This window comes from Martes martes, assembly GCF_963455335.1.
Source record: "Martes martes genome assembly, chromosome: 1".
Lineage (NCBI taxonomy): Eukaryota > Metazoa > Chordata > Mammalia > Carnivora > Mustelidae > Martes > Martes martes.
In genome coordinates, this window is record NC_137888.1 from 126,562,779 (window position 1) to 126,706,957 (window position 144,179).

Genomic DNA, 144,179 nt, shown 5'->3' on the forward strand with positions numbered 1-144,179 from the left:
TCGGCTCAGGTCATGATCCCGGAGTCCTGGGATCAAGCCCCGCACTGAGGTCCTTGCTCAGTGGGGCGCCCGCTTCTCCCTCTCCCTGTGCCAGCCCCAACTCGTGCTCGCTCTCAAAATCTTAAACAGTGTATTTCTTTGTCTATTCAACAAAATATTTTCATAGTGCTTACTGGGCCAAATACTGTTCTATGTACTTTACAAATACACATCTTCACGAAAACCCTGACAGGGAGGTATGATTTTCATTTCCCCTGTTTTACAGGTGAGAAATTTGAGGTATGGGGAGGTTAATTAACTTGCCCACGGTCACACAACCAGTAAACGGTAGAGCTAGGATTAGGAATGGGGTCGCCTGCCTGCAGAGTCCACACTCTCTACTTCTACCTAGGCTCAGCCAAAGAGAGCCGGGGCTCTCGGGTCCTGGACAAGCCACTTAACTCCTCACCATTGTTTTGGAACAGTGACACCCACTGCTTCCTAGGCTTACTGGGATCAAAGGAGGCTCCATGGAAAGGCAGCATCCCATTCACAGTAAGAACTCAACTTTGTCCTCTTCAGCTAAAATCTGCATAGAAATCCAGACCAAACTTCACAGAGAATGCTGACCAAGAGGAACAAGGCAACTGACCCAACACAACATCATCTGTAAACACCAAAAGTAGATGAAAGCCCCCTTACCGTTCCATCTCATGGGAGTATCCTGATTACAGAGATTCTGTAAAACGTATATTAAGAAACTAGCTCAAATTTAGTCTGATGCATTTTAGTATTTGGCATATCTTTTTGAAAAACGAAGTTGGGAGATTAAATTACAATCCAACATTCTGACAAATCTAGATTGTTTCCCTCAACTTTAACAACGTGGTGGAAGTTTAAGAAGTACATAGTACCTCAGGATTCCTTAAGTATCTCCAGCGACTCGAGTCTGTCCTTGTTCTTCCTAGTCAGCATGAGCCATGGAAATTTGGGGCTGTACCCTACCCTGTACCCTTGGGACAGTCTGAAACTCAGAAATCCCTGCATGCTGATCCAGATGGATACTTTTAGAGTCTGCAAAGCCCTTTCAGAAATGCATTTTCAATAAATCCTCTCCACCCTGTGAAGTATCATCCCCATTTTGCAGGTAAGTGCAATGAAGCCAAGAATGGTAGCGATTGTTGTCTACTGAGAAGTCACTCAGTATCTACTATGTGTGAGGCAGCACCCTGGATGTAGGCTTTTTTTTTTTTTTTTAAAGATTTATTTATTTATTTATTTGTCAGAGAGAGAGAGAGAGAGAAAGAAGCAAGAGTGAGCACAAGCAGACAGAGTGGCAGGCAGAGGGAGAAGCAGGCTCCCTGCCGAGCAAGGAGCCCGATGTGGGACTCGATCCCAGGACGCTGGGATCATGACCTGAGCCAAAGGCAGCTGCTTAACCAACTGAGCCACCCAGGCGTCCCTGGATGTAGGCTTTTAAGGAGTCTTAGGGAGAGACAGAAATTAGCATGGTGTGGTCAGTGCTTTGAGAGGGGCACACACAGGGCATGCCAAGAAATGAGAAGCTCTCTTAATGGTCAGGGGCTGTCTCTGGTCAGGGGCTGGGGGAAGGCTTTGCCGACAAGACAGCAGGGCCATGTGAAAGTGTGGGAAGAGGAAGCTGACCCCGGGGGCAGCACATACGTAGGTGCAAAGGGACAGCGTGGTGCATCTGGGGAAGGACATTTATCCATCAGAGCATTTCCACAGGGCCAGGTTTGTGCTGGGTCATGAGGTCCCCACCACAAACCAGACAGGCAACGTCCTTGCCCTCAAGGAGCTTATGGGTAAAAACAGATGATAAAAACATAGATCAAAGGGCCCCTGTATGCTCAGTGAAGCATCTAACTCTTGATCTCAGTTTAGGTCTCAATCTCAGGGCTGTGAGTTCAAGGTGCGTGCTGGGTTCCACGGTGGTCATGGAGCCTACTTAAAACAAAACAAAACAAAACGAACAGAAAACCTAAATCAAGTAACAGAATGATTTCAGAGTGGGGAGTACCATAGAGGGAATAACTCAAGGCAGCGAGATAGAAAAACTGGGAGAAGCTGGTCAGAGTTCTCCTCAAAGTGAGACCTTAGAGTGCACACCTGATGGCAAGAAACCCCAACCGTGGGTGAGGTCAGAGAGGGATTTCAGGCACACGGCAAGGACAAGGACCCTAACAGGCTTAAGCTGGCTGCACTGGAAACATAAAGGAGGGCAGCATGACTGGAGCACTGTGGACGAAAGACGATGCACTGCATGAGGCAGGCAGGCCCCATAACCGAAGGCTCTGTAGGCTCTGGGAAGTAATTCAGAGTCCTTCTGAGTGCAGCAAGAAGCCTCTGAAGAGTTTCAAGGGAGGCAGCGGTGACACCGTTCCACTTACTGGGATCAGGAGAGGAAGGGATGCCAGGTAGGAGGCTCCTGCCAGCATCTAAGTGAGAGACTGGGTTAGTCTGGACAGGGTGGAGGCACTGGAGGGGAGAAACGGCTGCATCTGAGAGAGGTTCTGGAAGCAGAACTGACAGGACCTCCTGATGGCTTGCACACTGATGCATTGCCTGTGCCCCTCAGATGCTGGTGTCCTTCAGCACCCCCGGCCCTGCCTTCTGCTCTTCTCTCCCTACACACTCTCCCTGGGGACCTCATCAGGCGGACCTCATCAGCTCTCCCTGGTTTTGAACACCTTCTGCACAATGAGATCTTCGTCTCCCCTTTAAAGATCTCAGAAAGGCAGAGGCCGAGCATTTCCATCTGACCTTCCAAAGGCACCCCACACCTAAAACCAGCCCGTCCCCTCCTCCCGCCTCTCTCTTATACTTATGTTCGGAGCAAGAGGGGACTTCCTGGCAAAATTCTTTCGCCCCTGTACATGCCAGCAGCCCAGCTGGCTAGTAAGTGGCAAAGCCAGGCCATTGCCCTGGATTTGGATCAGTCTGCCTCTGAAATCCAGGCTTCTACTACATACTTCTTACTTTATCTTCAACTTGTATCATAAAATCTTTATTTTAATTAGTCTATAGCTAGTCACATTTAAGTCATCAAGAGAAAATATCACTTTATAAGAAATATTAATGTGAGGGGAAAAAAAGGCTAGCAAAGTGGTTTATTCTTACAAGTTATTGCTAGAAAAAGTTCTTCCGACAAACCAGTGCAGTAAAAATGCCTCAGAGAAGTGTCGGTTTTTCAGGTTTCTTCACAACAGTGTTAGGATGTCTCGTCTTCAGATTTTTTGTACGTTCATGCTGTGAAGAGCTGCTACTTCCGGGTGACAGTAACTCTTCAGGGTCTATTTTTATTTCCAAGTTTGTGATTTTTTTTAGAGGCTACTTTAGGGTCGTGAATTGTTTCACTGTCTTTTCACTCTCTCTTTTAAGTTCTTCAATATGGGCATCTAGGCGCTCTAGAATATGATGTGACCTCAGCTCTTCCTCTTCCAAAAATCTGGTAGCTATTGAACCAAGAGGCGATACAGGCAAGGGACACTGCAGAAGAAACCAATTTTGACATACATAAGTTGAACAGTATGCTTCTCACATATATTTTCATGCTATTTTCTAACCAGAAATGTTAAGAGGTGACTTTTAGAAAACTACTTTTTCTTCTGAAGAGATATTTGTTTTTATCCTAATGATGAAACTAGTAAAGAGGAAGGAAGGGAGAGAGGGAGGGAGGGAGGGAGGGAAAGAGGGAGGGAGGGAGACGTCCTAGAAAAATTAATACAGACCTCTTCCTTTCTGACCCAAATTGTATAAATGTAAAGTGTTAAATAAATAAATTAGTTATGGATCTGAAGAATATCTGCTTAGACTTTGTAAAAAGTACACATATAGCCTTTAATAGCCTTTAATACCCCAGAAGAGAGTATACTTACTATCTGTTACTGCAAATTCACTTTTAAAATCTGAATATGTTACTTCAATTTTAAAGTACAACAAACTACTGATAACATATTAGATACCAAGTGAAATCAGTACTTTCCCGCCTCCAAAACCTCAGTTCATAATTCCTCATCTGAAACTCCTGGGCCATGGTGTTTCAGAATCCAGAGCTCAGAAAGGGAATATAGGACATGTACCGCACACAGTCCTTCATCACACACAGTCATTATTTCTAGAGTCACCTCAAACAATGAGTTACTGAATAAAGCATCACTGCTCCTTGGGGAAACACACACACACACACACACACACACACACACACACACTCATCCTAAAACAATTCATCCAGGTAGAGTCAATTTTCTTTATTTTACAAAAGAGAAAACGAGGTTCAGAAGTGTGAAGTGACTTGCCTGAGGCCATTCCACTAGTGGGTGCCAGAGCTGGGATTCCAACCCTGTTCACCAGGCCCCAGAGCCCACACTCCTGATGCTACACTGTGCTGTCCCCACTTCCTCCCCACTCTGGTCACCTCTGTGTGACAGCTGGACAGAAGGACAGAGTGCCACCTCGGCCAATCTCAGCTGGGAATGCACAGGTCTGGGGATTCAGATTTCTCACAGCTCTGCGCACAACCACAAATGACCGTAGGAGTCCCTCAAGTATTGACGGAGGGTTACAAAGAGTTTAGTAAGTAGGCAATTCACAAATACAGAATCCATGATTAACAAGGATCTACTGTATTACCTTATCAGAGTCTGAGGTAACGTCCCATAATCAAACATATTGATATTTCTGAAGTAGAAATGCTAAGTAGAAAAATGCTAAGTAGAAATGCTAGTAGAAATGCTAAGTAGAAAAATAAAGTCTACACATATTACCACATCTGTTCAGGTCGGGTCAGGTTTTAGTGCCAACTAAGTTTTGTGCCAAATGTAGGACGTTTTTGGATTTCAGAATTACATGTAAGTGAAGTGGAGACTTATTTTAAAAAGGAAAAGAGAACCTCTCCATGGACTTGTTAGTACATTGAAAAGTCACAAATACTGAACCTCCACAGGTGTGGGACCACTCACTGGGGAAGGCAATGACTGGCTGGAGGCGAGAGTTCCCAGTCTGCACGGCAGCTGCAAGAACATGAGGTCAGCGCAGCGTCGCCTTACGTGGTACTGAATCCGTGCTCTGGACGCGTCAGACCACTTCCTTCCTCTGCCTCCACCCACCCTTCTCCCTTTCCCACAGTTCCTCCCTTCCTTCTTCACTGTCCAGACCTCACGACTATCCTGGCATCCAGAGACACTCCTTGAACCAACCACTCCAATTACAAAATTGATCTTCTCTTTTTGAAACAGGCAGGAAAAGAATTTCCAATTAGGGTTACAAACAAAGGCATGGCTATTAACTTTCAGAACTAAGATGTACTTCGAAAAGTAATCACGGCTGAATGTATCTTCACAAGCAGAATCCTAAGACAGAAATACATGAGAAAAATACAGAGTACTTGAGATAGAGAACTAGTAAGAAACGAACCAACACACCCCCTTACCCTCCTTTATCCTTCAAATAAAAAACTAAAAACAAACTAAACAGACTTAATAAATAATAAGATGAGAAAGTTTCCATACCGAAGACATAAACTCCTCTTGGTCATTTATACTCTCAGAGACAGTGTCAGAATAATTGGCTTCGTTTGTATCTAGCACTGAAGGCAGAGAGTTAGTTTTGTACAGAAAGTGAGAAGGCAGAGAGACGGAACTGCACGGGGTGATCTGAGAACTCAGGGGGCTGAGGACCCCGGACATGGGCTCTATACTATCCAACGCTTGTCGTCTCGGAGAATGAAGACCTGTTTTGTAGTGCTCAGTCTTCATTCCATCATGTCTGTACGGGCCATGGGTTGGCCTGGATAGCAGATTAGAAAACAGAACAAATATAAATTGTAGTGACTTTTCCCTTCTAACACAGAACTGTTATAGGAAGTTAAAATAAAGGAACTTAAAAATAAAGGAACAAGCTAACCAGTTTAAGGCTGTAATTTATAAAATGAGCAGCCCACTCAGACCCCCTGTTCTTCCCATCCATTCAGGCCCCATATCCAATCCCCGCTGCCAGGCCCCAGCCCTCACACATGGACAATACAGTGAGGAAGACAAGCTGCCGGAGTCATCTAGTGTGTTTGGTGCTAGGGCCGAGGGAAGTACTGTGCACAGGGGACCTGGTGTCAAGGTGGCAGTGGAGGTGAGGCGTCAGCACAGGCTTTGGTAGGTCATTAGGAAAACACTTGAGCCATATAGTAAGAGCTGAAGCCAGGTGGGTTTTCCTGGAATGCTGACTTCTTATGGTAACAGCTTATAATTAATTGACCAAAAATACAAAGGAAGCTTTCTTAATATAAAAAAGCCAATTTTGACTTCTTATGGTACCAGTGGGGGTTCGAGTGGTGGGAGGCAGCATGGAAAGGCTTGGGGGAGGGAGGACACTGTTTATACATACGTCCAGAGTGTGTGAGACTCAAATCTGAATAAAAGTGCTTTATAACCCCCTCCACCACTTTGTGACCTCATAGTAGGTCACAAAGGTTACTTGTATACACTGTACTTAAGAGTCAAACATAGAGCTGTTTGAGGAAGATTTAATTTCTGTGAGTCTAAAATTATTCTCAAAGAAATGAGAATTATAATGGCACACATCTTAAGTAAACTGCGAAGAAATTTTACTTGAACTCTGTGTTCTTGAACTCAGGTGCTCTGCCTTGTATCGGTTTAAAGATCCTGTCATGGTTTTTTTTGCACATCTGAGTAGAAATTTCCAGCTTAGACTTAGTATCCATCAAATCTTTCTGTAGTTGTTGATTTTCAGACACTAATTTATTTAATGCCTCAATATAATTCTCCTGGAGGTCTGCTAGTGAAATCTCTTTTGCCTAATAAAAAAGAATACTAGAGTTACTTAATTTGTATATGAATACTTGTGATACCGCTGGTGGGAAATTATTATTATTATTTTTTTAGTTGTAACTAGTTCATCTATGGCTTTACTTTGGTAAACGTGACTATTTGTGGTTGGCCCCCTCCCTTATGAGAAAACAAGCGTTGTTTCTTACAGTGAGTGGGGGTGGAAAATGAGGAGCACGATGGGCTTCCCTGATGTGCCAAGGAAGATCTAAGGAGCTAGAAGAAGGCTGGAACTCAGAGGGCAGAGAGAATCAGAAACAGAAAAAAGAAAGAAAATAGCAGCATGGGTTCTTCCAGAGCATCTATGGAAGAAAACTGAGAGACCTAGTTCAAAGAAAGACATTTGAACAGAAGGTTCAGAAAAGGAATTCCAGCTGGCAGGGACAACTTTTAAATAAGTACTCTCTGGTCTTAAGGACTTTTACTTAACATCAGCACCTGTTGTGGTACGAAAAATCAATTTGAAGTACACAGTGAGACAGCGTTCAGGTGTAAGGTAGGTGATCCTATTCTGATCTGGTCTGGGTTCTGTGATCCTGAATTTTACTTTTCTAGGTGTTTCCTGGTAATACTACCTGAAAACACAGTAGTCTGGACCATTTGTTTTTTCTCTAATGACAAAATATTTTGATAGCATTCTGAAAAATTATGGTAATTTTCTTTGGAATTTAATATGATGTTTAGCTTGATCTTTTCTATAAAGAATTTTCTGATAGTAAGTTGGTCGAAGTAGTTTAACAGAATTAAAACAGAAACTTTAAAATGTAGCCTTCAACTATCTGTGTACCAGTAGTGAGAATAAGTCACAAAATTTTTTAGTAAGTTGTCAATGCCAGTTAAAATCTCCAAAAAAAAAAAAAAAAGGCAGGACATAGGAGTAAAGGATAAACTACTGTCAATTTTTTAAAGGTGGCAAATAATTTTATCAGAACTACTGTTTTCATTATTAAAATAATTAGATTATTTCATTAAAATAGTTATTTAATCCAAACATCCATTTGTAAAAGTAATTCCACCTTCCTAGGTGGTAAAATGCAAAAAGGAACTTTCTAAAAATTATTCTTCAGATATACAACATGTTCACACTGTGTGTAATTTCAAAACCAGAGGAAGTTTAAACTGCTTGATGGGATTTTGACCAGTTAGAGTCTGATGTTTGATGTCACTGAATATACATTTTTTATTAAAAAAAAAACAGTGCTTTGCTTTTGGCAGGTATCTTTTAAAGTTTTCTCAATTATTTTATTAACAATTTAAAAAAATTAATGTGAGAGGTAATATAAAAATTGTGTGCCAAGCACATGCTGGGCTGTGTGAAGAAAGGACAGGACTATCACTGTTAGATGGGGATTTCAGGAGAAATTAAGCTCAACAGAATCTCTGGTCATAGTCTGGTTTAAGCACCCCTGAGGGTTCCCAACTCTTAAATATGAACAGGTAATCAATGCATAAGATAAGATTCTCTCAATCAGTTATTGCCAGCCAAATCCTGAGCCTTTTGAAGTTTCTGTGGTATAAATCAGGTTGGTCCTTGGCTTTCTCCATACTAGCTTCATATAGGCTTTACAGGGGCAAATAAAATCTCCTTCCTTCCTTCCTCTCTCCCTCCAACTTCCCCCTTACAAAGGGTTTAGCTGCTCTCTCCTCTCCTCTTTTTCCCATCCCTTGTGGGTTTGCACTTAAAAAAAAATCCTTTCATTACAGTGTTAGAGGGATTTGGGAAGGAGCAAGATTAGATGCGTATTTTCATCTGCCACCTTAAATGACATAATATTTCATAGTATAGACAGCCACAGATCAATCATCCCTCTACAGGTTAACATTCAGTTTACTTCAAAATTTTGTACATTGCAAATAACACCAAAATGGCCATTTCAGCACATTTGCTCCTGTAGGATGGATTCTTTGGGAATGCAAACTGATATGATCTTTCTGGAAAACTACTCTGCAATAATTATCAAAATCAGAAACGCACATGACCCAGAAGTTTATAGGCTATATATATTTACAAGTTTAGTGGATATTGCTAAATTGTCCCCTAGAAAGGCTATACCAATTCACTTTCCCATTTACAGCGCACAAGGGCCTGTTGCCCTATATCCTCGTCAATACTGGCTATATTCATTTTTAAAAATCATTGTCAAGCCAGTTAGCAAAAAAGTATTTACCTATTTAGTTTAGATTATTAGGGAAGCTGAAGAGCTTTTCTTGTTTATTGGATTTTTGCATTACTTCTATGAATTATCCCTGTTCTTTGTCCATTTTTCTACTGGATTCTAATCTTTTTATTATCTTTCCAGGAAATCCTTATATTAATATATTAACTTTTGTCTATTTATAGATTGTTTCCCCCAGTCTATTAGCCTTTTTTTATGGGGTATTTTGCCATCCACAAATTTTACATTTTAATGTTACAAAATTGTTTATGTTGTAAAATTCTTTATGGTTTTATGATGCTAAGAGAATCTTATTGTCCCAAAAGATTATAAAAACGGTCCCCGATATTTTCTTTTACTTAAAACAAAGTGTTCATTTAATGTTTTGCACTTTCTTCCACTGCAGCCTCCATAATCCATGATTGTGAAATTAAAACTACTTAGTAGTGAATAGGGGTGTTGTGTAGCCATACGTCTCTGGGGCACAGAGTCTCTGGAAATGCAGAGAGAGAGCATTTCTACAATCTCTGAGCATTTGAGACCTACATCAAGAAGAAATGGGTCAGAATAAATGGGTCATTTTGCAAATTATAAGGATTTTATAACAAAATAGCTAAAAGGACATCCATACCATTTATGAACTCACTGTTAACTAAGCACAGTCTCCCCGTTTCACAGGAGCTGGTACACACTACTCACGCTCCCCTACTAGTTCACTCTCAATCTCTTATAGCCAAGAATTTTATCTAACTCATCACTGCGTCCGTCTCATTGCCTATGAAAATACTTTGAACACAAAAGATTTCAGAATATTTGACTAAATGAATTATATCTTATAGAAATATAATTAAAGGCAAATTATGTAAAAGATGATATACTTAATAAGAAAAAGATATTATGAACATAATCATTGTAACAATAATAATAATAGCACCTAACATTTATTGTGCACTTACTAAATGCCAGGCACAATGCTAAGCACTTTATGTACATGCTCCCTACTAAGAACACAAACCGTATTTTGTCGTATATATAATATATAAAGATCTGCCAGTTGCTGAAGTGGGGAGTGGTATTTTGCTCATTGCCATCACTGTCTTGACTTCTTTTTATTTGAGCAAGTTTCTGCAGAAGGATCATTCCACAGTTTGATCTTCACTCTCTCTTTAAAATGTCAGTATTTACAAAGTGATTTTTTTTTAAAGGCTTGGATAACAGATAAACTTAAGTTTCTATTATGTACCTCGTGTAAACCCAATTCCAATTTCATCACCATTTCAGAGAGATGACGATTTTCTAACTTGAGTGACTCCATCTGTCCTAAAATCTCCTGAGAAGGGAAAAGCAGAAAAACAAACAAATATATCAAATGCATCTACAAAATGTTTCCACATATAATTTTCCTGAGGCAAAGGTGCATTATTCATTCATAGAAATATATTAATATATTAATAAACATATAACATATTTATATATACAAATATCTTTCTAAAAAGATTTTTTAAGGGCACCTGAGTGGCTCAGTCAGTTAAGGTCCTGGGATAGAGCCCTGAATCAAACTCCCTGCCCAGCAGGGAGTCTGCTTCTCCCTCTGTCCCTCCCTGCCACTCATGCATGCATGGTCTCTCTCTCAAAGAAATAAAATCATCAAAGAAATTAAAAAATAAAAAGATTTTTTAAAAAGATGTGTCAAGATGTATTAACACACATGTATTTAAAATATTCTAGGAAGATGAATGAGTTCGGGGCACTCAGGTGGCTCAGCCAGTTAAGCAGCTGACTCTTGATTTGGCTAAGGTCACAAACTCAGGGTCCTGAGATCGAGCCCCACATCGGGGCTCTGTGTTCAGTGGGCTGTCTGCTTGAGATTATCTTCCTCTCCCTCTCCTTTGCCCCTCTCCCTGCTCGTGCTCACTCTTTCAAACCAACCAATCAACCAATCAATCTTTAAGAAAAAAAAAAGATGGCCATGTTCCCTGGTCAATCCCTCCCACTCTCCAGTGTTAGCCTCCTCTTATGCAGCTTCCACCTCCGACATCATAGGGACTGCACTCCTTTCACAAGAGACTACAGACATACCTTGGAGATGTTACAGGTTCAATCCCAGAGTGCCGCAATATAGCAAGTATCACAATAAAATGAGTCAAATGAATATTTTGGTTTCCCCGTGCATATAAAAGTTATGTTTACACTATACTGTAGCCTATTAAGTGTCCAATAGCATTATGTCTAAAAAAAAATGTATGCACTTTAATTTTAAAATACTTTTTGGCTAAAAAATGCTAACCCCCACCTGAGCTTTCAGCAGGTTGTAATTACTGATCGCAGACTACCATACAAATATAGTAATAATGAAAATGTTTGAAATCTGTGAGAATTACCAAAATGTGATACAGAGACATGAAGTGAGCAAATGCTGTTGGAAAAATGGTGCTGACTGACTTGCTCATCACAGGGTTGCCACAAACCTTCAGTCTGTGAAAAATGTAACATCTGCAATGCGTAATAAAGCAAAGTGCAGTAAGAGCAGGTGTGCCTGTGACTTACTCTCCCTCCTCACTCTCCCTAGCTGGTCTGCTCCACCATTCCCACTTGAAACAGACTCCGGCCTTCTTTGGTTTCCTGCTTCCTTTGTGAAAACTATCTAGTTTTCTTCCCATTGATACTTTTTTTTTTTTTAAGCTCTATTCTAATGCCTTTTTACCCTAAATGAGTAGTTCCCCAAGTGTGGTTCAATCTCTGTCTTCATCTCCATGCTTTCTCACCACATTTCCTAAGTCTCTCAGGGAGTTTCAAATGCCCACAGCCAAATGCCTCACCCTGATTCTAACCTTGAACTCCAGGTCTTCTGTGGAATTGAATATTAGATATTTCCTACAAACATCCAGCCTTAATCTCAAAACACTGTCCATTCCACTAGCTTCCATATTTTCTGTTACTTTCAAACAAACTCAGTATCTTCCCTAACCTGCTCCCTATCTTTTCTCTCCTGCACTAAAAGGCATCATTTTCTACTCAGTTGCCCACATTGCAATCCTGAGTGACATCTTCCCCTAATTCTGTCTAACTCGCCCTCCCGGTCCAAACAAATGCAAAGCCCAGTCAATTTTACCAGCCACATATCTCAGAATTCCTGCATTCCGCTCGACTTCCCCTGCCGACTGCTCGTGCCACCACCTTACTGCTGTAAGAGTATCTGAGTGGTCTCTCTGCCTCCTTGCTCACTCTCCATATCACAACCAAGAGAACCTTGATGCCTCCTTACAGCCTTTCCCTACTGGCTTCAAGAGAACACTAAGCCCTTCCCATGCCAGCAGGGCCCGTCGGAAGCCAGTCCCTGCTTCTCAGTTTCCTTCCTTGGGGCACTCACCCATGTGTATTCCAGTCTGTTCCAGTGAACACATCACACTCTTGCCATGCGCGACAGACACAGCCTCTTACTCTGTACCCACTCTCCCCTCCCCACCAATCCTCACAGAATGCTTGTGAACCAGCACACCTCAGCCCACTGCAGGAGTCTAATAAAAATTTGCTGAATGAAATACTATGGAAATTATATTTATACTGAATTCAATCTTCAAAAATACTTGAAATGAAGAGTTTTTATTCAAGCTTCACCTTGTGTTCTACAGCTTTTGCTTCTGCCTTTTGTATCTCTGCTTTGAGTCGCTTTTCCATGTCAGAGGACGAGCTTTTGGTGGAAGCAATAGTGATGTCTCGCTGGTGTAACTCTCGAGTTAGCTGTGAGATTTCCATCTTCATTCCTTCTAATGCCGAACTGTAACTTTGTTCAGCCTGTAAAATCTGTTCTTTCAACTACAAAGAAACAGAAAGGAAAGCATAAAGAATAAAAGGAAAGCACACAGACAAATATGTCAATAGTTAAAATAATAGGGCAATTTTTACCTTACCCCAAGACATGAATTTTTTCCTTAATTCAGTCTGCAGAAAATTAGCAATTTACCAAGCTCTATGTCTACACTGAAGGTCAAATGGCTACACCCACAATAACTTATTAATCTCAAAACAGGGAAAGATGGTTTATTCGAACGCTGAGAACCTGTGTCTAAGTCCATGCGCACATTATTCAGAGGACAGCACCTGTGCCCTTCATTGTTTTTTTTTTTCAGCAGCAAAGCTAAAAATTTTGTTTATACAGCTTCCTTGTCCACAAAAGACAACAGAAAGGCAAAAGGAAGAAGGAAGCTAGAAGTAATCTCAAATAAGTGATAAAAATTACGAGTCAACAAACACACCAGCCGGGGCCCATGAATGCAGACAGCTCTGCACACCTCAGCAGCCAACAAGGAGACTGAGTACACCGAGGCACAGAATACATACCCACAACCACCTTCGGTCTATGAAAATATTAAGTGCTCGTTCATATGAAACCTTTTTGAAAGCAAAAGAGTGTAAATCTTTTAGAAAGTTTTTCATCAAAACATGTTTAAAATAAAGCTTAGAGTTCAGAGAGGAGAGGCTTCAACTACCTCGAAAATGCTTCTATGGCATCCTTGAGGATGACAAAGACTTTCCCTAAGCACGCTGCGGGTGCATGTCTACTCCTGAATATCCAGTGGCTTCTTGGACCATATTTTTCTCTCACTAAATATAACTCCTGTGACCTCCCAACCCACAGCTCAGTCCACTAATATATATAACTTGGCGACTGCAGGCAGGCAGATTTTTACCTTCTTAATCTCTGCCCTGTACTCATTGTTATGTACTTCCATCTTCTTCAATTCTTCATATTTTTCCATCAGTTCTTGGCTCAGTTGTTTACATGTTGCACTCACAGACTCCAAGCTGTGTATGAGACAAAAATATGATCACATACTTCAAAAACCCTGAAGCCCACAGATTCAATTATCTAACTTACCTTTTGGTGTCCAAGAATTATCTTAAACAGCACCTCCCACCCCGATTTAAAACTCATTTCCAATTTCCTCATCACCAGAGGCAACTAAATCCAATTCACACTTTTGGGGATATTTCTGATTTCTCTGTTTATCTACACCCTGCTTAAAATTTAACTGGTTATAAAATTCTGAAGATTAGAGCAACTTTACCACTTTTCTCTCTTAAACTAGACAGGAGTTACCATCCTAATTCTAATCTCTACCATTCTTAATTACAACTCCAGCCTACACATAGCTTCCAACTTGTCACCCTTACTTAGGAATCAATCCCTCACCAGATATGATATATATATATATATGATATATAACCCTCAGGGGCACCATAACTCTCAGATCTCACCACTCATTTCTGCTAATAAAATCCTTTTGCTCCTTTCTCAGGGAATATTTTGTTTAAACTAAACAATACAAATAAACTATGTAATATGGGTTCCTTTTTCTTTTGATAAAAAAAATTTTTAAAGACAGTTTTTATTACTGAACACTGGTTATTACCAAACACTGGTGTTTATTTCCATTTATCTCAATTTTACCTATTTCTAAATATCCTAGAATGCTCGCTTATTTGGTACTAAGTACATTAGTACAGTGTGTCAAACACTGAGGTAGAGAGAGAAAAAAATCACAGATACTCTTGTCCTAGCTACTGATGGGAAAACTGGGGCTTAAAGAGGCTAAGGGTGTAAGGTCACACTGCAAGTCAGAAATAAGAAGTAGGTCCTTAGAGTCTGATGGGAGCACAGTAAAACATACCTGCATGTAAGATACTAAAAAGTCAATCAATGGACAATCTATGCTAGAAAATGTACATTTCAGTTCCAATGTCAAAAAGAATAATAAAGTTTGGGGCAGTTAGGTGGCTCCGTCAGTTAATCAAGACTCTTGATTTCAGCTCCGGTCATGATCTCAGGGTTGTGAGATCAAGCCCCGTGTCAGGCTCTGCAGTGAGCATGCACCCTGCTTAAGATTCTCTCTCTCCCTCTCCCTCTGCTCCTCCTGCCAGCCACTCACAGACTCTTGCTCTCAATGGCAAAATAAAGATAAAGAAAATAAATTTTAAAAATAAACAAAATAAAGAAAGGGCTTTATTTTATTTAATCTAAAGTGTACACACCTGGGGCGCCTGGGTGGTTCTGTTGGTTAAGCATCTACCTTGGCTCAGGTCACGATTTCAGGGTCCTGAGAATGAGCCTGGCATCACTTGCATGCTCAGTGGGGAATCTGCTTCTCCCTCTCCCTCTGTCTCTCTCCCCTGCTGGTGCTATCTCTAACTCACTCTTTCTCTCTCAAATAAATAAATAAACTCTTTTTAAAAAAAATAAAGCATACACATCCACCTCAATAATGACAACCAAGAATATCTTAAGTATTTCAAGGTGCAAAACAAATAAAGCAAAAAACCGTGTCTGCATGGTATTTAATATGTAAAGAAAATACCTGGTGGTTTCCAAAAACAGAAATAATAAGTAAAAAATGTAAAACTTAAAGATAAACTTGAAAGGGTAAAAGAGCAAAATGTTTGTTGTTTGTTTGCCTAAAGGCTAACAGTTCATATATTTTTAAATCTTTTATATACAGAAAACATTAGTTTACAAACAATGACATTTCATGTTTAAAACAAATTATCAAACTCTTCTCAGTCACAGAGTTTAGAGGTATGACAAACAGAAGTTCACAAGTACGATGATGGAACAGGTGAGCTGGGTATGCTCTAGCATAGCTCGGGATTCAACCAGCACCAAGGAAATGATCAGCAGCACTTCAGGACATTAGGAAGAAGCACTACATGTCTAGTGTGCCCTCGCTGAAAGCGGCTCCAGTGAGATGGCTGGTACAGGGCAGAGCCTAACTGGAAATGTTCTACACAGGCAAAATGCAAAATTAAAATTGGTATAGTCAGTATAGAAAGCTCTTTTGAAGAATCTGATTTTGAAGGAGAGCAGAGAAATGTGGGAAGAACTTGCCAGGGATATAGGACTCAAGGAGGGTTTTAATCTTTTCCCAATATGGGAAATATTAAAGCCTACTTTATACCAGTGAGAATGATTCAGCAGAAAGGAAGAACTTGATGATGTAAAAAGAAAACTGTGCAAACAGAAAAGAACAGAAAAGAAAATTGTGTCCTGTGCAAACAGGATAATAGTGAAATCTTAGGGGAACAGACATGTCATCTATCAGCTCGTGTGTTCTAATAGACTATAGGCACAGATGCAGGCAGACCGATAGATTTGGTGGTAGAAAAATTAGGAAACTCTCCTTTCACTGCTTCTGTTTTTGCAATGAAATAAAAAGTTTGGCTATCTGTGGATGCTAGAGAAAAAAACACTTATTTTTTCACTAAGACTGTTTATTTAAAGATTTTATTTATTTCTTTGAGACAGAGAGAGTGAGCACAAGCAGGGAGAGGAGCAGAGGGACAAAAAACTGCCACCTAGCATAGAGCCTGGCATGGGACTCCATCTCACAACCCTGCTATCGTGACCTGAGCCAAAATCAGGAGTCGGTTGCTTAAGCAACTGAACCATGCAGGTGCCCCTTCACTAAGACTCTTACACTAGTTTACTTTATCAATATGATGATCAAGAATCATTTTCAGCTACTTGAACATTCTTGAAATGTGTATGTAATTATCTACCTGCCTTCCAAACGAGTCACCTCTGCCTGCAGAAGTTCTTCACTACTGTGGGTGAAATCCAGATGGGAAAGCATGTTGCCTAAGTCCCCCTGCTCTTGCAAGGTATACCTCCTTTCGGCCTGTGACTCCTCCAGTGACCTAAAGACAGAGGAGGGCTGTTAAAGACCTCTGATCTTCGCAAATAAAACAATGCACAATCAGTTCGTGTTTCCCACTTGTTTTTGGTAATGAAACTCTTTGGAACTCTTCAGCTTGTCTCCTGCTTCAGGAAAAGAACACTTGGGAGAACAAAGAGGCGTCAGATGATGCTTCCCAAAAAAGTCAGCAGCAGTTAACTCCTTTTTCAACTGAGATTTGCCCTGTTTTTCAAGGAAAAAGGCAAAATGACAAAACTTTTTGTTTCCACTTGATACCTTGAGCCAAAAAAGCTGAAAAAGTTACAGGAAAGTTCTGGTAAGGACAGAAATGTGTACCAGACTTAAATCAAGTGAAAGGAGCATAGTTCCATTACTCTCCACGACAAGCCTCACGGAAATAATTCCTATATAGAAATACAATGAGGTGAAGGATTTTTTTCAAATGAGCTATCTCAATAGTTGCCTTATTGATGATGTTGATGACAAGCAGCCACTTGTCATGACCTAGTCCACCAAGAAAGGGAGGCATTCCAGGAGATATGGACTACAATTCCTTCCACATTTGGAGTTTTACCAAGAGTACAGATTGACCAAGTGGTTTTTACTTTCTAACATTACAGTCTTTTCATTAGGGACCCAAACTGGAGGCAGAAAAAAACTAACCACACAAAAGTGTATAACGCTATAAAAATCTAACTCAGAAATTAAAGGTGAATAAGAGAACCCATAATGTGATCAAACACGAAATTATGAATATATAATAATATTAAAACTGGTGCTCAATGCCAAAACTCCAAGTGGATGTAATTAATACTGAAGATTAATTATACCTTACAGCCTCTATTGTGTGTTGAGTGTCAGTTGGCTTTAACTTTGCCTGTAGCTTCTCCTTTAGCATTCTTTCCTCATGCATGCAATTTTCTTGAGACTGAAGTGTTGCTTTCAATTCTCTCTTTTCTTCCTGGAGAATCTGAAAAATAGAAAAAAGTCAGATGTTATTACAATTTTTCTATTTCATGAGAAAAGAAAGCCAGGGAGTCAGACTATAACAGGTACAATATTAATAAGGCTATCAATGTCTGATCCATTAGCTAGGGAATATGGAAGAAACCACAGATTCTCGAACCTAGTTCGAGGTTAATTTTCTTTAAGTTCTTATTTAAATTCTAATTAGTCAACAAATGGTGTTGGGAAAATTGGACAGCCACATGCAGAAGCATGAACTGGACTACTTTCTTACACCATATACAAAAATAAATAAGAAATGTATGAAAGCCCTAAATGTGAGACAGGAATCCACCAAAATCCTAGAGAACACAGGCAGCAACCTTTTTGACCTTGGCTGCAGCAACTTCTCACTAGACACATTGCCAAAAGCAAGGGGAAAGAGGGCAAAAATGAACTACTGAGACTTCATCAAGATAAAAAGCTCTTGCCCAGCAAAGGAAACAGTCAGCAAAACTAAAAGGCAACCCACAGAATGGGAGAAGATATTTGCAAATGCCTTACCAAATAAGGGATTACTAACCCAAATCCATAAAGAACTCATCAAACTTAACACCCAAAAAACAAAAAATCCAGCCAAGAAAGGGGCAGAAGACATGAAGAGACATTTTCTCCAAAGAAGACATACAACAGACATATGAAAAAATGTTCAACATCACTCAGCATCAGAGAAATACAAATCAAAACCACAACAAGATACTACCGCACACTGGTAAGAATAACTAAAATTAACAACTCAGGAAAGAACAGATGTTGGTGAGGATGCAGAGAAAGGGGAACCCTCCTACACAGCTGGTGGGAATGCAAGCTGGTGCAGCCACTCTGGAAAACAGTATGGAGGTTCCTCAAAAAGTTAAAAAATAGAGCTATCCTAAGACCCAGTAATTGGAGTACTAGGTATTTATCCAAAGGATACAAACATAGTGATTGTTTGTATCAAGGGGCACATGAACCCCAATGTTTATAGCAGCAATGTCCACAATAGCCAAAATATGAAAGCCCAGATGTCCATCAACAGATGAATAAAGAAGATGTGGCGCACGCGCGCACGCATGCACGCACGCACACACACACACACACACACACACACACACACACCCACCCCAGAATATTACTCAGCCATCAAAAAGAATGAAATCTTGCCATTTGCAACAATGTGGATGGAGCTAGAGGGTATTATGCTAAGCAAAATAAATGAGTCAGAGAAAGACAAATACCATATGATTTCAGCGATATATGCAATTTAAGAAACAAAACAGATGAACATAGGGAAAAGGAAGGAAAAATAAATAAGATGAAAACTGAGAGGGAGGCAAACCATAAGAGACTAAGAACTCTAGGAAGCAAACTCAGGGTTAGCTGAAGGGGAGAAGGGTTGGTGGTTAGGGATAGTTGGGTGATGGGCATTAAGAAAAGCACATGATGTAATGAGCACTGGGCATTATATGCAACTGATGAATCACTAAATTCTACCTCTGAAACTAATAAAAAGATAAATTAAAAAATTCTAGTTAGTTAACATATAATGTAATATTGGTTTCAGGAGGAGAATTCAGTGATTCATCACTTACATATAACACCCAGGGCTCATCACAAGTGTCCTCCTTAATACCCATCACCCAATTATCCCCTCCCCCCAACCCACCTCCACTCCAGCAACCCTTAGTTGTTCTCTATCTTTAAGAGTTTCTTATGGTTTGCCTCCCTTTCTTTTTTTTCCCCTTCGCCTATGCTCATCTGTTTTGTTTCTTAAATTCCACATATGAGTGAAATCATGGTATTTGTCTTTCTCGGACTTATTTCACTTAGCATAATACACTCTAGTTCCATCTGTGTCATTGCAAATGGCAAGATCTCATTCTTTTTGATGGCTGAGTAATATTCCTGTGTGTGTGTGTGTGTGTGTGTGTGTGTGTGTGTGTGTGTACACACGCCACATCTTCTTTATCCATTCAGTTAAAGGACTTTTGGGTTATTTTCTCTTAAAAACATGCATACACATATTTCACTAACTATAGTAATTTTAAAACAAACCTCTAATAGTTTTTCAGATTCCCTCAATTTTTCTTCTTTTTGCCGCTGCTCTTGCATAACAGTCATATTGGTTCCCACCAAGTCATTGACCCTCATGGTGAGGCGCTCTATTTCCAACTCATTGGCACAGATAGTGTCATTGGCCCGCTCCAGCTTACTGCTCAGGTGTTGAATTTCCGACTGGCTGGACAGCTCCACAGATTCTAATTTCTGTTTCCGATTGACAAGCTGAGCCTAGAAACACAGATTACCAATAGACAGAAGTGAAATAATAAAAGAAGAATTGATGAATAAGGAAGACTAAAATAAAGTGAGTTTTACTGCCAAAAAATGTAAAGCATTAGCTTATTTATAATACCCTACTCATGACCCAAAAACTCATTCCTGATAAAAACTGGGACTAGAAGGGAACTCTCTCAACTTGCTAAAGATGATCAAAAAAAAAAAAATAACTGTACAGCTAACATCATACTTAATAATGAGAAACTCAAAGCTTTCCCACTAAGATCAGGTACAAGTCAAGTCAGGTACACTTCTCACTACTCCTTCTTAATATCAACTGGATGACCTTGCTAATGCAATAAGGCAAGAAAAGGAAATAAAGGAAGTATACAGATTGGAAAGGAAGACACAAAGCTGCCTTTGCTCAAGGATAACATGATAGTCCATGCAGAAAATCTGAAAGAATCAACAACAACAAATAACTCTCCTGGAAGAATCCTCAAAAATTAAAAATAGAACCCTACCATCTAGCAATCCCACTATTGGGTATTTACCCAACAAATAAGAAACACTAATTCAAAGAGATACATGCACCCCTATGTTTATAGCAGCATTATTTACAATAGCCATGCTATGGAAGCAGTCCAAGTGTCCATCAACTGATGAATGGATAAAGAAGAGGTAGTATATATACACAATGGAATATTACCTATGAAAAGGAATGAAATCAGGTCATTTACAAGGACATGGATGGAGCTAGAGAGTGTAATGCTAAAAGAAGTAAGTCAGAGAAAGATTAATACCATATGATTTCACTCATGAGTAGAATTTAAGAAACACAATAAAGAAGCAAAGGGAAAAAGAGAGAGAAAGAAACAGACTCTTAATGACAGAGAACAAACTGATAGTTACCAGAGGAGAGGTGGGTAGGGAGATGGGTTAAATAGGTGATGGGGATTAAGGAGTACACTTACTGTGATGAGCACTGGCTGATATATGGAATTGCTGAATCACTATGTTGTACACCTGAAACTAATATTACACTGTATGTTAACTAACTGGAATTAAAATAAAAACTTAAAAAGAAAAAAACCCTCCTGGAGTTAATAAGCAATTATAGCAAAGTTGCAGGATATAAGGTTAATATATAAAACTCAATCACTTTTCTATATACCAATAACAAACATGTGGAATTTAAATTAAAAACATGGTATCATCTATATTAACATCTAAGTATGAATATAACTAAATAAGTATAAGATCTATTTAAAGGAAACTATAAAACTCTGATGAATTAAATCAAAGAACTATGAAAATGAGGAGAAATTCCATGTTCATGGATAGGAGAACTCAATACTGTAAAAATCTCAGTTCCTCCCACTGTGATCTATGGGTTCAACACAATCCCCATCAAAATCCCAGCAAATTATTTTATGGATATTGGCCAACTGATTCTAAAGTTTACATGGAAAGGCAAAAGACTCAGATTAGCCAACACAATATTGAAGAAGAAGAAAAAAGTTGGAGGAGGGGTGCCTGGGTGGCTCAGTGGGTTAAGCTTCTGCCTTTGGTCATGATCCCAGAGTCCTGGGATCGAGCCCAACATTGGGCTCTCTGTTCAGCAGGGAGCCTGCTTCCCCCACCCCCCTCTGCCTGCCTCTCTGCCTACTTGGGATCTCTCTCTCTCTGTCAAATAAATAAATAAAATGTTAAAAAAAAAAAAAAGAAGTTGGAGGACTGATGCTACCTAACTTCATGATTTACTATAAAGCAATGATTATTAAGACATCAAAATACCAGTGAAAGAAAAGAGAAACGTTTAATAGAACAGAATAGAGAGCCCAGGAATGGACCCCTATAAACAGAGTCAATTGATCTTTGACAAAGGAGCAAAGGCAATACAATGGAACAAAGACAGTCTCTTCAACAAATGGTCCTGGAACAACTGGACATTCATAAGCAAAAAAAATAAATCTAGACAAAGACCTTCTATACTTCATAAAAATTAACTCAAAATGGATCATAGACCTAAATGTAAAATGCAAAACTATAAACTCCTAGGAGATAACATAGAAGAAAACCTAGATAACTTTGGGTATAGGAATGCTTTTTTAGATACAACACCAAAGACATGAGCCCTGAAAGAAATAACTGATAAGCTGAACTTAATTAAAATTTAAAACTTCCACTCCCTGCAAGACAGTATCAAGAGAACAACAAGACAAGCCAGGGGCTGGGAGAAAATATTTGCAAAAGACATACCTGATAAAGGAGCATTATACAAAATATAACAAGATTAAAACCCAAGAATAAGGAAACAAACAACCTCATTAAACAATGGGCCAAAGACCTGAAAAGACATCTCACCAAAAAAGATATACAGATGGCAAATAGACATATGAAAAGATGATCTACATCATATGTCACCAGGGAAATGCAAATTAATACAATAATTACACATCTATTGGAATGACCAAAATCTGGAACAATGATGATACCAAATGCTGATGAGGATGTGGAGCAGCAAGAACTCTCACGGTATGAATGGCTGATATGAATACAAAATGTTATAGACATTTTGGAAGACAATGTGGTGTTCTCTTACGAAATTTAATATATTCTTACCATATGATCCAGCAATTGTGTTCCTTGCCATTTACCCAAAGGAGCTGAAAATATTATGTTCTCACAAAAACCTGCACATGTATGTTCACAGCAGTTTTATTCATAATTGCCAAAACTTGGAAGCAACCAAGATGTCCTTTGGTAAGTGAGTGGATAAATAAATTGTGGTACATCCAAACAATGGAATATCATTCAGTGCTAAAAACATGAGCTATCAAGACATGAAAAGACATGGAGGAACTTTAAATGCACATTAATAAGGGAAAGAAGCCCGTCTGTAAAGACTATATAGTGTATGATTCCAACTATATGACATTCTGGAAGAGGCAAAACTAGAGAGACAATAAAAATATCAGTGATTATGGGGATGCAGAGCAGGAGAAAGATGAACAGGGAAAGCACAGAGGAACTTTATGGCCGTGAAAATATTCGGTATGCTATTACAATGATAGGTATTGTCATTACACATTTGTACAAACTCATGCAGAGCAAACAATACCAAGAGGAAGCCCTAAAGTAAACTATCATGTGTCAGTGTAGGGTCATCCCTAGTAACAAAGGTAGCATTCTGGTGAGTAATGTTGAGAATGGAGGAGGCCATGCATGTATAGGAGCACACAGGAAATCTCTGCACCTCCCTCTCGATGTTGTTGCAAACAGAAAACTGCTCTCAAATAATGAAATCTTAAGAAATCATATAATAACTACCTTGGGAAGTGGTAAGAAAGAACTGAGAAAGTAAAGGGATTCCTCAGGAGAAGAGATGCTGCCCACCTACTACAAGAACAGCTGCATTATTCTCCCGCTAGTGCAGAAGTCTAACTGCATCTGAGTCATCACACAGGAAAACTGGATTCCTCTCCTCTTTATATCACAGGAAATATAGGAACTATAATGTATTATTTTATTTCTTACGGAAGCTCATAAATTGGGTTTTTTTTCTTAAACACTAAACTTCTTAACTTTCCAGGTCAAATTTCCCTTTCCCAGAACATGTTACATGTAGTTAATTATTCTGTATTTTCAGATACATTACAAACATGCATATTCAGACGATTCAAAATGACCACAAGATGTTTAAATTTGGGGTGGAGGGAACTGAGGAATTTTGCTCCTTGAGAAAAAAGGTGCATAGAGGAGAGGAAAGATTGGTTCTATCATCAATATTTAGACAATCCCTGAGCTAAAAGACTTAACCAAATACAGTGTATCTCAAATTAGTTTCTTTACAAAAAAATTAGTTTCTTTCAATGATTTATCTACAGAGGTACATTGATTAAAACTGGTTAGTGACTATCTCACAGACCTATAGTATTAAGTTCCAGCAGACTTCGATAATTCCTAAGCTGTGTATCCCAGCTATCCTAGTTTTTAGTTTCCAACTTTCTAGCGTTCATAAGTTTTAATCCTGCATCCACATAGGTACTTCATCGAAATACTGAAGACAGACATGAACTGTCTGTGTAAGTAAAACTGTCTTATTGTAAATATTTTTAAAAGGTAAATTTTATTTTTAGCAATTTTATTTTTAGCGATTTAAATGGAAATGTCTCTAGGAAATCAATCTGCCATGGATTAAAGATTTTACTGTATACTGTATAGGACCCAAATCTTATATTATGATCACATAACGTAGATGCTCAATAGTGCCCATAAGGCAGAGGAATGCTAGAAGGAGAAATGTGAAGAAACAGACAAATAGTGTTTGTAGAAATTACAGATCAAGATTCTGGTGTAAAGAACCAAAAACTTCTTACCAGATTCCTATAACAGTCTGAAAAAAAGAAATCAAATAGGTTTAGGTCCACAAGAATAACTGCCAAGCATGCAACTGTGTCCAAACTTTTAAAATGCAATATATACATTTTCTGCCGCAAGGGAAACTCTTATAAAGAACCTTGTACAGAAAAAATAACTGAAGAGATTGGGTGAGGGTGCGGAGGAGAGGCTGGAGTCCAACTTGCTAAACCTTCCCAATCCCACCTTAAACTGCACAGCCGCCCTGGGCCTTGGCAGAACAGAGCTAGAAAGCCTCTGCCCAAATGGACACTCGAGATGAAAGACAACACGTAATTACAAAACACTAGCATTATGTGTTTAACACTGCAGTAGCAGGCGCCTGGGTGGCTCAGTCGGTTAGGCATCTGCCTTCAGCTCAAGTCATGGTCCCAGGATTCTGGGTTTGAGCCCCACTGGGGAATCTGCTTTTCTCTCTTCCTCTGCACCTAACTCTGCTCTTGCTATCTCTCTCTCTCTCAAATAAACAAAATCTTTACCTCTTTCTTTTTTACTTTTTAAATGTGACTTCTAGAAAATTTTAAGGTACATATAATTCTCATTTTATTTCTATTGAACAGAACTACACTAGAATATCTCCAAAATACCTCTTCTGAGACTAACAGAAACAACCATATAAACTACTTATAAAGTAACAATTATTTCTCTTAAATATCTGGCATTAGAAGAATCTTAAGGCTAATATATTTTTGAGCTTTTTTGGCAATAACCACTGCCAATAATTTTTTGAACTCAAAACCAGAACCACTTCTTATTTTTTCTTAGGTTTTAAAAAATTTATTTTTTAAAAGTTAACACATGCGTAAGAGGAACCTGAAAAACACAAGAAGCAAAGAACAAAGTCATCCATAATCACAAGCAGTTTACAGTTTGACTTCTGGGTCCCATGTGTGTATCTACACAAGTAAGCATTTTGATGTAATTAAGATCATACAGTTATGTATCATGCTTTTTTACACACTGCAAATATTTATCATTTAAAAATCCTCAAACTATGAGTATTTGGACAACCAAGAATATACTACACTAACTCCATCTGAAAGAAAAAAAATGTAATCCTGCCTTTCTTGGAGACAAAAATTTCATAAAAGACAAAAATGGCAACAGGCCTCTAGATAAAGATATTGCCAAAGTTACAATTATAATACTGCATTCCTTTAATGTTCAATTAAAACTGAGACATAAAGTAACAGAGTACACACATATAACGCTTCTAAAAGAATTCATTATACAATTTATACTATTCAAATATTAGCAGGGAGGTATGTTTCCATTGAAACGCTTAAAGTATTCCTATAGTACAGCCAAAGAGAAGCACACACAATAACAGTTATCATTAAAATGTAAATATGAACCCATCCCCATACATCTCTCCCTCTCTACTTCTTTCTGCCCCTCTGCAGAACTTCCTCTTATTAATCTAACATGTGGCATTCTAACTACTCTGTTGGAATGGGTGGAATTATCTCAACAATACAACTCACAGAAGAGGTATTAAAAGTAAAGAAATAATTAAAGAGGCAATTTATGTCAAAGAGATGGGAATAAAATCCGAGGTGGGCAATGGAAGTGTGAGAGTAGAGAAAGGGCTGGGGGCTGGGACTGCAGTCAAATCCTTCTCTGGCTTTACTGTAATCCTGGTGCTTCAATGGAATGGCTTTCCCAGATAGCGAGATTCCTGAGAACAATGTGATATGAAAAAACAAAGGATCCCAGAATGAAGCTATGACCGTGGCAGGATCCATCTTTATCAACCTCCGCATCAGTGTCCACTCCAAACATGTTAGTGCAGGCTACAGCCTTGCAGCATTTCCAACAGGTAGCAGCTTGAAGAGCCCATTAAGAGACTGGCTCCCAGTAACACCCTCTTATCACTGTTGTGTCTATGTCACCATAAACTTTCAACAGTAGGTCTGACCCAATTCAATTAACTCTGATATTTCTACCAAGACAACAGATTAACATTTAAGTTAGGATCATCTTTTCTTCATAGGCTGTAACATGAAAAGGATTTTTATATTTAAAAATAATATATATATATATTATATATATACATACATATGTATATATATACATATAAAATTGAGAAGTGGATTTAAAACTAACTTGAATGATATAGAGCTCATCTAAATATTTCAAAAGGAAAACATGTATATTTAATGCAACCTCTATTTTTCTCACAAAACATTTATCAGCTAAATATTTTATACTCTCTGCTGGCATAATACTTCAATTTTTTAAATGTTTTAATATTCTCAAAGATTTCCCTTAATATCTCCTTTCAACACTTCTATATGGACAAGAGGGAAAGTAGCACGTGATTTCTTGCCTTCTAAACAGAAATAACCTTATGTTTTAGTGACTAAATGGATCCTTTTCTATGCATATATAACCATCATTCTATCATTGCATCTAATAATGTCACGTTGTTTAAGAACTGTTCTTTTTAATATAATACATTTTAATATTTGATAGAACATCACCCTCGCTCTTTTAGAAAATGCTTAGTACCATTCATGTATTCTTCCATAAAAATTTTAGAATCACTGTCAAGTTCTCAAAATCTAACAGTCAATAAATTATGTGGCTAACCATTTAGAAAAAAAACAAACTTAGTTTATCAAATACCATATAATAATAATGATCTGATCAAATATATAAAAAAGAAATTATAAACCAGAAGAAATCTTGGCTTAGATAAAGCTTTACACTATGACATCAAAGATAGAAACCCTACAGAAAAAATTAGAAGAAAATTAAGCAATTCTAAATAATTGTTTATAAAACAACCGTATTTCCATTGAAACTATTAGGCAAAAATTAAGGTAAACTAGGAAATACCCAGAACTGAAACAAAACAACAAAGCATTAATAATATAGTTAATGTAGGAAGAGCTATTTCAAAACAATAAAATATAAATCTCCTAAAACAAAAATGAGCAAAGGACACAAACAATTCACAAAAAATGGAAATGTCTGCAAGTAGATGAAAAAATGCACAACCTTATTCATAATTAAAGAAATGCACATTAAAAGAAATAATCATGTATCATATTCTTCACCTATCAGACTGGCAAAGACAAGCTTAAAAGAAGGGGAAATTTAAAATAATAATAGTGCCCAATATTGGGAAAGTGTGAGAAAATGGACAATCCCAAATACTGCTGGTGAAAGTCTGGATTAATGTAATTTTGGAGAGTACTTTGCCAATATATATTAAAATCTTTAAGAATGTACAAGTACACTGGTATAGCAATTTTACTTCTAGGGCATGTCCTAAGAATATAAATGGACATATACTCCCAGATGTTTAGACAAAGACATTCACCTAAGCACTATTTACAAGAGTAAAAAAGTAAAAAACTAAATGTTCTACCCCAATAAGGGATTCAATATGTTAATTATGGTATATTTAATGGTAGACTGGACTTCTATGCAATCATTATGACTACACATTTGTTGATCTGTCATATTTAAAAAGGAAAAATTTAAGCATGATAATCAAATAAAATACTGTATTATAAAGTGTTTAGTGTACCTAAATAATAATAAAAAAAAATACTAAGTGCGATAAAATGAGAAATTGACAGTAATATGTTAAAGAGTAGGGGACTTTAACACATTATTTACATCAATGATAGATCATCCAGACAGAAAATCAATAAGGAAACACTGGCCTTAAATGACACATTAGACCAGATGGATTTAACAGATAGAAACAAAACATGTCATTCAAAAACTGCAAAACACACACTCTTCTCAAGTGTAAATGGAATTCTCCGGGACAGATCACATGTTAGGCCACAAAACCAACCACAATAAATTCAGTAAGACTGAAATCATATCAAGCATCTTTTCTGACCACAACAATATGAAAAGAGAAATTGATTATAAGTAGAAAACTGGAAAAAACACAAACATAAGGAGACTACACAACATACTATCAACAACTAAGTGGTCAACAAAAAAATCAAAAAGAAAAAATATCTTTAGATAAATGGAAATGGAAACACTATGCAGCAAAAGTAGTTCTAAGAGGGAAGTTCATAAAGATAGAGGCCTACATCAAGAAATAAGAAAAATCTCAAATGAACAGTCTAACTTTACACATAAAGGAAACAGGAAAAGAAGAACAAAGCCTAAATTTAGTAGAAGGAAGAAATAATAAAGGTTGGAGGAAATAAATGAAATAGAGGCTTAAAAAATAAAAAAGATCAATGAAACTAAAAACTGGTCCTTGGAAAAGATAAACAAAACTGATAAATCTCTAGCCAGATAGATAAGAACAAAAGAGAGAAGAAACAAATAAATAAAGAAAGAGAAGTTACAACTGACACCACAGAAATACAAAGGACCATAAAAGGCTACCACAAAAAATTACATGCCAACAAACTGGAAAACCTTCAGAATGGATAAATTCCTAGAAACACACAACCTTCCAAGATTAAATCACACAGAAATAGAAAATCTGAATCAACCAATCACAAGTAATGAACTGAATCAGTAATTTTCAAACTCCCAAAATACAAAAGTCCAGAACCAGACAGCTTTACAGGTGAATTCTACAAAACATTTAAAGAAAAGTTAGTACCAGAGCACCTGGGTAACTGTCAGTTAAGCTTCTGCCTTCAGCTCAGGTCATAATCCCAGGGTCCTGGGATCAAGCCCCACGTCAGGCTCCCTGTTCAGCAGAGAGCCTGCTTCTCCCTCTCCCTCTGCCTGCTGCTCTGCCTACCCGTGCTCTCCATCTTTCTGTCAAATAAATAAATAAAATCTTTTTTAAAAAAAGTTAGTACCTATCCTTCTCAAATTATTCTAAAATACTGAAGAGTAAGGAAAGCTTCCAAACTTATGAAGCCAGCATTATCCAAGTATCAAAACCAAAGACACCACAAAAAAAGAAAATTATAAGCTAATATCCCTGAACACAGGTGTAAAAAATCCTCAACAGAATATGAGCAAACTGAATTCAACAATACATTAAAAGGGTCATTATCAAGTAGGATTTATTCCAGTGGTATAAGGATGGTTCAACATCTGCAAATCAATGTGATACACCACAAAATGGAAGATAAAAATCATATGATCACCTCCACACTAGCAGAAAAAGCATCTGACAATTCATCATCCATTATGATTAAAAACTCTTAACAAAATGGATATAGAGGGAACATAACTCAACACAATAGAGGCCATAAATGACAAATCCACAGCTAACTTCATACTCAACAAGCTGAAAGCTTTTCCTCAAGATCAGAAATAAGACAAGAATGCCCACGCTCACCACTTTTATTCAACATAGTATTGGAAGTCCTGGCCACAGCAATTAGGCTAGGAAAAGAAATAAAAGGGCATCAATATTGGCAAAGAAAAAATAAAACTATCAAAATTTGCAGATGGCATAACATCATATATAGAAAGCCTTAAGGACTACAGAAAAAGCTGTTAGAATAAATGAATTCTGTAAAGCTGTACAATACAAAATTAACATACTAACATATTAGTGTATTTCTGTACCCTAATAATGAGCTATCAGAAAATTGCAATTACAAAATAACTGCCATTACATTTGAATCAAAAAGAATAAAACACCTAGGAATAAATTTAACCAAGGAGGTGAAATAAATGTCCACTGAAAACCGTAAGACACTGACGAAAGAAACTGAAGACAACACAAATAAATAGAAAGATATTCCATGCTCATGAACTGGAATAGTTAAAATGCCTATACTACCCAAAGCAATCTACAAATTTAGTGCAATCCCCATCAAAATATCAATGGCATTTTCCATATAACTGTAACAAAGAATCCTAATGTTTGTGCGGAACTACAAAAGATCCTAAGTAGCCAAAGCAATACTGAGAAAAAACAAAGCTGGAGGTATCATGCCCCCTAATTTCAAACTATCCCACAAAGCTATAGTAATTAACACAGTATGGTACTGGTATGAAAACAGACACATATATTAACGGACTAGAATAGAGACCAGAAATAAGCCCACACTTACATCATCAATTAGCCCATAACAAAGGAGGAAAGAACAAACAACTGGGGAGAGTCTCTTCAATAAATGATGGCAAAACTAGACAGCTACATGCAAAAGCATGATATCAGGTCACTATCTTACACTACATACAAAATTCAAAATGGATTAAAGACTTGAACATAAGAACTGAAACCCTGGGGTGCCTGGGTGGCTCAGTGGGTGGGGCCTCTGCCTTCAGGTTCTGGTTGTGATCCTGGGGTCCTGGGATTGAGCCCCCCGTTTGGGCTCTCTGCTCGGTGGGGAGCCTGCTTGCTTCCCCCTGCCTCTCTGCCTGCTTGTGATCTTTCTCTCTGTGTCAAATAAATTTAAAAAAAAAAAAAGAACTGAAACCCTAAGACTCCTAGAAGAAAACACAGACAGTAAGCTCTCTGACAACAGTCATAGCAATATTTTTTTGGACCAGTATCCTGTGGCAAGGGCAACAAAAGCTAAAATAAACAAACGGAATTACATCAAACTAAAAAGGTTTTGCATGATAAAAGACACTGTAAACAAAATGAAAAGGCAATCTACTGAATGGGAAAAGATACTTTCAAGTCATACATCTGAGACGGGGTTAAAATCCAAGACATATAAAAAACTTACACAAACTGATTTAAAATTGGGCAGAAGACATAAACAGACACTTTTCCAGAGACATCCAGATGACCAACAGACACATGAAAAGATGCTCAGCATCACTCATAGTCAGGGAAATGCAAATCAGAACCACAATGACATATCACCTCACACCTGTCAAAATGGCCAGTATCAAAAAGACAAAATAGTGAGTATTGGTGAGGATGTGGAGAAAAGGGAGATCTTATACAGTGTTGGTGGGATTGCAAATTGGTACAGCCACTATAGAAAACAGTCTGGCACCTCCTCAAAAAAATTAAAATTAGAAATACCATATGATGCAGTAACCCCACTTCTGGGTATTTATCTGAAGAACACAAAAATACCAACTCAAAGAGATAACCACATCGCTATGTTCACTACCTCACTTGCTTAAACTAGCCAAGATATGGAAACGACCCAAGTGTCCATTAATAGACAAATGGCTAAAGAAGATGTGGGGAACGGGTGTTGGTGTGTATTCGTATTCTATTAGAATGGAATATTACTGGCATTAAAAAAGAATGAAATCTTGCCACTTGTGACAACACCAATGGACCTAGAAGGCATTATACTCAGTAAAACAGGTCAGACAGAGAAAGACAAAGACTGTATGATTTCATCTATCATGGAATCCAAAAACCGAACATACATATTACCCCCCTAACACACAACTGTGTTTTTCTAGTAAACGTACATGACTGCAATGTGCACTGCATAGAAACATAAAAAAAGTTGGACAAAATTTACACCAAAATGTTAATCATGAGAGATCTCTAAATTATGGAATTATGGGTGATTTTATTTAATTCTTGTCTCACTGTCATTTTCTCATTTTTTCCAAAATGAACATGTATTCAATAACTTTAATAGCTGATGAAAAGAACTTGAGCAAACATAGGACTCAAAGATTGAGAAGTTATTGGGAACTCCACTTCCAGATGTTAAAAAATATGTAAGAAGAAAGTTTATATCAAATTTTTAAAAACTGGGGTAAGTGTAGATGCTGATCTCCACTTATCCATCCTCCCAGATTTTCTCGCTTGACTATTCAACGGTGACTCACATATCACTAAAATGTAACATGTCAACCTTGACTGGATTCCAATTTGAATATCCAACTGTACAAAGATATAATTTCAGATAACTGGGGAAGTCTGAACAGACTGAATATTAAATTATGTTAATAAATTATTCTGTTAATGTAATACAGGTATATTATAATTTTGAAGGTCCTTATCTGTTGGGAAACATGACAATTTCTGTGATTTGCTTTGTAGTATTCCATTCAAAGGTAAAAAGTGGGGAAGGATGAAACAAGACTGGCAAAATGAGCTATTGTCAATCAGTACAGTCTTAGTTTTACAAGTAAAACAAGTCCTGGAGCTCTGTTACATAACAACATGCATGGAGTTAACATTACTATACTAAATGGTTAAGATAGGGGTGCCTGGGTGGCTCAGTGGGTTAAGCCTCTGCCTTCAGCTCAGGTCATGATCTCAGGGTCCCGGGATCGAGCCCCACATAAGGCTCTCTGCTCAGCAGAGAATCTGTGTGCCCCTCTCTCTCTGACTGCCTCTCTGCCTACTTGTGATCTCTGTCAAATAAATAAATAAAATCATAAAAAAAATTTTTTTAAAGATTTTATTTATTTATTTGACAGACAGAGATCACAAGTAGGCAGAGAAGCAGGCAGAGAGAGGAGGAAGCAGGCTCCCTGCTGAGCAGAGAGCCCAAAGCAGGGCTCGATCCCAAGACCCTGGGATCATGACCCGAGCTGAAGGCGGAGGCTTCAACCCACTGAGCCACCCAGGCACCCCAAGACTGCAAATTTTAATGTTTTCTACCACAATTAAAAAAAAAAAAAAAAAAAGACTAGCAAAATGATAGTAACTATTAATGCTGGGTAACAACTATCCAGAAATTTAAAAGTTCTGTTTTTGTTTTTTTTTTTTAAATGATGGTCATACAGCATTGCCACATACTGAATCACAGAAAGATTTAATTTTGTTTAGTTTGCTAAGGGGGGAAGAGAAATATATTATAGTAATATTTTTCAGTTAAGCAGGGAAAGTAGTTTTAAACAAACTACCAGGAGAATGATTCAAATACCCTTAGCAGGGAAAACAAATGTTGGCTTTTTAAAGGCTTCTTATTCTGGCCTCCCTAAATTATGGTAAATAAAAATCTCACTTTTACTAACAATGAAGTTAATTATGCAGAGTAATCACAATAGTAATTTGAAAAAAGAATTTGCAATCAATAATAAGCATACTCCACAGATGAGTAATTGAGAACTAAAAAGCAGGACTTGATTTTCTTTTTTTTCCAAACTGAAAGCTACAATTAGAATATAACAGTGCCTTATAGCTATTTATGTTTGCACAGTGCTTTAGCATTCAGGTCAAAAAAAACTGTGGTCTAGACAGCCAGGATTTTATTGGCCCACTCTGACTGCTTAGCTTGCGGCAGCCTAGTAAATAATTTTCTTCCTTGAGGTTGCTGTGGGCCCCTCCTCCCATCCTGAGTGGAGTCACAGAGCCATTCACGGGAATTAATTGGCCAGCTGATATTTCAGGGGAATGATTACAAGCCAAAACATTACTGAGAGTTAAAGCAGCAAACAATGCAGATTGTTTAAAAAAAATTTTTTTAAGCTTCTCTTCAGTTCTTTTAACTTATCCAGTAATTCCCTCATTCTATAAAACTGAGATAATCTTAACAGATTATCATGATATTAAACAGACAACACAGAACCACATATTCTAGAAAACTGCATCTAAAAGAGGCATTAAGACTGTGTCTAGCACACAACAGATGGTCACAAATATTTATTCCCCTCTATATTCATTTCCTTTTGTGTTCTTGGTTTTTAATTGAAAAAACAGAATATGTTCTAAGAAGAAATATCCCTAAATTAGATAGCTATTCTTTGGTTCTGCTTAAGTCACTAGTTCTTTATTTAAAAAAAGATTTTTACTAGAGTTCTAGAACATGTTTCTGTTGTCACAAAGATATTGCTTTTAGTTAGTACGCAGATCAATGCGGTGTCAGTCTCTTGGTACCTGTAGGCCCAAGCAGCCGGGCTGAAGCTCCCCAACTGAGGCATCTCGGCCAAGGTCCCCCAGTTAGCAGAGATGGAGCACGACGCGGAAATGGAGCCAAGCCAAAAGCCAGAAACACCCAGACTAGTAAGCCAGAGACCGAAAGAAGTAGAAAGAGAGACAGAGAAAGAACCGAGGTAGAAAGAGAGAGATGGGGAGGGACACAAAGGGAGAAAAAGGGAAGACCAAGATCAGGAGAAAATGACATGAGTGTGAGCGTGGAGTGAGCAGGAGAACGCAAGACAGAGAGGGCAAGAGGGAGCACGAGGGAGGAGCGAGAAAGCAAAAGAGTGTGTGGCATGAAGACATGCGTGGACACGAGTGTGGACATGAGTGAGGAAACACGGACCACATGAAGCTAGTGTCAATGCCATCAAGACTTCTCGGCCTCTCATTATTTTAAAATGGCTTAAACCTACCTGAATTATCTCTGATTGTTCAGCCAAAGCCTTCCTCTGTGCCTCCAGAGAAGACACCTGTTGCTGATAAATTAAGCGTTGCTTCTCCCAGTCCAGTGATTTCTGACGAAATTCCTGAAGAGGCAATTAAGGTACTTAACTTGTAAGTGCTTCCCCTTGCTGTCCCGGCTTTCCTGATTCACTTTTACTTTAATTTTCCCCTTCCTCCCTAGGCACACATGCACCTTTCTCCCCAGCAGGAGCCCCATTACTCACTTAACTGATAGAACTGTGGAGCAATACTGAATTCCTGACATTCTGTGCCTCTAGATTATCTGTCTTTCTAAATTTAACACCCTAATGGTGAAGAGTATGAAACACAGATGCTAAATCCTAGGTTAGTGATGATTTTCATAGATTTGCTGCCACCTAAAGGTTGTTATCATTTTTAGTGATTTTACAGAAAACTGATCTTGAGAACAAAAATCTCAAAATATGATTATGGGGAGATCCCACTACCCAAATTCTTGATATCCAAACCCAGAAACTGAACAGATCAAATAAATTTTCGCATGGGTAGCCCAATTCTTACTTCTAGTATCTGAAATTCAGGAACAAAATAGACTCAGATAATGTAATACCCTTTGATATCCAAATTTTTACTATCTCAACAGAAGAACTGCAAAAACCTCAACAACAAGGGGATATCTGTACTGAATTCTAAGAGATATACAGATATTTGTAACCCAAAGCCAAACAGTCAAAATTAATCACGGATCACTTTCTGTTGATAAGAAAATGAGCCCAATATTTATGAAAATGGGACAAATCAAAGGGATTTCTATATCACTGTCCTCCAGGATTCTTAACTCCAGCAGTCAGAAGTGAGTTTGGGATAATCACTGTTAACCAGCTTTCTGAGAGTCACTCACTCATCCATTCTCCTATATATGTCAGGAACTGTTCTAAGTGGTAGGGCTACAATAGTTAACAAAATACACAAAAAGTCAAGCCCAACTCAACTGACAAAAGGCAACACATTCAGTGCATAAGACATTAGATGATCATACCTGTTTTGCAGAAAATGGAGCACAGAGTGCTCAAAGTTGGAGGTTGCAATTTTAAAAAGGGATGGCATTTAAGTAAACTTCCAGGGAGATGGGGATGAGATTACACTATTCTGGGAAGGGAAAGGCAAGTACAAAGGCTTGAAGTGGAAGCATCGTGGTATGTTTAAGGGTAAGCAAGGAGGCTGGTGTGGATCAAATGGAATAAGGGAAAAGCAGGTAAAGAAAGGTCAGTTAACAAGGAGCGAGACTATATAGGTCATCAGGATAAATTTGGCTTTTAAGAGCTAGTACTGGAAGGTTTTTGTAAAGGAGAGGGCATGCTTTGACTTACAACAGAATCATGGTGGCTGCTGTGTGGAGAAAAGAGAAGTCAAGGGTCACTCTAAGGCTTTCGGCTTAAGAAGTTGAGGAATGGAGTTGCCATTAAACAGGAATGGTGTTGGGGGATGGGGAAGAGGAAACCAGGAAGTTTATTTTGGATGTGTCAAGTCTGACACAGCTTTAGACATCAAGGTGGAGCTGTGGAACAGCTGAACCAGGTAGCTGGAAATTACTCTGTAGCAAAAAGGACAAGTCAAGACTGGATACATAAATGTGGGGATTATCAACATACATACATTGCTAAAAATAGGAGAGTGAATGATATCACTAAGGGAGTAAGCACAGATACAAAAAAGAAAGGGTCCAATGATATAACCCCTAGGGTATTCCAATGTTAAAAGGGTGGGTAGCAAAAGAGATTGAGAAGAAGTAGCTAACAAGGTAGGAGAAAGTCCAGGAAAGCGTGGTCATTCTCTAAGTCAAATCAAGAAAGTGTTTTAAGGTGGAACTCATTGGTGACCTCCACATAAATAGCTTCCAGAGAGTGACAGGGCAAAACCCTTACTGAGTGGATGCAAAAAATGGGCAAAAACGAACTGGAGACACATATACGTGCCTAAAGTAGTTTAGTTATAAAATGAAAGGGAAAAATGGGGCAGCATCCAGAGGAAGAGAGAGGTGAAGAGAGGATATTTAAGAGGGGAGATATCTAGATGGTGGCAGAAAACATCCAGTAGAAAGGAAGGGAGGAAGCATAAAAGAAAAGAATGGCTGGAGCCATGTCTCGGGTAAGGGCCGAGGAGAGTATGGACAGTTCCACCAGCAGGAAGGCAGAGCATATGGACACAGATGTGAACAGGGGGGCAGACAGTGTTGGAAGTTTGTGAAAATTCTCTTCTTATTGCTTCCATTTTTTCAAGTAAATGGAAAGCAAGATCATCACCCAATGGTGAGAATGTGGGAACAAGTACTGAAAGTTTGAGAAAAGAGAAAGTATAAAATAGCCATCATGGAAAGTAGCAGAGTGAGGGGAAATGTAGTATGATTCTGGGAGCATTAGGAACTCTCTGAGGTAGATGAACATGAATTTAAAATGAGGCCAGTCAGCATGATTATGTTTTTCTCCAGCCATGTTCTGCCAAACATGGCAAGTAGAGAGCAGGCACAAAGCTGGACTTAACTAGAGTAATGATTTTGCCAAGCAAATATCATGAGGGAAGAAAGGAACGCAAGAGCTGAAGGGGAATGTAAGGAATGTAACCACGGAATTTAAGTTGTGAAAGGACTGACACGTGAGGACATGGGGTAGCTATCGAGCAGTGAAAAGGTAGCAGAATTCAATCACTTGGGGATGGGGTCAAGTGATTATTGACAGCCAAGAGATTATTGAGAATAGAGGGCATGAACTGAAAAGAGAAGGATGGCATTTAAAGAATGAGATGATTAAAAATGTGATTCCAGGAAGTTTGTAAGTTTGGTAATGACTGACACCCATGGAATGGCAGTGCGAATGGATGGATGAGACAAGAAGGAGATCAAGATGTGGATGGAGGAAAGAACACCAAGAAATTCAAAGAGCCAAGTATTCTAAGCATCATCCCTATAGATACTGAAATCCTCAAGAATCATGACAAGTGTAACACTGAAGAGAGTGACAATGCCCTGGGCACTGAAACCTCTGGGCCAGGAAGTAACTCAGGGATCAGAAGATGGCTACTTTGGTTGTATGTATACTGGTTGAGGGTACCGGCCTGTGACATGAAAATCAAAGATGCGGTTTTGAGGTAGAAATAAAGGAGAATGGTAATGAGCGGCAAGAGGAAGATAAGGCGTTTGGGAGAAAACAAACCCAGGTGTCACTAAAGGTGGCTGGAGAGAAAGCAGTATCTGCACAGCCCTCTGAGTCTAAGCTCTTCAAATGTATAAAAACGTTAAGATGTAGGGGCACCTGGGTGGCTCAGTGGGTTAAAGCCTCTGCCTTCAGCTCAGGTCATGATCCCAGGGTCCTGGGATCAAGCCCCGCATCGGGCTCTCTGCTCAGCAGGGAGCCTGCTTCCCCCTCTCTCTCTGCCTGCCTCTCTGTCTACTCATGATCTCTGTCTGTCAAATAAATAAATAAAATATTTAAAAAAAAAAACCATTAAGATGTAAAAGAATATTAAACAAAGAAATTAAGATTCTAAGTAGTGATAACTGCATTTTTGCGGGTGAAAGGTCACTCTGACAAATTGTAAGCAATCACAGAGAGATGCTGAGCAATGTTTCTCAAATTACAATCAGCCAGGGGAGGTGGATAAAATGCAGATTCCTAGGTCTCATGTAGTAACACTGGAGCAGAATCTCTGACAGCCTAAAGAGGACCTCGGGGATTCTTAGGGACACTGGAGAACCAATGGCACAGATAGAGGAGGGGAGTGGCAGATGAAAGGGAAAAGTGTGACAGCCCTGAGCTGTTGCTTCATCTACCTATGGCAGTGTTAACTCGCCACCTCCCTTAACATTGTTTGGGAATCGACATACACAACAACCACAGAGTTACTTAGTCTTAATAAAAACAAAGTCAGCAAAGAGGGGGTAAAGGGCGTACTACATCTAAATGGGAACTGAGGATAAACAATCTGATATGCACAGTACTCTGTACGAAAAGCCATGTACTTTCAACATTTACTAAGCCCCAACTCTGTTGGGCATTAAATAGGACAAGGACACTGCCCACAGAAGACTGCTAGGAAATGGTGGTCAATACTTCTCAATATTGGTATTCTGGGTATGATAACTCTTCCTGTATGGAATGGTCCTGGGCATTCCCTGGTTTAGTGCTCCTAGTTCCTGTCCCCTCAACACCAGTTTCACTCCCAGTCATTTGAACAACCAAAGCAATGTCTCCATACATTTCCAAATGCTCTCAAAGGGTGGTACTGCCCTAGTGAGAACTACTGATAGCTAGTAAGCCCATCAGCCCCTGGGGACCAGATGATGACAGGATGTACCTCTGAAATAGCTCCACGGCAGTCCTGGAAGATGGTAGAAAATCGGTTTCAGAACTAGGACTATTAGAAACAGCACCTTCCTACAGGAAGGCTGACAACCACTACAAAGAAATTATTACTATGAACATACCTCTATTTTTCCAGTTAACCTCTCAATTTCAGAACGATCTTCCCTGTGATTTTTGGCATTTCCTCTGAAGTCCCTTATATGCTTTTTCTGTAGTTTTTCATAGCTTCTCTTCAGTCTGCCTAACTGTAGACACAGTTATTTCTAGACTTAAAATTTAAGAATTTGTAAACAGTGGTGGTGGAACAAATTGGTATCATGAAAGCAAGAGCAGTGCTAAACAGTACTATTTAAAATAGACTGAGTGTGTTAGATTTGCAAATTAAATACAAAACACTACAAACCTGCATATAAAAAATAAACACTAGAAGAGAAAGATATTGCATCGAAGAAAAAAACTGAAAGAAAAATACTCTTTAAACAAAACTTTAGCTTTTATTACAATAGCCTTGCACTTAAGGACCCCATAAACCATACCCATGATAAAAGCAGCAAATAAAAATTCCTCCCCTGTGGTTCTTAAGCCATTCTCCTGTGGAACCCTGATATTCAATAAGCAGGACAAGAGTATTTTGGAATTAAATAAAAATAAAAGCAGTGTTTTTTCCCAATCTGAGGAATAATATTAAATTGCTAGAATTTTCTTACTTTCCTTATTTATCCCAAAATGCTTCTGAATATATTGGATTCTCCATCACTTAAAATCTAGTAACTGATTTAACTCAAAGATTAAAATATCGGGGCACCTGGGTGGCTCAGTGGGTTAAAGCCTCTGCCTCCGGCTCAGGTCATGGTCCCAGGGTCCTGGGATCGAGCCCTGCATCGGGCTCTCTACTCAGGAGGGAGCCTGCTTCCCCCTCTCTCTCTGCCTGCATCTCTGCCTACTTGTGATCTCTGTCAAGTAAATAAATAAAATCTTAAAAAAACCTAAAATATCATTATTTCAATATTGATATCAATATTGGTATCAGTATTTCACAGTATTATATAAAAACAGCTTTATTTCTTTCAGGTACTCAACTGAGAAACACATTTTAGAATCCCTGTTTAGATAGTACCAAACATATAATTTGACAAGATTCTCTTGCCTGGATTCACAGAACAGAGAAATAGATTTCTACCCCCGTGTCTCCCATGGATTATATACTTCCTACTTTATCAAGTAGAAATGGGCACATTGACAAAATTCTAGTGGTTAAAGAGAAAGAATTATACAACACATAATAGAATTAAAATCTCACTTCTTCATGTAGTTTCTTTAACTCCTGCTTATAGTCCATGGCCATCTCCTGTTTGACTTTTTCATGTTCTTCTAACTGTTGACGCAACATTCCAACCTAGAAGCAAAAAGGTAGTAGTATTTTTCATTACTGGCATTGAAACAACACCCCTGAAACATAAAAAATGGAAATAACCTTTGTACCTATCCATAAAAACAAGTTCTCAATGGTATATGGTAATACCCTACTCCTTAGGAAATCAAACATCTAATTATTTAATAACCTTTCTAAAATCTCTAGGTTTAAATGAAAACTTGCTCTTTTATTTATTCTAACAATTTTTATTAAAAAAAAAAAACCTCATAAAAAATTAGATATACGAAGTTATAACAACATTGGAAACTAAGAATACTGAACAAAAAACAGTGAGGCTTCAAGCAAAAAATATATAAATGAAAGAACAGAATAGTAATGTCAGGTGGAAAGATACCAGGAGCCTAGAAACTTTATCATTTACCTCACTTCAGAGAAATCAGTTCCACCAACCAGGGTAAGGACGCTATCCTAACCCATTCTTCAATGGTTTAATACCAGCCACAGCTGGTTTATGACCAACCCTCACCTCCATCAATACCCATCAGTCTCTCTCTACATCTCTCCATAACTGGGTAGAATTTCATCTATTAATAAGTGAGGAGGGAGAGGGAAAATGGGGAATACTAGGTAAAAATCACAATATAGAATGGCAATTTCAAAAACAAAACAAACAAGAAACAGATCTTAAAACTTCTTATCATTCACCTATACGTGGAATCTAAAAAACAAAACAAGCGAACAAAACAAAACAGAAACAGATTCATAAACACAGAGAACTGGTAGTTGCCAGAAGTGAGGAAGACAGGGGGATGGGCAAAACAGATGAAGGGAATTAAGAGCTACAAACTTTCAATTATAAAATAAATAACTCTCAAGGATAAAAAGTACAACATAGAGAATATAGTCAATAATACTATAATAACTTTAGTTAATATTATATATTATATATAATATTATAAAATTATATAATACTATAATAACTTTGTATGGTGACAGATGGTAACTACAGTTTTGGTGAGCATTTCTTTTTTTTTTTTTTGGCGAGCATTTCGTAAAGTATATAAATATCAAATCACTATGTTGTATACCTGAAACTAATATAATATTATATGTATTAATTTAAAATAAAATGAAATAAAAATATCAATCACCAAATGCCTTAGCACTCATATTCTTATAAGCAATATCAATAAAGGAGAAAATAGAGGCAACTAAATCTTTGGAGCAATAAAAGTTCTCACCACACCCACAAAAATTTTGTAAGTACATAGGGTGACAGAGGGCAACTAGACTTACTGTGGTGATCACTTCACAATATATACAAATGCTGAATCATTACATTGTACACCTGAAACTAATATGTTTTATCTCAGTTTAAAAAACCAGAAACAAAATTCTTACAAGAACAATTCAATTTTGCTGTATCTTTATAAACACCAAATAGTTGGCTTTATTTTTACCCAGTTGGACAATTTTCATCTTTTAATTGGGCCATTGTATGCAATTACATTTAAAGGACCTACAAGGTTTCCCCCATTATCTGAAAGTAGAGTGTTCCTATGAAACCTTTTGCAAGTCAAAACAGCTACAGCAAAGAAGCAGTGATCATTTCATGAAAGTAGAAATCCGGGGCGCCTGGGTGGCTCAGTGGGTTAAGCCGCTGCCTTCGGCTCAGGTCATGATCTCAGGGTCCTGGGATCGAGTCCCGCATCGGGCTCTCTGCTCAGCAGGGAGCCTGCTTCCCTCTCTCTCTCTGCCTGCCTCTCTGCCTACTTGTGATCTCTGTCAAATAAATAAATAAAATCTTTAAAAAAAAAAAAAAAGAAAGTAGAAATCCTCTTCAGGTTTCTATCAGCTATCGAAAACAGGTACTGATATAAGTCTTTCCTAAGAGCAAAGTGGTATCAGGCGCACTTTCAGAGAGCAGGGAACCTCCCATCTGGATTTAAATCTCTCATCTTATTAAGTGCAATGTGTACCTACTGAGCTCTATGATCCAGTTTTCTCACCTTTCTGGCCTCTTTGGAAATGGTGACTTATCATTTCATTTTTCTCCCTTTATTAGATTATAAAATATGTACTCTACTAATGTATCAATATATACTTTAAACAGTTCTCTCAAGATTAAAACATGGGTTTGCAACTTAATAAATCTAACATTAATTAGTCGTTTTTACCAATTCCCAAGCAACCCAAGGACTAAAGAAATACTCCTATTCCATTTATCCCCCAACCAGACTTAAATGCCATTATAATTCTACATATACGTTAAACTGAAAATGCTACTGTTGTTATAGCCAGTCAATATTCACTCAGATTTACCCAATATTTACTGTTGCCTTTCATTTCTTCCTTTATCTCTTGAGCATTGATCTGAGATCACTTTCCTTCTGCCTGAAGAATATTTAGTATCTCCTTGGTGTGGGTCTGTCAATGACAGATTCTCAATTTTTATTAATCTGAAAATGTCATTGTTTTATCTTTACTCTGGGTATAGATTTTTGGTTTGGCAGGGGGAAAAAGTCATTTCTTCGTAAGGATCATTCTATTGTCTTCTGGTTTTCACTGTTTTAGCAGACAAGTCAGCTGTTTGGAGCTGTTTGTAGATAATCTTTTTTTCTTCTTAAATAATGTTTTTTTTTTCCTTGATTGTTTTTCAGATTTCCTCTTTATTTTTTAGTTTTCAACCTAGGTAAATACTTCTTTTTATTTATCTTGCTTGGGATTTTCAGACTTCTTAAATACATGGCCTTCTTCACTTTTGGCAAAATCTTAGTTAATTTATCTTCAAATATTGCTTCTGTCCAGTTGCATTTTTTTTCTCCTTCAGGGATTCCAAAAACACTCATATTATACCCTCTCACTGAATTTTCTTTCTCTTATCTTTCCTCTATATTTTCCATCATTTGTCCATGCTTTATACTAAACATTTTCTTCTGACCTATCTTCAAGTTCACTAGTTATCTTTTAATCTTTAAGGCCTTAATTTCAGTTACTTTATTTTTCAATATTATAATTTCCATTTATTTCACCTTTTTTTGATTTTCCACTCTTTCTTTAAGTGCTCAATCTTAACTTTTATCTCCTAGACCACAGTGAACACAGCTATTGCAAAATCGGAGCATGGTAATGCCAGTATCTAGATTTGCCATGGGCCTGTTTCTATCTTCTGTTGCTTCTGCCTTTTTGCATTTTTTTGCTTGTCTTTCTGTGTCAGGGGTTACTTTCCGAGTGGGTACCAAGTGTTGTATTTGCAAAATTATTTGAGGAAACAATTTAAGCCCCAGAATGGTGTTTTCCCCACTTTGGAAAAAATTTAAGCTTGCTTTTTCCAGGTTCCCGGAAGCCTTAGCACTTAGGAGATGCTTAGGGACAGTGGCACTCTAAGATCACCTTAAACTAATTTCAGAAATTTAAATGCCTGTGGCTGAGTGGTGATTTCAAGAGGGCTTGTTCTATATCCAGCCCATCCTCCCTCCTAGGGTGCTGCCTTTTGGGGTCCCAATCCAAAGTGAGGAGGGGTCAGAGCTGCCTTGGACACCAAATCATTTATTCTCTTAGCACCTTAAAGTTATCAAAAACCCCATTTAGTCTCTATCCTCTGAGCTACCTTCTCTAGCTTCAACTGTCCCAAGCCCTAGGCTCCTCCCTCAACCTCTAGCCAGCAGAGATCTTGGCCTGGTTCTTCACTAGCTTGTTTAGCACTCTACTTCAAGCAGACTTTTTTTTTTTTTAATTTAGTTTATGTAGTTGGCCTCAGAGGGTGGGTTGGCCCAAAATAACTAGCCTGTCCTTACCAGATGTTAAAGTCTGAAAGATTCATATTTAACTGAAAACATCCTGAATAAATTTACTTTGAAAGCAGAATTCTATATCCAATCAAACTTTCAATCAGATGTAAAAAGAGAATAATGATGTTTTATACATGTAAGGTCTCAAAAGTATGTCCTACCAAAAATGGAGAAATAAACAAAGATGACAGAATCCAAAGAGACAAAAAGGAGAAAAGCAGGAAAAACTTCAGAATAATGGTGAAGGGAGTTGCCAAAATGACAGCTATCCAGCTAACCTAGAGAATAGTTTATCCTTATTTGAGAATGGCAAGCTCCAAAAAAGAGAAAGAAGAAGAAGAAGAAGAAGAAGAAGAAGAAGAAGAAGAAGAAGAAGAAGAAGAAGAGGAGGAGGAGGAGGAGGAGGAGGAGGAGGAGGAGGAGGAGGAGGAGGAGGAGGAAATAATCATAGATAGGTTACCTGGTATATTTGAAGATACATACAAGACCTACACTTGTGTCAGAGAGTTTGGGAAGAATCAGTGGTAGGTACATTTTTAAAAAGCAAATGAAAATTCCCAGGAAGACAAAAAATTGTTTAAGAAATAAGTTTATCATTATACTCTCTGACTCAGATGTGAATAATATTTACCATCTTAATGATGTAAATACTAAATGCTAATCTAACCAAAAATTAAGATCTATAATCCTGGCAGGATAAGGGGATGGGAATTTTATATAAAAGAGTAAAACTTGGGGCGCCTGGGTGGCTCAGTGGGTTAAAGCCTCTGCCTTCGGCTCAGGTCATGATCCCAGAGTCCTGGGATCGAGCCCCACATCGGGTTCTCTGCTCAGCAGATAGCCTGCTTCCCTCTTTCTCTCCGCCTGCCTCTCTGCCTACTTGTGATCTCTGTCTGTCAAATAAATAAATAAAATCTTTAAAAAAAAATTTAAAAAAAGAGTAAAACTCATCTCTTATAGCAGCAAGTCATTAAATAAATAGCTAAAACTGAAAATTCAGAAAAATCAGTATTGAATGCCACTTAGAAACATGGGGAAAATACCAAAAGAAAGAATTAAAGGCGTTGAAATGACTGCTTCAGAGAAGCCAGAATCCCACTTTCTGAGGGGCAGGCAGGTGATTACTGGTTTTTCTTACCAGCCTTACAGAACCATTTTTCTTTTTATTTACTACAAGTGGCAAGCATAAATATTAAATGAGAAGATAAGATTGCTTAATTTTATTTCTGTACCAAGATCCAATTCATAATGGGCACTCACCAATACTGAAATTTCTTAAAGAAAAAAGGAGAAAAAGAGGTTGAATGCTGAGAGTGAGCAATGGCATTGGGCAGAGAAATAGGAGCTAAGGTTTGAAACTGCCAGTATGGATGACAGAAGAAAGAGCTGAAATAACAGATCATTTGAGATACAACTGAGTTTTCAGAGAGCTTTCTTAAATAGTAACTCACTCTTCACAACCACCCTGGGACATAAACATTATATCCCAATTTTACACATGATGAAACAGGCTCAGAGAGGTTAGACTATTTGTCCAAGGCCAATCAGCAGAAAAGAGACAGAGTTAGGACTCCAAGTTCCTCACTCATTTCATGAGGTCAGCCTGCTCTGCATGGCATTAGGAGTTATCACCAGCAGAAACGGCCAAGCCCAACAATGTAATCAGAAAACAGCTAAAGCATTCACTTACAAAATTAACTGTTTATGCTAGTGCTCCCGCAAGCATGATCTGCACATTGGCTGAAGCTGATCACTACAGCAATCCAGAGCAAGATAAGGAGCCTGAGGCAGAATGTGAAGCAATGACATCACCAAACACACTGTTGAGTACAGCTGGCATTTTTTTATGCAGCAAAACTTTCTATGAAATGGAGGATGCAATATACTGATTCACATTCTGGTGAAAGCTTTCCATCTCAGTGTCGTTTGAGTAGCACTGGTTCATACCACAGTGCGGCTTCTAGGCCTGGAACTTTCAAACAAATAAGAATGACAAAAACTTAAAGCTCTATTTTCTAACTCTTATATCAAAGTAGATTATGAACGTGTTAAAAACCAACACAATTTCACAGAAGAACTCTATGGGATAGAGCCCCATTACTAGCATTTGGTAAAAGCACTTTACTTCTAGAAACTTAATCAACTTTCAGCAATCCAATCAATGAAGCAGTAAATTGACCAGACAGCTACAATTCTAAATTTCTTTTATGTCCCCAGGCCAAAACTGTAATCTTCACATCCTTACCATGGAACCTATCCATCCAATCCCTTTAATTTCTTTTTAAGGTATTAAGTAATGGCAGTAATGCCCCTGAGATTAAAACTAAGCTACAGGAATAAGTTTAAACAGTCTCAGAGTGACTAAATATTCTCATAATCACACACGTGGGAATTTCTTTAATGAATTTCTAAGAAAATAAACAACTTAGATATCTATATATACAAACAGTGTTTTTCTTGGCTAGGAAACCAAACCACTTTAACTTACTTAACAAAACTACTTTTGTTTCGCCCCAGGAAAAATAAAGAAGTGGTAGCTAAAGTAGCTTACCAGACAAGGAGCATTGACCCTACCTAAATTACAATGTTTAAAAAATCAAGTATGATTATCATTCCATGTATTTTTTTGCCACCTTCTACATCTTCGCATGAGGTATAATTTTAAAATACATTCTTTAAGGTCTACTCAAATTTTAAAATAAATTCCAGTTTAGCAAATGGCATTCACAGAAATTTGATGTGAATTTGATGTGGCCAATTGTATTCTGTACTGCTTTGATCCAAAGTGCAAATGGCCAGCCACTGAGAGAGATTCCCCTGACAAGCATAAAATACTTTTTATGAAGACTAATCCTTTCCTTGATACATGAAACATTTTTAAAATGACACTCTTGCTATGTGTCATCAAAAGAATCATAATGCCAATGTGTAGACTCACAGAAGTGTCCCCGAGTAAGCTGAGTCAACAGTACTCAGGTGTGGTGATCCTACAGGTAGGAAAGTCCAGCAGAGTGGGTCTTGGGACCAGGGCCTCCCTACAACTTTTCCAACCCTCACATGGACATTGATGCCAGGCATTTAGAAGCAATTCTTGGGCTTAGAAGTGCTTTCTGCTTTCCTTCCAATATTCCATGTTTTTCTTTTTCTTTTTTTTTTAAGATTTTATTTATTTATTTGACAGACAGAGATCACAAGTAGGCAGAGAGGCAGGCAGAGAAAGAAGGAGAAGCAGGCTACCCGCTGAGCAGAGAGCCTGATGTGGGGCTCGATCCCAGGACCCTGGGATCATGACCTGAGCCGAAGGCAGAGGCTTTAACCCACTGAGCCACCCAGGTGCCCCTCCATGTTTTTCTTTTTACTGTACCAGCTAAACTGTGAGAAATCAGTCAGCATATTAGTAAATTTTTCCCCCAAATCACCAATAACTAGTGGTGGTGGGATTGCAAGTTAAGTTTTATTTTTCTCTTTTCTTTCTTTTCCCCCAATTTTCAACAAGGGCAAATAAAATATTTTTAAAGGGTTTTCTGAATTTCGTTTTAAATCGAACCCAAAGAAGGAAATTACTAAATTTTGGGCTTAACTTTTTTACCCTAGCCATAAAATGAAGCCAAAAGCAATGTTCACTAAACTCAAGTCAATGTTAATAAAGGCATGTAATAGGATAACGGCTATACACCCTCTACATTTTCTTAAAGAAGTTAGGTATTATATGTGAGCAAGGTAATGTGAAATAAATTTTGATATCTAAATATAACTTGAAATAAATATTAATATTCTTATGTGTTTTCACAACAAATTCTTCTCCTAAAAGAAACCATGAGAATTAAAATATAATACAGAAGCTAACTTGACATACAAATGCTTTTTTTAACAAATATTTAAGACACATACTTAGTAATGCAAACTGGTATAGCCACTCTGGAAAACAGTATGGAGGTTCCTCAAAAAGTTCAAAATGGGGCGCCTGGGTGGCTCAGTGGGTTAAAGCCTCTGCCTTCGGCTCAGGTCATGATCCCAGGGTCCTGGGATCGAGGCCCGTATCAGGTTCTCTGCTCAGCAGGGAGCCTGCTTCCCCCTCTCTCTCTGCCTGCCTCTCTGCCTACTTGTAATCTCTGTCAAATAAATAAATAAAGTATTTTTTTTAAAAAAGTTCAAAATAGAGCTACCCTATGACCCAGTAATTGCACTACTAGGTATTTATCCAAAGGATACAAAGATAGTGATTCAAAGGGGCACATGCACCCCATTTAGAGCAACAATGTCCACAATAGCCAAACTATGGAAAGAACCCAGATGTCCATTGACAGATGAATGGATAAAGAAGAGGCGGGGTGTGTGTGTGTGTGCGTGTGTGTGTGTGTGTGTGTGTGTAGACACACATATACAATGGAATATTATGCAGCCATCGAAAAGAACAAAATCCTGCCGTTTGCAACAATGTGGGTGGAGCTAGAGGGTATTATGCTGAGCAAAATAAGTCAGTCAGAGAAAGACAAATACCATATGATTTCACTCATATGTGGAATTTAAGAAACAAAACAGATAAACATAGGGGAAGGGAATGGAAAACAATAAGATGAAAATTGAGAGGGAGGCAAACCATAAGCAACTCTTAACTCTAGGAAACAAACTGAGGGCTGCTGGAGGGGAGGGGGTTGAGGGATAATATAACTGGGTGATGGGCTTGAAGGCAGGCATGTGATGTAATGAGCACTGGGTGTTACGTGCAACTGATGAATCACTCAATTCTATTCCTGAAACTAGTTATACAGTACATGTTAACTAAGTTGAACTTAAATAAAGAATTTCTTAAAAAAGAAACATATTTAATATAAAAGCCAAGGTCAAATATCAAAAAGAGGAGTGAATCAACAGCTTTACCTCTTTGTGTTTCATATCCAACTGACCCCTAAGGGCCTTAAGTTCTCGTTCACGGATGTCCAGACAAGTTTCAAGAGCGTGTGTCTGCCCTTCCCATTCAGATTTTTTATGAGCCACCATTATGTCAATCTGTTTCATGAGCTCTTGTAGTTCTGCTTCACAGGATGTCAAAAATCCCCTGTAAATAAGAACATATGCCCACGATTTTTTCTCTTTCCTGTGTAAAAATATAGCAGATGTAAACCCTGCTGAGGTAGAATGATGTCAATAAAGAACTTATTAGAGACAAAGAAAAGGATTTCTGAGCTTTTCCCTTCCATGTTCATATTAAGGTGATTACTTATTCCCCTACATACCTTGCCTTCTTCTAATACCCAACTCTGAAGCCTAAGTCATTCGGTCAAACACAGTCAGGCTTGTGAGCAATGCTTCCACAACCAACAACTAGCTCTTTTGTAATGTTTTAGAAACACTGTCAGGAAGAATCCAGGCAAGCTTGTCACATTTTTAGCTAACCAAAATAAAAAGCCTTTGAAGTGAGGAAGCTATTGGGAAAATGACAATACAATTTTAAGAGCTGTTTCAAGAAACGCATCCTTGAGCCAGATGTATTTCAAGTATTTCTTCCCACCTTATTACTAGAAACTTCCTGCAACCGACCTTACCGTAAACTGACCTTTGTCCTTCACAGTTACAGGAGATGCCAGATATCTCAGAGGCAGAAAAAGAAGTAAACAAAGAAGTAATGATTCAAACAGGTTTCCAGAAATAGCCACAGAAAGCTGTAGCTTGGAAGGCTTAAATAATTTTTTATAAAAGCATTTGTTCTTAGTGTACAAAACTTCTGAACTTCAACTTTTGCTTTTGAAGAGAAAATTGAGAGTGGGTTGAAAGCAAGCAGCTAGCTCCACATTGCTGAGATAAGGCAAACACCCCAGAGAGAGATGCTGTCCACAGACAGGACGTGGATCGGCTGAGCTTCCACTCAGCATTTTTGCTTCTATACCCAAAGCACAAAATGGTCAGAGGCATAACTTGGATATGCTTTTTAAACTTAACGAGAGGGGCGCCTGGGTGGCTCAGTTGCTTAAGTGACTGCCTTTGGCTCAGGTCATGATCCTGGAGTGCTGGGATCCAGTCCAGCATCGGGGCTCCCTGCTCAATGGGAAGTCTGCTTCTCCCTCTGACCCTCCCCTGTCTCATGCTGTCTCTCTCATTCTCTCTCTTTCAAATAAATAAATAAAATCTTTAATAAATAAATAAACTAACTAACTAACTTAGCGAGAAGCTTAAGGTCAATAACAAACTTACCCTTCATGTCCCCGATTCTGTATTCCTTCCAACAAAGCCTCCATCGCCAAATCCCCTTTGGTTTGGCAACTGGAAAAGCAAAAAAAAACAAAAAACAAAAAAAAACAGTCAGGAGAAAATACCTTTTTTAAGTTCTAACAGTCTGACTTAAAAACCTAAGAATGTGAAAGCACACAATAACAAAGAACATTGAGAAAATGCAGCACTTCTTAGGATGACTGTAGAAGCAGTCAAGGAACACCACTTCAAGAAATATTCAAACCAAATACACTTCAGGCTGAAAGAAAGTAACTTACAATGATCTGAATTGTGCTGATACTCTCCCCACATGATAGCAATCGTACCTCATTCTTGTACCCCTGTGAACCAGGGGGGGCTAGAAGCAGAGGGACAGTGATACAAAGCCTCTCACAAAATGAGTGGAATTAGGGGTCACACACGTCAGAGGAAAAGTAGATTTTTTTTTTAAGAGACATTATAAAAAGATTAAATGCCCTGAGCTTGAACTCCTTGGTCCATCATGGGAGATCTTAACCCACACCCTTCAGATGACAGGCCGGTGAAGCTTCCTAGAACACTCTCCCTCCCTTCAAAGGCAGCTCTATAGGCCATCTCTCTTCTCTACTTCCTCACTGCTAGTCCTTAACAGGTGCTTTCACAGGAGTTATACCAATTTGGGAATGAGTTTTTTGCACACATGTTTTCCTTACTATTCAGCCCTCAAGGGCAGAAATCTAATTATATTCCAGCTCGAGAGCCTAGTGTTTCAGTTTGGCACCTGTTCGATGTTTTTGGCTGAACTTACCACAATAACCCTCCCTCTTCCCAACCCCCTTGTACAAACTGGTCATAGAGAAGCGTACAGTAGAGAAAGAAAGGAAGGAGACAGAACAGGCTGCCATAGAAAGGGAAAGACACACCATGAAGAAAGGAAGGTGAGGAAGAGAGGTAAAAGATCACCCTTCAATTCGGAAATGACAATGAGAAGTACCCTTTGCTGGTTTCTCACTTCTACAAAACATCAACCAATGTCAAACTACTTTGCACTCCTGAGACACTGCTTTTTTCCTTAAGCCTTCAAAGGTTCAGCCCTGAATTAGTCTTTAGGTAATTCTCAAAAGCTGTGGTGGGAGGTTCTACCCCTTCGTCCTAATGCCTCGTCCAAAAATTACAATGCTCTGGAAGGGGATTTCTTCATTTAACAGAGAATTGAGTGTCATACTAATCACCAGATACACAAGGAAGAAAGACATGCTCCTTTTCAAGGAATTAATAGTCCAGGATGTGAAAGAAAAAATTAACCCAGAATGTTCCCTAAGTATGATAAATGTAGTGACAGAGGTGAGGACAGAGTGTCCTGGAGACAGAGAGGAGAATGGAAGATTGGAAAATACAACTACTGCATGCTATTTGCATCCATTTCTAAAGTTACTAACAGAAGTATTTAACTATTTGTGCACAAATATGGCAGAGAGGCTTTTTCTCCAGCTGGCTTATCCTTCACCTTACACCAATGTTAAATAAAATAAACACCTAAAGATAGAGGTTTTCATGTTCTAATCCACCTTCTTTCAAACCTTGATATGGTCAATTATAGCACAATCCCGATTCCATGTCTTATTCCACTCTGGGGAGCTGCGAGGCAGTGCCCAGTCTACACAGTACCATGTGGATAAAAAACCCAGGAGAGAGTCCTACTCTGCAACTAAGTAGCTTTGTGTCCTTGGACTGCAGTTTTTGCATCTGTAAAGTGAGCAATATGAACTATAGTTCCCAAAGTGTCATGGCATTCTAGTAGCCAATGTCCACTGTAAGTAGCATGCTCTTGCCTACTGTACACAGATATTTATTAAATCCGTAAGAAAGTACTATTCCTAAGGACAGCGCTACTACAGACATTAAAAACTATCATCAGTAAAATTATACTTCTTTAGGTCATTTCATTCTTTAATATATTTAGCAATATAAATTAGTAACACACACTTAGTAATATATAGTAATATATTTTCTAGATGATATTATTAATAATTAGCAATATTTATAACAAGGTAACAGCCACTGAGTACACAACTGTTCTGCCTCCTACACACTGTTTAATTCATTCTTCGCAACACTCATAAAAGACAGACACAATTACTTTGCGGAAACTGAGGCTTAGAGGGTTAAATAGGTTGACTACAGTAAACTACACATTAGAGTCATAGGATCAAACTTAAGCAGTAACTCCTAAGTCCCAACCAATGTGCAATCTTCATGAATTTTACAGGATTCCAGATCTTAAAATACCTTCATCTTTCCTTTCGGTTTAATAGTGTCTTCTTGGCAATAAATGAAACCAAACCAAAAAGTCTGGGTACAGGAAAAAAATGCAAACTCACCACCATGGACACCAGATGGCAGTAACACAATAGTGAAAATAACCCACACCTTGGGAAATTGCCATTTCAGAAGTAAAACTAATGGTCCAAGACTAAAACAAAGAGATCTCTGTTTTTAAAAATTGGGGGTGGAGGACCAGCAACATTCTTTCTAGAAAATGATCTAATGTGTAATGTGTTTCTTTACCAATACCTTCACCATCTACTTGAACAGCTGCCGAACACCATCAGTTCTCATTGTTTACGATCAGGTAAATAGCAAGGGCTCAGATTTTCTGTGGACTTTTCTCATTTGAGTTTCTCACAACTACATCACCGATTCCTTCCTAACCACACCGAGCCTCATTCACCTCTATATACTATGTCACTCTGCTTTCTTCTTTTGCCTGTGCCATGTAATAGCGATGTGAAATTAGATACTCTTTGTTCATAATAATAAACGCAAATTTACTCACTGTTTGATAATCTACTACTCCTTGCCACTAACGTAAAATGCTAACATGGTTACATAAAAACTGTGTAGGGGCGCCTGGGTGGCTCAGTGGGTTAAAGCCTCTGCCTTCAGCTCAGGTCATGATCCCAGGGTCCTGGGATCAAGCCCGCATCGGGCTCTCTGCTCAATGGGGAGCCTGCTTCCCTTCCTCTCTCTGCCTGCCTCTCTGCCTGCTTGTGATCTCTGTCAAATAAATTAAAAAAAAAAAAAAAAAAAAAAAAAAAAAACTGTGTAGCTCTACAACTGTCACTTCTGCAGTTAAACCAAGACATCAACAAATATAACTTATTATTATAACTCTTTTAAGTTATTTATTGTAACTCTCCTTTGGAATGAAGGCTATTTTAAATCAGTGAAATCTAGAATAGAAGAATTAAAGGGAACACAGGGTAGGAAGCAGGGAAAACACACTTTAAATCTTAGGGGAAAAAGAATCCAGATAGGATGTCTAATAAAAGGCAAAGCTTTGAAATTCATTAGCATACTGGAATTTAAGAGCTATAAAGGATCTGAAGGACTCCTCTTTAAACTCTTCATTTACAGATCAGGAAAAATATTCCAAGTATAAACCCATGATCAAATTACTCAAAAAATGGGACACAGGAAGAAAATAAAAACTCTGGATAGAATTATGAATTAATGTGTACTAATAGAAGGGATATGCCTACTCAACAAGTCTCATTTAAAGGAGGGTAACAATGCTCTATCCCTTACCTGTCTTGGCATTACCATGATTACAAAGATCTATGGCTCTGTCAGATTTACTATGGTTGATAAACTGGCTGCTCCAATAAATAATAATTTACCATTGCCCAGAAAGGTTCCTACTTAAACTTAAGATAGAAAAAAATCACAGTTACAGTAACAAAGAAATTTTCCAAAATAAAAGTGGAATTTTAAAACACTGATCAAACTATGACTCAAAATCCAGAAAGAATAAGGAGGAAGCTAAGAAATCAGAGTAGGTAAAAATACACTTTTACGTAGGAAAATTGCCATAAGCGAAGTCTAAAGACCACAGTATATGAAAGTTTTATCAGAGAGGATTATTTATCCAAATATATAAAAAGCTTCTAAAAAGTGAGGAGAAGGGATGCCTGGGTAGCACAGTCAGTTAAGCATCCAGCTCTGGTTTCGGCTCAAGTCATGATCTCATGGGTCTTGAGGTCAAGGCCCTGTCTGGCTCTGCGCTCCATGTGGAATATGCTTGAGTTTTTCTCTCCCTTTCCCTCTGCTCCTCCCCCAAGCTCACTCACTCTCTCTCTCTAAAATAAATAAATCTTTAAAAAATAATAATAAAATAAAAATAAACATTGAGGGGGGAGAAAAGGAATCTATAGAAAAATGCACACAAGTTATGAACAAGTAGTTCACAGAAAAAGAAATGCAAATGACCTTAAACATATAAGATCAGTATTACTTACAATAGCCAAGATATGGAAGCAGCCCAAGTGTCCAAAAATTGACGAATGGATAAAGAAGAGGTGAGACAGATATACAGATAAATATACATAGACCTAATGGATTGATATACATATCTCCATGCATATATACATATGACAGAATATAACTCAGCCATAAAAAATGAAATCTTTCTATTTGCAATGACATGGATGGAGTTAGAGAGTATAATGAGTATAATGCTAAGTAAAATAAGTCAGAAAAAGATAAATACCATATGATTTTACTCATATATTTAAGAAACAAAACAAATGAGCAAAGGGAAGAAAGAGACAGAGAGAGAGACACAAACCAAGAAACATACTCTTAACTGCAGAGAACAAACTGATGGTTACCAGAGGGGAGGTAGGTGGAGAGATGGGTGAAATAGGTGTTGGGGATTAGGGAGTGTACTTGTCCTGATGAGCATTGGGTGATGTATGGAATTGTTGAATCACTATTCTGTACACCTGAAATTAATAAAACACTGTATGTTAACTAACAGGAATTAAAATAAACACTTAAAATTAATTAACTAAAACACATGAAAAGATGCTCTATCTTGTTCACAAGAAGAGAAATACAAATTTAAAATACACAAAATTACCTTTTCTTCTGTATTTAGATTAACCAAAACTCAAAAGTTTGACAATATACTCTTATGACAAAATATATTTATGGGAAAAAGGGCCCTGACATACATTGTAGGCAGGAATGGAAAACGGTACCATTTCTATAGAGATTTTGGCAATACTTAGCACCTAAAAAATATGCCTTTACTCTTCGATCCAACAATGCCACTTCTAGGAAGCCTTCCCAAAGCCACAATGGCAAAAATACAAAATCACATATGTATAAGGACACACAGTGCAGCACTATATGCAGCAGTTGCACACAACACAAAAGCCTATCAACAGGGACTAACTGAATATTCATCTACCAGTGGAATATTATGAAGCTGTAAAAACAGATAACATACTTCTTAGGAGGATCTATAAGGCATATATTACTAGGGGGGAAAGGCAAGCAGATAATGCATTTGTTTTTATGGAGGGATAAATCCAAGCTAGTAAATATGATACCTATAAGAAAGGGAACTAGGGAGTGCCTAGGTGGCTCAGTCAGTTAAGCATCTGCCTTCTGCTCAGGTCATGATCCCAGGGTCCTGGGATCAAGTCCTACACTGGGCTCCTTGCTCAGTTGGGAGTCGGCTTCTCCCTCTGCCCCACCTCTCTGCTTGTCCTTTCTCATTCTCTCTCTCTCAAAATAAATATTTTCTTTAAAAAAGAAAAAGAAAGGAAGGAAGGAAGAAAAAGAGAACTAGGGTAGGGAAAAGAGGAATGAACACTAAACTTGTCTGGATATCTGTGTTTTATAGTACTAGTTTTATGTTAATGTTTTACATATAATAAATCAAATCCAAATGGGGGGGAAAAAAGCAGTATGAAACAAATCAACTATCAATTAGAAATCAAGGTGGAAAACTAACCATATAATAAAATGTTTCACATACCTTTAAAATGCAATAATTCTATTGTACTTGTAATCCCAAGTGGAATATAACTAAAGATAAAAAAGAACTGCAAAGAAATCCTAAACACTATTCAGGAATCATATTGTTAATAATAAAATTGGTATAATCTGAAATCAATATATGTAATACAGGATAGGAAAAAAACTAATTACATTAATGATATTAGGTTCCAAGATTTTCAGCAAGACAAAAAGACCCAAACATAAAAACAAATATAAAAAATTAAATTAAAATATAAGTATCAGTGTGAAATCTGTATATTTATTTAAAAATATATGTATTTCCTAACTCTGGCCACTGTAAATCCTAGAACCATTGACCAACCTGGCACCTTGAGCACCTCTAGCACCCAGACTAGGGTCTCTAAATACCATCTCCCACCCAAAGGAACCAGGGCTTTTTGGTAGCCATTAATGTATAAATGATGAAAGAACATGTTTTACCAGAAAATAGGGAAATTAATTATCAAAGACTACTGATCATATGAAGATGGACAGGAGCCAACATAAAGGGGTGCCACCGAGCAAAGGCAGAGCAATTTAAGTATTTAAAAAAAAAAAAAAAAAAAAAAGACTGCAACAAATTGAAACAGTTTAAATATAGTCAAGTCCACGATGATTAAAAAAAAAAAAAAGGCAAAAACCCTCACGGTTACCTTTGGAGATTGGTAGGCCACCACCTCATTACTGTAGTCTGAAAACAGGGAAAGAATTAAGCATTCTTCTTGCCTTTCCTGTACAAGCTATATTTCATATAGCTGATGGCAGTCAAATAGCTGGTGGGGTAGAGTTCTTATTCATAAAAGATTTTTAGCTAGTAAATACTGAAGGAGTGATAGGATTAGAAAATCACCATTCTGCAATCCCTAATGCAATAATGGATATAGGCGATCTAAATCCATAAAAAGATTTCACCATTAAATGAAAAGCTCACGGGGAATTTCAGGATGGATGGATTGGGCTAACAATACCTGAACGCATTACACTCCTCAATCTTAACACAAGAGAGCTCAGACACTTCATGCCTCTCTGATAAATCATGCAATAGATTATCTACTGCATCACCTAGGAATCGTCTTCACCCCCACAAAAAAAATAAATAAATTTAAGGTTAAATCTGATCTTCCAGAGCAGAGCTATTCAATAGAACTTTCTGCAATTATTGGAATATTTTATGTCTGCACCATTTAGAGGGTAGCCACCAGGCAACTTTGACTATTGGGCACTTGAAATATGGCTAACGAAACTAGGAAAGTGAATTTTTAGTTTTTTTCATTTTAGTTAATTTAAATAACCAGAGCTGGCTGGTGATTACCATAATGGACAGTGCAATTCTAGATCTAACTACTGGTTTAAAGGGAAAGATGTACTTGTTGAAAGGATGTCATGCCGTCCTTTTAATCTAGATCTAGAATCTAGATTCTAAATCTAGAATACTGAGGGGGAAAAGGGACACAAGGGAACTGCCCTATTAAAAAAGATTTAAACAATGTATCAACCAAATACAACATGTGGACCTCTATGGGATTTTGATCTAAGGGAGCTAACTGTAAAAGGTCATTTAAAAGGGACAGATGGGGAAATCTGAACCCAGACTGAATACTGACATGGAATTCTTACAAATTTTCATAGGTGTGATGACAGTAATCCACTTTTATAAAATCAGAAAAGCAAATTTAGCTTTCAGAGGAAATAAAGAAACAACCTAAAAATAAATTCAATCCCTGCAACCTCTGTTCATGTTAGCTTCAGATGAATTTCAAATCAAGCTGACTTTTTTTTAAAGTAGGTAACTCTGGAGGCACCTGGGTGGCTCAAAAGGTTAAGTAGGCAACTCTGATATATCAGAGTGGATTACGGATGCTGTCCCAGCGAGCTACCACTACTACATAAATGAGAAAGGGAAGGACAAAGCAAAGGTCCTCTACCTTCTAATGGGAGGAAAATGGCACAGTACAACTAACATATGCAATTATTAGAAATAGTTTTTAAAAACCTGAATCTACATACATTTTTAAGGGCAGTGTGAATGTCTAATAAATGTTTACGAATCTCTAACCCATTTTAATTTCATTTTTACTATACTGATCACGGATAGTGACATAGTCAAAGGGCAAGAAGTTGCACAATCTAAAGGCGGCACTGCATTTCAAGTAAGAAAATACATGTATTTTGTTATACCATTAAGCTACAGCTATGATTAAGTATATGTAAATATTTGAAAGTAATATGTAGTTGATGATCCTTATTATGACTTCCTCTTCACATCTATAAAGTGGAACGCAAGTATGAGGGGAACTCTGTAACAGCAGTGTACCTACCCTACAATATTGTTTTAATAAAGGAATGAAATTGAAGAAATTGGATGTAAGGCTCAATGAAAACTATTTCATGCACATAAGGGTACCCTAAATGTTAATGAAGACCAGTCATTGACAGCAGACTCAATTTTACTCTGATGTTGTAAGGAATGTAAGAAAAACACTGAGCCTAGATTTACCGTCCTCAAACATCTTCACGGTTAAAGTGCCCCTAAGGAACTGTCCCTTTTAAGTCCTCAACCTATCATTTATCTCCCACCCCTGATTTGTATGGAGCAATCTGTAAACTCAGGGCTTCTCAACTTCTTCAGTCCTTCAAGACTTCTGCCACATTTCCGTACCTCCTGTACTAACATTAACTCACTTTTTAAGACTTGCTAAAATCCCCCCCATAAGTGAACCGGCATCACGTGCAGTCAATGGCCTAAGTCACAACAATGCTGGGAAGCTAACCAGATAAGGCAGCCTAGGCGGGAGGGCTGTGCCGGGGGTCCCTCCTCTGCAAAGGAAGAGCGGCCCGCAGCTGGCTCCGCCGCGGTAGACGTGGACTCGGCGGCAGCTGCTCGCACCCCCCGCCGCCCTCCCGCCGGCCCGGCCTCTGGGGAGGGGCTGACCACCTGGCTGGCCGGGACGGCGCGCCGGGCAAGGCCATATCCGCCTTCGCGGTTCCGCAGGGCGTACGCGGGGAGGCCGACGGGCCCGGCGCCGCAGCGTACCCGGGCCGGCGAGGGCGGGCCTGGTGGCCAGCGGGCTGCTGCGGAGGCCGGCCCCGGGCCATACGGCCGCGCAGCCCGCGGCGCCACCGCAGCCAGGGCTGCCTCCGAACCAGGACACGCCCGCCCCTCGCCTATCCACCGGGCGCCCATGCGGTTACTAGAACCGCGCGAGCGCGCCCCCGAGACTTCCCGCCGTTACCTCCGGCCGGGGGCGCGCACGCGCGTCACCGCCGACCCGACGTCCAGCCTTCGGCGTCGCCACGTTCGTTCCGCCCACCGCCCCCTCACTTCGAATTGAAGAAGCGTCCTCCCAGGCCTCCCCTCCGTACAAGCCTATGGGCTCACCCACATCCGGGGATCGGTGAGAAAGGCGCGCGGGTCACGTGAGGCAGAGGGGGAGGGGCTGTGTGGAAGCGGGTGCGGCGCTGGGTCCGGCGCGGGTAAGGTTTTCCCGTACCCCGAGTCTTGGTTTTGGAGGGACGGGGACGCGTGGGTTCCTTAGCGTCGCCCTTTCCAACCTTCCTTCAGTTGAGGCCGAAATCTCACTTCATCTTCACACTTTCCTTTCCGCACGCCATGGAGGGTGGAAGGGCACTGGCGGGGCAGTTCTGGACCTCCCCCGCTTCCACATTTGGTAGATCCAGCCGGAAGTCGGGATGGGGGCGGGCCCACGCCTGTCTACGGATGGTGGTGGCCTGCGAGGGTCAATTCTAGCTAGATAGAAGGTTGTCCCGTTTAATTCATGTGACTATACGTTTGTAGAACTGCAGAGCACAGGAGTGAGGTGACACGTGCCGCGGGTTTGGGAAAACCATGTAACGGACAGTTTGACAAGCTCCCAGTTGGGACCATTCGCTGCGCCCAGGGAGCTAAGGAACTCCAGGAAGGACGGGTACCGTACTCCCCCTGGGTCTAGGAGCAGACCTCCTGCAGGAGACGACCTGGGAGCCAAATTTTTTAGACTGGAGTTTAGCTGGAAACAAAGGAATTGTAACGAGCGTTCTAGGCATTGGAACTGTTACATGTGTTAAGAGAAGTTTGCTCAGGAAGGTAGTAGTGTTTCATTCTGTCGAGTGTGGCAGGTGTTTTGGACAGTGGCTGTGTCCTGGACATTGGCTGTCTTGATGCTTTCCACGCTGCCAGCCCCTGAAGAGTGAAGGCACCTTAGTGCCCGACTCTGGAAATGAGATGTTGACCAGATGAGCTGACACCAGTGTTGAGTTTGCAAGGAAAATAAGCGTTACTGAGGAGGAAAAAGGGTTTTAAGTGCAAAGGCTGGAAAGTATGGCAGGGTTAGTGGTGTTTGGAAGAGGGACGGTGAGAAAAGATTGAGGCCAAATTTGGGAAGGATGTGCTGCAAAAGCACATCTTTGGGAAAGAGTCTGCAATATTTACACATAATAATTGTAGGCACTGATACCTGAGAAATCTGTTACAAAGACTACCTGACTTGTTAGGTGGATCATAAAGACAAGAAGGAAACGTTTAAGGGCCAAATGCTCACTGAGGCTTGAAAAAACATGACAGAAAGGTGGAGTCTGTGTATGACTGGGAGAATTAGCTAGTTCTGATCAACTGGAAAAATGAGGAGGGTACCGCAGGGGACAGAGCAGCAGCACAGGACTGGCAGCAGGAAAAAGGGCTCTTGTGGGACAGGAATTCCAAAAATATAACTGGAACTGTGTGTACATTTCCTAAAGACAATATCCTTATACTTGTTTTGAGTTATCCATGGGGTAGTACTGGATTAATTCTTGAGTGAAACATCAAGACTTCAACTGTTTCACTGGTAGCCAAAATAGCTGGGCACCTTCTGCTTCAGTTTTGCCTGGCTCTTTACCGTGGGGTTAAAAACTCTTATCCATCCCCAACCTGTAATAATTATTACCCAGGCATTAGGGCTATTATGCAATCATACTACTGGAGCCAAGCATAGGCCTGTATGAAGGAGTTGGAGTCCACCCCTAAATATTGTTCCTTTTATGAATGTTCCTAGCCTCAGAAACTAGGAGTGACTGGGAGTGCCTTTGGTGCCACTGGCTTCCAGACCATCAGGATGACTGCTTTGTCGCAGGGAACACAGTAGAGTGAACCTATGATGGAGCAGCAGAGCCCACACTAGGAAACAGGGAATCCAGAGGTAGGCTGCAGATGTTTAGGAGAAAAAATAGTCAGTCATGGCCAAGGAGCTAAGTAACATCTTGACCACTTGGTCCAGACATTGAAGGGAGTACAGCATTAAAAGAGGAAAGAACCCCAAAGGGAAGCAAAAATGAGCAGCAGAGGGTCGTGCTGCTGCTGTTCAGGTGCTCCTTTCAGAACTTGGATTGGGCACTATTTTAAGAAAGACAGTTTCTTTTAAAAGTTCAGCTGAGGATTTCTGTCAGCTCTGTAGTTGGTCACTTCGCATAGCCCAGTTCAGTATCTTAATACGTTCATTTAGCTCCTGTGCCTAGGAATGCTAATATTAAAGCTGAGGCAGGTAGAGACTTTTTAGTAAAACATAGTGCAGGGAAAGGCTAACGGGGACAGAGAGGAGACTTGGTTATTAATTAGGGATTCATTGAAGGCATTCTGAACAGGGAAAGGTGAATATGCAAATTAGGAGAGAAAAACTATATTCTAGATACACTGTGGCCTTGTACACAAGGCTTCTGTCACACTGTGACACTGGTCTGTCAACTAGGCTATGTCTGCTGTCTGTCCTGTATGTGCTATAAAGCATCCATGGGTTGGGGGAAGGGAATGGGCAGTAGGGAGAGACTGGGATCTTAGAACTAGACTGTCACCTGACTCAGACGAGAAGATGAGTCTTTCCTGTTTCCCAGGGTGATGTTATACCAAAAGATACATGCAGGCTAAAAAGCCTGGGGAAGCTTGATGCTCGATTACATCACCTCCTCAGTCTTCATGCTTAAGAAATAATCTCTTTGACTTACAGATCTGACAAGATCAAAGCTGCGGAAGAATGGACAGTGAGGTACAGAGAGATGGAAGGATCTTGGATTTGATTGACGATGCTTGGCGAGAAGACAAGCTGCCATATGAGGATGTTGCAATACCACTGGTAGGCTATAGTTTGTGCCAAGGATGGTGGGTTAAAGATACGAACTGGTGAACCCTACTAGAAGTAGGATGTCAGTGGACAAACTAGTAGGGCAAAGAAATCCACAATGATGTGGATTCCTGTAACTCTAGAAGACACTGGATAGTTTGACTTTTTATTTGAAGAGAACTGTAGTTCAGAGAGTTGATATGAGGAGTTGATATGAGGAAGAGAAAAACAGGGGTCATGCCAGGACTGGACTCAAGAGTTCTGAGCCATGTTCTGTCTGCCACACCAAAGCTAGTAAACCAGACGATGAGAGTTCAGTGTACAAAAGATAGAGAGGAACAAGAAGCAATGGCATTTACACTATATTTCTTACTTGTCTACCTGTGATTGATCATTTGCTATTTTTAGAGACATATTCTCGAAACACACACCTATCCTAGTTTCCCTGGAAAACTAGTTTGGAAGACAGCTGGGTTTTCTCTTGGATTTAGACCAAACAGGTCTTGGGACACTCTCTTCTTTCCCGATCTCTAGAGAACACTCCTGCAGGGAATTTCTTGACCCTCCCATAATAAATCATCTAAAAGTTGTGCATTAATTCTTATTTTAAATCCTATTTATGTCATAGAGGCCTAACAAAAAACACAGAGAACAGACTCCAGGGATTGTTTATCTTCAGAGCATGCCAAGTGCCCTGAGAAGAGCTATTAATAAAATGCACCTTCCAAGTAGACTGCTGCTGCCTACGGAGAAATAAAATTCCGCTCACCCACATTTTCATTTAAGACTAAAAGATGATATTATGCTCAGTGAATAATACACATATCAGATAATAGGTCACAGCTTAGTTTAAGTTTAGAAAAATAGTGAAAAGGGAGTGCACAATGAGAATTCTAGCTGCCACTTACTCAATACCAGTTTTATGCCATGGACTGAGATTGAATTTTTTTTTTTTTTTTTTTTTTTGACAGACAGAGATCACAAGTAGGCAGAGAGGCAGGCAGAGAGAGAGGGAGAAGCAGGCTCCCCGCTGAGCAGAGAGCCTAATGTGGGGCTCGATCCCAGGACCCTGGGATCATGACCTGAGCCGAATAGAGGAATAGAATAGGGAATAGAATCAGAGAGGGAACTTGTGCAAAGCTGGATAGCTGATAAGTTGGACTTCACACTTAGGTCTGTGTGAAGGCTCCAGATCCTGTCTTGCAAACTTTCGTTTGTTTTTTCACTTGGCAGGCACAATTCCTGCCCTTGGGGATCTAGAGAGACAACACATAGGAATAAGTAATTATAGTAATAAATGTTATAAGCCAGGTTGTGCATAGCTACGTAGGATAGGAGGTGGCTGATGCCTGTTGAGCATCAGGAAAGGCTTCAGAGAGAATGTAATATTTAAGCCAGCCATAAGGGAGGGCCAGAAATGTAGTGGGGGTAGACAAGGGCACTCTCAACAGAGGGGACAGATGTGCACAGGCTCAGAGTTTTGAAAGGCTTTGGGAGATGGTGAGACATTCATTGTGGACAGAGACTATATTTATCATCTAAGGTAGGCAGAAAAGATGGGCTTGGACCAAATTTTGAGAGGAGTATATGACGCCATGCTTAGACTTCATTCTGAGGATAACCAGGAATGAGTGGTTTTCAAAATAGAAATCTGCCACACTCAAATTTGAGTTTTAGAATGTTAGTTCAGAAGGGAATTGTTAGGGAATGTGTGCCATGGAGAAAGGGGCAAGTGACAGGGCAGAGAGACCAGTGAGGAAGTGATCGCAGTAGTATGGGGAGGAGAACCTGAACAAAAGCACGTAGGTGGAGGGGAACTGCTGAATATTGCAGGCATGTGGCAGGATTTGGGGACCACTTCTGTGGAAGGGGTTGAGGGAGAAGGAAGTTTCCAGGGTGTAGCCTGGCCTTCTTGTTATTCTGTGTCTTTTCCTGTCTCATGACTCTCAGGGAATGTGCACTGGTTAGCTTTTGTTGCTGCCTAACAGATCTCCCCCAAACAGAGTGACTTCAAACAATAGCTGTTTATCTCATGATTTTGTGTCTCAGCTGAGAGGGTCTTCCAGTCTTTCCAGCTCAGCTGATCCCTGCTGGACTTGCTGGTGTTCTGCAGTCAGTCGGCAGGCCAGCTGGAGGCTGGGGGATGAGGAGACTTTTCACACATCTGGTAGGTAACAGGTCAGCTGGGATGATGAAGTCAAAGCCTCATTATCCAGCAGACTAGCCTAGACTGCACCTAGCCATCTCAGGGTTCCAAGAACAGCAAGAGGAGGACTATGAGGCTTCACAGAGCTTAGCCAAGAATGGGCCCAAGGACACTGTGGCTGCTCTCTGCTAGCCAAGGCAAGTCACTCAGTCCCAATCTGAAATTGGGGAAATAAGACTCTGCCTTTTCATGGGAGTAGCTGCCAGGAATTGAGGCCAATTTGCAATAAGCCATAATTGATAGTTGTGTTTATGATAGTTTTGATACTTTGTGTTGGTTTCAAAGCACGTACACATTTTTTCATCTTGGCATTCAGTGTAAGAGACAGTAGTGACCAAATGAAAGATACTGTTTTAGAAGTTATACTACAGGGGCGCCTGGGTGGCTCAGTGGGTTAAAGCCTCTGCCTTCGGCTCAGGTCATGATCTCAGGGTCCTGGGATCGAGCCCCGCATTAGGCTCTCTGCTCAGCGGGGAGCCTACTTCCCCCTCTCCCTCTGCCTGCCTCTCTGCCTACTTGTGATCTCTCACTCTGTCAAATAAATAAATAAATAAAAATCTTCAAAAAAAAAAAAAGTTATACCACAGAGGGGTGCCTGGGTGGCTCAGTTGGTTGAGTATCTAACCCTTGGTTTTAGCTTAGGTCATTATCTTTTGGTCCTGGGATCGATTCCAGCATTGGGCTCTGGGCTTAGTGCACTCAGAGTCTGCTTGGGTGCACACACACACACATGCGCTCTCTCTCTCTCTCTCTCTCTCTAACCTTAACCCTAGCCTTAACTCTCTCAAAATAAATAAAATCTTAAAAAAAAAAAAGAACCTATACCACAGATGAGATGTAATTAAGTTACTTGTCTGTCAATTAAATAATTCCCTAACCAAGGGCTTGTTTGTGCTTTGTGAGCTATAAATAATTATTGGAACCAAACTTACTCTTTAGGTTTGAATGTATGATTGCTCTACAGTAAATGATAGTTCTTTGTAATTCATACAAATATGTTTGAGTCTCAATATTATGTTTATAAAACAACATGTGTGCTCAGAACAACATGTGTTCAGATACATTCGTACATATTGTAAGTCACTTTATATATATTGAGCATATTTTTGAAAGAGAAAAACATTCATGTGCTGCGAATTGGAATCAGTGGGAAATTGAAAGTCTCAATATTGAATAACAGTTTGTTGCCCCCCAAAAAAGTATAAATTGAAATAATTGAAAAGAAATATATTGGTGTCAGTAAACTCCAGTACAAGCAGACTCCTGGTAATAAGAAATTTAAATTTAAAATATAAGGAAACTACCAAAAGTTCTTACCACACACATAAAAACATAGTTAACTATATGAGGTGACGGGTGTGTTAACTAGCCCTATCCTGATAATCACTTCATAGTATGTATGTCAGATCATCGTGTGGTACACCTTAAACTCACAGAATGTTCTATGTAAATTCAAGCTCAAGCTGAAAGAAACACTGTATGTCACATTCCCTAGTAAGTGTGGTCCATGGCTTACCATTCTAAGACAGATGCTAGCAGGGGAGGAACCGGTCATTTGCCAGGGTTTGTGTTGCTGTGCTCCATCACTAGGGTGACACCTTACCTAGTATGTTACATTTTCAGCCCTCACCACCCACCTCCGTAAGAACATAGGCCTGATGGGCACGGGATAGTTTGTTAAAATACATTTCTTATGCTTAAGAATAAGCATATTCTTATTCATATTATGCTTCTTAAGAGTAAGCATATATCTTGCTGGAATAAGAATATTCCAGCAAATGTGGTATTCAATGAAAGCAGCCTCCCAAAAAAGGACTTAGTATTGGGTCTTGTCGGTGAGCCCAGCCTCTAGTAGTAAGAGCAGCCGTTCCTTGAGCATCAGATGACTGCCCACAGGGGTGAGCACTCCATCTCAGTTACCCCATTTAGTTTCACAGCTGTCCTCTGAGGTGATGGCTGCTCTTTCCTCTGATTGCCCAAGAGGAGATAAAAGGTCCGTCTTCATCCTAGTTCTTTCTTTAGGATAGATTTCTGTCAGTTTTGCTGCCTGTTTCTAAGACTCAGAGGTTTGATTTCTAAGTGCTCTTGAGTTTGAAGGGGTTTCTTAATGCAGAGTGTACCAGCATTCTGAATGTCAGTTGTACCTTTGCAGAATGAGCTTCCTGAACCTGAACAGGACAACGGTGGCACCACAGAATCTGTTAAAGAACAAGAAATGAAGTGGACTGACTTGGCCTTACAGTATCTCCATGAGAATGTTCCCCCTGTAGGAAACTAACACCTGGCTCCTTTCTCATGGACAGATTTTTGAAAAATACATAGATACAAAATGTTTTCTTTCTGTCTCCTCATTCAGATCTTGACATGATAAATCTACACTAAAAAATATACACCCAACTAGTTTTTGTGACAACAAAATGCAGTGTGAAAACACCAGAATGAGAAACCGGTTAAGATTTCTCAGGAATGCAGAATATTTGGCCCTTTGAACCAAAAGTTCTTCATTCACTAGCTTGTGTTTGAACATGACTGGTTCAACATTTGCCTTTCACTCTGATTTTGTTTTACTGTCAGAGTTGTGTCCCATGACATAGGTGACTGAAGAGATGAGAGGGACGGGCAAAGACAGAGGAGCCAGGTGTGAGGGGACTGTTAACTTCTCACATGCCTCCCTCTGAACAGTGGTGTAGAGCCCCTGACAGTAGGATGGATATCTGGGATTGTTGGAATTCCTCAGATCCCCTGTGACATTTTCAAAATTTGGATAAATTCACGGATTAAAGGTTATCTGACAGGTACTTCTGCTCTGTACAAGTTAATTAGGTGCCATTGGAAAGGACCTTTGGCTATCTGGATCACTAGTTTTATTCAGTAACAAGATTTTGTATTTTCACACTCCTTTCAGATACAACGGAAACACCATGAAGCCCATATTCAGTTATACATTTATATAAGAACTTGTATTTTGAGGGGCACCTGGGTGGCTCAGTCGGTTCAGCATCCGACTCTTGATTTCAGCTCAGGTTATGATCTCGGGGTCCTGGGATGGAACCCCAGGTTGGGCTCCACGCTCAGCAGGGAACCTGCTTGAGATTTCTCTTGCCCTCTGCTCACTCTCTCTCTCCCGCTCTCTCAAAAATAAATCTTTAAAAAAAAAACTCCTATTTTGAAAACATGGACATTTATCTCCTGGAATCTTCTGCCTCTCGACGTTTTCTTACCTAGGTTGTGAACTGTGGGAAGAGGCCCTGACTTATATTTCTGTATCCCTCATTCAAAAACGAGAAAGACTGAATCGCTGAAGTGTCTCTTCTGTATTTTGTTTTGTTTTGTTTTTTAGGATTTTATTTGAGAGAGCATGTGCACCTGAAGGGGGGTGGGCAGAGGAAGAGGGAGAAGTGGACTCCCTGCTGAGCAGGAAGTCTAACACTGGGCTCCATCCCAGGACCCTGGCATCATGACAGGAGTCGAAGGCAGACACCCAACTGACTGAACCCAGGCACCCCTCTTCTTTTTTAGGGGCCTTTTTGTTTACCTAGCTTTTAGGAAGAAATATATCACAAATGGGCTGATTTTAGGTTTTCAATCGGAAATGGGGTTGTAGCAACTCCTGTAATCCAGACACATGCAGGCTGATCTCCCTGTGCATCATGTCTTGGCTACAAGTCAGTCATCTCAGAATAAAGACCCCAAGTCACCAGTCCCTCAATAACAAAAGATAGACGACTCAGTAGAAAAGAGGGGTCTAATGTTCAGGAAAAATGTATATTACGAGAAAACGGTTTTTCAAAAAATGAAAGTACCTAGAATGCCATGGGTCCTACACATTCTAATTAAATAAGGGTTTTACTGTAACTAGTCTTGAGGTATGTAACAGCTAAGACACTGACATCAAGGAATCTAGGGCATGTTCATATGAATCCAGCCTTTCCTGGGGATATAGGTAGACCAGTAAAATGTGAAAGCTGTCTTGATTTTCACTGAATCACAGTATGATGCCTATAAAGATAGAGAGCTGTTGATGTATCTGCTTGGCTTACACCCTCATCAAAGAATGGTCCCCCCACGCCAAGTTTGACCTGTGATGTGGTGCCCAAACCCAGCTCACTGTGTCAGGAATGAGGTGATCAAACCTGGGCCACACTGTCCACTGCGGCTTGGGAATCTAAGACTGGCTTGAGGATGATGGCCCCAAGAGATGCTAGGCAGCTTTTCAAGCAAATGTCGCACAGCACCCAAGAGGGAAGTCTGCAGAGCGAGGTTTGAGAGGCTGTGCTTGTGCAGTGTCCAGTTCAATGCATCGCCTTTCGTAAAAGCCATCTCCCTTGGTGTTGGGAGTACAGCAGTGAACAGAAGTACATCTGCCTTTGTTTAGTGGGGGAAACAAGCATCAAGCCAATAGTTCTTCACATCTATGATTTTAAATTGTGACATGTGTGGGGAAGGGAAATAATAGGCTGTCACTTAGGTTGGGTACCTGAAAGCAAAGCCTGAGGCAGAGTCTCTTGTGTAAGGGATTTATTGAGGTTGTGCTCTCAGGGGGAGCCTGTGAGGGAAACAGACTAGAGCAGAGGAGGAGGCTGAGCAAAGAGCGCCAAGCTGAAGTCAAGAGCCAGGTTCCATGGGTTCTAGGAATGTGAGGTCACCACGTTTCCCCAGCTGGAGGCAAGTGGCTAGGCCTTTGTATCCAGTGTGCAATGCCCAGTCATTGGTTCTGCCCCTCCCGCTGTCCCCTGGGAAGACATACTGCAGGCATTGCCAGGGTTCAAGGCTACCTAGAAGACAGTGTGACCATGAACTCTTGGTAGCCAACACAGAGCCAGTAGTCAGAGGATGCGTGTATGGACAGACCACACTGGGCCCCTGCAGTGCGGCCCTATAGCACAGGGTGTAGAGAGTGGGTCTGGGAGACCTGACTTAGACTGGATGATCATGGTGAGATGTTATAACAAGACTTCTAGCACATAACTTCAAATAGTAATTTTGTTTATTAAATTTTTCCTCCTCCAAGTAAGTGGTTAGGTCCTTTGAGCTTCTTGTTCCCAATAGGGAACAGATGAATTAAAAAACAACCCTATGGGCGCCTGGGTGGCTCAGTGGGTTAAGCCTCTGCCTTCAGCTCGGTTCATGATCTCAGGGTCCCGGGATCAAGCCCCGCATCAGGCTTTCTGCTCAGCAGGGAGCCTGCTTACCCCCCTCTCTCTGCCTACTTGTGATCTCTCTCTCTCTCTCTCTCTCTCTCTGTCAAATAAATAAATAAAGTCTTTTAAAAGAAAATAAATAAATAAAAAATAAAAATAAAAAACAACCCTAGCCCTTGCTTGGGAAGCAAGGGAGGAAAGGAGAGAGGAGCTTCAAAAGTAGTGGAAAGCTGTGCCCCAGTTGCTGGTGGTACCCAGTGAGATGAGCTTCAGAGGCTCGTGTTTTGGGGGTGTTTTCCAGCCTAGGCAAGGACTCCCAAGCATTGGAGCCCCCTCCTTCCGGAGCCCCTCAGAAATGGCCTTGAGGATAGCAGCCGTGACCCAGATGAGCTGAAGAACAGAGGTCCTCGCTCACTTTTGAGATCACTCATGAACATCCCAAACAACTGTGAGACCCTAAAAGGAAGAAACACCCTAGTGGCCACAGATTTAATTTCTGCTGCAGCACAGCAGAATGAGGCCAAAAAAAATTCAATTTGCTTTGAAGAAAATAAGAAAGTGTGCTATTTCTCGTACCCACCTTGAGTGTCTGAGCCAAAACCTGGAGGATGGGAAGGAGTAGCCAGGGGAGGAATCTGGGGGCTGAGGATCGATGGCAGGGAGAGCAAATTGCATAAAGCCCAGGGGTAAGACTGGAATTACAAGCAAGGCAGGCAGGTAAACTGGGGGAGCTAGGGGAGTGGCCCCAACCGGATCTCATTTTATCAAGCAGAAGTTACTCTGGGTTTGAGCAGCTAAGACCAGAGGTGGAACGACAGAAGAGCTTTTGCACTGGCTCAAGAGAGAGATGAAGGTGGTGAGCTGACAAGACAGATGTGGAATTAGAGGGACCGGAGGGATCTCTTACAGGGAGAATTGTCCACATGGGCCCAGTGAGAGGTGTATATCACAAAGCCAGCACCCAGAGTGTGGTTGTGGGGTTCAAAAGAAAGTGGAGTGCCCAGTGTGAGCACTGCCCTTGTGACCCAGGGGCAAATTCTCTGAGCCAGATGGAGCCCCTGCCCCCTGGGAAGGTAGGCTCTGTGTCTGGAAGCAGCAGATCCTTTGAAGCCCAATTAGACCCACTTCATAATAATAGAGTAACAGTAACAAGGACACCCACAGTTAACTGAGCACTTCTGAGCGCTTCAGGCACAGAATCTCTAGCCCTCACATCCACTTTTGAAGGTGGATGTTATTGTCCTTGTGATCACAAAATGGTAACTCAAAATCGAACAATTTGTTCCAAGCTGAAACCACTCTAGCAACCTAGTCTGGCTGATCTCCAAACCCATGTCCTCTCCTTGGATCATGCAGCCTCCTCCCCTGTGAGATCTTCTGTGGCCACTCCTCTCTGAAATGAGTGGGAAATCCTACTGGAACATGGAGTACTTCAAAATGTTTTCCTCCTGTGCTCGCTTCGGCAGCACATATACAAAATGTTTTCCTCCTTTCCATAATTGAGATAAAGATCTAAAAAAAATTGTTAGGAGCTCAGGAGTCATGAAATATGTAAAAAATCAACTTATCACCAAGTCCATATATAATTCCTATAACTAACAACTTTATCACTATGAGTCATATTGTTGATTCTGGGTCTTATACGATGTTAATTCACTAACGGTGTATTTTCAGATTTTGGTGCATTGGTAATGGACAGCTTAACGGCAATGCCATTTACCCAGCAGGGGGCACTCTGTTCCTTTAAGAAAGTCTGAATCACATGCAGCCCTTTTGATAAACTAAACTGAGGATGCGGAATAAATGTGGTGTTTGGCTTGGAAGTGATTCTGCAGATCTGCGTTGCCCAAAGTGCTGGGTAGGAGTTCGTGTGAATCCCTGGGATTCTGGCTGGCCGCCTTTCGTGGGCTTACTTAGTGGGCTCCTCGCTTGTGCTTTGTGAGGGGCCCAAGTGAGGGCACATGGAAGGTGAGGGCAGTTCAGAACTTTGATTACAAAGATAGCCAAAAAGAGCAATTGTGACAGACTCTGACCCCAACCAATATTCACGATCACGCCTGGGGACTCTCTCATTAAGCTATTTCCCAGCTGTCTGTGTTAAGTTATTTGGAGAATTTAGGCATTATCCTGGAATGATCCATTAGGCTTTACAAAAACTGTTTCTCCTGTCCTGATCTGGCCCTGTTTTGTCCACAGTTATATTTGTTCCCCCACTTCCTTGCCATGCTGCACCCCGTCTGTGAGCTCGTATGGAAAATAGTGGACAAGGGGAAGGGGCTGCCATAGAAACATATCTGGATGGTCTCTCTCTCTTTTTTTTAAGATTGTATTTATTTATTTGACAGAGATCACAAGTAGGCAGAGAGGCAGGCAGGGGGGTGGGCAGGCTCCCTGCTGAGCAGAGAGCCTGATGTGGAGCTCAATCTCAGGACCCTGAAATCATGACCTGAGCCAAAGCCAGAGGCTTTAACCCACTGAGCCTCCCAGGCGCACCTGGATGGTCTCTTGAGTAGACTTCACATCTTACGGCCTTCCGGTCCCTGATAGTGGCCTTGGCCTCTGCCCTTGAGCCAACTGGGACCCATTCCATGGACATGCAGCCTGTATAACCACACAGGACTCCGACTCAGAAGAACCTGCTGAGCCTGTCTTGAAATTCTTAACCATCTTTGAACAAGGGACCCCATAAATTATATAGCTGGTCCTTAAAACTATGGCAACCATCTGTAGGAGTTCCATGTCGGACGGTGACCACATGGATCCAGCAAACGCCTTCAACTGGGAATGAGAATTCAAGCCACCAAGTGTCTAGCTTTGGGATATCCAAAAAGCAGGCACATCCAGGAGAAGGGGCAGGAAAAAAGCTGGGCAGACCAGCAGGCATCCTGAAAGCTCTTCCCGTTCCTCATGAAATCCTACAGATCCATTGCTGAAATTGTTTCCTGAGCTTGACCAAGTCCTCTGTCATCGTCACCACCTGAAAGCTAGCCCATCATACCCACAGAGTGAGAGGGTAGATAGAGAAACACTAGAAGTGCAAAAGACAGGGTTTGTGGACAGTTGAGAGAACTGAAACAAGGTTATCACCCAATCCCAGGGCAGGTCTGCGCCTAAATTTCATCCGTCTTTTAGGCAAGTGCTATATGAACTCATGCTCTCTTGCGCTAACACTACAGCAACATGACTATCTCAGAATAGAGCCTCTGATTGAAATAAGATACGAGACTACAATTACAGAGCTGAGAACTGTGGTCAACACATTAGCTCATGAAGAGTTTCAGCCTGGGTTTTTATTTCCATTTACTCAATGTGCTGAACCATATGAAAAAGCTGTTTTTATAGGTCAAAAATGGCACAATTTCCTGTTTTTAGCTAATTTTCTTCTTACCTAGAGCCAGCTGCTCATGTCCACGCATACACACACACAACACACAAACTGGATGTGATGAGGGGAGGCGGGGGCCGGCAAAGGGTGGAGAATTTGAAAACAACCAAGTGACTCCAAAGGAAGTGAGGGAGGTTGATGTATAAACCCATCCTAGTTACTGCCTGCCTTCCCTGGTGACTCAGATCCCGTTTATCGTGGGGCCACCACCCAAGGGCAGAGGGGGTTTTCCTCCACCCACACCATGATCATGCCTCCACTCTCCCGGCATCGCTGCCCATGCTTCCTCCCCATGTGTTGTCTGCATCTCAAACAGTGTCCCTGCGCCCACCGCCCTGGGCACAGACCAGTGCTCACTCCGGCACATGGTCTAACTGCGGGACTTCTTGAGGAAGAGAAAACACTTGTGCCAAGGGCAGTAATCTAAGAAGAAAGTGCTCAGGGTGCCTGGTGCCCGGTAAGTGCTCACTAAGTACTTACTGGATAGATGGACAAATGGATGGATGGACAGGTGGATGGATGGCTAAACAGACAGAGAAATAATGCCATGGAAGAGGGGAATCAGAAGAAGAATCATCTGGGCACCTGGCTGGCTCAGTTGGTAGAGCCTGTGACTCTTGATCTCAGGGTCATGAGTTTGAGCCCCACATTGGGAGCAGACATTACATCGAAAAAAGTAAACAATAAGTAAATAAATAAATAAATAAATAAAAAGAAGAGAAATAATCTACAGCCGAGGGGATTTAGGAAAGCTTTATGGAAAAAGACAGCTTTTGAAAGGCTAGATTTATACATCTAGAGATGAGAAGCAGTGTTGGCAAAGGGACTTTTGGTGATGATATCCTGTCATTTCCCATTTAATCTTAGTGTCTTCCTCCCTCTCTCCCTTCCTTCCAACCAAGAGTAAGAACCGGTACATTTGGAAACAGGTGGGAATTTTTTTTGGCGGTCACAATGACTAGGATGATGGAAAAGAGGGCATCAGAGAACACTGCAGCTTTTAGTGGTCTGTTGGCCAGGCTCTTAACTATATTGTAAAAAAGAATTGTTCTGTCCAAATTATCCATAGTGACCACATTGAGAAATACCAGTAGGTGAGAGAAGTATTGTGAATAGATTATTACAATGTTACATAGAAAGTGCTGACAAAGATATCTACACATCTTTTCTGCTTTTGTCACCCAATTCAAATCATGTGATCTCCCTTCTAGGGAAGAAGCAGGGAAGTCATATTAGAACGGCCCATGGGGGTTGCTGAACAGAGAACTACTCAACAGAGGTTAGACCTTGGTCTCAAGGAAAAGGGAACACAGTCAAGGTCTTTGACTAGAGGAATGATCTTGTCATATCTGTGCTTTAGGAAACGCCAAATCCCTATTTTAAAGAGAACCAAAATGTAAAGTGGTAAGTTAATTTTGTTTAAAGCTTTACCCTTGTCCTGCACCACAGAAAGCCAAGTCATTCTATATTTTTAAAAGCGTCCAAATGTAAAGGATTCAAAAAAATAAATTCATTCAACAAATTATGCAGAGACAATTGGCTTTCTTTCTGGATAAACGAACAAAAAAAATTACATTCGATCCGTCTACCTACCTCAAACCACATAGTCAAGATGGTTTAAAGAATTAAACCTAAAAACATTTTAAAGATGTTAGGAGAAAAACTTATTTGAATACTTTAGGAAACTTAAGGTAGGGGAGGCCTTCCTAAGTAAGCTACAAAACTGAAGAACCATAAAGTACAAAAATAGTTAAGATTTTGTATATAACAAAATAAGTTAAAAGAATAGAAGCTGGGTGCACTTGGGTGGCTCAGTGGGTTAAGTGTCTGCCTTCAGCTCAGATAGCGATCCCAGGGTCCTGGGATCGAGTTTGCAGAGCAGAGAGCCTGCTCCTCCCTTTCTCTCTCTGCCTGCTGTTCCCCTGTTGTGCATGTTCTCTCTTCCTCTCTCTGTCAAATAAGTCAATTAAAAAGAAAAAAAAATAGGGGCACCTGGGTGGCTCAGTGGGTTAAAGCCTCTGCCTTCGGCTCAGGTCATGATCCCAGGGTCCTGGGATCGGGCCCCGCATTGGGCTCTCTGCTCCATGGAGAGCCTGCTTTCTCCTCTCTCTCTGCCTGCCTCTCTGCCTACTTGTGATCTCTGTCTGTCAAATAAATAAAAATCTAAAAAAAAAAAATTAGATACTGGTTGTAACATATATAAGAGACAAAAGATTGTTTTCCAGATAAACTACAAAGCTTCTATAAAGTAATAAGAAAAAAGAGCCACCCCAAATGAAAAATGGGCAATAGTTCTAATCACACAATTCATAGAAAAAAAGATATAAAGCATGAAAATAGGATTATGGCAGATATTTCAGATTGATTCACTCAACTCCATGCCTACTACCTTGTAGCTTGTCTTGTGGCATATTGGAGCCTAAAAAGCTAATGCCTAACAATTCCCAGGCTTCCTTAGAGTTGAGCTTTGGCATGTAACCTGGCTTCCCCTGGGCAGATGTACCCTCAAGAGATCTACTGACTCTGGTAGCAGAAGGGGCGGGGGGGCGCGGCGCAGGGGAATCCTTATTTTTTTGTTGTTTTTTTCCCTGCATCAACGTAACAGCAATCTCACTGTCTAGATGCAGTCTCTCCAGCTTTGCGGGTGCTGTGGACAAAATGTAGGATGTCTAGAATGCAGTTGAGGCAGTGTGGTCCTGGATGCTAGGTGTGTCGGAGGCTTCCTGGTTCCCCAATTCCCAAGTCAGCAGTTGGGCACAGGCTCCCAAATCTCCAGTTTCATTGTCATGGAAGGAGGAGAGGTTCCTTTGGCAGGCTGGTTCTGAGCTGGAGTTCTGGGAGTCAGTCCTACTTTTTCACCTGACTTAACAAAATTTTCAGCACCCAATTCCCTATTTTAAACCAAGCCATTCCTGTACTCTCTTTCTACCTTTCTATGCAAACTAAGCAGAGTGGCTTCTGTTACCTGTAGCTGAACTCTGACACAATGGTCAGCCTTATTAAAAATTAAAGAAAGGCAAATTAAACCAACAAGGAAATGATTTCTTTCATCAGAATGTGAACACAAAAAGATGACTCAAATTCAGTGTTGCTGAGGGTAAGGGGAAAATGGGTCCCCTTTTGGAGGGTGTATAAGTCAATGCAACCATTTTGAAAAGCATTTTGACAGAATCTACCCAAATATAAAATGTGCATGGTATCAAACCCAAACCCAACATTCTGCTTCCAGGCATCAGTCAAAGAGAAATACTGCTCCGGGTCCTGAAAAAAACATTTTCCACAGATACTAACTGCATCATTGTGAGTAATGGAAAAATAACAATACATAGCTGAATTGTCCATCAAGAGGGAATAGTTAAGAAAATTATGGTACAACCATTCTTTGGAATACTCAGCAGTCATTAAGGAATGAGGCAGAGCTCCCAGCACTAATATGGAAAGATCTCAGACATATTTCCAAGTGAAAAATAAATGACAAAACAGCATGTATAGTGTGATCTCATTTGTGCTTAAAAACACGCATAGCAAAACACATTTCTATTGACACGCTCATGTATCTGGGTAAACAAAGACAAAGGTCAGGAGGGACACAAGCCAAACTACCCTTTGGTTGGGGGGGGGCGGGTAGAGGATCGCCTTGGGCAGGGCTGTTGCTTCTACCCTCTCATCTGTATTCTCTGAAGGTTTGAACATTTTACAATAAGAATGTATCATATTACAATGTCATATATTATGTAATTATATTAATACATAAATTAAAAGTTATAAAACACTGTAGGGGCAAGATTCCAATTTTCAAATGCCTCAGCAAAAGATATATAGAAACTGATTGATCTGTCTGTCATCTATCTATTTGTCTAGAAAGGGGGAAAGCAAATATGACAAAATTAACGCATATTGAATCTAGGTGGAAAGATATATATGAGTATTCATTGCACTGTGCTTTCAACTTTTCTGTATATTAAAACTCTTTTCATAATAAAAAGTTGGAAATAAAAACACACTAAATACACATCCTCGGAGACACACGCTTTCCCTGTGCACGCAGATTTTTTCAGAGGTGGGGGCAAATCCTGTGGCTTGCAAAGCTGCTAAAAAGGCAAAACAGCATCGGCAGACCTTCCCACTGACTTCTTAGGGCAAGTGCGCCCCACTCCGGACTCCGGAAGCCAGGGTCCTGAGGAATGTTTGGAGGCCTCTGTGCACTAACTGGAATTGACAGCATGTTCCTGCCCCATCCCTCTGCCGGCACGGTCAGGGCCGGGGACACAGATGGCCCTCTGCCCCTCTTCCTATAGAGAGTTCATGGCCAAGGGCACCTTTACTATCAAATATGCCCCCCGACAAGTGCATATCTCTGAAACCCCAAGAATGTGAGGTGGCCATTGGTAAGAAGGAGACCTGGGAGCTCCTTCACAGCCACACCAGGGGGCTTTGCAAGGATTCCATTCACTTGAGCTGCTATCCCCAAGACCCTTCATTCAGTCCTCATCCTGGTGTTTTTTTTTTGACATAACAGTGTGAGGAGAATGGAGAAAAAAAAAGAATTGCAAAAAAAGGAACTGGAATTTTAATGAGAACCATCTGGAGTGTTTGTCAAGGGTATTATGTTTGGTACAAGAAAGTAATTCCTCAGCTTAAATGAGGTAAAGAGAAATGGAGGAAATCATTATGCTGTGCTTGCCCCCCCAAACTGATGCTGAGCAGAACCACCTAGAACATGCCCATCGCACAGGAATGGGGCTGGGACGGGCCGTGGAGAGATGGAGTGCGCCTTTCTCAGCTCCGGATTTCACAGTGTGGAGGAATGTTTCTACTCTGCCAAGGAGACTTTGAGAGATGGGTTGTGGTGGGCCCTGGGCCAGGGCCTGGAATCTGGGTAACCATGACAACAGGCCCGCGGGTGACAACAAACACGGGATGGAATTTCAGCATTCGCAGCCAGGCCACGGAGGAATGGGAAAGTTCGGGGAAGTTTTTTTGTTTTTAACCCAAGGATGGGGAAGGCACAGGAGGGAGTCACAGTGTTCTGAATAAATCCTCCCTGCAGGACCCCAGTGGAGTCAAAGAGAGCCAGCCCCTCTCTGGGGCTTTATTTCCACTTTCTTCTTTTCATTTATCACCCCCCCTTCCACTGAAGATTCCGTGGGGTAACAGCCTCTCTGAGGGGTCTCAGTGCCCAGCCAGATCCCTGTCCTCACACCAGCGTGATCACATACCTTGAGGACAGCTACTCTCCGCGGGCATTTCAGTGCATCCTCTCAACACAGCCTCTAAAAACAACCCTGCAGCCAGGGTGGCCAGACCCCTACCTTCCAGATGGGGAAACGAAATTCAGAGAGCCAAGATCACCCAGAAACAGAAGGGTTTTCTGCCCCAGCCCAAGCCCACCGTCCTTGCACCATGCCATTGTACCTGTAATCTTCATTCTGGAAACAAATGAATAACTGCGGTAGTCAGCGTTTATGAAGAAGAGAAGGAACGAGTCCTAGACCTCTCAGTGGGCAGATAAGAGCCACTCATCCATGTAGCTGCAGAGGTGGGCCTTGACTGAGTGGGAAAAGATTTATATGATGGGAGGAAGAAGTTTTTACAGTTACTGGGCTGAAGAATTAAAGAACCACAACCTCTAGAATTTTCTTCTCTTAGGTCTTTAGAAATAGAGTGGTTGGCATCATGCCTGGACAGATCAGGGCCTGAGAGTAAGGGAACTATAAAACATCCAATGCAGTCTTCTTGCTTTGCAGATGGGGAAACCAAGGCAGAATTGGGGACTGAGCCCCATGTCCAGTACAAGGTTCTCTTCTTGACAGCACATCCCAGAAGCTCCCAGACAAGCCAGCAGCAGTTAGGTGAAACAGTGGGGGGATTAGGTGAAACAGTGTCAATCAGGAGGATTAAAACAGGAGGTAATAACAATTGGTACAGGACAGAGGATTGTTACTTCTGGGATCAGATTGGGGTGGGGGGAGGAGGAATATGCATAACGAATTGGCATTCTGCAAAACTGAGAGCCACACGGTGTACAGCCCACTTTAGCGTTGCTGTTAAGACCGTCATTAGGTAAGAAGGAGCCTCAGCTCTGAAAGGAGAAAGAGACCCAACAGTTAAGAATTTAGCAAAGAAGATAGTTTTAAATCAGCAAAGTTACATAACTTTTTAACGGTTTCAAGAAACCATCCTGAAACTTCATGAGCAAAAAATGCCTCTGAATAAGCCAACAGGAAATAAACAGTGCAAGGAATTTCTGGAAATAGGAGAGTGTTTTTTTGTTTGTTTGTTTTTAAAGTGAAAAAAAAAAAAAGTTTTAAGGAAAAAGGAAGCCCTGACCCACATAAAGATAGGGTTTCAGTAAAAGGAATTTGAGAGCAAGAAGGAACGTATAAGCCCCAGCACTGGATCTGGGCCGCTGAGCACAATGGCAGTCCCCGAAAAATGAGCTCAAGAAACAGAGCCAGTTTCACACTTTTTAAAAAAAGAAGTGTCATTCCCTGGAAAATAACAAATCCGCTCCAGGCTGTCCACAGCCCTGTTGAAGTTTACCTAGTAATTTACAAACGGTTTCAGCACTTAATCCAGGAATATCTGCTGTGAGTCCTGAAGTCACCGATTCTCCCTAAAGCTCTGCTTTGTAAATTTTTATGGGAAAAAACCTCTATTTCTCTTATTCGGTCATTAAAAATAGGGGAGAAGCTGTCCTTTTTTTCTCAGCAAATGTTTTTGACAACTGGTCTACGCCAGCCCCTGAGCACAGCGCTGCCATCATATCGGATTCTTCCTGCCTCTTGCTTGGACTTCCTGCCATTTCTGAGTTTTTGCTATTCAAATGCAAGGTCCATTGTGAATCTATGAGCTTCCTAGAAAATGTTGAGCGTTGTCCACCTTCGAATGCTATAAGCACTAGGCAAGCTTCGAGAGGCCACTGCTCATTCCTAATGAGAATCTTCTGTTTATGATTCATGGATTAAACCCTTATAAATGGCTTTATGTACATGCCCAAAGTACGCGGATTCACAGGACGTCTGAGAGTACTCATGCTAAGTATGTATCTGCTCGTGAGAAAGTGTGTGTGGGAGGGAAGGAAGGAGTAGAAATTGTTTTCCTTTTAAAAAGCTAGAGGGACAAGCAACAACTATTCATATGCATCATTAAAGAAATGAGTGTAGTTCTTTCCTCCAGCCATCCACCATGCAGAAAGGCAAGGAGGCGAAGGGGAAGAAGGTGGCCCTGGGTCCCCTATAGTGAAGAAGCGGGAAGCCAAGAAGGCAATCGATACCCTCCCCTCTGCCCATTTGAGAAAAGCCCAAGAATTTTGGCAGCAGACAGGACATTCAACCAAAAGGGACCTCACCTGCTTTGTCAAATGGCCCCGTTACATGGGGCTGTGGCAGCAAAGGGCTATTCTCTATCAACATTTCAAAGTGCTTCCTGCCATTAACCAGTTCACCCAGGCCTTGGGCCACCAGCCACTCAGCTGCTTATGTGGCCCACAAATACAGACCAGAGACACAGCAAGAGAAGAAGCAGAGATTGTTGCAACAGGCAGAAAAGAAATCTGCTGGCAAAGGGGATGTCCCCACTAAGGCCTCCTGTCCTTCAAGCAGGGGTTAATACTGTCACCACCTTGGCAGAAAACAAGAAGCCTCAGCTGGTGGTGATTGCACACGACGTGGATCCCACTGAGCTGGTTGTCCTCCCGACTGCCCTGCGTTGTAAGGTGGGGGTTCCCCACTGCATCATCGGGGGGAAGGCCAGGCTGGAGCATCTTGTCCCTGGGAAGACCTGCACCACTGTCACCTTCACACAGGTTAACTCGGAAAACAAAGGAGTTCTGGCTAAGGAGGAACTGTCAACAGTTCCTGGAAGGAAGTTTTCTTCCTTGACTACAGGAAGCTGTCAGGACCAATGACAGTGACAGATATGAGATCTGCCATCACGGGGGAGGCAACATCTGGGTCTAAAGTGGGTGGTTCACTTCGCCAAGCTGAAAAAGACAAAGACTAAAGAACTGGCCATAAAACTGGGCTAAGTGTACACTGTTGAGTTTTCTGCACATGAAAGTGATTGAAAGTTGTTTTTCAAAAAAGAAGAAGAAGGAGAAGAAGAAGAGAGTGTGTATAGGGCATAATGATGGGAGAAGCCAATGCATTTCCAAATTGCCATTCCTTTAGCTCTTTAAAACATTACTCTTTAACGGGAAACGATGGGCTGCTATTTGTTCTCTCAGTAATTACATCTTTTTTTTTTAATTTCAGTGACTTCAAAAACCTATTTTAAACCTTTTTAAAAATCACTTTAATCCTTTTATTTAAAAAACCCTTTATACTTTTACAAAAATCTTTATTTAAAATCTTTTTTTATTGAAGTGTTCATTCCTTCAGGGATTAGTACACTGAGAGAAAGGACCCCTTGCTGTTGGCATGGGAGTCTCCGCACCACTACATCACACAGTGTTAGCCTGAGTTGAAAGGCCTTCGAGGAGATCATCTTAGCCCAGGTGCCCAAATGTTTGTCATGAGAAAGTGTTCTCCAGGCAAAGGGTCCCTTTCTGACCAACAGCAGACTATGCCCACTGGATGAGTAGAAGCCCATGTACTAGCTGTATTGAGTGAGGAGCACCCTGGACCCTTCCTGCTCCCTCCCTGGCCTGTCCCATGGCTTGCTTCTTACCTTCATGGGAAGAAGTTAAACCAGAAACATGGGAGCTATTACTTGAATACTTTACAGTGTGTGAAATTGACAAGGATCACTTCTGTTTTTGCCAAAATGCCTCAGTGAAGCTGGATTTTCCAACAGTAATTCTAATGAAAACTATCAGCCAGAAAGCACTGAAGTCCAGTTTGTATTGTGCTGTCAAATAGCGAAGCCCAACAAGCAAACCTATATCCAGGTAATATCTTGTATCTAACAAGGAAATCTGCAATTTCATTGTACCATTTAGGATGCTTTGGGTGGCAAGAAAAGTGGAACTCGACTAGCAGAAGCTTAAGCAACCAGGAAATTGATTGCTCCATATAACCAACCCAGATCCAGGGCTGATCAATTCCACAAGTAAATGATATCATCCAGAACCCAGGTTCTTATCCATCTTTAAGGCTCTCGTGTCCTCCTCGGCTATCAGCTTGCTCCCTTCATGGTAACAAGATGGTGGCCACAACTCTGGGCAACACATCCTCACATCAAAAGCAGAAAGTGATTTTCTTTTCCCACTGGTTCTGGGATGGGCAGATGGTAGAATCAGAGCTTCGGAGAACTTAGTTGTGAACGTGGAGGAGAGGTGAGTATCACAGACACAGACACACACGCACACTGGGTGGAAATAACCGTGTGGGCTGCTGCTGGAACCCATCTTGTAACTAAGTCTGTGTTGAGTGCGGATCTGAGAACGACCTGATTATTCAGAGGAGAGAAGAACCAAGCCAAGAGACAGGTGGAACTGGATACAAAATGACATTCTGAAGCTACAAATGCCCTTGGCCTTTTTAGTTTTATGACCCAATAAATTCTCTGTTTGACAGGACAATTCAGGGTGAGTTTTCCAGCACTCACAACACACAGACCCCATTCATACACCTTACTTGTGTAAATTTTTTAATCCTAATCTTCTAATTTTGTTCTACTTTTTAAAAACATTACTAGTTGAGACAGTCTACAATGTATGTGGCCAGTATTGTTTAAAAGTGACAAGGTCATCGGGGTGCCTGGGTGGCTCAGTGGGTTAAAGCCTCTGGCTTCAGCTCAGGTCATGATCCAGAGTCCTGGGATCAAGCCCCGAATCAGACTCTCTGCTCAGTCTGATTCAGCAGGCTCCCTGCTTCCCCCCTCTCTCTTTGCCTACTTGTGATCTCTGTCTGTCAAATAAATAAATAAAATCTTTAAAAAAATAAAAATAAATAAAAGTGACATGGTCATGATCAACAAAGACTGAGAAATGGTCACAAACTGAAGGAGTCTAAGGAGACATGAAAACTAAATGCAATGTCGTGTCCTGGATTTGATATCTGGAAAAGAAAGAGGAGATCGGTGGAAAAACTAGGAAAATCCAAAGGAAGTCTGTAGCTTAGTGCATAGTATTACACCAATGTCCATTTCTTAGTTTGGACAATGTGCTGTAGTTATGTAAGGGGTTAACATCGGATCTGGGTAAAAGGTATATGGCAACTCTCTGTACTCTCTTTGCAACTTCTAGGTGGATCTAAAATCATTCCAGAATAAAAACTTTAAATAAATATAGAAGTGGTCACTAACATTCCGAGGCCTAGTAAACACTGAACTAGGTTGACTTTTTCAAGTCACCAATGAGAAAGTTAAGTAACAGAGATTGGGACTTGCCCTTGGCACCTGGAGATTCATGTCAGGGCTGAGCCTGGGACTCTAGTTGCATCATCTGGGCACACAACCACCCTGCAGCCTGGGGACCCTGGATGTCACACAAAGGAATTAGTTTCCATGGGAACAGCTCTTCCCTAAGCACACTAAATTCCCTTGCAGCTCTCCGTATTAACTCTGGACTATTACATTTCAAAGTCCATTTTTTCACATTAATAAATTACACAATTATAGCAGTCCAGGAATGAGCTATAACACCATACGAAAGGAATTTGTACCAGAAATTTAAACTACCATATGGTCAATGGATTAACATTAACCATAAATAGAAACCATCACATCCTGTGGGGCTTGCCAATCGCATTTGTATGAATTGAGTATTTTCTGAAAAGCAATACACGAAAAATGTTAACCCACGCCACAACATTTCCAAAGACAGATTTTGAAGGGGCTGTATCTCAAATAACTTAGGTTAGAATGAACATGGCATTCTGGAAGAATCCATATTACATGAGCCAAAAGTGATTCTTGGGAAGGCCGACCCTGATATCAAAGATGCATTTGTAAAGATTGGATAGAATGGGTCTCATAAAACGTAAAGGAAAAAGCAGAATAAGCCCCAGCCCTCCAAGAGTGACCTCCTCTACCATGGTGAATTTCTCCATGTAGAGTTTAATGACACATCCTCAGGATAAGATACTGAGTAAAAAGAGAAATACCCTAATCCACCTGCTTTCGTCCAAAATCTCATCCTCCAGGCTCCCCCTCCCATAATGTTTCTGTCATCCATACCCCAGGACTCAGAGCTGGGTCCGGAGTTGGTCATCAATGTTAGTTTTCTTCTCTCCTTGCTTTCCCCACCCAATAATTATTCCTATTCCGTCCTGTGAGCACTGGCGCTTGGGCAGAGCCCAGGCATCTGCTGGAATGCTGATCCCAGAGTGTCAGAACCCAAGGGATCCCTGAGAAACATGGACCAAAGTATGCTAATTAACACCCTTCCCTATAATTGCTGGTGACTATTGGAATTATCTGATAGAAGCTATGACATTATTTCCCCTTTATGGGCACCGAGATGACTTAGGAGGCCCATCATGAGAGAGGAAAGCCACAATTTCTGATGTTGGCTACAGGGTCCCCCATTAGCTAATGGTTATTTGACAGAAGATAAAAAATGATCTCGACAGGCAGGAATAATGGGCCCCAAATTACAAAATGTAATTTAGAAAGAATGTAGGCAGTGCCCTACAGTTAGTTTCCAAAAAATGCCTTACAGAAGCCCAGGAGGCAGTGTGACGCCAGCAAGAGTGGAGGCCAGGGTCTGGGAGTGCCCAGTCCCAGCCGAGGCTTTGACCAGCTGGCCACGCTCGAACAAATTGCTAGCTTCATGGAATGTGGCTTTCTCAGCTGGAAAATGAGAAACTCAAACTAAACTATCTTTCGTGGACTTCCCAGATTTGAAGCAAGATGACTCAGTGAATTGTGGTGCGTCCCCATGATAGAGTATCATGCAGCTGTTAGAGGTCCATGGTTCCCAAGACTATTTAAGAACATGAGAAAGTGCTTATGACAGGAGGAAAAACAAATAAATGTGGGTTGTGGTTCTTATTTTGTAAAAAGAAATAGAGGTGACTTGGGGGTGGGGGGACTCAAAGGGAGTAGAAAAAATATTAAAAGTGCTAGCCATGGGTGATTTAGTTTTTGTTACTCAGAGCTCTTAAAACTGTATTTATCACCACAAATGTCATAGATGCTTGATAACAAAATACTCCAACAATACACAAGTATATACAGGAAAAATTAAAGTTTCTCCTCTTTTTTTTTCCCTCCTGTTGCCACTCCGTAGGTGCAACCTATATTAACATTGTGAAATAAATCAGACTTCTCTGTGTTTAAGCTAAATTTACTAGAAGCATCCTTTGTTTCAAGCAGTCTACAAAGAGAAAGCTAGGAACATTGGTGACTTTTATGTTCTTCACAGTAAACCTTAGGAAGAGAGTTTCCATGAAATATTAGAATAAAAGTAAGAATGAGGATAAGAATAAAAATAATAGATAAATCCAGATGCTAGCACCTTTATAAATGGTTTTAATAAAAGTCTAATAGCCAGTTGTAAAATTACTACATTCCATTTTTATTTCTTCAAGTATTGGAAGCATTTAAGAAAGTCTGATATATGGATTTGTTTTAGAATATGACAAATGTTTAGAAACTGAAGTCATCAAGGGCAAAATGACTGGAGAAATTTAATTTGTGAGTCAATTAGTTTTGATGTATAATTGTGTAAGTGTTGTGTGGCTATGTAGAGAAATACAAAACATTTAAAGTTGATAGAATGTTAGTCATTTGAGAAATTTGGAACTTTGATAAATGAACCATTAAACGAAACATATAGGAGTACTGATTCTTCTCCATCTTCAAAAGTCCTCAAACATTAAAAATTGTTTATGTACATGCTTGGAACCCAGGCCATACTTTGTTGAGGACATTGTTGGCTGAGCCTATGGCCCAGAGCACGGGAAGGGAGTGGCATAGGAAGTCAGCCTCCTTCCCAAACTGAGGGCACCCTGCCCTTTGCCAGAGCAACACTTGAATGGGAGACTCAGTCCCAGTGGTCCCAGATTCCACCTGTGACCAGTAGGGTGACACCCTGTGCAGTAAGGGGGACAGTAGCAGCAGAGCAGAAGTCTCTAGGAACCTCAGAGGCATCAGCTGTGATGTCTGATTTCTGATGGTCTGAGTTCCACTCCCACCATGAGGCAGGACAACATACAAGTAAACACAAATTAACAACTGGGACCCTTCTCTGTTTATCCTGGAAGGGAAGACCCCAGTAGGAGGGAAAAGATGAGTTGAGATTGGAGGCTTAAGGTCTTTAACTTGAATACTGCGAAAAGAGATGTGACCTTAATTGAACCCCAAGCGGATAAAGTGAGACATGTTGGTTACTTTCAAATCCGTGGTTCAGGAAGAGGAGACAAGATGGCAAAAAAGTAGGAGGTGCTGTTTCAACCAGTCCCCTAAAGTGAGCTGATTACCTACCAAAGAACTCTGATCACCCATGAAATCAGCCTGAGATTACAATTATACACTTCTGGATCTCTACAGGGGCAGAAGACGCCAGTGGACAAATCCGTGGTTCAATGGGAATACTATTGTTCTGCCCCCAGGCATCTATTCTCCTTTTTTCTCTAGGTAGTTACACTGCACTTCCCTTCTGGGGGAACACCTCTCCTCATTCTCAGTACATTTGTTCTGTGCTTCTGAATCACACCCCCAGCCTTACCAGTGGGAATGCAACCAGGACCAGCCAACCAGGGCATCACTTGTGAACTGCTGTGAACCTGGAGTTCCAAGGGCTACTCCATGGAGAACTAGAATGACCCCAGCACAAAGGAAAGCTGAGCCTGTGGTCTAGACAGGGGAAAAACAGTGGACCAAGACAGTCCTGGAGCTTTTCTTGGATTTTTCAGTTACATGAGCCAATGAATTATCTTTTTGGCTTAAATCAATTTGATGTGAATTTGCAGTCATTCGTTACGAAAGAAGTCCTAATGATATGAGTAGATCTGAGGGCTTAGAACAATCTAGAGACTTCATCAGAGAGAAAGATGAGGAATTGGTTATGTAATTCTGAGACAAGAAGACTCTAAGACTACAAGGTAACTCTTCCAATATCCCCTACATAAATGTTACCAGAAGGTAAATTTCCACTCAATAGGTAGAGGGACTTTCAAATAACTAAAGTTGCCCAACAAAGGAAATAACTGCTAGAGATGGAGGTGAACCCTCCATTAGAGGAACAATCCAGTCAAGGAAGGATGACTGCCCAACAAGAATGTTGGTGTTGAGATTCCTTCACTGGGAAGAAAGTGTGAATCTCAAGGACTCTTGTGACTCTAAAAGTCAACAGAAATTAGGAGTCAGAACAATCACTAGGGAACATGAGAGGAGGTGCTGTAAAACTCTGCAGAGCCCTGGCTTGATCAGTGAGAAGCTCCGGTGCTAATACTCTGAATTGGATTTGGTCTGTGGCCCAATGCTGCAAAGCAACAGAATTAATGCAGAAGTCAGAGAAAGCACTGGAAAGCACTGAGAACTGAACACTTCCCTCTCATAAAACACAAATTGTTTAAATAGGAATTCTGCCATTGGTTGGGAATGCTGAGTTTGCTGTTGATTTGGCTAAGATAAGAGTAAAACATGGAAGAGGTCATCCAGAAGTTTGGTGAAAATGAGGGATTCTGGATACACCTGGGTGTATGTGTGACTGTGGAAGTGACTGAAGTCAGTTCAGGGCCCACATCCTATGACCAATCCATGATCCCTGTACCAACACATACCTAGTGTCAGGTGCCCAGAGACTGAAATGGGCACAGACTGCTAAAGTTTGCATTAGTAGGGCAGGTTGGTTATTTTTACCACATAGCTTACCCCTCTGACCTCTACCTCTTCCTCCAGTATATTACACTTCAGCCACATGGACTTTCTTTTGATTCCTCCAACACACCTAGTTCATCCCATCTTAGAACCTTGGCTCTTGTTCTTCCATCTACCCAGAAAGCTCTACCTTTAGGGATGACTTCAAGGGGTTGGTCAAGTATTAGCAAAAATGGCAAATCCTCGGTGAGTTCTTTCATGACCACTAATCCAAATGAGCAAACCTATCCCCAGCACATAGCCCTACCCAAAGAGAACCCATCCTCTATACCTCTTCATCCCTTTCATTGTCTTCCTGGAACTCAATACTATTGGAAATTGTCTTTCTTATTGATTTGCAGCTTGTTTATAGTCTTTCCTCTCCATTAAAGCATAAGTTCTACGAGAACAGGGACCTTCTCTGTTCTGTTCATTGACACATCCTCCGCTCTTAAAACAATTGCAAACACATGGTTCATATGTCATGAAAGTTTGATGAATGAATAAATGGTTGAGTAAACCTACTCTTTGCCAACTTGATCTTGGAGAGATTTCCTTCTATATAATATGTTTTCTGGAAGACAGGGCAAGTGAGTGACTGAGGTAGAAGGAGACTCTTTTGTTGAAAGTACTTGTCTCTGGTATGGCAACTTGCTCTTTAATTGGCTTAGTGTCCTGAGGTGACCAAGGAGGAAGGGAACACAGGACTTTATCCAGAGCACGGCCTCCTCAGTGAGCACATCTAATATACTCTATAAGAGTTAGCTGACCTTATTTTTTAAAGGAGCCACTGCTCAGCAGCAACCAGCCATTGAGACTTACTGTCTTTTCAACCCACTGTCTCTCTTTTGGTCCTTGGTGAAGATAAGCATAGACAGAGCCCTCCCTGCTCTACTCTGTGAAAGCCAGTAAATCTTGAGTCAAACTCAACTCTTGAGTGTGACTATTGTTTTTCCCCTTGGTAGAGACAAAAAATTACTTGCTAGTGTGTTCAGTGCCTGAGATACTTGACAGAGGATGGCTCTTAAAGTCTGAATGCACCTTAGCAGAGCCAGGCTTGGATCACCTTCCGAAGGACTTTGCTCCATGGGGAACTTCTTTCAGGAGGAAGAGACCTGTAATTATTTAAATGAAAGAAGATGGGAGGAGTACCCTTTGGAATGTCATCTCACAGGCTTTCCTGAGTTGGGAGCAATTGCAGGGCACCCTAAATGTATTGGCCAACACAGATAGAGGCTTTAGCATACTGGGCAACTCTGGGTACAGGGGGTGGGGAAATAGGCCTCCCAAAAGGAATTTTTTAAAAAGCATCTGGAGTATAGAAGTGGCATCTCCAGCACTGGGGCCACTATCTGGGAGAGAGGGATTGCTCAGTTATGGAGTGAGGGAGTGAGTAGATACATCCCAGGAACCATATCTATTAGAATGGTGGCCATAGGTGGTCTAATTTTTGGCTAGAATACTAAATGTTGAGAAACCTTTTATTTCTTGCTTTGTTCTTTTAGCTGCTGGAAGCACAACAATATGGTCTACCCTCTACTCTTCACTCATGTATTCATCAACCAATATTATTGAATAGTTATTATGTTTCAGATACTATTTTTGGTTTTAGGAAATCAATACTGAAAATGACAGGGTCCCTTTGCTCATAAGACTTACATTCTAGAGAGGAAGACAGGCGTTTAAGAGATATTTGCACAAGTAATTAAGAACAGATATAAATTTATATGTAGGGAGTTGGCCAAAAGAAAAGAGGGCCTCAGTAACAGTTTCTTTCCTGTTCCAGCCTACCTGTTGACAGCCCCTGCAAGTGGTGGGGAGGATGGCAAAGGAAGGAGGTGAGTACCAGACCTGGATCCCAAACTTCCTATGCTCTGTACAGAAAAGAGTCTAGATCCAGGAAAGCACAGAAACCAAGAGGTCCATACCTTTCTTCCTTTTCATTTTTGACTCAAGCCACACTCTTTTAGGCAAGTGGCTCTAGAAGGCCACCGTTGGCTCACCCTAACCCAAACCATTTTTTACACTCTGCCAACAGCTGAAAAGCCACACATAATTTTTCTTAACACAGACTTTCTTTTTTTTTTCTTAATATTTTATTTATTTATTTGACAGAGAGAGAGAGAGATCACAAGCAGACAGAGGGGCAGGGAGAGAGAGGGGAGGAAGCAGTCTCCCCTCCCCGCTGAGCAGAGAGCCCAACGCAGGGCTCAATCCCAGGACCCTGGGATCATGACCTGAGCCGAAGGCGGAGGCTTAACGCACATAGCCACCCAGGTGCCCCAACCCAGACTTTCTTACAGGTTACATCAGTTCAGGTCCTCCAGGAAGCAGACAACAAGATGGAGTTAGCAGTGCAAGAGATTACATGGGGAGATGATTATGAAGGAGGACAGGGAGGAATGAGTGGGAGTTGGTAGGGAGACCCTTCAGACCATGATGCACTTCCGAAAGAAAGGTAGATGGAGAATTAAACAGGAAGATCCTCGGAGCTGTTTAGCACCAAGAAAATCTTGGCCAACCCAACTGGGAGCTCTAGAACAAAGATTGGCTATTAAAGGAGTCCTGCATTGGGCAGAAATTGTCAGACCCTATGGCCCCTATTGAACACAGTCTTTGGTTGTTGCTCCTTGGGAGAGAGTGGGCAGAGCTCGAACACAGACACTGATTCTGAAGGCACTGCTCCTGGAAGCTCCTATCAACTGGCTCCCTCCTGAAAGGAGGGTGAGCGGCACACCCCATAGCTGCCACCCCAGTCCAGCTTGTGGAAGTGCTCTCACTCACAGGGACATTCTCCACTACTGCGATTGACAGCCACAGGAGAGTTTCTGCAAACAGAGCCTTGGCATCTAAGAAAGACAGTAGGGGTGAGACTGGGGAGGTGGCCACACAGGGCACAAGCAGGGTCCTGGGGAAATTGAGGGGACATCAGAGGCCTTGTCAAGGCTCAAATGGTGCCAGCTACAATGACTGAATGGACAGCTGGGGGCAGGAAATAGAGAGCTTGGAAGGCCTGCGCTTGCTGGCTGGGGAGACGAGAAGAGGCTGACTGCCAGGAGAACCACAGTGGATAAGCTAGTGATGGGAAGCAGGACGGGCCGCACCACATGCTCCTCACATAGAGGCAGCCCAACCCATGGGTCCAGCACCTTTTCCTTTGTTCCCTATATTCTCACCTGGGGACCTAGACACCTGCCTCTATATAAACACTTACCTACATTCAACGGTATTGATCCTTTTGATCCTCAGTCACATCTTATCTGATATTAAAGAAAAAAACCTTGAAACTTGTTTTGATTTAAAAAAAATCCAAGAGTTAAACTGAATCTATCTTAAACTAATTTAAAGTTGGATTTCTCTAAATAGATGCAAACCATCATATAGTCTACTTTGATAGTTCTCTGAACAACTAACCCTGAAGTTCACATTCAGTGTTAAGAGGCCCCTGGATACATCAAAGTTTAGGTTGTATTGTGAAATGGGGAGTTTGCTGAACTAAAATCTCTGTATCAAAAGTCCAAAATCAAATTAAACTAAAAAATGCTGACCCAACAAGGGGACCCCATGCTTTCAAGCATCCCACACATTATAAACACAAAACCTAAATATCCACCTTCTTGATGATCATCCTTGAGAGCCCAATAAAACCAATTCCAAACCTTTTGTTTGGTAGCCTGAAACAAAGGTGATTGCTGAAGGCTATGAATGTGAGGCATGGTACGCAGTGTGCTTAGATCAAGAATATGGATTTATGGACCACATCTTCCTTATCCATTTGTCCGCTGAAGGGCATCTTGGTTCTTTCCACAGTTTGGTGACCATGGCCATTGCTGCTATAAACATTGAGGTACAGATGCCCTTCAACGGACGAATGGATAAGGAAGATGTGGTCCATATACACTATGGAGTATTATGCCTCCATCAGAAAGGATGAATACCCAACTTTTGTAGCAACATGGACGGGACTGGAAGAGATTATGCTGAGTGAAATAAGTCAAGCAGAGAGAGTCAAGTATCATATGGTTTCACTTATTTGTGGAGCATAACAAATAACATGGAGGACATGGGGAGATGAAGAGAAGGGAGTTGAGGGAAATTGGAAGAGGAGGTGAACCATGAGAGACTATGGACACTGAAAAACAACCTGAGGGTTTTGAAGCGGGGGGGGGGGTGGTGGGAGGTTGGGGGAACCAGGTGGTGGGTATTGAGGAGGGCACGTGTTGCATGGAGCACTGGGAGTGGTGCAAAAACAATGAATACTGTTACGCTGAAAAGAAATTAAAAAAAAAAAAAAAAGACTACGGATTTACCCAATCCTTCCTTTCAGAGAGCATGAATACAATAGATTCTTGCATAACAGAATATAATTCCCCAGTAGTGCTGAGCAGCCACTTTCTTGCTTCTCTTTGTGTTCAGTATGTTCTTCCAGGTGCTGTCACTAATTAGCATTTCATTCACAGTAGTTGTAGATGTATGGTGGCTAAAGAGCATTTTGCAATACTAAACAATTCACACAGTTATGACATTTGGTTTTTAGCTGAATTTACAATGGTTAAGTAGGTAGGCCTCCTTTTGCATTCTTGGCCTGAGTCCCATAAACGTAAAGGAACAGGCCTGGGCAATGGTACCCTAGTTACCAAGCAGAAGTCAGCAAAAGGATCCATGTAAGCTGGGCCACAGCTCTTGAAAACATTCCCATGATGGATCAGTAGCAATGATGATAATCACAGCAGCAGTTCCGTGAATACACCAGAGGCACTGGTCCTGTACATAATCAGCTCTTTGTCCTGTTCTGTGAATTATCTCTGTGTGCCGCAGAGCACACGCTGTGAGGAGCAGCCCTCTAGTTGCAAAGGAAGGGTCACTTCTTGTTCTTCCCCAGCCCTCGCCCTCTCAATGCAAAGAATCTGTTCTTTCTGAAGGTCTGTTCCCTAGAAACATCCGGGTGCCATCTTTCATGGGCTCTGGAACCAGGCCTGAGACAAGCTTCCAGACAGGCTCCTCACTCATCCTCGGTCACAGAAGTGCTGCCCCTTCTGCCCAGTGTCCTTGTGAGGGCATCTCTCTGCTGGCGGCTGGGCTGAGCCCTGCCAGAGCCCTGCTGCAGGGCCCCCCGCCTGAAGACCTGGCTCTCCCATTGGCCTCTTACTCCATGAGCAAAAGGTCTCCTCCACTCCTGTTCCATGCTTCTCCTTAGAGATCTCCCAGGCTCAGCCCTCCTAAAGAGTCCGTAGTGATACTGGCTTCTCCAGGTTCCCACGTATCCTCCAAGGACAGGGTCCTCTTATGGCATCCTCCATCTGGCTGTCGACCCTCACCTGACCCAATCCCCAGGATTCTCCATGGCACACAACATCCTCAGCCTAGAGAGAGCAGGCCTTTCTCTTCCCACAACACGAGTGGGAGTGCCAAGTGGTCTCTTTCAAAACAGACATTTAGGCTGCCCCTAATAGAACTCTTTCAAAATAGCCATTTTTTCTCAGTTTAAAAGGAAAAGAAAGAAAAGACCATGCTAATGTCTAATTCCACTGCATACTTTGTTACACATCTAACAAGCTACCTGACATCTTTTCAGCACCAAAGTTCTCCATTTCCAACTCTGTCCCTCAAAGTTGGGCACACTCAGTAGGGTAGGTCAGAAGCAACACCCACCAGACATCACCTATCTCTGAGGGAAAGCCTTAGAGCCTGGTTCTAGAACCTTCTCAAAGGAATGCAAGGCTGCCTTCACTTGTCCAGACTGTCAGAAATAGAGGACTATTCAGCTTGGTCCCCTAATTTTACAGGTGAAGAAATTGGGTGCATATAAGTGAAGTAAATGACCTAGGTCACTTTGAGAGTTGGTGGTAAGGCAAGAACTCCGACCCATGGCACTTTTCAGGAGAAAAGCCCATGCTTCCTCCATAAAGAGGAAGGGACTTCCACAATCTTCTTCATCACCTAGAAGGAGGATTGTGGACAGGAAGTATAAGCAAAAGACCTTGAATAGTCACCAGCTGAGATTCTGAGCAGAACAAGGATAAGGTGAGAAGATGCTCCGGAAGATAAAAGAAGGCTTTGATAAGCAGGTGAGATACACATCTGATACAGTGATAGAGTGAAAACACTTGATACAGCTCCCCAAGGAGAAAGATCTTCAGGCCCAGGCTGGCTGTGTGGCACATTGGAGCGGTGGTTTTCAACCTTGGCAACACACTGGAATTACCTAAGGAGCTTTAAAAAATAAAGATGCCTGGGCCCACTCCAGAGACTGACTGATTTTTTCAGTACAGCCTAAGCATCAGGATTTGCAAAATCTCTCTTGATATTCTAATATCTAACCAAGACCAAGATCCAGTTCTTAGAAGAAAAGGCCCTGGTCCAATTCATATTGGGTTCCATGCTTCAAAAAGAAGCAAATAACATTTAAACAGAAAATACTCAAATTATTTTCCCATCCTATTCTCAGCCCATATAGAGAAAGGCAAATGAATCTGAAGATAGAAGAATTTAAATTCTCTAAATTGACACATACTGTTCTAGCCTGAACAGTCAGATTTTCTGCTGAGATCTCTTTCCTGGTGTCCTGTTTTCACTTCTACAACCACTGCCAAATTGCCACACCTCAGATTCTACAAGGTCCTTTCCAGTTCCCAAAGTCCCTCAGATTGTGGCTGTATGAAAAATATTTAGAGTCACTACTGTTGAGAATGTAATCTTTAAAAGAAGAAAACTCTTTCTCTTCTTGTCATGATAGAGTAACCAGTACCAGACTTATCTTCCCATTATAAAAAAAAATGAGAAAATTGGACAAAATATATGAAACAGCTGTTTCCAAATACTGGACAACAAGCAAGTCAGGACTATGATCAAACCTTACAGTTGTCCTGGCTTTCTGCCAGGAGCCACTTTTCCAGACAGTGGCGTGGAAGAAAAAAAAAAACACAAGCATAGCATGAAAATTTTGCCAAGTAAAGCCAAGATCAGAGTTCAGAGAGGCAGAAGCAGCTGGAATCTATGGGATGAAATGCTGGATAGGAAAGAACGATGCAGAGAGTTCCAGAAGTCCACATGGAGGTCTCCTTGAATCTATTGCTGTCAACTTCTGTGGACGCTCAGGGTAAAATTCCAAGAGGCTATGCAAAGAACCACTGGGAATCTGTGCAGAACAACCTCCAAAGCCTACACATGAATGTGAGATAGCAGAGATCCAGCCAGAGAGGAGGGGTTTCATTGGGCAACTGGGGCACTTAGTAATCTGGAAGGGTTACATCTTACTAGTAGGGCTAAAATATACAGGAGGGCTGCCTTAACAAGATGTGCCTTAACAAAATTTAAAAGCAAACCTTCAAAAAACTGAGTTGATCCTAAGTTCCTTAAGTGATCCTAAGTTCCAAAGCAAAGTACAATATTCTTTAAAGAGAAAAACGAAAATCATCCAATCAAAAAGGTGACAATGCCTAGAACCCAATTAAAAAATCACTAGACATACAAAGATGCAGGAAAACATGATCTATAGCTAGGGGGGAAAAAAATCAAACATACCCAGGAATGACAGAGATTTTGAAATAAGCAAATAAGTGTCTTAAAACAGTATTATAAATATGTTAATAGAAATAGAAATACAGAGAAAAGAAATAGAAGACATAAAAGAAAACAGAAACTCTAGGGATAAAAAACACAATATCTGAAAGGAAATGTTTAGTGGATTGAATTACCAGCAGCATAAACATGGGAGAAAGGCAAATGAATCTGAAGATATAAGAATATCTTATTCTCGGGACGCCTGGGTGGCTCAGTGGGTTAAGCCGCTGCCTTCGGCTCAGGTCATGATCCCGGAGTCCTGGGATCGAGTCCCGCATCGGGTTCTCCGCTCCGTGGGGAGCCTGCTTCCTCCTCCTCTCTCTCTGCCTGCCTCTCTGCCTACTTGTGACCTCTGTCTGTCAGATAAATAAATAAAATATTTAAAAAAAAAAGAATATCTTATTCTCTAAATTGACACATAGAGGAAAAAAAACTGAAAAAAAATTAATAGAACCTGGAATCATGGAAACCATGAGTGAACCATGGAAACATGTCAAATAGCTGAGCATATGCATAAGGGCATGGGGAGCAAAAAAATACTTGGAGAAACAATGTCTGAAATGTTTCCAAATTTGGTAAAATTTTCAAACCACATATCTAATAAACTCAACTAATAATAAACATATCTAAATAAACATATCTAATAAACTCAACATATCTAATAAACTCAACTAATCCCAAGAAGGCTATACATGAATAAAACTACATGAGGGAACATTGCTGAAAACGAAGGATAAGGAGAAAAACTTAAAGGCGAATAGAAAAAAAGAGACACACCACATAAAGGAAAGAAAATTAGAATTACCATAGATTTATCATCGGGAAAAATGCAAGCAAGAACACAGTGCAGTGGCATCTTTCAAATGCTGAAAAGAGGTACTCCTGTGTGGCTCAGCTGGTTAAGCCTCTGACTCTTGATTTTGGCTCAAGTCATGATCTCAGAGTCATGAGACTAGAACCCCGTGTAGGGCTCCACACTCAGCAGGGAGTCTGCTTCTCTCTTTCTTTCTCTCCACACTCAGCAGGGAGTCTCTCTCTCTTTCAAATAAAAAAAAAATCTTTAAAAATAAAATAAAATGCTGAAAGGAAATGCATATCAATCTAGAATTCTATAAGAAGGTAATATGCTTCAAAACTGAAAATGAAGTAAAGATATTTTCAGACAACAAAAACTGAAAGAATTCATTATAAACAGATGTATTCTACAAAATAATACTTCTTACAAATACAAATGGAAAATTTTTATAAATATAAATAGAAGTTTTTCAGGCTGAAGAAAAAAGACTCTGATGAAATCTTGCACTTACATAAGGGAATTTACCATATAAGTGGATAAAAATGTAAGATTTTTTTCCTTTAAAAATGTATTTAAAAGGGCGTCTGGGTGGCTCAGTGGGTTAAGCCTCTGCCTTCAGCTCGGGTCATGATCCCAGGGTCCTGGGATGGAGCCCTGCATCGGGCTCTTGGCTCAGCGGGGAGTCTGCTTTCTCCTCTCCCTCTACTGGCCTCTCTGCCTACTTGTGATCTCTGTCTGTCAAATAAATTAAAAAAATCTTTAAAAAAATGTATTTAAAAGATAACGGTTGAAAGAAAAAAATAACAATATATTAGGGGATTTATAACAGAAGTAAAATGTATGATAATAATAGAATGAAGGATTATTTGTTGTTGTAAAGTTCTATATTATATTTGAAGTGATGTAATATTATTTAAATGCTTACATACATTTTAAAACTATTGTTACTTTATTAAAAAATAAAGGCATGTAGCTAAAAACTAAAAGTAGATATAAATCAAAGTACAGCTCAATTAAAACAACAAACAGACCCAACTATATGCTGTTTTAAAGGACCCCACTTTAATCATGAAGACACAGAAAAGTAGGGGCACCTGAGTGGCTCAGTCGGTTAAGACTCTGCCTTCTGTTCAGGTCATAATCTCAGGGTCCTGGGATCAAGCCTCACATCAGGTTCTCTGCTCAGTGAAGAGCCTGTTTCTCCCTCTACCTCTGCCTGCCCCTCCCCCTGCTCATACTTGCTCTCTCTCGCTCTCTCTTTTTCCCTCTCTCTCTCTGTGTCAAATAAATAAATAAAATCTTTTTTCAAAAAAAGATCAGAAAAGTTAAAAGTAAAAAGATCTTTTATAGAAAATTATATACCACATGAACACTAATTATAAGAAGGTTAACACAGTTATACTAATATTAGATGAAGTAGACTTTCATTAAAAGAGTATTACTAGTGGGAGGTTGGGGGAACCAGGTGGTGGGTATTAGGGAGGGCACAGATTGCATGGAGCACTGGGTGTGGTAAAAAAACAATGAATACTGTTACGCTGAAAATAAATTAAAAAATTAATAAAAAAAAAAAGTATTACTAGGGGCACCTGGGTGGCTCAGTGGGTTAAAGCCTCTGCCTTCAGCTCAGGTCATGATCCCAGGGTCCTGGGATCGAGCCCCGCATTGGGTTCTCTGCTCAGCAGGGAGCCTGCTTCCTCCTCTCTCTGCCTGCCTCTCTGCCTACTTGTAATCTCTGTCTGTCAAATAAAAGAAATAAAATCTTTCAAAAAAAAAAAAAGAGTATTACTAAAGATCAAGAGGAATATTTCATAGTGATAAAAGAGTCAATTCATCAAGAGGACATAACAATCCTAGACATTTATATACCTAACAACAAAACTTCAAAATGCATGAAACATAAAACAACGGAAGTAGAAAGAGAAATAGACCTTATCCACAATTATAGTTGGGTATATCAACACTCCTCCCATTCATTTATAGTAGACAGAAAACCAGCCAGTATATAGATTTGAACAATAATCAACCAACATGATCTTATGAACATTTATAGAACACTCCACCAAAAACAGTGGAACACATATTCTTTTCAAATTCATATGGAACAGTGATCAAGATAGACCATATTCTGAGCCATAAAACAAGTATCAGTATATAAAAATATTGAATTATATATTCTCTGCCCACTCAAAATTAAATTAGAAGGCAACAACAAAAAGATAGCTAGGGAAAAAATCCCCGAATATTTGAAAATTCAAGAAAAAACTTCTTAACAATCTATGGATCAAAGAAGAAATCATGACAATATTTTGAAGTGGATGAAAATGAATACAGAACATATCAAAATTTGTACAATGCAGCTAGAGCAGAACTTAATACCTTTACGTGTTTATATTAGAAATAAAAAAGGTCTAGGGGCATCTGGGTGGCTCAGTCAGTTAAGTCCGTTAAGTGTCTGAATCTTGATTTCAGCTCAGGTCTTAATCTCAGGATCATGAGTTCAAGCCCCACATTGGTCTCCATGGCATGGAGCCTACTTAAAAAAAGAAAGAAAGAAAGAAAGAAAGAAAGACCTAAAATCAATTATCCAAGATTCTCCTTTAAAAAACTAAAAATGAAGATCAAATTAAACCCAAAGTAAAGAGAGTGAAGATCAGTAAAAATGGACAACAATAAGAGCATAAATTAAAAAAAAAATTTCTAGGTTTTTAAGAGATCAATAAAATTGATGAACTGTTAGCTAGACTGATCAGCTTGAATGAAGAAGAAAAAAGAGAAGACACAAATTGCCAGTATCAGGAGTACAAGAGGGTACATCATTACAGACACTATAGATAGTCAAAGGATAAAAGGGAATACCATGAACAACTCTATACCAATACATTTGAGAACTTAAATGAAATGGACACATTATTTGAAAAATGCAATTTACCAAAACCAAAAAAGAAGAAATAAAACATCTGAATAACCATATGCTTACTAAAGAGATTGAATTTGTAAATAAACTTCTCTCATAAGGAAAAATCCAGTCATCAATAGCATTACTGATGAATTCTTTTGAACATCTAGGAGATAATACTAGTACTACATAAATTCTTTCATAAAAGAGGCAAAAGAACATTTCCCAGCTTGCTTTATGAGGGCAGTGTAACTTTGTTACCAAAACCTGGCAAAGGTACAAGATTATAAGAAAAGAAAACTACAGACCAATATCTGTCATAAAGAGAGACACAAAAAGTCTCCAACAAAATGGTAGCAAAGAGCTCAGCAATATTTAAAAGGGATAATGAACTATGAATAAGTAGTGTTTCTCCCAAGAATGGAAAGTTGGTGTTTGAAAATCAACCAGGGGCCTTGGGTGGCTCAGTCGGTTAGGCACCTGCCTTTGGCTCAGGGCATGATCCTGGGGTCCTGGGCCCACACCCGAGAGCAGGGAGCCCACTTCTCCCTCTCCCTCTGCCTGCCTCTCCCCCTGCTTGTGCTCTCTCTCTGTCAGGTAAATAAATAAAATCTTTTAAAAAAATTTTTTTAAATAAAAAGACAAAAGAAAGAAAAGAAAATCAACAGCAGCGCCTGGGTGGCACCATTAGTTGAACATCTGACTAGGTTTCAGCTCAGGTCATGGTCATAGGGTCCCAAGACTGAGCTCCTTGTCGGGCTCTATGCTCAGCAGGGAGTCTGCTTGAGATTCTTTCCCCCTACCCCTGCTCCCTCTTCCTCTGCCTCTCCCCACAAAATCAACCAATACAATTAGCCATTCCAACAGCATAAAAGAGAAAAACTATATGACCATCTCAGGAAATGAGAAAATGGACAAAAAGCAAACAAAAACATATGACAAAATTCCAAATATATTTGTGGTAGAAACACTCAACGATCTAGGAACAGAGAGGAACCCCCCACGAATAAATGACATCGATGAAAAACCTACAGCTAACTCCACATCTAGTGGTAAAAGATGGACTGCTTTCTACCTAAGATTAGGGACAAGGCAAAAATGTCAGCTCTCACCATTTCTGTCCAACATTGTACAGGAGGGCCTAGCCAGTGACAACACCAATAAAAAGCAGACAGATTGAAAACTAAGTAAAGCTATATTGTTTAATGCATATAGAGTTTCAGTTGAGTTAGAAAAGTTCTGGAGATGGATGGTGGTTACATTGCACAACAATGTGAATGCACTTAATGCCACAGAAATGCACACTTAATAATAAATAAAATGGCAAATTTTATGTTATATATATTATATATATTTTACCACAATACAAAATTCATAAAAAAATTTTTTAAAGTAAAACTGAATTTATTCTCTGATGACATGATTGTAAGTCTACAAAATGCTCCTAGAAGTAATAAGTTCTACATCATACAATTCAAAGTCAATATACAAAAATCAAATGTATTTCTATATAGCAGTAATAAACAATTAGAAAAAAAATGTATCATACCATTTACAATAGCATCAAAAAAGCATTATCTATTTAGGGATAAATTTACTCCCCAAAATGTATAAGACTTGTGCACTGAGAACTACATAACATTACTGACAAAAATTAAAGAAGATAAATAAATGGAAAGGGAGCACATGAGTTGGAAGACCTGAGTCTTTTTAAAAAATCAGTTCTCCCCGGATTGATCTATAGAGTCAATGTGATTCTATAATTTATATGGGACTGCAAGGACCTGAAATAGTTAAGATAATTTTTATAAACAACAAATGTGGAGTACTTTTGCTACCTGATTTCCAAAACTTACTAAATACTATAATTTATCAAGGCAAGGTGATAGTAGCATAAGGACAGAACATATAAATCTGCGGGACAAAACAGAATCCAGAAATGAATGCATGCACATGTGGCCATTGTTTTTTGACAGAAGTGAAAGGAATTCAATGGTGGAAGAGAAATTTTGGGGGAAAATGGTGTTGGAACAACTAGATATGATAAGGAAAGAGAGAGAGTGGAAGGAAGGAAGGGAGGAAGGGAGGGAGGGAGAGAGGGAGGGTGGACAAAAGAATCTTTACTCTTATCTCATACGATACACAAAAACTGACTCAAAAGGCATCATTGACCTAACGATAAAGAATAACTACAAAACTTCTAAAAGAAAACTTAAGAGTAAAACTTTGTAAACTTGGGGTAGGTGAAATTTCTGAGACGGGATACCGAAAGCACAAACCATAAAAGATAAAGATATTAAATTAGACTTCACCAAAGTTAAAAATACTTCTATTTTTTAAAGACACTATCAAGAAAATGGCAAGCCAATCCACAGAATGGGAGAAAATATATCCGATTAATGTACACATCTGACCAAGGACCTATATCCAGAATCTATTTCAATAATAAGGAAACAAATATGGGCAAACGTTTGGACGGAAACCACAAAAGAAGGTATACAAATGGTTAAAAGCCATGAAATGAGGCTCAGTATCATTATACCCAGGAAATGCAGAGTAAAACCATAACAAGCCTACTCTATAGCCTACCCTTCTGAATGGCTCGAATTATGAAGATGGACAATACAAGGCACTAACAAAATTGTGGCGCGTCTGGGATCATACATTGCTGGTAGGAATGTTTAGTAGCACAAGCAGTCTAGGAAACAATTTAAGAGTTTCTGAAAGTTAGCCATGCACTTATACTACAACCCAGCCATCCCATCCCCAGGTACTCCCCCAAGAGAAATGAAAATCTATGTCCACACAACGAACTTGCACACACAAATTTATAACCCCTTTGTTCACAATAGACAAATACTGTAAACAACCTAACTGTCCATCAACAAATGAATAGATAAATTTTTGTGGTATAGCCACACAATAGACTATTACTCAGTGATAAAGAAGGGACAAACTACTACTAACCACACACACACACACACACAATCTCAAGAGCATCATTCCAGAAGAAATCACACTCGAAGGAGTACATACTTTACAAGTCCATTTTATAGGAAACTCTAAGAAAGACGAATCACCTACATCAACAAAGCAGATCAGTGGTTGCCTAGGGTTGGGACGGTCAAAAGGTGTTCTCGCAGAACAGGCTACAGGATTTTCAGGGCCCGGTGCAAAATGGAAACAGGGAGCCCCTTGTTCAAAAAGTAAGAAATTCAAGGCAGTGGCCACAGAGCCATCAAGCAAGTGTGGGGCCCCACTGAGCACGAGCCCCCGTGTGAGCACACTGCTTGCACACCCATGAAACCAACCCTGGGTACAGGGGTGCTTTCTGTGGTGATGAAAATCTTCTGTATCTTGAATTTGGTGGTGGTTACACATTTGTGTGCATTTGTCAAAGGGCATCAAACGGGTTAAAATGGCAGGAATTCCCAAGGCCACTGAGGAGAACAAAACTGCAGAGGAACCAGCCGACAATCCCCTGTGATTTTCTGTCTTCATCAAGCTACTAAAAAGAACCTTTTCACATTCAGATTTCAGCCACACCCTCTCTAGAAACTTCCCAGAACTTCCACACCTTCTGCCATTGCTTATTCATGGAATCTCTGCTTGTGGGCATTACACAAAATGCTGGAGATACAAAGATTTTTTTAAAAATACAGTTAGTGCTCTCAAAGAATAGTCTAGTACTATGCTGGACAATATAGTGGACTTTAGCTACATGTGGCTACATAACATCAGCAAAAATTAAATAAAATAAAGAATTCATTTCCTTATTCACACTTGTCACAGGGCAAGTGCTTAATAGCCCCCTGTGGCTCATGGCTATCGTACGGGACCACAGAGAACATTTCCATCATGGCAGAAAGTTCTGCTGGGCTGTGTTGGGCATGACCACAGGTGGGGAGAGATAGACATAAATGAGATAGTTCCACATTTCTCCTCATTTTGAATACTTGCTGACACCATGGTCTTTTGTATTCTATCACCTACAGATCAGAAGTAGCCACCTAACCAGGTAAGGCGGTCTCAGGAGGTTTGGGGGTCCTGCTCTCAAGGAGAAGAACAGCCACCTTGGAAAGTCCCCTTTTTGCGAACGTGAGCTCAGCTTGCGTTTCCAGGCTGAAACCCTCGTAGAAAGCTCTGGCTCAATATTTCTCTAATCCATGACAGTTACACCAGGATTTGTTGTTGCTCCCAGTACCCCAGGTGGCAGCATCAGTCCAGAGGTCCTCAACCTGTCCTCCCCGGGAGCTGGAGGCAGAGTCTTGCCCACTGGCTTCAGCTACACTGGGTCTGAGATTTGGAGGAGGGACAGGGCAGCGGCTCCAGAAGACAAGAGTAATTTTCTGCCCTCTCCACCCTCAGATTTGGAATCTCCCCCCTCCTCCTTTCCTGAGGAGAATCACTTGTCTGTTTTGCCCCCCGCCCCCCATCGGCTGCATGAGCCCCCTTTCAGCATGCCTGTCAAGGCGTGGTCAGCCTCAGCTGAAGCCTCTCCAGGGATGAGGGAAACCATCCCCTCCCCAGTCTCTTCCCCCATAGCCCATTCTAGCATTGGGTGGCATTATTTCTTCAATGGAGCCAGACAAAAGGTGACTATGGGGACTCCACCCATTGCTCCCAGTTCTGATTGCTTCTCCTTTTGGAAGTTCTTCACATCAGTGAAGAGGACTCCAGGTCCCCCACCCGGTCTTAGTCTCGCCTCCCTAAGAGGAGCTGTCTGATGTGGGACACCTAGCATGGCCAGCTCCTGCATTTTTTGTTACAGGGAGTGCTTGTAAATGAATGTTCACGGCGGCCCCCACAGAATTCCCGATCAGAGCCTCACTGAAGGTCTTCATTGTCCGTAACATCGACAAAAGTCACTAAAAATCCACCTCTGTATCCGTGGCAAAACCATCATTAAAGATGCAAATCACCTAGGGTTCTCTGCATTTCTTTTTAAATGAAGCGGTTTTTAAAAATTGCCCCAGAAATGTTTGCTCCTTTATGACTCGGTGGGCGTGTGTCTGTGTATTGGCTCACTTAGCCTAGCCCATCAGCAGCTCTGAGGTTCTGGGCCAGCAGGGCTCCTGACTTTGCCCCTCCTTGGCAACCATCCCTTCTCTTACCTGATGCTGCGTCCAACACTTCCGGGTGCCACAGCTGCAGCTCGTCTAGGGAAGTTCCCAGTGCCTCAGGGAGAATGGGCACTGAGGAACCTCCTTCCTCCGTCCTCCCGACCCCGTTTCCTCCCACCTCAGCCCTCCTCTTCATTGGTCCCCCTCAAAAGACCCTGCAGGAGCTACGGGACAGGGACCTGCCTGATGGAGACCAGAAAAGTGAGTCAACTTACAGCAAAGTCACACCCCAGGTTTCTGAAATGTGTTTCGAAAAGAGGGGCGTGGCTTTGCAGGTGGGCCTAATTGAATGGGTCCTTTACAAAGCTTGCCATCAAAAATGTTTTCATTATTGGCTCCATTTTAAAGTATCATTTCATTCAGGAGAATGGTTTTCCTAAGGGTTTCTCTTCCTCTTCATTCAGTTCGCATCCTAAGTCCAGTGCAACCAACCTGGACATGTACTCCTCGCGCTCCCTCCCCAGGTATAGCCCAGTTCCTTCCTCCCCAGGTGTACCCCAGTCTCCTCCTGCCCAGCATACCCTTCCCTCCCCCACCACTCAGGCTTACCCCAGTTTTCCCCCTCCCCAGGCATACCCCAGCTCCACCCCTGCCCAGGCATACCCCTTAGTTCCCCCCCTCCCCAGACATACCCCAGTTCCCTCCACCCCAGTTGTACCCATAAAAAGAGCTGGAGCTTTCCCTTGGGGCCTCTCCTGCTCTCTCACTTACAACCACGCAGCCCAGGCAGAGACACCCCCCGGGCAGCCTTCCAAACAGAACATTCATTCTCAGTTGTCCCTGGAGGTGGGCAGGACCCATATATAAACCCTAGTGACCCAGTGGGTTTCAGAATCCAAAACTTTGTGGATTTTAGATCCTCTAAATTTAGGTAATCTAGTGCACATTATCCACATTGTGTAAAACCCAGTGGAGTCTGGAGGTAATACTCAAGAGTCAATTACCTCAATATTTCTCCATCAAAAGGTTTCCACTCCATGGGATAAAGATGACAAAGAGCTTCAGGTCAACTCAGGCCAGGTTGTGCTGCCACGTGACTTTTTTAAAAACTTAAAGCTTCCAGGGCTGGCTGGTTGGATCAATTGGTAGAACATGCAACCATTGATCTCAGGGTTTTAAGTTCAAGCCCCACACTTGGTGTAGAGATTACTTAAAAAATAAGACCATAAAAAAATTAGAAAAAAAAAACAATTAGAATTTTCAGAGCTCTTTTACTTTTTGGAATTGCAGGTAAGGGATGACAGATCTGTCCGGCCTCTCTTTTCTCTTCTTTTTGTTGCTTGAGATATATTCCAAGCTAATCTGCCGCAAAGAGATTCCAACTGTGTTTGTGGGCAAAGTTTGAAAGGCAGTTAATAAATAGCGATGAAATCCTGGTTGGGTCAAATTTAAATAGAACAAAAAATCTGTTTCACCTGGGCAAACCCCTTTCACAATGACCCAGCATCTGCCCATCTGTCATCATGTGGGTTCCCTAATTTGTCTTCAGAGGACCAAACCATCTGCCACCTTACAGCCCGGCTTCCTTGCACCTTCACGCATCCAGATGGCCACCTTTTCTTCAAAAGCAATTGATCTCCTCCTTAAATTCCCTTGCCATCCAGAGTCCTTGTGTGTCGATCACGGAGTGAAGGGGTAGCTTCCTCCTTGAAAGAAAGGTGATAGGGACTAATCACTGAGGGCTGCTCACAGACTCCTCTTAAATATAATCAGTGTGCCGGGGCACCTGGGTGGCTCAGTGGGTTAAGCCTCTGCCTTCAGCCCGGGTCGTGATCTCAAGGTCCTGGGATCGAGCCCTGCATCGGGCTCTCTGCTCAGTGGGGAGCCTGCTTCCCCCTCTCTCTCTGCCTGCCTCTCTGCCTACTTGTGATCTCTCTTTCTGTCAAATAAATAAAATTCAAAAAATATATAATCAGTGTGCAGTCATAGGAAGTCTCTTGGTGAATTGCAGAGACAGTTCTAGAGGACTTCCCTCAAGATATATCCCCTAGTGCCTTCAAGCTGACCACAACGCAGCTTTTCCTCTGCCCCGCACCCACTTTTCACCCAGCCTTCCCTCACTAAACCCACACAGTTCCCGCCCCCTCCCTCCAGCCTCCCTTAGCAGGTGGGGACATTGTTTTAAAGAGAGCTGGACATAAGTGCTCAGATTTCTGCAGCTTCTCTTCCAGAAATTGGCCACCTGGACAGTCCTGCACAACCAGTCATCGTAATGGCGCCAACACCCATCTTCTGATGGTATCTTCCAGTGGCCTGGGTTCTCTTCCCTCTCTCCTGGTCTGCTGGCTCTAATTCCTGCTCCTGCTGAATTCCACCTCTCTTCTCTCTTGCCTCTGAGTGTGGCCAGTGACACCTTAACTCAGATATGGTACACAGCCCCCTTTCTTTGATCATCTCCAAATACCTGTCATGCCTGGTGTTTTGCTGTTGGCAAAACACCTTACACTGAAGAGTCAGAGATGCGTGCGGTCTACACTGCAGGCCCAGCCATCAGACAGCTTAAAAGACACTATCTGCCCTCTTTAGAAGAGGCTTTGACTGCTTAGGCCCAGCTTCCTGCCTCTCCGCACACCCTCCCTCCATGCTCCATCTCAAAACCCTGCTCATTTGAATCTACAGAGCAATTTCATTCCCTTGGGTGCAGTGAAGCTGAAATCGATCCGGCCTAACTGAGCCGAGACCAAACCTTGTGAGCCCTACCACGTGGGCCACCGGTGGGCTCCCCTTGGATGGGCCCTTACACGTTCTCTCTGTGGACAGACGTGGCATCAGATCCTGCGGGGTCTGAGCATACTTGTGGTCCCATATCTGCCTGTGTCCCATGAGGATTTCCAGCTGTAATAAATCATAGCTAGCAAAAGCTAAGTGCTCACTCTGGTCCAGGCAGTGTTTCACATTCCTTACGTCTAATTGTGACAATCTGACAACATTACCCTTTTATCATCATCCTTGTTTTCAGATAAGAGATCCAATGGAAAAGTTAAATGACAGTATCATGTGCTCAAGTATCTAGGTGTCTCTGGGCTTGAGTTCACTGTATGCATCTGTGTATGTGTGTTACATAATTATGCCTTATGTGTGTGTTTGTGTGTGTGTGTGTGTGTGTGTGTAGCCCAAGAAACCCAGTTGGTCTCTCCTTCCCTGGTCCTGAGAAGGCTTCATGCCTGGTCTGATAGGCCTTGGTGTGTAGCCCAAGAATGGTGCTGGGGAAAGAGACACCTGTGCCTGTGTGGGATGTGATTTAGCCCAGGCAGCTGACCTGCTGTTTCAGCAGGACCAGTGTTGCTCGTCCCCTGTGAGCTCTCTCGTGGGAACAAGGGGAGAGGGCCTACAAGTGGTGAGGGGTCTGGGTACTTCTCTCTCTGCCCGGATACTGCCAGGCTCAGCTTCAGGCAGACCACAGGAGACGGGGTCCAGCTGCCATGCAGAAAAAGAAAAGGCAGGATGTCCTAGCAGTGACAGCTTGGCTCACAAAGGACTGGTAAGAGTATTGATGGCAGAGGAGGCTTCTCCTTTTTCAGAATACAAGTGAAAAGGCACCTGTCTAGGAAGGTTTAAACTCTTCCTACCCCGGCCAGATACTGAAGGGCAACTTGGGCTGTGCTGAACATCATACAACTACCATAGTAATCCTCATACAACAGGATGAAGGTAGCTTGTTGCAATTGTCTCCTAGTTACAGGTGAGCACATGAGGCTCAGAGAGGCTAAGTGATTTGTCCAAGGCCACACAGCTAGTGGCAGATCCAGAATGTACATCCAAGTCTTTCTGCCCCCAAAGCCTGACTCCTTCCACTATATCAAGGTATCTGTGAACTTCTTCATTCTTCATTGGGATTTTCCCATTCCTAGCGTAAGGTGCCATGTCACAATGAACAGGCTGCTATGTTACTGTGATCCCAGGGTTTTCTGGCTTGGAGGGGGGCCAGTCAGCAGCCTCCCTCTGGGCCTGGACTATCCATTTAAAAGAAGAAAAGGCTCCCCAGCAGCCACTACTACTGTTCATCCTACTGTTAGAAACAGCAGGGGGAACTGAAAGCCCCTCCCACAGTCCCCCATGGTGGGTCTGGGTGGGATGATCCCTAGAAACCAGCCTTCTAGAGTAGGATACGTGGTCCTTATGTGGTGTGACTGATGGTGGAGGACCAGACTCTCCTTGAGCAGACTCTCACAGGTCCCCTCAAGGCCCATAGGGACCAGTCCTCCACCCATCTCTGCCTAAGGAGGGCCCCAGATCCTCAACACAGCCTCCCAGGTTCTGGCTGACCGAATCCTGGCTCAGCCCTTCAATCCCTTCCCTGTCCCACTCAGGCCACACTTAATACCCTGTTCCTCAAAGTCATTGAGCTCTCCACTTCCTCCATTCCCTCTGCTTGGATGCTCTTCCCTGGTGAACCTCCCATCCTCCCTGTCTCATCCTAACTGCAGTGTCTCAAGGAAGGCCTCCCTGGCCCTCCAGGTCCGGCCAAGACCTCTGTTAGGTGCATTCAGATTCCCTGGACTAGGCTCAAATTGCAGGATATCATTTGTGATTGTTTGGTGTCCTTCTGCCACCCGAGACTACACCATGTATGACAGCAGAGACCATCTGTGTCTCATTCACCACTGTGTCCCCAGTCCCCGCTACTTGGCACATAGTAGTTGTCTAGTAAATATTTATGAGATGAATATAGACATTCTGGGAGGAATGCAGGAGGGGAGGAGGGAAGGAAGGGAGGGAGGAAAAAAGGATGGACAGGAAGAAGGATGGACAGGAGGGAGGGAGGAGGAAGGAAGGGGACACAGAAAGGGAAGGAGGGAAAAAGAGAAGGGCTGTCAGCCTCTGAAACACCATGGTTTCCACCCTTCGGAGCTCTGAGACACACTAACTCATTTTGCCACAGAAACGTCAATTGCAAAGCTATCATTCCTTTGAGGTCACTCGGGGGGGAAAACCTATCAGAACTAGACAGTAAAAGGAAGCCGCCCCCGGGAATGCAGAGACCTCTATTCTGTGGCTCCCTGATTCACCTTCCAGACACGTCTGTGACGTTGTCTTTCCTCAAGGTGCTCATCACTCACAGGCGTGACTACCCGAGACTCTGCCGTGCTGAGATGACTCAGTCTACACCCCAGCCAGACTTCCCGCCGTCTCCTGCAGGCCGTGCCAGATGGGCCCCCAGGCCCCCTGACACTGCACATGCTCAGGCTGAGGTCACGGTCCCTCCCTGACTGACCTTCACCACCACCATCTCAGTCTCAGGGAGCTTGGTGTGCTGTCCTTACTTCACCAAGGCTGGTTCATTTGTCACCTCTTTGTGGAAGGAGAAAACCGTAGATTCGAGGGGAACCAGAAGGAGAAGGAAGGGAACCAAAGATGAATTCTAACTGCTCCGACAGTCCTGCCCCTCTTCCAGTTCTGGAAGCCAGGAGATGTCCTTGCCAGTGACCCTGACAGGGAGCCCCACGGGGAGAGGCAGACCCGCCCCTCCATGGTAGAGTCTGAGCTTCATAGTGAGTCTCACTTGCCCCCAGGGAGTTCTGGAAAAACTGGGAGAGGGTGTGAGAAAGGCCAGGATGAGGCACCCTGTGTGAGACAGCAGGCAACGGAAAGCCCGCTTGCTCACGGCCGCGGCCGGACTGGCAGTGGCTCTATACCCAGACGTGTCTGCCCACTTAACCACCAGCCTGCAGAGAAGTCAGCTAGAGCCTCTCAGTGGGGGCAGGATGCGACCACAGGCCGTAGGTCAGAGAGGGTGCTCAGACCCTCACAGCCGTGGGATGGGGCTCATAGCCAGGCCTCTCTGATGTGACAGGCCTCTAGAAGACCACAGCTGGCTCTTCCCAGAAAGCTGCCTGAGGGAACGCAGCAGTGAAGGGCCCCATGTCCCAGCCAGGGCAGGTGGCCCAGGCCGGAAGTGATGCAGCGCCGCTCACCTCCCCGCCACCTGCCCCTCAAAGGCCTTCCCAGATTGCTCCTAGAGGCATCAGCAGCTGGCAAGCTTACTCTGCTTACCTTTGTCCCCAGAGCATCTCATGGGACTGCTGTATGTGGATAACATTTGGGGGAAATGCTGATCTGTGCCAGCCCCCTCCATTTACAAATGCAGAAACTGAGGTCTGGGTTATACTAGTGGGAAAAGGCTGAACTGGACCTGACAATAGAGCTTCTGGCTGCAAGATCTCCCTGAGAATTCCCTGTCTCCCAACTCTATGTGACCTCCAGGGCCAGCTCCCAGCCTGGCTCAGAGATGGATCCGAGGTGCCCACCCCAAAGTGGGGGCTTGAGATTTGAGTTCTAGAAGGTAAAAAAAAAAAAAAAAAAAAAAGGAATCTCTGCCACAGAAGAGAGGTTGGTTTAGACTCTCCTCCTCCAGAAAAGGTAAGCTGTCTGTCCCTCTGAAACCCAAAGCAGAACTCATCAAAGACATTCCCAACCTTGAACTCTAAACAGACTAGACAAGCAACTCACACCTGGAGCTATTCATAATTAAGTGACAGAGTACAATGAAACAGAGTACATATTTACAAGTGAAAAAAACATTATTTTCTCTCCTTGTAATTTTTTAAATATTTTATTTATTTATTTGATAGAGAGAGAACACAAGCAGGGGGAGCAGCAGAGAGGGAGAGGGAGAAGCAGCCTCCTAGCAGAGCAGGGACCCTGATGCGGGACTCGATCCCAGGACCCTGGGATCATGACCTGAGTTGAAGGCAGACACTCAACCAACTGAGCCACCCAAGTGTCCCTCATTGTTATTTATTTTCTCATTGTTATTTTTTAATAAAATACTCTTTTCCTTGCCTTTGCTCTATGTTTTGGAACTGCTTTTTATACTCTTTGGTGGGTAAGAGAAATTAAATTTGTTAAATTTCATTATTACAAATAAATTTGGGAAAGAGACTTGATCCTTGATAATCAGTGCGATACTTTCAGAAAATCTTTTCTTTTCTAAATAGAAAACTCTGTCCAGGAGGAGCTCCCCATCCAGCAAAGCCAAGGCTCCAGCAAGGAAGCAGGTGCCGTGACGCCCAGGGGAACGCCTCATGGCTGTATCGCATGCTTCTCTTTCCTTGCCTTCCCTCTGCCAGGCCTATTACTGCTCTCAAGCCCCTACTACTGTTGAGCGGCACAGGGTCTGCAAGAGGTGAGATGTGAAAACAACACAGCATGGCTGGGCAGGCGGCTGAAGGACACGGCAAGGAACCCCCAAAGAGGGCTTATGGGCAACCTGAGAAGAACAAGGAGCGTGGAATCACCTGAGAAGGTAGAAATGAGAAATGTAGACAAGCAGAGAAGGCAATTAGCATTTGATGAGCAACATCTAAGTCCCAGGCAGTTTTTTGGTGATGTGTAATTTACCAAGTGCTTTCCTTCAGTCAGTCCTTCCCCCATCCTTATCTTTTATAGCCCTAGCCCTTTTGAATATTAGCTTGTATATGCACCTACTGATTTGTGTATTAACTGTCTCCCCCAGTAGAACATAAGTCCCATGAAGACAGAATCTGGATTTCTTATTTATTCATTGCCCATTTTCCTAGCATCTAGAACAGAGCTTGGCATATAGTAATTCATAACTTAATAAGTGCTTGTTCAATGAATCAATGAATAGAATTATCAGGGTAACAACTGTTTCTGGCAGGGCTTACTACCCCCATTTTTATGGCTCAGTATGCTGAGGTCATGGAAGCTAACAGCTTTGCCCAAGGTCAGACATCCACGGGTGCTATGAGTGCCCCAGACAGGGCCACATGCTAGCAGCCTGGCCAGCCCAGATGGGGCTGGGAGAAGTTCTGCAGTGTTGAGCAAGCACACGCTGCTGGAATATGAGGATCTGGGGGAGGCCCGGAGGCCCTGAGCCTCAACCTTCTTGTCTGTAAAATGAATCCAATGGGCCCCTGGGTGGCTCAGTTGGTTAAGCATCCAACTCTTGGTTTCAGCTTAGGTCATGATCTCAGGGTCATGAGATCGAGCCGCACGTCGGGCTCTGTGTTCAGCAAGGAGTCTGCCTGAGATCCTCTGTCTCTCTCTCTCTCCCTCTGCCCCTCCCCCTACTCACTCTCTAAATAAATAAATAAATAAATAAAATTTTTTTTTAAAAGTAAGTTTTCAAGTAGATGATGGCTCAAATCTCTTCTAGTTCTGTGCTAAAAGAGTGTCTCCTTCACAACAGTTGGACCTTATCCAGAGGACATGGGCACCAAATTCTATCTTCCCCAATTGTCTACATGTAGTGGCAGGGATATTCTGGTCCAAGGCCCAGCTCATCAGGACCTTTGTCACATGGGGCATTGTGGGCTAAATAAGGGGCTGAGATTCATAATAGCTAAGCAATGGAAACAACCTAAGTAACACCTAACTGATGAGTGGATAAAGAAAATGCGGCATATACATACAACGGAATATTACTTGGCCTTAAAAGGAAAAAAAGGAAGGAAATCCTGCCATTTGGGACGACATCTATGGATGTGATGGTTGCTTTTATGTGTCCATTTGACTGGGTTAAGGGATGCCCAGATGTCTGGTAAAATATTATTTCTGGATGTGCCCGTGAGAGTGTTTCCGGAAGAGATTAGCGTTTGATTCAGTAGACTGGGTAAAGAGGTCAGCCCTCACCCGTGTGGGCAGGCATCATTCAATCCATCGAGCACCCAGTTGGAACAAAAAAGGTGAAAGAAGGGCCAATATGCTCTCTTCTCAAGCTGAGACATCCCCCTTCTCCTGCCCTCAGACATGGGAGCTCCTGGTTCTCCGAACTTACACCAGTGTTCCCCCAGTTCCCAGCCCTTTGGACTCGAACCAAATTATGCCACCAGCTTTCCCAGTTTCTGCCTTGCAGATGGCAGACTCTGGGACTTCTCAGCCTCCCTAACAATGTGAGTCAGTTCCTATAATAAATGTCCTCTTATATATCTCTCTCTCTATATATATATATACACACACATATATATGTATATCATGCTAGGAGATATATATACACAAATATATATATATGGATATAGTGGGGAGATATGTATATATCATATTGGTTCGGCTTCTCTGATGAATCTTGACTAATACAATGAATTTAGAGGTTATTATAACTGAGATAAGCCAAACACAGGCGGACAAATCCTGCATGATCTCACTTCTATGTAGAATCTAAAATAGTTAAACTCATAGAAGCAGAAAATAAAATGGTGGTTGCCAGGGACTGGGGGGTGTGGCAGAGGAAATGGAGAGGAGATGGTCAAAGGGTACAAAGTATCAGGTGTGCAAGATAAGTAAGTTTTGGAGATGTACTGTACAGCAAAGTACCTATAGCTAACGATATTGTATTGCTTAAAATTTTTAAGAGACAGATCTTATTACATTAAGTGTTCTGACCACACGCATAATAGTAACAACAACAACAGTAGTAGTAATAATAAAGGGGCAAGAGGAAATTTTAGAAGGTGATGGACACGTCTATGGTCTTGGTGGTGATGGTTTCACAGGTGTAAACTTACCCCCAGACTCACTGAGTTGTACATGTTAAATATGTCTAGTTTAAATGTCAGTTACACCTCACTGAAGAGTTTCAAAGAAAATCCAGGACTGAGGGCTGGGACCACATTGGGGGCAAGGGTGAGCGCCGAGGCAAGAGCACCTAGGGGGTACCAAGTGTGTGTGTGTGTTTGTCTAAGTATATCTTAGACTGGGTTGCGATATAAAATGCCTTTTTTTAAAAGATTTTATTTATTTATTTGACAGAGAGAGAGAGAGGGATCACAAGTAGGCAGAGCAGCAGGTGGCGGGTGGAGGAGAAGCAGGCTCCCCGCTGAGCAGGGAGCCTGATGTGGGGCTTCATCCCAGGACCCTGAGATCATGACCTGAGCTGAAGGCAGAGGCTTAATCCACTGAGCCACCCACACGCCCCTAAAATGCCTTTTTTCATTATAGATTGCGGTCAACGAGTTTGAAGAAACCAAACCACTGGTCTAGAGATCTTTCTTTGTTCATTATCTTTGCTTTTCAGCAATGTGGGAAAGTCCCAGCTGAACGTAAGCACGTTTTCTTCTATTAGTCAAGTGAATGCACACTGAGCAGCTGTTACTGTTGGAGACTCAGAAGAAGGGGTGCCTGCCCCAAGGAGGTCATGCTGGGGCTGGGACAAGAACCAACACAGAAGGCAATGTGACAAGAGGGGTGCCACACTGGGGGGCAAGAGTGGGGCTAGATGAGAAGCTGGCTGTTTTAAGGTGGTCACTCTGACACCGAATTCTTGCCACTTTATAAAATCATCAATTGGCAAAACAGAATCTTATCACGCCTACTCCATTCCCCATCCTCACCCCAGCCAAGGAGGCTCAGGAATAGGATAGGAATGTCTGGGGACTTGGCCATTTTTTTTTAAGCCTAAAGTTTAATGGCTGGGTTTTAGACTGAGTCAAAATGTCCCTTCATCAAGACAACTGTGTGCAACAGCTGCTGTTGTTGCAGTCAAGATGCTGCAGGAAAATTCCACGGACCTTCCCTGTGGGCCCCCCTCACACAAACTCTCATTTCTCCTCTCTGCCAATTTGAGGTCAGTATGCCTCAAAAAAGGGTGGCATTTGTGTCAGCCAGTCCTGGCCTCCCAGGCGAGAGCTAAAGTAAACAGGAGTCCTGGGGAAGACCATTTCTTCACGAGGGCCCACGGTGGATTTTTCCAGGGGAATGAAAGGTTGCCTTTGTACAGAGGAGAGGGGAAACAGAATCTGCCCGTTTCACGGCTGCCCATTCTCCATGACCTCATCGGTGTTGACTTTCTCGCCATTTCATCTCTCTCGGAGCCTTAGAGGAGGCAGGGAGGAGCCTGGCGAACAGTGCCACCTTCACTGTAGAGAGCGGTCGAGGAGGCGGACAAGGCACTGACAGCTGCCCCTCACGCCAGGTGACATGGGCTGAAGGAAGGAGGGGGCAGCCCCGAGTCCCTGAAACAAAGCCGCCTTGCCTTGGACGAGGTGGGTACAGGTTCCAAATGCCTACCGGCCAGACATCAATTTTAGGGCTTGCGTTATTTTTCTCAGGAGGAAGCAACAGGGAAATGACACCTGTCCTGTAATTTAGGCACTTCCTGGAAAACCATAATGACCCATCACCTTATAATTACCCGCCACCGCTCTCTTCCATTTGAAAACCTTGCTTCCGTGAGTTCTATTCTTAAATCCCTTCCCCACCCTGAGAAACAAGACAAAGTATTTGAAATGGTTTCTTGGCTGAGGATTTTTCTCCTCCTAGGACCTTTATATATTCCATGCTACCCCTCGAACATCTATTTTAATTTTCATGTACATGAAATTATTTTTCTAAGTGACTAAAAGGAAAAGAGCTAGGGGTTATTTTCTACGACCAGCAAAGAATAGAACTGAACGTCATCTCCTGATTTTGTTTCTTCTTCAAGGCGTCTAGAGAGAATCCTGCTTCCTCGGGTAGAGCCAGCTCAGTGTGACAGTAAAGACACACTACCACCCGGCCATATGACCTTGCACGAGGCACCCATTTTTCCAGAGGTTGGCTTTCCAAAGGCAGAAACAAGGTTTAAATGAAATCTGCATTTCTCAAGGGCTGGAGTTCCAATGCCAGGGATTTTAGGTGACACAAGAGCGGAGCATCAAAGGACATGGAAGCAGGCACTGAGAGAGCGCTTTCTTTTGCAGTGACCTTTTGGTTCATTAATCCTGTGGAAGAGAAGGTCTCCATTTGGTGCCAGGGGGTGTTTCATGCTTCTCTAATGACTTTGATCTTCCTTTACCACAGATTGAGCAGGTCTTAGGTCCAAGCCCTCTGCTGGCGATAGAAGCTGAAATTTAAGAACTTCATTTTGATTTTATTATCTTTTTCTGCTATCTTCTACTTATTTTAACTATATCTAATTTTTTATTTATGATGGATATAGCTTCCTTTCAGTTTTCATTTTCTTGTGGAAAAAGGGCTTCCCATTTTAACATGGGCGGGGGAAGTAGGGCTTGAGGTAGGGAGGTGCTTTGAAGAAACCTGTCAGGATTAACCTCTCCAAGTATTAGAAAAGACCAAGGAAAAATATACAAAGAGGTTTTTTTTTAAAAGATTTTATTTATTTATTTTAGAGAGAGAGAGAGATAAGAGAGCGTGAGTGTGGAGAAAGGTAGAGGGAGAGAATCTCAAGCAGACTCCCCAGTGAGCACGGAGCCCACGCAGGGCTCGATCCCATGACCCATGAGATCGGAACCTGAGCTGAAACCAAGAGTCAGACACTCAACTAATTAAGCCACACAGGCACTCCAGAAAGAGTTTTTATATACCTCTTGTCTCCCTACATACACAGCCTCCCCCATTACCAACATCTGGCATGAGGGTGCCATGTTTGCTACCAGAGATGTGTATAAATTGACACATCATTGTCACCCAAGGTCCATAGTTCACACTGGGGTTCAGTCGTGGTGCTGTACATTCTGTGGGTTTGGACAAACACGTAATAACATGTATCCACCATTACAGCATCATACAGAGTAGTTCCACTGCCCCGAAAATGCTCTGTACTCCACCTACTCACCCCTCCCTCCCAACTCCCAACCCTTAGAATCTACTGATCTTTTACTATTTCCATAGTTTGCCTTTTCCAGAACGTCCTATCATTGGAATCATAGAGTATGTGGCCTTTTCCCATTGACTTCTTTCACTTAATAATATACTTTAAGGTTCCTCCATATCTTCTCATGGCTTGATGATTCCTTTTAGCACGGATTAGTATTTATTGCCTTCATGTACTTCAGTTTATTTTATCCGTTCACCTACTAAGGGACATTGTGGGTGCTTCCAAGTTTTGGTAATTACAAATAAAACTACTATAAATATCCACGTGCAGCTTTTATGTAGACACAAATTTTCAGGTTGTTTGGATAAATACTGAGGAGTTCAATTAGAATCATATGGTACAAGTGTGTTTAGTTTGTAAGAAACTGCCAAACCGTCTTCCAAAATGGCTGTACACCTTGTATGCCCTATACGTAGGGCATTTAGCGGTATTGATTTTAAGGTTACAAAAAAAGTTTAGGAAGTAGGTGCATTTGCAAATATGGAATCCTAGAATAATGAGAATAATTATTTTCTTCTCTCCTTTGTCTTTTCTTATTTTTTGCTGGTTTCCATTTTTCCCTTTGTTAATTTGGAAGTTCTATGTACTTTTCCATTCCATTCTCTCCTGGGTCATTTACGTTTGGGGAACATCCTCTCTAGAATATTTTCAGCAGGTGGGGTTAGCCTTAAATATATTTCTTTGTTCTCACCAGGTGAATCACTTCAACAGGAACAGTCCTATGGAGTCTATTTCATCAGCTTGTAGCTTCTAGTACTAGATGGGAAGTGTAATGCCAACCCGGTTCTCTTCTCTTTTCAGATAAGTTGAGGTAATTGTCTGGACCTTATAACATTTTCCTCTTTTATCCTTATGGCTCAGAAAGAGGCAGGTACTTTCTTGTCCGTTCAGCCTGAAATTCAGAAAATCCTTCCAGTCTTGCAGATTCAAATCTTCCTTCTGCTCAGGGCAATCTTCTTCTATGACATTAATTATTTCTTTCATCTATTCCCTTTTCTCCTTCTGGAAGTCCTGTTATTCATATGTTAGGTCATTAGATCTGCCCTCCAAGACTAATTTTTCCCAATTTCCATCTCCATAATTGTGTTCTGTACTTGAAGCTACTTGCTGACCTTGATTTTCCAGGCTGCTTATCTGAATCTCAGTGGTGATCATTTTCTCCTTCAACTCATCAATTGAACTGTTTCGTTGGGAAATCACATTTTTAGCTCCACAGACTCTTTTTACTGTATTTAAATATCTGTAGGGCTTTTTTTTTTTTTTAATTCGTGTTACCATCTGTCTCTTTCAGCAGTTCTAGCTCATTGGATGTACGCTCTGTTTGTCCTTCATCTCTCTGCCAGCTCATTGAGGCTCAGGCCCAAGGGCTGGAGCACCCTAAGGGATGGGCAATCTGCCGCTGGAAAAAGGGGGAAAGGACGCTATCCTCAATGAGGCTGCTTAGATGTGGACATGCTGCCCATCTCCTGCGGAAGCATCTAGAAAATGCTTCCCTGAACTGCGTTCCAAGGAGTCTCCAACCTCAGGAACAAGGGAACTTAACCCCTACTGGTTTAATAACTTCTTAGTTGCTGAGATGAGGCACAGGGGACCAGGTGTCTCTATCTGGCCCAGTGTGAACCTTTCTGAGGGGCCATGGATCAGGGTCCAAGTTCCTCAGGCTCCACCTCTTCTTGAACTGTGTTTCATGTACGAACTGATGGAGTTGAACAACTATCTCTCATTCTTTCCATTGGTCCCTACAACTGTTTATTAAAGGGAGAGGGAGAGAGAGAGAAAAAAAAGAGAGAAATTAATTATGAAGTGGATGAAAAGGAGACCACAGTCATGTTACCATGTCCCCAGAATCACCTCCAAAATATCCCTTAAAAATAAAAAGTTTTAACAGATTTATTTATTTTAGAGGTGTGGATGGGGGAGAGGGGGGCAAGGGAGAGGGAGACGGAGAGAGAGAATCCTCCAGCAGACTCCTTGCTGAGCACAGAGGCCTACACTGGCTCTATGTCAAGACTCTGAGATCATGACCTGAGCTGGAACCAAGAGTCTGCAGCCCAACCGACTGCACCACCCAGGCACCCCTCCCTTAAAAATAAATTTAAGGTAAAAAAGCAAGAGGATTTACAAAAACATATTAAGTAAATAATATAGGTGGTACATGATATGCCGAAAGTCACAAAGGTGGTGTGTGAATGACAAAGCCTGAGAAACATGGTACCAGAAAAATGTTGAATTTCCCTTCCAACTTCGGTGTGTTATTACTCTGTAGAGCAGAATTACCAAGTGCTCTGCCAACAGCGTTATGTACCCCTTTAAAGGAAAAAGGGGGATTTCACAATCAAGATTGACTAGTGAAATGACTTCTCCGTGGTCAGGTGGGCCATATCTACAAATACACACACACCACTCACACACATATACACATACATATTTTTATAAGTACACCATGAATGCATGATACATATGTATCATACATATAGCATATACATAGATCTCAGAATGAAGGTTGATAATTAAAGAAAGCAAGCAGGCAGGGATTATAATGTTTTATATACAACCCAGTTGAGAGCAGCAAGCACGCAGAACCTGGGCCCTATTAGGGAAAGGCAGGATCAGAGCTGGGGCCATCCTAAGGGACTTCCTCTCACAGGGCATCCTCTCCATTTACCGCAGGGAAGAATTTCTTTCAAACTCAGAGCCTCCTGTGTTTCCTTGGTTGTACAGTGTTCACTGTTACTCCTCCAGGCAGTGTGGGGAAGTGGGGAAGGGAAGGTCACTGCAGTACCTCTTAGAAGCCCTGAGGGCACACATACCCACCTCAAAGCCACACACACACACACACACATGCCTTAAACATTCAGTCATCCAGGTTCCCCCCTCCCCCCGCTGCCTTTAGCTCCTCAACAACAAAAGGGGGCCTGTCACATGGTGTGCTGGGTCCTGCCTCCATTTGCCTTGGACTTGCCAGATTTGTTCGACTGCCCGAAGGGCTGAACACTCCACTAAGCTCACCAGAGTGCCTCCCTGACTTCAGGAAAACTTGAGGCTGGAGGGGATGGGCAGAGAGGGCTGCGGTCCTGTCGCCTGCCTTGCCCGGTTCCGGTTCGCTTTGTTTAAGCGGCACGAAGCCCAGGGAGGGGACCTAGCCTGCAACAGCGGTTGCAAAAGCCTGCGGGCTTCCGGGGCGAAATGAGCGTTCTGGAAAAGGCGCTCTGCGACGGGCGCACCCACTTGGCGCCAGCAAGTGGCAGAGCCAGGGCCAGGCTGCAGCCCTCCCAGCTCTGATCAGGGCTTTCTGTGTCGCTGCCCTGGCTGAGACCCCCTAGCCCCTTGGCTTGTGATAATGGGGCCTGTCGCTCCACAGCAAACGCCTCTGTGCCCGCAAAGAAAGCCCCTGCGCCCTCGGCGCGGGGCTTGCCACACCTGTGACCGTTTCAAGGCCTCCCGGGCCCCGAGCCCCGCGTGAGCGGAAGCACGTGAGTGTGCGTGCGTGTGTGCGTGCCCGGGCGCACTCGCGGCTCCGGCTGGGCACTCTGGCCCAGCCCGGAGGCTCCGGCGCACGGGCATGGGCGAGCCCCACCCGAGCCGCACAAGGGTCCGCCGGCCCGGCTGGCGCGTGGCCCAGCCCCGCGGGGGGTGTGGGGGGTTCGGAGAATTCGGTCATTGTTCGCAGGGCCGGGCGGCCGCCGCTGCAGCCGGCGAGCCGCAAGCCATTGAGCCGACAGACGGCGTCTCGCGCTGCGGCGGCGCGTCTCCCCCGCGCACCTGCCCGCGCCCCTCCCCTCCCCGCCCGCCATCTGTCGTCTGAGCGCCATTGTAAGCAGCCGTGCCGGCGTCCTGGACGACACCCAAGGGGACCCGGGGCTTAGGCCGGGCGAGAAGCAAACAAGGAGAGTTTATTCCCATCCGCGTTTGGGGGTGACTTTGAGCAAAATAACCAAGCCGGGGGGGGGGGGTGGGCAACACATGACCCCAGCCCACTCTCCCACCCTCCAGCTCCAGCTTTTGGCGCAGGGTTTCTTTTGGGGCCCCTCCTGGACCTGGACACCCAGGAGCCGTGATCAGAGCGGGAGCCTCCTGCTTGAGCTTTCTGGGATGTTCTCTGGACTGGCGGAACCTGTCAGCTGGCTGATCCCGCCGCTAGCTTCCCAGAAGAGCCCCTGGGAGCCCGTTTCAAATGCAGATGCTGGTTTTGTCTGCGCGTCTGATCCTCCAAGTCTACCCTGATTGTCCAGGCCCCTTGGGACACGGATTGAAAGGAGAGTTTCTCTTTTCTGCAACTGCAAATGCAACCTTTTCAAGTCCCACCAGCCAGCCTGCTGTCCTGGCAGTCCTTTCTTCACCCACATTTGTTTAATATCTCACATCTATCTTCCTTTAATGTCACTGGAAGTTTCAAATGCTTTGATGTATCCCGACCAAAAAGAAAACAAACATACCAAAACAAAACAGAGCTATGCTCACTGTGGTCATTGTGAGCTTGCCTTTTCAGAGTAGGACTTTTGTCCCCCAAAGATTCTAATCCTCTCTCCCTCCTAGATACCTCTCCAGCCCCAGCCTGAGGAGCACACCATCCCCTCGCCCAATCCCATCCCACTACCATCGTTGCCCCACCCCACCCCCCATCACATCTTTTCATAGATGGGAATCCAAAGGCAGACAGACAGGAGAGGCTGTGGATTGATGTGGATTTTACCGCCCTGGATTTACAACAAAAAGCAACCATATGCAATTGGGACTACTATTTCTAGAAGGCGTTTCCATGCAAAGAGGGGTGTCAGAGCTCTAGGGTGTTAGAGGTAGGGCTTCTCCAGGCTGACATATCAATAGCTGTCTGTCTCTCCACCCTGCTTGCCAGGAAAAGGAAGCACTGGCACCCCAAAGGTTTCTGAACCCCAGGAAGCATGCATACCACACAAGGCAGGGCAGGATCCCATGCAGAGGCTCTCCTCCTCTAGAAATTTCAGGGCTTCTGACTCATAATTCCCCATCCAAACGAGGGCCTGATAGGGAGAAATCAGAATTAGGAATGGAGAAGCCTTGCTTGGATAATGTACCTCAGGCCTTCTCCCTTGGACAGATCTAGAAACAGAAAAAATGTACTCTGGGAATCCCTTTTCCAATCCCCTTCAACTCAAAGATGGATTCTTGAAATGCATTAATATTACACATGATTCCTGGGCTGTGTATGTGTGTGTGTGTGTGTGTGTGTGTGTGTGTGTAGGTAATACATGCACGTGGTACAGAATTCAAAAGGAACAAATGGTTATTCTGTGAAAAACAAGTTTCCCTTCCACCCTGTACCCAGAAGGCCAGTGTTTGGTTTTCTGTTTCTGCTTGGCCCCAAGAAGATTAGACTTCCCTCTGGGCCTCTGGGCTCCTGACTTTCCTCCAGCTGTGGGGTCTGGTACAAGACTCTCCTTCTCCCTGACCCTCCACTGCCTCCCCAGTACAAGGACCAATGAGAACATGTAAAATGTGTTCTGGGACTGCTGAAGCATTGTGAGTTACCACTACTAGAAACCAAGCACTTTTCTCACACCCTTCCCCTGGTCTAGCAAGATCCGAGGAAATAGGATTTGAAGGCCTTGGATAAGAAGAGGAAAGCTTTGGGGACACCTGGGTGGCTCAGTCAGTTAAGCATCTGCCTTTGGCTCAGGTCAGGATCCCAGGGTCCTGGGATTGAGTCCCACATCAGGCTCCTTGCTCAGCGGGGAGCCTGCTTCTCCCTCTGCCTGCTGCTCCTCCTGCTTGTGCACGATCTATCTCTGTCAAATAAAATATTTTTTTTTTTAAAGAAGAGGAAAGCGTTGGCAACTGGGAGACTCTAGACTGTTACAATGCAGAGGACAGGTGGAGTTAAGAAAAAAATGGCAACCAGAGGCTGAAGAGAGGTATGTGTGTCAGTCAGGTAATGCCACATAACAAACAACCAGAAACTGTACGTAACAATAAGGATTTTATTCTTCCTTAGCATTTGTGGGTCAGCTGCAACTCTGCTTGAGGTGGTGGATTTGTGGGGTAGTGGGAGCGGTTCCATTCCACGTGTCTTACTCAGGGGCTAGACTGAGGGGTAAACTCCCTAGGGGGTATTCTTCCAGCAATGACAGAAGCATGAGGCACGAAGCCAAACTACATATGCATAATATCTGCTAACATCTTATTGGGCAAACTAAGTCACATGGCTAATCCAAAGTCAAGGGAATAAGGTTCACTCTATCCAGCATGAAACAGTGGCAAAGGTATGTATTGCCATGGAGCCAAGAATTAGGAGCAGTCTTTCAATTCCTTCTCTCTACATTCCCTGCCTAGGTAATACCCATCCCTATGGCCTTAATACCATGCATTTGCTAAGGATTCTCTAACTTACATTCCAGTCCCACAGCTGTCCCCTAAGTTCCAAACAACCTTCCCACCCCCATCTCTACTTGCAGATATCATGCACTTCTCTAAGTGAAACTCCTGGTTCCCTGTCCCTACCCCAAATCTGACTCCAGCAGTGGTCCCTCCTTCTACCCTCCTGCTCAAATAAGACACAAAGGATCACCTTTCACCCATTTTCTCCCTTACCCCCAGCACCAAACTCGACTCATCAACCTGAGGCTGTCTCCACAGTGTGCCTCACCCTGGTCCAAAGCACCTGAATGACTATCATATCTCCATAACCACACTCCCTGCTCTGCCTTTGCTCCTTCAGTCTTCCCTTAACTCAGCGACCAGAGTGATACTCAAAAGCTCTAGACCTTCTGCTCCTTACCCCAATGGTTCCCATCTCAGAGAAAAGCAAAGTCCTTATAATGTTCTACAAAGCCCCATATAATCTGCCCTCTCTCCTCCACCTCTCTAGTACTCTGGTCTTCACATTTTCTGCTCCATCCACACTGCCCTCCTTACTGCTCTGCAAACACCATCGGGCATACACTGGCCTCAGGACCTTTGCATCTGCTGTTCACTCTACCTGGAAAACTCCTCCCCCAAACTTCAACACTGTTAGTCTCCTTGATTCACTTCCCCACGAAAACTTCCACTAGCCATCTTATCCAAAACTTCACCCTTCACCCAAACTTTCAGATCCCCTTCCTTACCATTATTGAACTAATTAAACAATTTACTTGTTTGTTTTGCTTATTTTCTATCTCTAGTGGGGGCCAAAGTATGCTCCATGGATGGTGACCATCCCAGTTTGGCCAGTGCAGTCCCTATTCTAGCACTGAAATTACTGTGTCCCAGGAAATTCTTGGAAAACTGGGCTGTAGGTTACCTACAGGGCAGGATTTTTTCTCTATTTTGTTCATGACTTCTTTTTCTGGTGCCTTTCACGTTGCCTGGCACTCAATAAATAGTGGTTGAATGAATGAACAGCCACAGGAATCATCTAAGAACTTTGGTCAGATCACATCTCTCCCAAGCTAAAAATTTTTCAACAGCTCCACATTGCACTTAAAACAAAATCTCAACTGCTTACCATGGCTACAAAATCTGCTTATGCTGGCACTCACCCAAAGCATCTCGTACCTTCTCTTCCAACACTCTCCCTGAGCTCAGGACAGTCTAACCCCCTTCCTACGTCCTCAAGTACACCAGCCCTTTCATGCCTCGAGATCTTTTCTTGTTTTCTTGGCCTGGAATACTCTTCCCTTGGAGGCTCCTGGTCATTCTTCAGTTCAAATGGGGTCCTCAGAGGAGCCTTCCTAGGTTGCCCTATCCAAGAGCTCCCTCCCAGCCCTCCAGCTCTCTACCCTGTTTATTTCCTGCACACCACTCATCACTAACTGTAATCACTCCTATTTGTTTATTTATTTGTCTGTTTATGACCTGCTGCCCATGAGGGCAGGAGCTGGGTTTGCCTCATCCTCTGCCACAATGCCACTATCTAGAATGTACTGAATGCCCCTGAATGTTTGCCACAGCCATGCTCTGTGGTCAGGAAAGGAATTGGCAAGACATCATGTCCAGAGAAAGGAGTTAATTTCACTGGGGACCAAATGGGCTTTTTGGGCAATGAATGCCATCTTTGGACTCTGTCAAGAAAGATACTAACTATAACAAAAATAATATATACCATTTATTCAGCACTTAACATGGGCCAGGCACAGCGGTAAGCACCTTCTATGCACCACCTCATTTAACCCCACGATGACCTCATTATTATCTCCATTCTCAGGTAAGAGAACCAAGTGTAAAAGACACCATCCATTGCCTGCCCATTCTCTACGTCTTCTTTGCTCCTTTGTGTGGGGTGAGAATGTGTCTAAGCCTGGGTGACAGCTCACAGAAATTCTATTCCCAGACTCTCTTGCAGCTAGGGCTGGCCATGCAAGCCTCTTCTAGACGGTGTGAAATAAGCAGAAGTCTAGTGGGGAAGAAAGTATTCTGAGAAAGCTTCTATTCCACATCCTTCTTTCTGCCTTAAAGTGATATGTTGTCTGGAGCCATGGCAGCTATCTTGTGGCTATGAGAAAACCAGCCCAAGAGTGAAAGCTAATAAGGCTAAGCATGGCAGATCAGAAAAGGAAGGCCTTTGGTATTCTGGTAAATAATCTGAGCCAACACAAGCAACTGCCTACCTCCAGTGCTTGTGTTATGTCAGCAAAATAAACCCCTATTTCTTCAAGGTACCATTAGCCAAATTCACTGTGACTTGCAACTGAATGCATTTTTAACCAATAGACTGGAGGTCGGACAACTTCAAAGAGAATCAAACCTAGAGAGGAAGAGTCAAGGCAGTAGGTTGACTGTGGAAATCCAGGAGGTAATGACTGGAACTTGAGTTGAGATTTTGTTGTGGTAATTGAGAGTAAACAGACCTTGAAGACATTGATTTTGAGGCCACTTAAAAGACAGAAGGCCAGGACACCTGAGTGATGCAGTCAGTTGGGCATCCAACTCTTGGTTTTGGCTCAGGTTGCAATCCTAAGGTCATGAGATAGAGCTCTGTGATGGGCTCTGTGCTTAGCGCTGAGTCTGCTTAAGACTCTCCTCTCTCGGGCCCTGATTCCCACACTCTCTGTCTCTCTAATAAATAAATAAGTTAAAACAAAAAAAAAAGAAGAAGGTCAAAAAAGGGAGGCAGGTGGTGTCACATATATTCCTGACCAGGATATAATGGTGAAATTTCCAAAAATGACAGAGGGAAATCTACAGGGAAGGCTAGGGATAAAAGATGCAAGGTTTTGTCATAGAAGAAGGTATTAAAAAAAACTAACAAATTTTAGTTTCTATTACGCTCCCGGCACTGTCAGAAATTTTATAGTATGAGCCCATATGGACCTCCCAATTGCCTTGCAATGCAGGAATCATCTCCACATTAAAGAAGAGGAGATTGAAGCCCAGGGAAGGAGTAAAGTACAATATACAAGAGTTATAAATTCAAAGCAATCCCAATCAAAATCTTGGCAGACATTTTTAAATATAAATTGGCAAGCTGCTCCTAAAAATTCATGTGGGAATACAAATGACTTAGGATACTCAAAACAACTCTGAGGAAAAAGGTAAAAGTGGAGGGCTAACACGTGATTTTAGAAGCTATTATAAAGCTATAGTAATAAAAACAACTTAGTGTTAAATAAAAAGCATCTGCACAGTTAAGGGAACAATCAACAAAACAAATCAACAAAACAAAATTAACGTACTGAATGGGAGAAGATATTTGCAAATGACATAACTGATAAAGGGCTAGTATCCAAACTATATAAAGAATTTATATAACTCACCACCCAAAAACCAAATAACCCAATGAAAACATGGGCAGAAGACATGAACAGACAGACATTTCTCCAGAGAAGACGTCCAGATGGCCAATAGACACATGAAAAGATGCTCGACGTCACTCATCAGGGAAATGTAAATCAAAACAACAATGAGATATCACACCTGTCCGAATGGCTAAAACCAACAGCCCCAGAAACAAGTGCTGGCGAGGATGTGGAGAAAAAGGAACTTTGTATAAGCAAAGTGGTGCAGCCACTGTGGAGAACAGTGCGGAGGTTCCTCAAAAAGTTAAAAATAGAACTAACCTATGATCCAGTTATTGTACCACTGAGCATTTACCCAAAAAAATACAAAAACACTAATTCAAAGGGATACGTGCACATCTCTGTTTATAGGAGCATTATTTACAACAACCAAATTAGGGAAACAGGTCAAGTGTTCATTGACTAATGAATAGATAAAGAATATCATATATATATGTGTGTGTGTGTGTGTATAGATATCTATATAGATATTTATATACATAGGATATATATATCCTGTGTGTGTGTGTATCACATATATATGGAATATTATTCAACCATCAAAAAGAATGTAATCTTGCCATTTGCAACAACATGGATGGAGCTAGAAAGCATAATACAAAGTGAAATAAATCAGTCAGAGAAAGATACCATATGATTTCCCACATATGTGAAATTTGTTTTAAAGATTTTATTTATTTATTTGAGAGAAGAAAGGTGGGAGCGGGGGGAGGGACAGAGAAAGAAGGAGAAGGAATCTCAAACAGACTCCACGCTGAGCCTGACACAGATCTTGATCCCATGATCCTGAGATAATGACCTGAGCCAAAATCAAGAGTTGGACGCTCAACTGACTGAGCTATCCAGGTCCCCCTCACGCACGGAATATAAGAAATGAAACAAACCGGGATGCCTGGGTGGCTCAGTTGGTTAGGCGGCTGCCTTCGGCTCAGGTCATGATCCCAGCGTCCTGGGATCAAGTCCCACAGTGGGCTCCTTGCTTGGCGGGGAGCCTGCTTCTCCCTCTGCCTCTGCCTGCCACTCTGTCTGCCTGTGCTCGCTCTCTCGCTCTCTCTCTCTCTGACAAATAAATAAATAAAATCTTAAAAAAAAAAAAAAAAAAGAAATGAAACAAACCAGCAAAGGGAAAAAGAGAGAGAGACGAATGAAGACACTGACTCTTAATTATAGGGAACAAACTGATGGTTACCAGAGGAGACATGGGTAGGGAGATGGGTTAAATAGGTGATTGGGGATTAAGGAGTACACTTGTGATGAACACAGTTTGATGTACGGAATTGTTGAATCACTATTTTGTACACCTGAAACTAATATAACATTATATGTTAACTAACTGGAATTAAAATAAAAACTTCAAAAAAAATAAAGTCTATCTTGTCATAAGATAGGAAGGAAGGAAGGAAGGGAAGGAAGGAAGGGGCAAAGATAAAGAAATCAATAGACTAGAATAGAGAATCCAGAAAGCAACCCACGCATATAAAAACAACTGGTCTCTGACAAAGGCACAAAAGTAATGTGTTGGAGAAAGGACAGAATTTGCAACAAATAGTGCTGGAGTAATTGGATATGTACATGCAAAATGAAGACAATGAAGAAAGAAGAGAAGGGCTGGGGGAGGAGGGAACTTGGAATCACTTCATACACCACTAATAAAAATTAACTCAAAATGGATCATAATCCTTCATGTAAGAGCTGATACTATACAAGTCTTAGAAAACATGGGCGTAGATCTTCATGACTTCGTGTTATTCATTATTCATAGCAGCTTTGCGTATAATAGCCAAAAACTGGGTAGAAAGAGCAAATGTCCTTCAAAAGATGAATTGGTCCACAAATTACGGTACAACCATCCAGTGGAATGCTACCTAGAATCAAAGAAAGCGAACTCCTGAGACGGACAACGGTGTGGATGAATCCCAAGGGAACTATGCTGAGTGAGAGGAGCCAGATAAAAGGAGCACCTATTGAATGATTCCATTTCTGTAGAAGTTCAGAAAAGGCAAACTCATATATAGGAACAGAAAGGAGATCAGTGGTTACCTGGGGAGAGGAGGGGCAACCAAGGAGCACAGGAAACTTCAGGGGTGATGGGTATCTTCATTACCTTGATTGTGGTGTCAATCTCGTGGATGTATATATTAAGCCAACACTTGACGCATGGTTCAGTGTAGTGTACTACATGCCAATGGTACCTTGATAAGACTGTTTTTTAAAAATATCCAAAAGTTTGTAGGGACTCAGCAGAAAAGCCCTTGCCAGATCGCTAGAGCTCAAGAGTGGAGCTCACTCCACCGCCACAGGCTGCCCCCAGATGGCCGAAGTCTGCTGGCAGGAGCTGTATGTGTGTGAAAACTACTGCTGGAATTGCTGGAATTCTTCAGATAAATTCCAGGAAATCCAGGGACTTCTGGGCACCAAATGAAAACACAAGAAGGAAAAAATGGCTCATTTTCTGAGAAAAATTGAAGCATATTTTATGGGGTCACGGAGCCTCTGAAACACCACCAACAGCCCTTCTTACCGCTCGTTGGGCTGAGAGAGGGTGAGGAGAAGGGAAGACCCAGTTCTGCCTGCCCTTTCCAGCCAGGATCTCATGCAGAGGCAGGCCAGCGTGGAAGCTTGGAAGGGGGCCGAGGAGACGGAATTCCCACAGGCATCTAGGGAGGTAGAGGCAGGCTGGTACAGGAGCCCCGAACTCAAGGGCTCTTGGGTGGCTCAGTCAGTTAAGCGTCTGCCTTTGGCTCAGGTCATGATCCCAGAGTCCTGGGATCGACCCCCACATCGGTCTCCCTGCTCAGAGGAAAGCCAGCTTCTCCCTCTCCCACTCCCTCTGCTTGCGTTCCCTCTTTCGCTGTCTTTTTCTGTCAAATAAATAAATAAAATCTTTTAAAAAAAGAAAGAAAGAAAAGAAAAGAAGAAGCCCTGAACTCAGAGACGGGAAGTTGAGCCATTCAGGTGAGTCAAAGCATTGGCGCCTGCAGGACCCCAGGGAGGCTGTGTGTGGCTTTCCCTGTTGTCCAGATGGAGGTGGAGGCTGTTCCCAGCCAGGGCCAGCTCCTCTCTGCAGGTAAATTGTGCACACATAGACAGCTGCGGCGGCCCTGGCCGTGGCACGGCAGCAAATTGAGGACCCCATCTTCCTAAGCAGTTCTGGCTCCTTCTTAGCACCATTAATCACCTTGTAACGAGCCCTCTTCCGTTCAACTGATACTGAGTGTTTTCCTATGCTAGGAACTTGTCTGCAAGTCCCGGCCCTCACGGAGCTTATATCGCAGTGGGAAAAACAGACCATATACAAGACAGACGTAAACACACGAAGTGTCAGGGAGCCGCAAATTCAGTGCCACAAGATAAAGCAGAGACAGGAGGTGAGGAGCAAGGGAGGGGGTGCGGGTACAACCAGGAGAGGAAAGGGGGGGAGTCACAAGAAGTTCTAGTGGCACCCTGTCTTTTCTCTCTGTGTTGAGTTTTTCCCTCAGAGCAGACCACGAAGAGTCCAGGTGAACTTTCTTGTTCCCCTGGCAGCTTTTACCAAGACCCACTTGTATTCCTCAGCAGCTTCTGACAGGAAGAAATCATGGTGCCCTCCACCCGCCCACCCACCCACTGCCCCATCACAGGTTGTTCCTGGGGGCTATTCAGCCCTGGGCCCAGTAGCTAGGCTAGTCTTGGAAGTAGCTAGGCTAGTCTTGGAAGGGACATGAAGAAAATACTAAATTTTGGAAGGTAGTTAGCCCTCCAAAATTTCAGTATTTTCTTTATGTCCCTTCCAAGACTAGTTTCACTAATCCCACCTTGTAAACTCAGGAAGGTCCTGCCCCTCAGAGTCTTATGACTTTGAGTTGTGACCACGTACATACCTTCCATTTATTCAGGCCGATTTGCCTGCCCAAGGTCATACTGCACCAATTCCCGTTTCTGGGCCTTTCTCCTATGCTGCTCCTTGCCTAGAATGCCCTCCAATTTAAACACTTTTCATACTCAAAGGGAAAACTCTAACCCACCTATTTCCAGAACCTCTCCCTGCCGTGTCAGTGCTATAAATCCCCTCTTCTTGATCTCCAGCAGCGCACTACATTGAGACAGTGTTGTCCCTGTGCCTCTCTGTTGTCCCCCTAATGCTAGCCTGGTCCCTGCAGCCAACTTAGGTGTTCCTCCTGCGTCTTTATTTCTTCTGTATGCCTGAGGTGCAAGCTCGTGCTTGAGCACACAAAAGGTACACCACAGATATAATCCATGTCTCCCTCAAAAATAAGACTTTGCTTTGTGCAGATTCCCTCCCCTCCATCTGAGAAATAGAAATGGTTTGGAAAATTCCAGAGGGGAGTGTTCAGCCTTACTTGAGTTGTGCAAGTGGGAAAAAATGTACTTTTCCCCAAATTAACAAATTCCCCAGTCTTTCCTCTGAAAGCAACTCACAAACCTCTGAGCCCAGTAGTAAGCTTGCCAGTGTCTTCGCCTCTCTGAAGAATGAACTGTCCTCCTGCCTATATGTCTTATGCGCGCATGCATTTGTGGGTGAAGGAGGAAGACAGAATCAGAGTCGAAGTTAACCGATCTTGAAAGTGAAGCATGTGACAAGTGGGAAGAGGCAAGCCCTTGGAGGTCCACGTCTCCTGGCTTTTCCCACGTGCTAAGAAAACTATTTCTTAGCAGCATATGCCCCTACCTTTCTCTATATTCCCTCCATATGTATCCAAATTCACTCATCCATCCATTCAGCAAACACTAATTGAAAGTCCAATGTGGTTGGCAGTTTCTAAAATGGCTCCCAGTGATCGCATTTCCTGGTACTTGTATTCTTGTGGAATCCCCTCCCCCTTGAGTGTGCCCTGGGTCTAATAACTTGCCTCTAATGACTAGGATACAAAGTGATGAGAAATCAAATTCAACATTAGTTTACCAAAGGCAGCAGCTCCCATCTTGCCCACACTCTCTCCGAGGTCCTTCTTGTTTCCTTACTCCGATGACGTCAGCTGCCACGTTGTGAGATGCTCTGAAGAGAAGCCCGAGTGCCGGGAAATGGAGGGCAGCTCCTGGCCAACAGCCTGGCAGGGATCTGAGGTCCTCTCGGTCAGCAGATTGCAAGACAGCAAATGCTGCCAACAGCCCTGGGAGCTGGAAGCCGGTCCTCTCCACTTGAGCCTTCAGAGGAGAATTCAACCACAGCAGCCCTTGTCAGAGAGGCTGAGTGGGAGACCCAGTCCCCTACAACCATGCTCCTGACCCACAGGCACTGTAAGATAATAAGTGTTGTTGTTTCAAGCCTCTACATTTCAGAGCAATTTGTCATGAGGCAATACAGAATTCACACACCAACAATGTGCTAAGCACTCTTGTTGGCCCCGGGGACATAGCACAGGACAAAAGTTGCCCTCGTGTAGCTGACAGTCTATAAGGGGAGGCAGATGATAAATAAACACAGAAAAGAATCAAGAAGTGGAGGGGAATGGGAAATTGCCAGGGTTTTGGGTGGCTGGTGAGGTGGGCGAGGGGTGGGGTCAGCAAGGATGGTGGTTGTAGCTTTTTAAATGGGACATTTGGAGAGGCCTGAGGTGCTGCCATTTGAGCAGAATCCTGCAGGGAGAGCATGATCCCTGGGCATCCGGGGGAAAAGTGTTCCAGACAGAGGAATAGTCTAGAATGAGTTTTCATTTTGCTCAGCAAAATAACCTTCACAAAGGAAAGACTTTCAGCTTCTCTTTTTAGCCTGTAGAAAAATAACTAAACATAGGCAGACCACCAGAAATGCATTCCAGCTTTCTTCCGGCTCCAGAGAGAGCTCAGAGTCCAGAGAGAGGTAACTGCGTTTCTATTTTGTTTGTTTCCTGTGTCCTTGGTAGAGACAGTTACTCAGCTCCGCAGGTGGGGCTTTGTGATTTTGAGGGGAGGAAGGAGCCCATCAGATGCCTCTCTGCCTGCTGGCTTTCCTGCCTGCTGTGAAGGGGAGGATGTGGGGGCTGGGCTGCTGAGACCCCAGCCCAGAGGGATACCCGCCTGGAGAAGACATGAACTGCCCAATTCACTCTGGGATCCTTGGGGCCTCCAGTTTGCTTTGGGCCCGACCCTCTTGGGGTCTACGAATTCCAGCCAGAGCCACTCTGGCTGCCGAGCTTCGGCTGGAGCTGGGGGCATAGAAGACCCCTCACTTGCATCTGCACAGGCCTTAGCCTGATCTGAGGAATTTGTGGGGAGAACAGTTTACAATGTTTTTGGAGTTGCTCTACGAAGAAAGGAGGCCTGGGCCACCTGGGTGGCTCAGTGGGTTAAGCCTCTGCCCCAGCTCAGGTCATGATCCCAGGGTCCTGGGATTGAGCCCCGCATCAGGCTCCCTGTTTTGCAGGGAGTCTGCTTCTCCCCCACCCTCTGCTTGCTGCTCCTCCTGCTCTCTCTGTGTCCAATAAATAAAATCTAAAAAAGAAGAAGAAGAAGAAGAAGAAGAAGAAAGAAAGAAAGAAAGAAAGAAAGAAAGAAAGAAAGAAAGAAAGAAAGAAAGCAGGCCTGATAAAGTTCTTCTGGTGTGTGGGAAAGTGAAGGTTTGGGTAGACACAGCAATTCTCCTTCCCACACCACCTGCTCACAGGGAGGCTGGACACTGAAGCCCTAATGCCAGAGCTGCCCGATGGACAATGCTGGTTTGTCCCAGGGGCTGCCAAGAGCAGCTCTCCTTCCCAAATCTGACCAGAGCCAGATCTGATCCCCTGGCCCCAGTCCGAATAGAATGATTGCCTCTGACATCTGTCAAACACTGGCTTTACTCGATGCTTCTCACACCCAAGAAACAGGGTGTGAGCTTTCCACCCGGCCCATGTTATCCAGAAGGGCAGCCTGGCTCTACAGCGGCCTTCCCTTGGCAGCCTTCCAGACACAGAGGAAGGATGAAATAAAGATATCCCCAACCAATAAAAATGGGGATCGGTGCTACCAGCAAGCCCTCTTTCAAGGAACACTTACAGAGCAAGAGGAAAATGATCCCACATGGGAGCGTGGAGATGAAGAAAGGAATGGAGAGTAATGACAAGGGTAAATACATGGGTAAAGCCAAATGAATATTGACGATATATAAGAAAATCTTAATAATGTCTTGTGAGGTTTAAAATACATGGAATGATGGGGCGCCCAGGTGGCTCAGTCTCCTGACTCTGGGTTTCGACTCGGGTCATGATCTCAGGGTTGTGGGATCGAGCCTGGTGTTGGGTTTGGTGCTCAGCGCAGAGTCTGCTTGAGATTCTGTCTGCCCCTCTCCCCTCTTCAAATAAGTAAATAAAATCTGTAAAAATATATATACGCGGAATTAAAATTCATGACACCAGGATGGGGGGGGCAGTCATGAGGTTAACATGTTCTGAAATCTTTGCATTGTCCTGGAAGTGGCAAAACTAGAAACCTATATTAAACTTTAATAAGCCACGGAGTGTATTGTAATCTCTAGGGTGAGCCCTGAAAACATTAATAAAATATTATATAACTAACAAGCCAAATGGAATGGGATAATAAAAAGTACTTATAAAGCACGAAAGGAGGATAAAGGGAAAATAAAACAAGTGAAACAAATAAAAGACAGTGACATGGCAGATATAAACCCAAATATGTTAGTCATTTCATTAAACGTAAATAGGCTAAATGCTCCAGTTAAAATCAAAAATGGTTAGCCCGGATTTTTTTTTCAAAGGAAGACTGACTCAGGGGACATGTACCCTCTTTCCTGACTCCTCTTAGCCTTAACCCTCTAAATATTTGGGAGGCTAACTTGATAGCTGGAGCTGCAGTGGTCATCTTACTACCATGCGGCTCACTCTAGAAGCTGTGGGCAAAGGATGAAGGAGCAGAAAGATAAATGGAGCCTGGGACTCCAAAAATGCTGAGAGCTCCTATAACAGCCATCGGAGACCCACCTCCAGAGTTCATGTTTTGTGAGAGAAAAGTAAATCCCTAACTTCTCCCACTCAGCAGGTTGACTCTTCATTTTGTCGATGGTTTCCTTTGCTGTGCAAACCTCCTTATTTGGGTGTAGTCCCAGTAGTTTATTTTTGCTTTTGTTTCCCTTGCCTAAGGAGACATACCTAGAAAAATGTTGCTAATGCCAATGTCCAAGAGATTACAACCTATGTTTTCTTCTAGGAATTTTATGGTTTCAGGTCTCATATTTAAGTATTTAACCCATTTTGAGTTTATTTTTGTGTGTAGTACAAGAAAGTGCTCCAGTTTCATTCATTTCTATGTGGCTGTCTAGTTTTCCCAACAACATTTGTTGAAGAAATGGTCTTTTCCTTATTGTGTATTCTTGCCTCCTTTGTCATAGATGAATTAACTATATACACATGGGTTTATTTCTAGGGTCTCTATGTTCAATTGATCTATGTGTTTATTTTTGTGCCAGGAGAGAAGGAAACCCTCAGGCACTCTTTTTTGGTGGGAATGTAAATTGACACAATCACTGTGGAAAACAGTATGGAGTTTCCTCAAAAATTAAAAGTACCATGTGATCCAGGAATTCCACTACTGGGTATTTACCAAAGAAAACGGAAACATTAATTCAAAAAGATACATGCACCCTTGTGTTTACCGAAGCATTTTTTAAAAGATTTTTGAAATTTATTTATTTGAGAGTAAAAGAGTGTGTGTGTGTCAATGCATATATGAGCAGGGCTGGGGGGGTGGGCAGGGAGACAGAGGGAGAAGCTGACTCCCCACTGAGCAAGGAGCCCCATGCAGGGCTCAATCTCAGAACCCTGGGATCATGACCTGAGCCGAAGACAGATGCTTAACCAACTGAGCCACCCAGGTGTCCTGTGGCATTTTCTTTTACAATAGCCAAGTTATGGAAGCAACCCAAGTGTCCATCCATAGATGAATGGATAAAGAAGATGTGATACACACATATACACATATGCAATGGAATATCACCCAGCAATAAAGAAGAATGAAATCTTGCCATTTGCAATGACATGGATGAAACTAGAGGGTGTTATGCTAAGTGAAATAAGTCAGATAGAGAAAGACAAATACCATATGATTTCACTTATATGTGGAATCTAAACAAACAAACAAAAAACAGAAACAGAATCATAAAACAGGATAAATTGGTCATTGCCGGGGGGAAGGAATTAAAGGGATGGCTGAAATATATAAAAGAAATTAAGAGGTACAAACCCACTGTTATAAAATAAATAAGGCAAGAGGATGAAAAGCAAGGCATAGGGAATATAATCAAAGATATTGTAATAATGTCTGGTGACTCTACTTACCATGGTGAGCATAGGGCACTGGATAGAATTGTCAAATCACTGTGAATCTTGTACACTTGAACCCATATAACACTGTATTTCAACTGTATGTCAATAAAAATAAAATAAATCCCTAACTTGTTTAAGCCACTCTTTGTGTGTTGGTGTCTAATACTCACACCCAAGCACAATCCCTGATACACAAAGTTTAGGATGTTACAGCTGCAAATCTCACTCGACATCGATACTGACCTTAAACCAATTAAACCCACTGGGTTGTGTACCATGTGAAGCTTCTAAGGAGCACAGTGTGACCTCACTCTAAGAGCAGAGGCCGCTTAGACCAATTAGACCTGAGGGGAGTTTAATGGATTGAGACCAGTCATACAAATTCCCCTAAGTGCCCACCTTACAGCCAAAAGGATGTTGCTATAGGGCTTCATAAGAAAATTAAATGAGTTGGGGGGGGTGCTATTTCTTGTAGGCAGCCAACAGTTATAAAACAATATGGATCTTGCCATGGCAAGAAGAAATGTGCATGAGTTTATTCCATTCATTCAACAGTAGCCCCAGAGCACTTACTCTGTGCCAAGCATTGTGCTAGCCATCAGGGATACAGCAATGAACAAAACACAAAGCTCCCCAGCCTCACACAGTTCACATTCTAGTGAAGGAGACAAACAATAAGCAAATACATACGCGAGACCAATTGCATGTAAAAAGTCAAAAAGTTGATGGAGGTAAAAGTGGAAGGAAGAGAACAGGGAATGGGGTAGGTTGCAATATAAATAATAATCATTCAGTATGATCAGGGAAGGTCATCCTGGAAGATGATATTTGGTAAAAGACCTGAAGGGGGTAAGGAGGGGACAAATGACAAGGTAGTATGTTTCACTCAGTTTATGCCAAAGCAAGAGGAAAGATATGGGAGGGATATAACTTGTCCTCATGGCTGGCTTTGGCCGAGGCTGTTGTTTGCTGCAGAACAGCCCTTGAGTCTTAGCAAGGGGAAACGTGACACATGGGAGGTCCCACTGCTAGCTGCCGTGAGGTTAGAATTTAGAGAACTGCTCTGTGGAGAGGGTATTAGTCTGTGTACATCCTGGAAACCACTCGAAAGAATATTCCATTTCATGCACCCAAATAACTCTACCTGTCTGAGGTAGGTTCTGTTATGATGCTTGTTTTACAGAAGAAGAAAGGTAGACTTGTCTTTCTGCCCAAGGCAGCAAAGCCAATGGGCGCAGAGGGAGGCTTCACCTCACAGGCCGACCCTTCCATCTCCAGCAAATGCCCGTCATGGTGACAGGCAGGAAAAGCAGGGCTGAAGACATCACGGAAGGAAAGGAAAGGGAAAGGAGCTCCAGAAGACCTGCCTCTCCCTCCCACCTTGGAAGGCCTGGGCTGAGCCTGTCCCCTGTCTCCCGACTGTGGCATTGACAAGGGTTTGAGGGTCCCTGAGGGTAGTGGCAGCAGAGATGTGAGGGACAACTGGCCAGGTCTCAGCATTAAGGGCTTCCCAGCTGCAGAGACTAGGGGCTCTGCCCTCAGGTATGCCATATTCCACCCTTCCATCCCACTCTGCCATCCCTACTACTACGCTGGACCTTCCTCCCTTGGCCAGTTGTACCTCACTGAGAGGAGATGGCTTTCTTGGCAGCACTTTTACAGGACCCTGACCCAAAAGGAGGGGTCTGGAAGGTACAGCAGGCATTAGCTCTCCTAGGGAGAAGTTATGGGAGATCTCTGCCTCTCTATCTTCCTGCCTTCTCCTTCCTGTGGCCAATGTACCAATGTTCCTTCTGACCTCAGAGGAAAGTCTCCTTGTGCCTCTCCAGGGTCACTCCTTTGTCCCAGCGCCGGATTTCCTATCTCCTCCACCATTAACCACTTTGGATCTGGGCTGGGGTTAGAGAAGGGTTTGCCGAAAGGATATGAAGAAGCAAGCCAGGCAGCAAGACCTACTGGGCTTCCAACCAGGTTCAGGCACAGACTAACCTAAATGTGGGCTGCGTTGTCCTTGTCTCCAGTCCTGGAGCTCTCTTTTTTCCCACCAGAATAGACTCTGTACTCTGATTTGCCCAGCCTGATACCCCCTAAGATCAGTCTGGTTTCTTTCAGCCTGTCCTTGCCTATGTGGGTGCCTTAAACAAAATATATGTTTGCTTTCCTGCAGGGATTTTTAGAGTCTTTGTATAGATCGAGGCCATTCTAAATCTCTAAGAGAAGAACACTGTTTATGGAATCTCTCTAGCCCATCTGACCACAGGTTTCCAGGAGCACCTCACAGGGCCAGCACCCACACGGCACACCACGAGAGTTTCTGCACAAAGTAAGCCAGACATTAGGATGCCTTCCCAGTGACTCCAGTGCCCTGCCCAGGCAAACAACAGAACTGCTCCGTGGGGCTGAAAGGCCAGTGCTCTGCCCTTGGCAGGCAGTCAAGGTGGGCCTGGGAGAGGGAGTGTTCTTCTGGCTACCCTCTCCTGTGAATGCACCAAGAGGAAAGGGGCAAGAGTGGAAGCAAGCCTTGTCCTTGCCTTGGATGCCCAGGCTTGGAGAAGGTGAGGTGGCATCGAAAGGGAGTAGCACAAGCCTCCTAGAAGCATGGCTCAGGCCCTGGACCTCTAAATCCCCTCCAGATGAAAAAGCCTCAAGTTTTCTTTGCAAGGTCTTGGTGGCAGCCCCGTGGTACCAGTGTAGCAGAGTACCATCCAAAGGACCACCGTCACAGAAGCACCCCGACCCCAGCCTTAGCCTTGGCAACTGTTTGGGAACCCAGCTCACAGCAGGGAAAGCAAGCCCTAAAGTCAGTCGTAGAACCGGTTGAACAATCCTGCCTTTGCCAGCTTCCTGCCCCAAGTGCCCACACCAGTCCCGACAAGGTCTGGAATGAGCCACCTCAGTAAGAAAAATCAAGAGGAGCCTGAATCCAACCAAATGGGGAGAAGAGAGGTGCACCTTCACCTTGGCTCTGTTCCAAACCTGCCTACTAGGCAGGAAAGAAAGGAAAGGAAGAAGCCTGATCCTTTAGCAAAATAAGTCAGGAGAGGAGAGAGAGCAGGAGAGGGATGTCAATGAAATTCTGGAAAATAGAATGCAGACAGATGAGGGTTTAGCTTTCTCCCCACAGCTGAGGGTTTGGGGAGAGGAAGAAGCAAGCTCCCCAGAGCCTCAGACAATCTTAGCAAATGGAGCCACCAGACACCTCCAAGACAGGGGCAAGGGTGAGGCTGAAACCAGGCGGGCTGGTTGAAAGCTTTATGAAGAGGAGGTCCCCTCTCTTGCCACATAAGAAGATCAGCACCTTATACACTCTTCTCCCTCCACCTCTGCTGCCAACCTGGAGAAACTGCAGGTGGTATGCTGGGGAGGCGGGGGGTCTGGCATAGCTCACACCTTCAGCCCCCTTCTACTTCCCTTCCCTGTTCTGCTCTCAAAACACTGGCTGCCGGGCTTTCAGCTTCCAGGCAGAGATTAGGAGGGTCCATTCCTGGGAAGCTGACTGGCCCAAGAGAAATGACCTACACATTCTGCTATTTGGACATCTCTATCATCAAAGCCAGCACCTTAACCCATCCTTTTTTGTGTGTGACCTTTTCCAAGAAACCAGCTCTGTGTCTACACAGGATTTCCATCAGCTGTTAAACACCTCCTTCTTTTTTTTTTTTTTTAAGATTTTATTTATTTATTAGACAGACAGAGATCACAAGTAGGCGGGGAGGCAGGCAGAGAGAGAGGAGGAAGCAGGCTCCCCGCTGAGCAGGGAGCCCGATGCGGGGCTCAATCCCAGGACCCTGAGATCATGATCTGAGCTGAAGGCAGAGGTTTAACCCACTGAGCCACCCAGGCGCCCCAAATGCCTCCTTCTTAAACAGGACCAGACAGCCAACCACCAAAGTCATTTGAGGGAAGCCTTAGCTACAAGACACAGAAACCAAAACAAACAAACAGAAAAAATGAACTCCAAGGAAACAGAGATAATGTGAAGATTGGAATAAGAAAACAATTTTCATTATAATTACTACTCCCAGAGAGATATGGGAAGATAATTAATTCATGAAACAAGAGGATATTATAAAAGGGAACACTGGATTAAAAACAGCTCTTAAAAATTAAAAGTGATAACAAAAATATAGAAGGGTTGAAATTTCCCAGAAAAATAAAAAATAACAGGGGGGGAAATCACTTAAAATTTAGAGAATTGTTTTGGAAGCTCTAACATCCAAAAAACTGGAGTTCCAAAAAAGAGAACAGTTACATTGGAGAACAGTAACAACAAAATTATGTGGGAAACTACTCAGCATGTAGGGACACAAGGTGCCAGACTGCAGGGCCCACAAAGGGCCTGGAACAAAGGACAAAAACATCAAGGCACAACACTGGGAAATTTCAGAACATCATACATGCAGAGAAAATCCTCAAAGTTTCCAGAGCAAGAGAAAACAGTTTAAATTCAGGGATCAGCAGTTAGAATCACATCATTATTCTCAACAGCAACAATGGGAAGTAAGAAGACAATGAAGCAGCCCTTTCCAATACAGAGGGAAATGATTTCTAACCTAGAGTTTTATACCCAGCCAAGTAACAATACTGTATGAGGGTAGAATGAAGGGTTTCTGTTTTGTTTTGTTTAAGATTTTTATTTTATTTATTTGACAGAGAGAGAGTCAATGAGAGAGGGAACACAAGCAAGGGGAGTGGGAGAGGGAGAAGCAGGCTTCCCACAGAGCAGGGAGCCGGATGTGGGGCTCCATCCGGGGACCCTGGGATCATGACCTGAGCTGAAGGCAGATGTTTAACCACTGAGCTACCCAGGCACCCTGAATGAGGAGGTTTTAACACACAAAAGATTTTGTGCCTCCCACAGATCCGTTCTTAGGAAGCTACCAGAAGACAAAGACAAGGAATCTGGGAAACAAGCAAACAGAGAAGTGGGAGAAGGGCCTGTGATGGAGATAAAGGAAGGTCTCAAGGTGAATGCTGTTCGGTGAGACCAGACAGCAACCCCTCCCAGCTCCCCAGAAGGGAGGCCGTCAGACCAGACTGGACCGGATGGAGCACCAGTAGGCCTACCACAGGCATGGAATGGAATTTTAGGATTCTGTCCATCCATTTGGGCACAGGTTAAAGCTAAATATACAGCACACCAAGAAAATGAAGAATGAGGCAGATATTTAAGGCCAATAAAAACAAAAGGTGTGTAAGAAACATGGCACAGCATGTAATTCAGCTAGCAATACTATTTAAATAGTCACAATCATATAAACACTGAATAGTAATTTATCCCCCAAAAAACGGCATGTGGCCACATCAAGAGAATGGAGGAAGAGGGGCACCTGGCTGGCTCAGAGAAGTGTGAGACTCTTGGTCCCGGGGTTGTGAGTTTGAGCCCCATGTTGGGTGTAGAGATTACTTAAAAATTAAATCTTAAAAAACAAACAAACAAACAAAAACCACTTTTTTTAAAAAAGAGAGAATAGAGGAAGAGAAGTGTGCATATGTGTAAGTGTGTGTGTGTGTGTGTGTGTGTGTGGTTAGTAGGAAATAATAGTTAATACCTATAACAGAAATACCATGAAATAAAGAAGTCTATCTTTTTAAATTTAGGTTTAAATGATAGAACACCTAAGACTTGAAAGTAGTTGTCTTGGGAATGGAACGTGATGAAGAAAGAGTGGAACAGGGCACTATTTCTTTTTTTTTTTTTTTTTAAGATTTTATTTATTTGACAGACAGAGATCACAAGTAGGCAGAGAGGCAGGCAGAGAGAGAGGAAGGGAAGCAGGCTCCCCGCTAAGCAGAGAGCCTGATGTGGAGCTCAATCCCAGGACCCTGAGACCATGACCTGAGCCGAAGGCAGAGGCTTTAACCCACTGAGCCACCCAGGCGCCCCAGGGCACTACTTCTTATGGTATAATGCTCTTTGACTTTTAAATTTTTTTTAAATTGAGGTATAATTGCAATACTAAACTACACCTATTTAAAGTACACTATTTGATGTTTTGGCATATATATAGCACAAAGTGTCCCTTTGTAATCCCTCCTTCCTGGGAATACTCCTGGAGAAGGACATATGGGTAGCTGGAGCTCAGAAGCTCAACATTTCCTGCTCCTATTTTAGTGAACCAGGGAGTCTGTGCTTCTAGTGCAAGTTGCCCATATGCCAGCCTGGAAAAGACACCTCACAGACCATCTTGGCCTTCAGCTCAAGAAGCACCTCCTTCAGGAAGCCTGCCATGACACCTTCCCTGTGTACCTAGTACCTTCTTTCCAGATGGAACTCTCCACTCTCTAGTGTACTACCCTCCTTTTCCCCTGCACCCAGTGACCTGTGCATCTGCAAGGAGGGAAACCTCCTTCCATTCATAAGGCCTGGTTCAGAGCAGATGCTCCGGAAATTGTAGAACGAATACATGACATACAAAAAAGAAATGCATGGAAAGGAGAAGAGGTGAGTAAATGCAAGGTATTTTCCCATTGCCAATGATTTAAGGTTGTTTGTGTGAAAACAGATGATATCTCTCTCTTTAAGGCCCATGCAAAAGCCCAGGAGAGGCTGACATCAGAGGAAAGCTCAGAAGCACAGCTGGAGCTATTCATCCATTCTTGGAGGGGCCTGGGAGACCCCTGTCCCCTGCGTGAAACCCTGTTCCAAACAACCCCCACTCTCGACCCTTCTCAGGTACCCAAGACTCACCTTGGGAGTCCTCGGAGAAGCTGACTGAAGCAGCTGGAGAGGAGGTTCGCTAGGGGGCACCCTTTCATCACACTGGCCCTGCCCCAAGGGCCACAGAAACCAGCCCTGGGCTGTCTACAAGGACCCTGCAAGCCGGTGGGGTAGGAGGGAGGGTGTCGGTTACATGCCCTGCAGCCTTTGCCAACAGCAAGAGAGGGTTTTTCCAAGTAGCAACAGCACGTCCACCAAACTAGTACCCACTCAGTACAAGGTAGCTTTGCAGAAAAGGCAGGTATCTGGGGTCACATCAATGTTTCGGGTATGATCTCCCCATCTTTAATGCCTCGAGTGTGTCAGTCCTTAGATCCCCAACCCCAGCGTGACTCCTGCAGTTCATCTGCTTATTCACAGGACGAAGGACTGTGGAGGTTCTGGGCTGTTATAGCCCCCAGAGCAGGGGGAGGAAATGAGAGCAGTGTTCACAGCTCCCTCCCCAGTGTGGGACCATACCACCTTCAGGAATCATCCCAGCCTTGGGCCTGCAGGAACATCAGAAGTCAAGGGTCACAGAGGAAGACGAGGGGCTCAAGTGACATGTGGAAAGTCAGGCCTCCTCCATTTTTGAGGACAGTACTCTCTAACCTCAACCATTGTGGGGCTTAATTTCACTGATTCTCTGAGTCTGGAGGAATTAATCACCCAAACACACAGACTCCGTGAGGCCACCCAAGCCTGATGGAAATTCTGGACCTGACACCTGGAATAGAAGGGAAAGGAGAAGTAGGAGAGGTAGTAGATGGTAGAAGAGGATTGGGGGAAAAAACCTGGATGGGGGAAGGCATAGAGAAGGGGGAATGCAGAAGAACAAAGAGAAGAAGGCTCTAGCTTGGCTCTTGGAACTGGAGCACTGGAACTCCCATCCCAATGTCTAGGTTCTTCCTGTGAATTTGCTGCCTGCTCCAGATTCTGGTGGGCTTCCTGTGTCCCATAATCTGCCAAAGGAGGTGTCCAGGGGAGGCTGAAAGGGAGAATTCACAACTACCAAAGTTCTCCTTTGATGTTGCCACCTGGGCCCTGGAGCCCCTCCTCCACCGATCAACCATTTGGGAAATAAGGGGACCATTCTTTTCCCAGCTCCATGGCCGTTAGAGCTCAGCTCAAAACCTTACTTCCTGTTCCTGTTTGGTACAGCAGGATGCAATGCCAGACTGAGGCTGTATCACAGACACAGACCCAAGCCTGAGCCCAGGTCTAGGCTAAGGAGGATCCCTTGCTAAGCCCTGTACACCCCTATGATGCAACCACACCCCTAGGAGCTGAACTTTCCTGAGCAAAGGTAAAAAGACCGGCCTACTCTGAGAACTGGGTCACCTCTGCATCTTTCCTGGGCAAGATTCCAGACCTAGCCAGCCACACTGTCATCTGGGAAGAATTGTTACCTGCAGGGGCAGAGGTATAAGAGAGAAGGGGACAAGACAGGTGGAGAGGGACAAGGCTGGGAGGAAGAAAGCACCGGCTCACTAGGTGAGCCCCTCTTCCCCTCCCATGAGTGAAGATGTACATACTAGCCGGCTTGCCAACCCAGTGCCTACCTGCACACACCTGCCTCTGGCACTTCCGAGCTGGGGTGACCCTTTCACCCAACCACTTGCACAGCCAGTGTGGCAACCAGCTCAGGCAGGCTTCACCAAGGTCCCTGGCTCTGCCCTGCCTGGGAGGCCCTGCCCTCCAACCTGCTTACGGAGAAGAGGAGAAAAGAAGAAGAAGGAGAAGGAGGAGAAGGAGAGAAAGAAGAAGGAGAAGAGGAAATGTGTGTAAATTTCCTACCCAGGTTTTGGGACTCCTCCCCACTCCTTGCTCTGGGACACAGAGTTGAGTACCCACGGAGGCCCATTTAGGTCTCCAG

General features: G+C 42.3%; 2 protein-coding genes and 1 pseudogene across 13 annotated transcripts; 2 read left to right on the top strand and 1 right to left on the bottom strand.

Annotated features, from left to right (window-relative positions):
• Window positions 1-3,081: 3,081 nt before the first annotated feature.
• CEP63 (centrosomal protein 63) lies at window positions 3,082-59,506 on the bottom strand. 5 transcript variants are annotated; one of them, XM_080798741.1, is made up of 15 exons: window positions 59,343-59,506; window positions 50,263-50,331; window positions 48,952-49,129; window positions 40,205-40,300; window positions 39,027-39,149; window positions 34,537-34,650; window positions 19,726-19,959; window positions 17,517-17,656; window positions 16,550-16,687; window positions 13,687-13,801; window positions 12,614-12,811; window positions 10,239-10,325; window positions 6,603-6,808; window positions 5,511-5,787; window positions 3,082-3,489 (listed from the first exon to the last, which is right to left on the bottom strand). In XM_080798741.1, the coding sequence occupies exons 2-15, from the start codon at window positions 50,304-50,306 to the stop codon at window positions 3,331-3,333; spliced, it is 2,109 nt and encodes a 702-aa protein (XP_080654867.1). In that variant the 5' UTR covers window positions 50,307-50,331; window positions 59,343-59,506; the 3' UTR covers window positions 3,082-3,330. The 5 variants fall into 5 exon arrangements, with proteins under 5 accessions (XP_080654867.1, XP_080654869.1, XP_080654870.1 ...); XM_080798743.1 differs by lacking the exon at window positions 6,603-6,808 and having other exon boundaries at window positions 59,045-59,380; XM_080798744.1 differs by lacking the exons at window positions 5,511-5,787; window positions 6,603-6,808.
• Window positions 59,394-66,740, top strand: ANAPC13 (anaphase promoting complex subunit 13). Of its 7 annotated transcripts, none has more exons than XM_080798793.1 (3): window positions 59,394-59,504; window positions 62,085-62,210; window positions 66,557-66,740. In XM_080798793.1, the coding sequence occupies exons 2-3, from the start codon at window positions 62,112-62,114 to the stop codon at window positions 66,680-66,682; spliced, it is 225 nt and encodes a 74-aa protein (XP_080654919.1). In that variant the 5' UTR covers window positions 59,394-59,504; window positions 62,085-62,111; the 3' UTR covers window positions 66,683-66,740. The 7 variants fall into 7 exon arrangements, with proteins under 7 accessions (XP_080654919.1, XP_080654916.1, XP_080654918.1 ...); XM_080798790.1 differs by lacking the exon at window positions 59,394-59,504 and adding an exon at window positions 59,529-59,583; XM_080798792.1 differs by lacking the exon at window positions 59,394-59,504 and adding an exon at window positions 59,815-59,868.
• Window positions 66,741-80,118: 13,378 nt separating this feature from the next.
• LOC308345475 (large ribosomal subunit protein eL8-like) lies at window positions 80,119-80,839 on the top strand (annotated as a pseudogene). The gene has a single exon. The product of its transcript is annotated as a large ribosomal subunit protein eL8-like (transcript).
• The last annotated feature ends 63,340 nt before the right edge of the window (window positions 80,840-144,179 follow it).

Coding starts and splice junctions, on each gene's coding strand:
- ANAPC13 (XM_080798793.1), top strand. CDS start 62,112: ATGGACAGTGAGGTACAGAGAGATGGAAGGATCTTGGATTTGATTGAC. Junction 62,211..66,556: donor AGGATGTTGCAATACCACTG/GTAGGCTATAGT, acceptor GTACCTTTGCAG/AATGAGCTTCCTGAACCTGA.
- CEP63 (XM_080798741.1), bottom strand. CDS start 50,306: ATGGAGGCTTTGTTGGAAGGAATACAGAATCGGGGACATGAAGG. Junction 10,326..12,613: donor CAAAAGCTGTAGAACACAAG/GTGAAGCTTGAA, acceptor TTCCCTTCTCAG/GAGATTTTAGGACAGATGGA. Junction 5,788..6,602: donor TTCAAGAACACAGAGTTCAA/GTAAAATTTCTT, acceptor TCTGCTATCCAG/GCCAACCCATGGCCCGTACA.